Source organism: Cornus florida, unplaced genomic scaffold (assembly GCF_030987335.1).
Source record: "Cornus florida cultivar Cherokee Brave unplaced genomic scaffold, ASM3098733v1 CherokeeBrave_3.0.0_Hap2_Chr03, whole genome shotgun sequence".
In the NCBI taxonomy this organism is placed as follows: Eukaryota; Viridiplantae; Streptophyta; class Magnoliopsida; order Cornales; family Cornaceae; genus Cornus; species Cornus florida.
In genome coordinates this window covers 41,149,965-41,270,693 of record NW_026775573.1, presented here as the reverse complement: position 1 = coordinate 41,270,693, position 120,729 = coordinate 41,149,965, and the positions used below count along the sequence as shown (strand labels likewise).

At 35.1% G+C, this 120,729-nt stretch overlaps 5 protein-coding genes and 1 non-coding gene across 6 annotated transcripts; 2 read left to right on the top strand and 4 right to left on the bottom strand.

Moving 5' to 3' along the window:
- The first annotated feature begins 7,272 nt into the window (after nucleotides 1-7,272).
- LOC132300352 (uncharacterized) lies at nucleotides 7,273-28,008 on the top strand. The gene is made up of 6 exons (XM_059797383.1): nucleotides 7,273-7,854; nucleotides 9,583-9,794; nucleotides 21,630-21,947; nucleotides 22,144-22,218; nucleotides 22,493-22,567; nucleotides 27,299-28,008. The coding sequence occupies exons 1-6, from the start codon at nucleotides 7,632-7,634 to the stop codon at nucleotides 27,851-27,853; spliced, it is 1,458 nt and encodes a 485-aa protein (XP_059653366.1). The 5' UTR covers nucleotides 7,273-7,631; the 3' UTR covers nucleotides 27,854-28,008.
- Nucleotides 28,009-29,353: 1,345 nt separating this feature from the next.
- On the top strand, nucleotides 29,354-33,337 carry LOC132300351 (peroxidase 43). Its single transcript, XM_059797382.1, has 4 exons — nucleotides 29,354-29,692; nucleotides 29,794-29,976; nucleotides 31,043-31,205; nucleotides 32,814-33,337. The coding sequence occupies exons 1-4, from the start codon at nucleotides 29,489-29,491 to the stop codon at nucleotides 33,233-33,235; spliced, it is 972 nt and encodes a 323-aa protein (XP_059653365.1). The 5' UTR covers nucleotides 29,354-29,488; the 3' UTR covers nucleotides 33,236-33,337.
- Nucleotides 33,338-36,121: 2,784 nt separating this feature from the next.
- LOC132301828 (small nucleolar RNA SNORD24) lies at nucleotides 36,122-36,213 on the bottom strand. Its single transcript, XR_009480654.1, has one exon. It is a non-coding gene; the product is annotated as a small nucleolar RNA SNORD24 (small nucleolar RNA).
- A 1,823-nt stretch (nucleotides 36,214-38,036) lies between these two features.
- Nucleotides 38,037-66,849, bottom strand: LOC132300350 (phosphatidylserine decarboxylase proenzyme 2-like). Its single transcript, XM_059797380.1, has 21 exons — nucleotides 66,508-66,849; nucleotides 66,338-66,417; nucleotides 61,895-61,919; nucleotides 59,331-59,390; nucleotides 58,646-58,714; nucleotides 56,941-57,030; nucleotides 56,802-56,852; nucleotides 56,311-56,394; nucleotides 55,858-55,949; nucleotides 54,989-55,144; nucleotides 54,787-54,871; nucleotides 53,175-53,286; nucleotides 52,648-52,748; nucleotides 50,147-50,194; nucleotides 47,388-47,534; nucleotides 44,941-45,036; nucleotides 44,779-44,853; nucleotides 44,574-44,666; nucleotides 41,486-41,572; nucleotides 41,341-41,391; nucleotides 38,037-38,464 (listed from the first exon to the last, which is right to left on the bottom strand). The coding sequence occupies exons 1-21, from the start codon at nucleotides 66,733-66,735 to the stop codon at nucleotides 38,315-38,317; spliced, it is 1,980 nt and encodes a 659-aa protein (XP_059653363.1). The 5' UTR covers nucleotides 66,736-66,849; the 3' UTR covers nucleotides 38,037-38,314.
- A 9,853-nt stretch (nucleotides 66,850-76,702) lies between these two features.
- Nucleotides 76,703-78,870, bottom strand: LOC132300349 (pentatricopeptide repeat-containing protein At5g48910). The gene has a single exon (XM_059797379.1). The coding sequence runs from the start codon at nucleotides 78,846-78,848 to the stop codon at nucleotides 76,875-76,877; it is 1,974 nt and encodes a 657-aa protein (XP_059653362.1). The 5' UTR covers nucleotides 78,849-78,870; the 3' UTR covers nucleotides 76,703-76,874.
- Nucleotides 78,871-90,492: 11,622 nt separating this feature from the next.
- On the bottom strand, nucleotides 90,493-92,192 carry LOC132301501 (uncharacterized). The gene is made up of 3 exons (XM_059798750.1): nucleotides 91,781-92,192; nucleotides 91,454-91,625; nucleotides 90,493-91,354 (listed from the first exon to the last, which is right to left on the bottom strand). The coding sequence occupies exons 1-3, from the start codon at nucleotides 92,190-92,192 to the stop codon at nucleotides 90,493-90,495; spliced, it is 1,446 nt and encodes a 481-aa protein (XP_059654733.1).
- Nucleotides 92,193-120,729: the final 28,537 nt, after the last annotated feature.

Sequence of the window (120,729 nt, the reverse complement as noted above, 5' to 3'; positions counted from 1 at the left end):
ATTCGCGATCAACCTTGAAATCACGTCACAAAACAAGCCCGAAACCAAAACAATTCTTGCCAAATAGTTCCGGCGAGACCCACAACCATCACTGACCAAACAGAGTTTTAGCGACCATGATTTTCGGTGAAGGTACAGAGCTTTAGCAGCCTAACCTGCTCAGAGCTTAAACGACGACAGAACAGTGGTTGATGGTGATGATCTTGGCTTGGTGGAGAGTGGAATTACTTAGTTTTTGGGGACAAGTGTTGTTCCACATGTCTAACCTAGCAAGGGTTAGGGTTTTCAGTTTCGTTAATCTGAATAACTCGCTAAGGGCCCATTTACTAAGGGCCCGTTTGGCATGCGTTTTGCTTTAGGCATTTTATTTTTGGCTAAAACAGAAACAGTGTTTTTACTGTTGGAGTGCTTTGGCAAAAATAGGAAGCACGTTTGAGAACGATATTTTGCTGTGAAAATGTCGGAAACAGAAACATGCAAAACATGTTTGGTAAACCATGTGTTTTAAGAATTTTGAAAACAAAACATGTTTGGTAACTCCAACTGTTGTAAAAAAAAAAAAAGTTTGGTTATCATTGTTTTTAATTTATTTTTATAAATTTTAAATATATTTATAAATTTATTTCTATATAAATAGTCTAATAAATATATTAAAATTTGAACACACAAACATATATATATATATATATATATATATATATATATATATATATATAACCAAAGTGTAATTAAAGAAGCAACTGCTTTAGCGAAAATGTAGAATGTTAGTTCTAATAATTGAACTAATAATTTCAACCATTTTGCATATTATCTTGATCTGAAACTACATTTCAATTTATTTGAAATTTCCAGGTATAGTTTGTTCCTTTGGGGATGATTGTCCATAGGTTTGTGTTTCATTCATTTTGCTCATTTTGCGCATTAGCGAAAGAAAAAAAAAAAATACTACACAGCTCTGATAAGAATTTTTAGCTCTTGTAAATCTGCACTGGTGGGAATTCAACTCCAAAATATAGACTCTTGCCTTCTCTTCTGTAAGGAAATGTAAACCCCCACCAAATTACAAACACATCTTTTTTGCTATAAAAAAAAAAAAAAAAAAAAAAAAAAAAACAGGAAAAAAAAGAAGAGACATAAATGAATTAAGAAAGCCTTCATCTGTGCAAAATCTTGGTTCATATTAATTGCATTACAAAATTCTTATTTTTTTCCATCCCGAGACCAATGTTTTGGCATCAACTTAAGTCTTGATGACATGTAGATTTCCATCTTTTTACTACGTTCTTATAATCTAGATATTAAGATCATCTTTTTCATTTACAATCCATTTATTTAAAGTCAAACTTCACAAAACATCTATCAAGGAGTCATAACATTAAAAAAAAAAAAGAAAAAAAAAAAGGCACCCTGCTAGAATGAAAGCTTGCAAGGAAGTTTCTCAAATCATACTCATTCTTCTGTATTAGGAAAAATGACAAATAAATTGAGAACAAATTAAACAGTAGATTAAATTAAACAGGAGATATAATTCAAAGTTCAAACACAATTCACTTCATTGTTTACAAATTTCAACAATATGATTAAAAAACGAAGAAAAAGATGTTTAAAAAATAAAAAAATGTTTCCTTATGTTTTCCTTAACTGTTAGGAAAGTATCAGAAAAATTCAAAAAATCTTACAAGAGACGTACTTCAAAAAACACAAATTTTACTTCCATGGAACAAGCTTCAACAGTAGGACACGTCATTTTCATAACAGCACACATCGCCTTCAAGAGAGTGTCAACACACTTCACATCTGTAATGGTAGAATTTAAGTTGAAAAATATTAAAAATAATATCAGCCAGTAATAGTAAAAGCAAAATAGTAACAACAAAAATGATATATATTGACTAGAACATATAGATTAACCTATTAATGTTATAACATATAGCAACAAATATATTACATATAAAAGAAAAAACATACCATCATTTTCAGGAAAATCAAGAGTGCCTAAGAGAATTCCAGATTCGATCAACAATAGTATTACGCAACTGATCCATTTCTCGAAGCTGAGCCGGAGGCACATGCTCAACAATCTCATTGAGGAGGATCGTCACCATCAAATAAATCATCAGGCTGACACTGATTTTTAATGAAGTTGTGTAATGTGCAACAAGCCATTATAATCAATACTTGTGTTGAAAACTTACAAAGAGGCATTGCCTTCAAAATAGCGAATCTCATCTTCAACAACCCAAAACATCGCTCAATTATATTTCTCAAAGATGAATGCCTATGATTGAACACTTCCTCTCGACCACGGGGTGGTCTACTCCTACAATATTCCTGAAAGTGGTAAGTATAACCTCGAAATTGGGCCAAATAACCAAGCTTATTGGCATACCCTGAGTCCACCAAATAATACTTACCTGCCATGTTTAGAATACATAAAGATATATACTTTATGATAAACTAACTATACATTAAATGAATTTATAAGATAATAATACCTGGTGGTGGAGTTGGAAAGTCCTCATTCTCAATACACTCTTTTAGAATTCCCGAATCATTAGCGAAGCCTTCCTACCCAGTTAGCACATATGTGAATCTCATGTCAAAGTCACATATGGCTATTACATTTTGTGTGGTATGGCCCTTTCTACCACAAAACGGAAGTTGTGTAACTATTGGCAGAGTTGCAGGAATGTGGGTTCCATCTATAGCTCCCACACAATTCTTGAAGTAAGGGTAAAACCTAGAAGACCCTTTAATCTTATTCGGAATCACAGAAAAATCAGGAGGGGCAATGATATGGGTGTCCAACTGACATACTGCATGCAACACAACATGGAAGTGTCTGGAAATGGTTTCAGTGGAGTGTTAAAATCTCTCTGTTACAACACGATTCCTTTGATTATAAGATAAAGTGAGCAAAAAGATTGCCACTTGTTCATATACAGTTAAAAATTTAGAATCCTTCAGCCCTATACCTTTCAGGGTACTACACAATGTTCTGAAAACTTCAGGGTACATCCTAAAATTTTGAGCTCATGTGCCATTTTGCAAAATTCATAATAAAATGAACTAATTGTTTGAGTACCATTTCAATATTTGAATTAAAGATTCAAATTCCAGTGTCACTTATTTAATTTTTCTAGTACCCATTTAATATTTAAATCAAAGATTCAAATACCAGTTTCTGCTCTTCAATACATATATCATTACATGTTGCCCATAACTTCATTAAGATTTAATATAATATATTCCTATCTTAACACTGAAGAACCAAACAAAATATGCCAACAAAATTCAATAAACTAAAGCTCCAGCGGTACTAATTTTAAGATATGTTGTAACCATGGTTAATAGTTTTATTATACCTATAACTTGTATGTATATGTATGTATGTATATATATATATGTGTGTGTGTGTATATTATGACATCCAAATGCATTACAACATACAAAATTCTGGAACAAAAGAGGGGGAAAAAAAATCAACATTTCTGACATTAAGTATACATTTAATCCCATAATTTGGGATTAGATTGCCCACATATAAACACGACATGATATCACTGAATAATTAAACATTGACACAGAGTAATAGGATCTATGATTGTTTGATAAAATTGATGCATCGTACTAGGAAGACTTTCTCCAGGAAAAGGGTAAGAAGGCTAGCTTTTATATATTTCCAATCAATTGTAATTTGTGGTTTTATTTACAAAACTGTTTTGGGGTGGTTTTGTATGGGAGTTATGTGTTGACAGATCAAATTTGCAGACCAAGTTTGATAGAAATTGTTTTTGGTTTTTAAAATCTCTGCTGCGAAGGACCAAGAAGCGGAACTAGACTTAAATCAAAACAGCGGTAGATGGGTTCACCAATTACCAAGGTACCTCCCACAAAACAGCCTTAAGATGCCCCATAGTTTGAATTGAGGAATTTAAAAAGAGAAAACAAAAAATACATTGCTATGAAAGAAAGTGCAAAATAGAGAATAATTTAAGAAATGTACCACAGGCGGCTGCTGCTACTTCTTCCTCCACGGCGGTTGCTGCTCTTACAGTCAATATCGCGATTCGTTTTCGTCGCCTCCCAAATCACCAGATGTCTAGGGTTTCAGAGGAGAGAGAAAATATCGGGCCGAATGTTGCAAATGGATTTCAAAGTTACTTCCTCCGCTACAGTGTTCGACACAACTTACTTCCTCCGCTACAGTGCTTTTATTGGGCTAACAGTATTGAAATAACAAAAAAACACCATTTTGGTGTTTCACTTTTGGGCCCAAATTTAGTACTGTTTAAAACAATGTTTTAGTACTGTTTAAAACAAAATAATAGCCACCAAACATGTTTTGGGCCTGAAATGAAGCCCTGCAACAAAAACACCTAAAGTAAAACAGCTACTGAACAGGGCCTAACGCTTTTACTTTCTTAAAAGTAAAATTATGATTTTACTTTTTTTTAGATGAAATAAAAAGTAAAATGATATTTAATAAGAAGATTTTATTTTTACTATTTTGAAAGTAAAAAACAGAAAATTAGTTTAATAATTTTGATTTTAATTTTGCTTTCCTATTATATTTCTATCTCTAAAAAACAGTGACTGAAATCTTCGTTAAGCCTTGCCTTTGTAACCCTCGCGAAGAAGACGATGCTGAACAAGCACAACGAGATAGATTGAAACGGCGACGACTTCCAATGATATTGTGCTCGTCGACGACGAGCACCACACATCCGACCACCGCCATATCCAACCCTACCACCAAAAATTAACTTCGGCGAACCCATTTCACACCCACAACCTTCGCATCTTCACCTATCTTCAAAATCAAGGTAATTGCTTTTCTCACATGGCCTTTGATCGGATCGTACAAAAATGATCGCATCGCAAGAATTTCATGTGTCATCTCTAATTTTGCCAAACCCTAGTCAATTTCCGGCTTCTTGTTTCTAATCGAGATAATTTCTTAGGTATCAAGACACACCTATTCGTCAATACTCTCTACTTCTACATACAGATTGCTTAAATCCAGAAACACTATGCTCATGAAGAACCCAAGCCCAATGAAGAGCCACAACTTCCGCCATTAAAACACCGACGTTTTGACATTGTAATCGTTCATCATCTGCTTCCTTGCCAACTCTGATGATGTTGACTTTCTCGGTGGATTCATATTCTCTTTCTTCCATCTTCACATATTTGTGGAGCAATCTCTGTTCCACTTTGGGTGGTGATAACATCATTATGGGTCTGTTGATTTGAGAGAGAGAGAGAGTGAAAAAATTTGAGTGCTACAGTAAAAGGAAGTAATTCCTTGCTACAGTACAGAAAATAAAGAAAGTGAGGATTTCTCACTTTCTCTTCTCTTTACAAAATTTAAAAGTACTTCCTGAAAGTAGAAAATGAAATATTTTACTAAACATGATTTTCACTTTTGATTCCTATTTTAGGAATTGGCAGTATAAATCAGGAATTAATTCCTGTTACTAAAAAGGCCCTAAGTGATTGAGTTTATGGTGAACTCGATGTGGTTATCCCGGCATGTGAGTCAAAACCCGTGGGTCGCAAGAGTCGGGTCGGTTGCCGTCGGTAAATGGGTAGGTTGTGTTGTTAATGGACCCGCCGGTGAAGGTACAGTTACTATCGGAGTAGTTGACATCATTGGAAGACAACGACGTGAGGTAGGCAGAGAAGACAATGACAACGATGGTGACAATCGGAGAGAAGAGAAATGGAGGAGTGAGAGAGAGTAATTTGGGTCATGGTAAGTGGGAGAGAGAGGGGATTTGAAGCAATATTTATTTATTTGTATATCTATATATAATATACACTCATTTATCAAAGCTTATTTGAGTCATTTCAACTATATTTTTAAAGTTATTATGATGCGAGTGACAATAATTTTTGAAAAAAAATACAATATGATACTTGACCAAACTTAATAAGGTATTAGTGTAATTAATCAGGGACGGATCCACGAAGTTGTGTGAGGGGGGATAAAAAGTGAATTTAGTATAATTTTTTTTTTGTAATTTTAGGGGGATAAAGTGAAAATTTTAAAAGTATATAATTGAAAATAAGAAAGCTTAGTGGTATATAACAGTAAAAAAAAAAATTCAGTGGGAGGCAATTGCCCTCACTGATTTCAATGTGCCTCCGTCCTGTAATTATTACTTATTTAGAATTGCAAAATGTCATTTTCTTAGTTTCTCTAAAATCAAAAATCCAAAAAATACCCTCTTATTTTTTATTTTTTTTAATTTACCGTTACATGTATAAAAGCTTTGGTTATATATTAGGGTTACATTAATCCAAGTACTTGGTAAAAATGTTATCCCAAGTTGATTAAGGAAGGGTAAAACCGTTTTATCGTGTATTTTTACATGTCATGTGCAGCATTTTATTTTATTTTTTTGTTTGAAAGGTATGTGCAACATTTTATGTCATTCATTTAATAGACATATGACATTAAAGTGAAATAATTGCAGCAATCTAAAAAAGAATATAGTGTTTATTGTCAAAAATTAAAATAAAAAATAGATAAAGGGGTATGTTGCCAAAACTGGATAATATCTCAATTATAGAAATCTAAGCTCATAAATTTAAAATGAATTTCAATTATAGAAATCTAGGACACATAAATTAAATGAATTTATAAGTTTTCTTTGGATAATCTAATTCACGCATACTTCTTTACTGTTCGAATTTATTTATTTTTAATAAAAATCAATTATAATTTTCTTCTAAATATTTCACATATGGACCTAAATAATGAATTAAATTTCTAGATAAAATCATTACTGATATACTATTACTGATATTATACACCAAATTTAAATTATATTAAAATAATTTTTTTTTGATGTTATTAATTATAAATTTCATAAAGCATTATTACGATTCTCACTAGCATACAAACATACGCATACACATGTGAAAATGAAGAAATCTATTTGGTGTATCATTATCAATTTTTTATTTTTTGAGAATTGTAAATTATACAGTTATACAAAAAGATAACTGTATTCTAAAAAATTCATTGAAAAAAAAAAGAGGTGGTTTATGAGAATTTTCTTTTACAATTCTTTAAAAATTAGGTTATTTGAAAATGATTTTATGTTTTTTACAAGGTGATAATATTTGAGTACGATATGTTAACACGATTGGAAGACAGACTTGTAATAAGTGAATTTAGAATTTTGACTTAATTATTTTGGGGTCATAATTGTATCGATCCATATAGTGTTTGAGTTTGATTTATTAATAGTTTATAATCCGATTAACTGGTTAGCTAATAATTGGGTCGAACCATTTCACAAGAATACTTGTGTCTTGACACCACACGAAATCAACCTGATGCGTTTGCTTAAACTTTGAAAAAATAAAAAATCAACATAAAAGTTTTTGAAAAAAAAATTAAAAAAAATTAATACGGAATATAATGGGAAATCGCCTGAGGTTCAAGGGTTTTGGGTTTTGGCCATCGTTATTTAGTTCCGACTTGTAAACCCAACATTTTCCTCCACCACTACCAGTATACATATTTGATCATCAAACCCAGCACTCGCAGCCATTCATTCCTCGTTCGTGAGAAGCAAAGCCAAAACACAAGAGCTGAAGAAAGAGGAATTAGAAGTATGTGGTATCTGTGTGTGTTCTACCACAGATTGTTGGATTACAGGAAACCCGAAGTTGAATCTCTGGCCGAGCTTTTCGGTGCCTTCAAAGACGACGATTATGAGAGCAACCCACAAGAGAATTCATTGGAATGGAGGCTCCCACAGCACCACCACCCAGATTCTCCGTTCCACCTGGTCAATCTTCCTTCTGAGGACCTTGCCCGCAAAATCGCCAACCGAAGTGAGCCCTTCATCAATTTCTCTCACAATTTTCAGTATATATTAAAGGTTGTAGTGATTTTCTTGAAAATGATTGGAAAATAAGATAAAAGGTTTATTTAGCTCTCTGTGTTCAGCTGCTTATTTCGAAAGATTAGATATGGACTGAAATTTTTATTTTTTTATTTAATTTATTCTTATTTTGGCTTTTATCGAAAGTTCAAGCTATTATCTGGACTAATGCCTATTGGTGTGGACTGAAGTGTTATTGAGATCAAAGAGATGTGATTTCTATTTAAATAGGACTATTTTTTCTACAGGGTTGTATAGGGAAAAGGGACATTACTTAGTTTTGGTGTTGCTATAGTAGGGGCCTGAGGAGGGAGGACTCAAGACGGACCTAAATTCCCATGGCACTGATATTCAAGCGCTTAACGCTGAAATGGGCAACAGTTCTGAAAGTTTAGGGTTGTATAAGGCTATTTGGGAAATTAGTGAGTGTGGTGTAATCAAAGTCTAGGGCATGTCATTTACGATTTTTAGCAGTAGTTATGAACTTCAAATAAATGTGATGATGTCATATGCTTGCCTTTCTGAAAAGCTAGTGTATTGATAATAGGTCATATATTGAATTATTTGTAATAATCAAGTGTGTATAAGTTCATTTATGTTTGAGAGAGGGCTGGTTGTTTCTCAAAAGGAATGTTAAGAAGGTAGTTAGGGAATCGTTGACTCAAGGTTTTTTTTTTATGTTGCTGGAAAAAGTTTTTGTTGGCTAATGCCCTTTTGTACTTGCTGCCGTATGAGGAGCACCATTACATCATCTTCTATTGGTAATTTTGTGTATTGACTTCATATGGGATATATTTGTTGTCTGTTCTTTTACTTTGTATTTTATAAGCTTGGTTAACATTTCATTCTCACTTAAAGAATATATTTAACTACTCCTTATAGAATATTTAGTTCTTTCCTTGGTGGCAGAGACGCCCCCACCCTATGCTGAGTGGGGGCGTCCGCTCCCATCGAATTTATTTATTTTATCATTTTATACTTATAATTTTATTAAAATCTTAATAATACCCTCAAAAAATAATTACTAAAGCCTCCCATTTGTAAACCCGTCCCCATTGACGTTTTAGTCTTCACACTCACGAACCTCGCTGTCTCGTTTTCACACTCTCTGCTTCTCTTCTTCCTAGAGATTATAACCTATCGACTCTGTTGTGAAGAACGTAATTACTGTTAAAGTTATTCTATTTACCATGTTCGCTGATTTTTTTGAAATTATATATATTCAAAGCCGCCCCCAGTCGAATAATTTTCTGGCTCCGTCATTGCTTAGTGGTCTCTACTTTGCACATTCAAAGTAGAGAATACAAAGTAAAATGCGAATCTGACTATACATTCCCTTGAGAAATATAGGAATTAGGTAATCAACACACAACTATGAGGCATAATAAAGTAAATCAAAAAGAAAATATTAGAGGAGTCAAAGAAATAGGACCTGCAAGTTCAAAGTAGATGAACACCCAAATTTGGAGATATGGACTTCTCACAATCTTTATGAAAGGATTTTTGCTAATCTGGGCTTAAGTTCCAGTTCCACCAACACCCAAATACTAGAGTTCTCTAGTTTACCTGCAGATTGTCATTTTCACAATTTTAACATGCAACTACAAACATACGGCAATACTCCATCTTAGTAAATTGCAAAAGACATTGCATCTTTTTTTTGACTTCCAAATTGCAGGTATTCTTGTGAAGGGGATTTATGAACTTTGGGGAGAAGGAAGTAGCTACGAGGAACTAGAAGAATCTATAAAGGGTTATCCAGATGAGCATAAATTGCCATATTTGTCTTCTGAGAACACATTCAAGATTACTGTTGACAGCTTCGGAAAGGTTATGAGCTTTCAGGAGCAAAATGATCGCATTCGGGGGCTCTCTTACATCCCTTTCAAGGTTTGGCTGCTCATTGCAATTTGGTCTTTACTTTAGATTTTTGGACAGGCTGGAGATTTCTCAACACGTAGTGGGTTGGCCATCTTATTTTTATAGATAATATGCTCTTATAGTTACTACCATAATGGAGTAAATTTACTCTTGTACCTGCGTCCTGGTACCATAATTCACTTGAACCTTTAGGTTTTTGCATCTCTTGTTCTTTTTGTAGCAGGCTGAGATGATAAACCATTTTCCTTTTATTCACACTGGCTTTTTGACTAGCCTTGTTTGTCCCGTGCTTTCTACATCCTTTCCACTTTTAGGGGTCAACAAATTTAATCAAATCCTTAACGGTAGCTTTAAAGTGGTGATTGAAGGAATTCAGGCCTAATTAATGTGAGCCTGAAAATAAGCCTAACCAATAAGTTGAGGACCCCTTGAATTATTTGTTTTCCTGAGTCTTAAATCAGTGCTTTTAGAACAACCTTGAATTATTAATAATTGTAAACAAGTTAGTTTTCGCAGAAATTCTCTTAATCTATTTGTGTAAAGAAAACAAAGTTTCTCACAAAGCTTTCGAAATCTCACAATTCAAGTACGTATATATATGAAATAATGCTAAATTTCTCTTTTGTGTGTTGTATATTTGTTATGGAAATACTAGAGATCTTCTCTGAAGGTTCAGAAATCATTCTCCTAGTTTTAGAATGATTAGAAATCAATTTGGAAATTTTTTTACATGCTGTGGAGAATTAGAAACCAATTCGAACTTGAAAACTTCTGCTTTTACTCTAGTGGTGTTATGCACCTGTACAAAAATTTTTACGCCAATCCCAAACTCTCTAGTGTTTTGCTCTGGTGCATAACTATGGGTACAATAGGTTTGCACAAAAGGCCTTTTTTTGGGACTTTGTTGAGGGGTCAAACAAGCTTGAAATAAAGCGAACAATGTATTGTTAGAAAACTTATTGAGTCTACTTTTTTGAGTGTATAATCATGTACAGAATTAGTTATGACTCTAGAAAGGCAAATAGGTCAAATTCGGACTGTAGTCGACTCCAAGTGCACCCAAGACTTGCTCTAACGCTTTCAAGTCTGAATGAAACATGATTTTACTTTTTCAAAATTCTAGAAAGTCCATTAAGGTCAATCAAGTTAATTTAGCTGTTTTAATCCTAAAGGGACTTGGTCAAACTTATGTTGATCCAAGTATTGATGATTGCATTATTTGCATATCACCATGCATTGTCCGTGCCATCTTCATTTGTCTTTCACATCTCTCAAAATAACATGACTAATACTAGAAGAGATATGTGGTGATCTATTAGCATGTTAATTTGAGAGATATGTGGTGAAAGACGAATGAAGATGGCATGGACAATGCATGGTGATATGCTTGTAATCAACAGTACTTGATTGCATTAAAACGAAATAGGAACAATGCATCCATGTGGCGGAAATGCGGATGTTAAGATGGATGCTATAAAAAACTAGGAAAGATAAGATTAATAATCAAAGGATTAGGGAGAAATTAGGTGTGGCGCCTATTAGAAAGAAAATTAGAGAGTAGACTTAGGTGGTATGGGCATATTCAACGCAGACCTATAGACGCACCCGTGAAGAGAGGTAGATTGGTGTGCATAGAAGGGAAGAGACAGTGGTAGGCCAAAACTAACATGTAATGAAATGATAAAAAATGATTTGAAAAATTAAATCTAGTCGGAAAGCGTGGAAAAAGAGAATCCAAGTGGCCAACCCCGTTTGTACAGGATAAAGGCAAGGATGATGATGAATGGATCTAGACTGACCTAAACCAAAGCAACCCAAATCGACATATTATAACACACGATTGGTCACAGAAATTGCCAACACACTGACTCTTAGGTCGTAAAAATATAACATGCTATAAACTTTCCCTTTTATTATCGCGTGTAAAAGGTCTCTTTTATAAGGACACTATTCAAAATTCGACATTTTGTCTTATGAAAAAGAAAAATAAAGAAAAAATAAGAGAAAATTTTTGGATTTTTAAATTTATTGATCTAGAAAGAAACATATCCCATCTGTTACGGAATGTGTTTTCTGAAATACTGACCGCCATATTAGGAATTTTTTGGTATCATGTTGATATCGTTGTTCTGGAAAGAAAAATGTCCATGTTATGGAATGTGTTTTCTAAAACACATACCACTCTTAACATTTTCTGGTATCTGTACTTAAGATCATTCTTCTTTAGTTGACAATATGAAGGCTGCTTCTTTGATTTTCACTGTTTTCATGAAACTATTAACCTTTTGGTCTGTATCATTGTGCCCCAATCTATAATGTGAGTTGCACTAACTCTGATCTTTTTTTTTTTATTTTTTTTGGTGAATTTTAGTTATTTACAGAAAGGCGATATAAATTCTTGCTTTCTGAAACAAGCATGAAGTTGCATGACAGGAAACAACTCCCACCCCCACCCCCACCCCCACCCCCACCCAAATTCACAGACAACCTAAAACGCGGAGACACAACCTAAAGTATTGGATACCAACTCGCCAAATCAAGATTGTGATACGTTAGAAAATAAAGGAAAAGGTTTAAGACATATTTATTGAGGGGGGAAATAAATGTTAGTGAATTTATGATGGCCCTGATGGAGAGTTAGTTTTTGTTTTCATTTTTCATGGGAGGATAACTAATCTTAGATATCTGATGTTTTCTAAATAAAGCTTGTTTATTTTAAAGAAAAGGAAAAGAAGTTAGTTGGAAGGATTTGACAACCAATTGCATCCGAAGAAGAAATTGTACTCCAGATACTTTATTAAATGTCCAGTGAAGGGAAAAGATTAAAAATTTGACTAAAAAGCTGATAAAGATGTCAGTTAAATCTGTGGTTAACATAGATGCAGTTTAACTTTTAAAACAAGAAATATATTATATTGCACATTAACCAAATTGCTGAGGAAAATTATCGTTGATGATACTGATCGATCTCTTAAGATCGATATAGCCTTTTGGTTAATATAATCAATATATTGACGAAATTCAAGGGTATCATCAATTGTTTTACACGCTGATAAATGTTTTGTTAATCAAATATTTCAGCCTTGAGTAGATAAGTTGGAGTTAGAAATCAATGGCTTTGTGGTTAGAGGAGGGAGATCAGAGAACAATATTCTTTTATTGCATAGCTAATTCACATGGGAGATCCAATCATTAAGGTAGATTATGGATTGAATGGGACGGAAGGAACCAAGATAGGGAGGTGATGGTGGACTGGATTGTCCAGTTCTACATGAGAATCTTTACTTGGGAGGCTCATGAGCAGTGACTGATGACAGGGGAGCACTTGGGCAGGCCCTTTTTTGAGGAGCAGTTGGTGGAATCTCTCAAGAGTTGTATGTGGATAAGGTGCTAAACCCAAGCGGCATGACCCTGGCTTTCTTTCGACATTGTTGTAGTATTGTTTATGCTGCAGTATTGGCATTGGTGCACCATTTCCTCAAGTCTGTTAGGTTCAAGCGCACTTTAAATGCAACTTCTTTCATTACCTTGATCTTGAAGAAAGGAAGAGTTTCTGATTATGGGTGCATGAATTCTAGGATCTAGAGCAGGGAGTGACATGTTATATGTGAATTGGACAATGGTAATGCTTGTATCAACCCCAAGGGGTGGTTGGCTCAAGCGGGTAAGTTACTTGGCCCTAGTGCCTCGTGAAGCTTCAGGTTCTAAGAAGCACGGATACGGACACGATATGACACGGATATGCCGACAATTCAAATCCTAAAAAAGTAGGACACGAACACAGCGTGGACACGGCTAATATAAATATAAATTTTCATTCATAATCTATTGAATGAGACAATCATAGAACTTTAATTTATAAGTTCTATGCTAAAGTTACATAAGTTTGAAGATGATACTATTCAAATATATAAAACAAAATGTTATATTATAAATGATATTACTATCATATCTTGTCATTATAGTTATGTTTTGTTAGGTTGAATACTTTGATGTATGTTCATTATGCTGTTTCTAGGACCGTCGTGTGTTTGTTTTATAGAAGATGAAGAGTGTAGGATGTGTTGGTGGGTTGTCTGTAATGTGTTGACCAAGTGTCCAAGATGTGTCGGCCAAGTGTTCAAAATAATAAACTTTATTTTAAAATAATAATTTTTTTTTGATAAGTAATAATAATATAAAAAAGGTGTTCAAAACGCGTCCCTTATACAGAAATAGAACTGGGACTAAGGCCCCAAGGAATCCAAAAAACTAATTAAATCATCAAAAGAAGAGCAAGAACTCCTCTTCACATAAGAGAATAGAGAACAAAGAATGTGATGTTTCACCATTGCCATAGACGACTCTTTATCTTCAAACATTTTACTATTTCTCTCCTTCCAAATACACCACTAAACACAATGTGGGATAACTCTCCAGAAATCGCGTACATCCCTTCTTATGCGACAACCTCTCCGTACATGAATCAAATCCTTAGTAGATCTTGGCATTACCCAACACATGCCAAACAACCCAAAAATAAGATTCCAACAGTCATTCGCCACAGGGCAATGCATAAGGAGGTGGTCAACAGACTCCCCATCTTTCTTGCATAGACAACACTGATTAACAATACAGTTGCCCCTTATCCTTAAATTATCAATTGTCAAAATATTTTCCCAAACAGCGGTCCAAACAAAGAAAGCCACCCTAATTGGAGCCATGGATCGCCAAATAGTTTTCTACGGGAAAACATAATTAACAAAATGAGACAGACATAAAAATAGGGATCTTACTTCGAAACGACCGTGGGAAGAAGGAGCCCAAATCAAATCATCATTTCCTCTGCCAACACCCTCCTGCTGATACAGAAGATCCAAAAAAACACATACTTCATCAATCTCCCAATCCTGAAAAGAGCGCCGAAAGTGCACATCTCACGTAATCCCACTATTATCAAGACGATAACAATCAACTACATAGGCGTGTTTATCAACTGCAATACTAAATAATCTAGGAAATGAACGAGATAGTGGTTGATCACCACACCAAAGATCTTCTCAAAACCGAACAAGACGTCCATCACGAACTTTGAATCTGATATGAGCAAAAAAGGCATCCCAATCCTTCCGAATAGACTTCCACATCCCTACTCCTCCCACAAGAGTAACCGGACGTGTAGACCATCCTCCATCTTCTTCCCCAAACCGACAGGAAACTAACCTGCGCCAAGGACGGTGTGTTTCCCTTCCATATCTCCATAACCATTTACCTAGGAGGGCTTGATTGAAAGGAACTATTCGTCTTATGCCAAGTCCTCCCAATTTCACAGGCTTGCAAACTTGTTCCCATCTGTTGCAAATAGTTAGTTACCAAGAGTTGATTATGAGTTATTAAATTAAACTCATCTCCCCTTCCTCCCCATAGAAAATCCCGTTGAATTTTTTCAATCCTATCCGCAATGGAACAAGGGATTTGGAACATAGAAAGAAAATAAGTGGGAAGATTTGATAACGTACTCTTAATAAGAGTAACTTTACCCCCCTTGGACAAATATTGCTTTTTCCATCCTGCTAGTCTCTTCGCATACCTGTCAATCACTGAATCCCACCTCCCCACTATCCTTGAAGAGACCCCTAAGGGCAGCCCCAAATAAGGAATAAGAAAAGAACCCACCCTGCATCCAAGAACTACAGCTAAGGAAGAGATATCCTGAACATTCCCTACTAGGACAAGCACACTCTTCACCACATTGACCTTTAGCCCGGAGATCGCCTGAAAACAAGTTAGGATGCATCTCAAATAATGAAGTTGAGACACATCAGCATCACAGAAAACTAGGGTATTGTCTGCGAAAAGTAAATGAGAAATCTTCATCTGATGGGCTAAGTCTCTACCCACTTTGAAACCCTTAATAAAGCCAAGGTCCTCTGCCCTGCGCATAAGTCTGCTTAATCCCTCCATAACAACAAGAAAGAGGAAAGATGACAAAGGATTGCCTTGTCTTATACCCCGGGTGCAACCAAAGAAACCAGCAGGAGAGCCATTCACAAGAATAGAAAACTTGACTGATGAAAGACAGGTCTCGATCCATTTCCTCCATTTGCTTCCAAACCCCATTCTTTGTAACAAATAGAGAAGGAAATTCCAATTCACATGATCGTATGCTTTCTCAATATCAAGTTTGCATAAAACTCCAGGAATACCGCTTCGTAATCTGGAATCCACACATTCGCCAACAATAAGAACTGAATCAAGAATTTGTCGTCCTCCAACAAATGCGTTTTGGGAGTCCGAAATAATCCCATCCATTACTTCCCTCATTCTTAGAGCAAGCACCTTAGCAATAAGTTTGTAAATACAACCCACCAAACTAATTGGACGGAAATCCTTAATGTCAGAAGCGCCTTCCTTCTTAGGGATAAGGGCAATAAATGAAGCACTAAGCGACTTCTCAAAGACGCCAGAAGAATGAAATTCCTGAAAAGTACCCATAACCTCATGTTTTACCATCGCCCAGCTTTCAACAAAAAACGCATAGTAAAACCATCAGGCCCCGGAGCTTTGTCCCCGTTACAACTTGATAAAGCATTTAGAACTTCTTCTTCAGTAAAAGGATTCTCAATCCTATCTCTATCCAGCTCAGATAAAGCCTCAAAATGAAGACCATCAAGTTTAGGTCTCCAAGCTAAAGGCTCGGTATAAAGCTGTTGATAAAAAGAAGCAATCCTGTTACGCATCTCCTCCTCTTTCCACAGTTCCACACCTTCCACCCGAATTCTTCCAATATGATTACTCCTCGTATGAGCGTTAACTAATCTATGGAAGAATTTTGTGTTCCTATCCCCTTCTTTTAGCCAAAGAGCTTGAGATTTTTGTCTCCACGAGATCTCCTCCATACAAGCAATCTCAGCAAGAACCGCCTGACAAGAGACTCTTCTAGAACGTAGAGACTCCACATCCCCACCCGCCTCCTCAAGACGGTCAATCTCAGAAAAATCAGCAAGGACTCTGTTCTTCCTCCATTCTAGATTCCCGAAAACATCCTTGTTCCACTGCTTAAGAGCGAATTTGAGAGCTCTTAACTTCTTTGTGATTATGAAACTGGGCGATCCTGAAACAATGACTCCCTTCCACCAAGATCTGACTTGCTCTTGGAAATCCTCTGCACGTAGCCACATATTCTCAAATCTAAACGGGGTTTTTCGAGTACACAAACCCCCACAATCCAAGATCAAAGGAACATGATCAGAGATAACCCTTGCTAACATCGCCTAAATGACATCCAGGAATTTCTCTTCCCACGCCCTAGAAATTAGAAATCTATCCAGTCTTGAAAGAGTGATTCGATCCCTACCATTCGACCAAGTATATGCTGCACCTTCCATTGGTAAATCAACAAGAAGATGCTCATCAATAAAATCAGAAAATTGATCAATTTCCAGTGACCTTCTTCCCCCTGTAGACCTCTCTGACGGGGACCTGACAGAGTTGAAATCTCCTCCCAAGCACCAAGGGAGAGACCACAAACCTTGAACATCACTAAGCTCTTCCCAAAAGATGGGTCGCTCATGATCAATAACCGGTCCATAGACTCCAGTAAAAACCCATCTAAAATTGTCCTCTTCCGTATTAAACAGACAAGGCACAGAAAATCTCCCCATCCACACGTCTGTTCTAGATAACCATCTGCTGTCCCACATAATTAAAATCCCACCCGAAGTACCTATGGCATTCAAAGCCTCCCATTCCACAAACCTACCTCCCCACAAACTCCTGACTACCCTGTCAGAAATGGATGCCAGCTTGGTTTCCTGTAAACAAACAACTTGGGCACCCCACTTCCTTAAAGCTACCTTCACCACCCTTCTCTTGTTCAGGTCGTTGAGACCTCGAACATTCCATGTAATAATTCGTAGCTTCATTAAGAACTTGATAAAATTATCTCCCATTCACCCTTCTTAAGACTCCTACTCTTGGTCCTTCCCCTTTCCTTCACCACTCCTCTTATCCCTTCATAGTTGACTTCAGAAAGAAGACTCTTTATCTCCCTTGCCCCTTTCCAAGACAATAAAGGCCTCGTGTTCATAACTTGATTGGTCACTGCGACCTCTATCCCTTCCACAATCGCTTGAAGGATAGATAACGTCTGAAGTGTCGGAGACGTGTCTAGGAGTGTCCATGGGGTGTCGGACACAGACACGACACCTCATACAAGTGTCCGTGCTTCTTAGATCAGGTCTAAGGTTCGACTCTTCTTGGGTGCAAACAATTCCTTAGGGGGGTGTTGAGGATCAACTAGGAAAAAGAAATGGTAGTGCTTATATCATGCTCATTGGGGTTCCTTCCTTGATGCCATTGAGCACATTGTTTTAGGAGCCAATTGGAGGAATTAGATTATAGTATGTATGGCAATTTCTCCATTATCTTCCTTCTGAATGGCGTCTCTGCAGGATTTTTCAGATGTTCAAAGATGTCAAGATAGGGGATTCATGTTATTCTCTTTTCTTTATTGTGGTTATAGAAGTGCGAGTGAGATAATTTGTAAGGTAACAAGAGAAATTACGTGCCCTTCCAATTCTTTAATCCTGCCAATTCTTCCCCTTCTTCAGTACTGCAAGAAGAAGAGCCTCACCCTTTCATCACATGTTTTTGGAGTTGCCCCTCTTTTGGTAGTGCCCTCTTGCCAATTTTGGCTTGCCCTCAAGCCATCTTGACAGTCTTGTTAAATAATTTCTTTAGGGATTGGGGTTTTCAACTTTCCAGAGAGAGGTTCTGGAGAAATTAGAAGTATGATAAGGTGGGATCATTGGGATCCTTGATTTTGGGTTTTGGTTTTTCTAATTTTTAATTCTATCCCTAGATGGTATGTTAAAGAACTTTGGTTTAAAAGACTTCTACCGACGTATCCTATTCATTCCAAATCTCTAAAATGTGTTTGATCTGATGGCTCTAAAGGAGAGTTCATGGGGCTGTGCCCCCTTTATAGCCTTACTCTATTTTGTGTCCATCTTTACACTAAGACCTTAGTTGTCAAAAGGCTGGGGAAGATTCAGGGGATTTTCTTCATGATGGTATGGAAGAAGTCAAATACAAACTAATAATGCGGAATAAATGTACACTCCCTCACATTCCGAAGGGCTTGGATTGAGGATCCGTAGAGTTAACTCAAGCTCTCGTATGGAGATTGTGGAATATGGTAATATGTGGAAGTATAGTTTAGGATAAATTTTGGGGATGCAGCTCTATAGATTTATTTATTAATTTTTGGTTGGGACTTGGAACCTGGGAGGGTGACAGAAAGAGTTGGAACCTTGGACGGAATTTTTTCACACACACTGGCTTAATGTGAGATTCTCTTATGATGTTAGTGCTGGATAATCTCTCGAAGGTGTTGTTTCCAGACTCTTTAGGTCTGCCATAAACAGGGGAATTAAATGCGGATTATATCTGTTTTTTGGATTCTGGTGATGTGGCAACCCCAATTTTTAGATCTCTGTAGGATTGGGAGTTGGTCTCTGTGTATGTAATCTTTCAGACTCCATGTGGCTCTTTCTTGTGGGAGGTAGAAAGAATGCATTGAGATGGACTTCAAATAAACAAAAGTCATTAGAGTTTGATAATTTTATTTAGTGTTTTGTAGGGGCAACAAGGTTCCCTTGGAAAGTTATTTGGAAGGTCAAGGTGCCTTTTAAAGTAAATTTTTTTTTTTTGCAATGACTTTGGATAACTTTGGTTGGAGGGGTAAGCTTAATCCTAGTTGTTGTTTTTTATTCCGGAGGGTTGAGGAGAGTACCAATCACCCTCATTTATTGTGCGGTGGTGAATGACTTGTGGTGCATGTTGCTTTTTCTTTGTTTTGTGTCCATTGGGTTATGCTGCAGATGGATTATCAGAGTGACTGGTAAGATAGACCACACCCAACACAACCCGCCCCAACCAACACCACCCCCCCCCCCCCCCCCCCCCCCCCCCCAACAACAAAAAAAAAAAGAAAAGAAAAGAAGAAAAAGGCAAGAAATAAGTCACAGAGCATAGATACGAGTGTGGGACACAAATATGACATGATATTGGCAGGCAAACACAATAACTACAGAAAAACTTACATGTCTGTATACATTGAGGGTGTGATAAAATATATGCATGTTCATGTATATATGTAAAATTTTAAATTTCTATCATGACATAAAGGCATGACACTATGATTTAAACATTGGAATCACATGAGAAATATGTTGCATATAGACATGAACTTGAGGCCAGAAGTAACATAATTTGCCCACATGATATCTTAATGCTTCTTATTTGTGGAAAAGTCCAAATATTTGAAACCCTTATTTTTTCTTTAACAGTTTTGTTCTAATACTACGCTTGAAATGTTGCATCTCAGTCCTCAAGACATGTCTAACAAGTGTTTTAGATTATTTAGAAAAGTATCAGATATGTTATCTAAATTTATTTATTTTAAATCATAAATACGTTTCTGAAGATGGGGCACATATCTGGAAACACATAAGGAATATTGGTTTCTAATATAATCATGGATATGACTATCTTGTAGATTTATCCATGCTTCCTCATAGATAAAGCACCACTAACATGGAAAAGGTTCCATTTAAAGCTATATTACCCAACAAACTGGCTTGATATTTCCGTGTCTTGATCTTTTATTACTTGCTCTGCTATTGTTTTATATCATATAGAATAAGTTCATTTCCTGTACTGAATGATGGAAATAAGATGCTTGCTATCATGATATCTTTTTTGCTTCCCAAAATTGATAAGAGCAAGAATTATGTAGGACATTAGTTTTGCGTTCTTGAAATGTTCCATTTAGCAAATTTACTATTTCACGCTCTATATTTGCAATGGACATGAGATTTTCAGTTGCTTCTTGTTTTTTCCTTATGCTCTTTGGTCTGGTCTTTTTTCTCAGTTTTCTACTGCTTAGCCCCCTGCGTGGCCTGAGATCCTTGTGTGGCTTCTCAATAAGTGCTGGTGGGTTCCGATAGTGGATCTGTAATTCCTGCTAGGTCTTGATGTCCCAAATGGAAGAGTTCCCTTCTCTTTCTGGTAGAATCCATTTTGGCCCATATTAGTGTATTCTGTAGGCATGAAATTCTCTCTCTTTTAATTTAATTGATTTTCATTGCTTTGTTTCTGTCAAGTGGATGAAAGATGGAACGTTTTGTTTTGATTGCTTTAGTAAAGGGATAAACAGAGATTCACTGATGAGAATTTTTTCTTTCAGTAGCAGGTCCTTTTTGATTCTTTACTATTTTTTTTTTTTTTTTTCCTTCCCTATTTGAAACTCATACACCCACTTGTCCGACTTGAACCCTTAACCTTCTATTTTGGAAGGCTAAGGAAGTTCCACAAGGCTATATCCCTTGTGTTTCTCTTTTTGGTTTTAATTTATCAATAGATAAAATAGTAAGTTTTATTGTGTAGGCATAATAAGGATTTTCTTATTGGAATTGAAAATTATATTTGTACTTTTCTTCCCAAATGAAAAAAGTTTTGCTGATAAGCTTATCTGTCATGTTATCTTAGGCAGCCTTTGATTAGGATTTGTTTATGTGGATTTTTATTGGATTTTTCCTTCAGCACCATGCCTTGTTTTTCAAGGAAATTCAATCTTTAAACGCACGACATAATGTCTATAGCTTCCACTGAAACCAAAAAATCCATTATCCTAGGGTTAAATATATAGTGCACAGATGAATTTTTTCAATTTTATGTACTTCTAATTGATGATTTTTTTTTGGTAATTTAATGGCTCACATCAGTCAGGCTAAATTTGATGTTTATTTTGATGTAGTTCTTGATCATTTCTGTTATCGCCACTAAGTTGATTTGTTTCAGGGACGAGTTAATTTACGAAATCCAGATCACAAATTCTGGCTTATGGAAACTGATGACTATGGGTCAACTAATGGGCTTCCACCAGTTGTCCAGAGGAGAATATTTTTTGGTCGAGAAGTTGGTGCTGCTGATAGGAAGCTCTTGCCGACCTATCAATTAAAAAGTCGCACCTATCTTGGCCCTACTGCCATGGATGCAGAAATGGCTTTCCTTATGGCCAACCAAGCACTGGCCACTTCTGGAAAACTTGTCTATGACCCTTTTGTTGGTACTGGAAGCATTCTTGTTGCTGCAGCTCATTTTGGAGCAATGACAATGGTTGGTACTTTTTATTTTCTTTTGCTCATTTATTAGAAATCTTAGTTACTCTGAAAACATTCTTCACATGACACTTCCTTTTGAATATATATCTAATTGATTGAACATTTCCATGATAGATTTTCTTATAAAAAATTGTCTTATTGATTGAAAACAGACTAGTTTCTTTTACTATCAACTAATTTAAATTGTTCAGGGTGCAGACATTGACATTAGGGTAGTACGTGATGGCCGTGGACCAGACTGTAATGTTTGGAGCAATTTCAAGCAGGTGATTTTGCTATTAAATTTATTTCGTGATCTGTAAATATTGTGTTCTCTATATATTCTTTTGCCGATTAATGTATTCATACATTTTATGCCGGAGCTGTCATCCATATAAGATTATATGAATGGGCACCAAAATGAACCGTCAGTGACTTCTGTCTCCTCTATATTAGCTGATTTGATATTTTCATGTCAGCTAATCACATGGGTTCTCATGTCTGTCTGTTTGCTGTACAAACTTTATGAAGCCATATTTATCTGTTGATGCTGTTTTGCAGTATAACTTACCAATGCCAGTTTCTCTGTTGAGGGCAGATAATAACAGTCCTCCTTGGCGTGCTGGGTTAAAAGAGGTAACTACTTGTTCTCTGCAGTTGGTCAGCTGAATCTTTTTGTTCTTGCTGTATATGATTTTTTTTCCTTCTTTCCTTTTTTGCTTTATAATTTGATTGGTGTTCTTCACCCAGAATTTCTGGCATGTGTGATCTCTTAGTTTACAGTTGGTCTCGTGTTATATATTTTGAGTGTTTTATACATCTTTTTTATCTTATTAAAACTCTTGTAATTTTCCGCAATGTTAACATTTTCTCAACTAGTGCTTCTGTTGTGTCACTATATTATTTAAAAAAAAAGTATTTTGTCTAAGAATTTTGTACAGTTGTCAGAAAATTTTTAAATATTTTTGATAAGTAAGATTGTAGATTGTATTTGCAGTTGTAAGAATTCTCTTTTTCTGTTGGAGTCTAATAGAGGAAAATATAGTTGGGGTTGCCTTTTAATTTAGGTTTAATCTTCAATTTTCTACTTTTATTCTTAAAATTTAGAAGTGCAATATTTTAGTGACGTAAAATTTAGTCCCTCTATATATCTATATCTATATCTATATATGTACTACTGTTACAAGTATAAGCAATTTTTATTTTTTATATACATTTTCCAACATTTTTATACCATTTATTTATTATTTAAATTAATTAAAATCCAATTTATTCACACACACATGCTAAATAGCTCAGTTACTCTTTATTTTTTAGAACTCGAACTCCAATTTATACGTACATAAATGTGTGTGTATATATATATGCTATATAGCTCAGTCTCTATTTTTAATAACTCAACGTTTTCCTGATAAAAGATGAATTTATTTATTCATGAGAGCTCTCTGTCTTCATCATAAAAACTGAATTTATTCTTGAGAACTTCACGTCTTCTTCAGAAAAAGCGAAAATTTCTCTGTAGTTTTATTTTTTAATTTTTATCTTTCTTTAAATGCAGATTATGTAGTTTTTACACACACATATATTACGTGTATATATATTGATGAAGTCCACCATGAAACATGTCTAATGGTCTGCTCTCAATGTTGGTTTATGATGGATTTCCCTGGCTTTTGCATGTTATGTTACATCTTTAATTTCTTGTCCATTATCACAACTGTGATTCTTATGGCTAATAATTTCTCTGGCCTAATTTTCGCCTAACACCACCTTTATTTTGCTCAGACATAAATAAATTCTTTTATCATTTCATGGTTGTTATCCTTAAAGCGTCGAAAGCATGGTGTTGTTTTCCTGTAAAAGGGGACATACTTTTCCAAATGGCAAGTACTTATATGACGTCCTAATTAAATTGTAGTGTTTTAAGGTAAAACTTTGTCAAAAACTTAATAATTGTTAGAAGCCACGGACGAAAACAATCTGGGATTTTCTCACTGACTTATAGAAATAACAGTAGTCCTATCTCTACTCTCACATACAATGTATGTTTGTGTGTGTGTCAACAAAATCCTTTGTTGATAGCTAAGGTTTCAGTAAATGGAGTATAGAAAAAGACAAATGAATTTCTATTATATGATCTCAATCAAATATTACACACAATTTCGCAATTGGATTTGAAAAAACCAAACAAGTGAAAAAAATAACAAATAAATCAATAAATGGTACTCCACATTTAACAGGGAGAAGGTCCCTATGCCATGTTCCTGACCTGTGTTGTATTAAATTAATATAACATCTAGAAGTTGGCATATGGATAAATTTAATCTTTTCTAGGCATAAAAAAACTTTTCATCAAAACTAGATTGGATTGACCTTGTACCAAACAAGACCTACGGTAGTGAAATTTATTCTTCCGGCTTACTAGAGAAGAAGTTGGATAGCCCAAGATGTTGTGCATCTCTGAATCTGAAGGAACTAAGACTACAAAAAAACTCCTTCCAATTTCAATTAAGAATTGTTCTTCACTGGTGTCCTTATAAGGAACTAAGACTACATAATGTTTCAACACCCCCTATAGGAGTCTCCTCCCCATCAAATAACCTCCTATTCTCTCTTTCCACAAAGCCCACCACAAGCATAAGGGGGCATCCCTACACATGTCTCTAGCTTAAGATCCCACCAAACAACCTCTCCAGGCCTCAAGGAAGTTCTTTGTGCATTGTGGCATGACCCAATGAATCTCGAATATGGCATAGAGCATGTCCCAACCGTCCCTAGCCATAGGGCAATGTAAAAAGAGATGGCTCACTGACTTTCCATCCCTCTTGCACATACAACACCATTTGACGATGATCTGACGCCTCTTCCTTAGATTGTCAATTGCCAATATCCTTCCTAAGGCTGCTGTTCATTGAAAAAAGGCCACCTTTAAGAGGGCTTTGGTGTGCCAAATAGCCTTTCAGGGAAAAAAAAGGTTCCTTGGGCACCCAATAACTTGCTGTAGTACCCCGAATTTAGCTAGAGCCTGCCCTAAACCACCCATTCATCCCCTCCCCACCCACGTTCTGGCAATAATAGTGCCAAAAACTCTACTGCATCTTCCATCTCTTAATCCTGCAGAAACGACTTGAACTGCACATCCCACATCAATCCGTAGTAATCAAGATGATAACAGTTAACAACCAACGCCTGGCGATCAGAAGCAATCTGAAATAGTCCCGGGCTCTAGAGACCTCTCTCCACACCACGAATCCACCCAAAAGCCAACATGTCTCCCACTAGAGATTAAAAAGTAGTCCTGCTATTCAATCTGTTTTGTCAAAGGATGAGGGGAGTACCTGAAGGTTGACAAGCGGCTGAATATTTATTCAAGAAGGGCTTGTTTGATTTAAACGTACCATGTACTCCTTTAAAAGGCGTTCTGAGTGAATTATTTCAGCTCCACACTTTCTTTCCTACCTAGCACCCAGAGATAAGGAAGGGCTTAGTAAGTGACAAAATGCTTTGGGGAGTTGAAAATAAGCATAGATCTGGAGATTCCTGAATAGGTCAACCTTTCAAACTTCTGAGAACATTAACTCAAGAAAAAATTTCATTAAGAGCTCCATTGTAGAATTGTGACCTAACCATTAAGCAAGAAGTGATGGGAACAATTGAACCTATGAACCAATTCACGAAGTACCAAAGTCTTGATAGTTAGGTCTGGTCAAAAAATAATGTCGATGAAGGCGTGTAGGTGCACTATTCCGTGGTGGGAATTGTTTATGATGTAATGGGAACTCGCCATGCTCCTTACCAGACTTGTCATGTGTCTTGGCTGAATTTTATTTTCTCTTGGGGGTGGAGTTGGGAAAGGGTTGGCCCGTCCCCATTGCCATCCCAATATTATACTTCTCAGAATAAGAAAAAGAGAGAACAAATGAAAACGATAGTTAGGATACAATATTTCACAAGTAATTAAGGCACCATAAAGAGATATGTATGCTTATTTTATGTTCTGCACATTTGCATAATAAAGAAATACTAAGTTGGAAAAGGATTAAAGGATTAAAGACAAGTTGAAGACCTCATGCTTGCACACCAAAGAAAATGTGTTTGCCACGTTCTCTTTGTTTTCTTCTTGATGTTCATTCTTGTGGATGTCAGTTTTTTGTTTTGTATCGCATCCCGTCCATGTGTGCGCTACCTAGGTTACTTTCAGAGTTCATGAAGATTCATGTATACTACTGTGGATGTTGCTGTGTGTATATATATATATATATATAATTTTTAGGCAATTTCTGCATGTTCAATCAATTCTGGGAGTAGCCAGTTTATGCTAGCACAAGATAGTTATATGTTCAGTAAACTCCTAGCATCGTGCATCAGTGGAACTAACACTGGTTAATGACCTGTATTACTATTTCATTTTATATTTGATAATACTACTTTTAGACATGCTTAAGTTACTATAGATACCTTAATTGTTCTCCCCAACTAACTTCCTTTAAGTGCTGATTTCTTTTTTCAAAAAGCTGCTATGATTTTTTGCAATTCCTAAATATAACCGAAATACTTTTGCAACTCAAAATTAATTATTTTTACTGGATGTCAAATTTTGGGAAGCATTTCACTTGTACAACTGCAGATACTGATGCAGAACTGACATTTAGTACCTCAAAGTAGGCTTATAATCATAATAATAATAATAATAATAATAACCCTAGTCACCATGCGTGCCCTTGATATTTTTCTTGATGACTAATAATAATGTTGCTTGACCTTTATGGTTGTTACACATGTGATAAGTGGGAAAACAGTTCTTTTTTTTTTTTTTTTTTAATGTGAGAAGACATTTATAAAATCCTGGAGCTTAAATCCTTGAATAGCATACGGTGCTTTACCTTCTCCTGACTACATGAATTGTCAAGGGAATATCTAAAAAAGAATGAATTCCAGTTAGAGAACTTGAATGCAAAATTGAATTCTTTCTGCAATCATTCATATATAGCCACAACAAGTCAAAGCCTTTTATGTTGTTGTCGGTGAGTGCTTTCATGGATATTTTATATTTCTGATTCATTCTTTTTCTTTAATGATCTCTATTTATTAGATAATGTTCGGACTTACAGTTATTTGGAGCTTATGATAAATATTTGCTGTTAGGTAAATCTAAGAAGATATGGTATTAGGATGTTTGAGATCTCCCAGCGATTTGTTTAAACCCTTACTTTATTTTTTCCCATGTAAATGTTGTCTTTCTTTGTACTCTTAGCTGCATTGCTTTGTGTGTTTGAGCGACACATTTGCTCATACTCGAGTAACTCGACACAATATTCTGCTCATGCCTCTGTCTTGCTTTTTAATACTTTGTGTTGTTTCTGAAAGGTCTTTGATGCCATAATATGTGACCCTCCTTATGGGGTCCGTGCTGGTGGGCGCAAATCCGGTGGCCGGAAACTGTTGAAAGGGGTTGTGGGTCCTTACACCGTTCCCGATGACAAGAGGACAGACCACATACCCTCTACCGCTCCTTATAGCTTAGTTGAATGTGTGCATGATTTGCTTGACCTTGCCGCGAGGATGCTCGTGATGGGTGGGAGGCTTGTGTACTTCTACCCTGTACTAAGAGAAGACGATACAATTGATACCAATTTCCCGGAGCACCCTTGTTTCAAATTGATTGCTTCATGTGAACAGATGCTAAGCTTACGGTACAGCCGAATATTACTGACCATGGTGAAGACTGGACCGTACACCGAGGAAGTTGCTGAGTTGGCTAGGACCAAACATATGGAATTCAAGGAGAACCATCTGAAGTGGTTAGAAGAAGGTAATCTTCGTTCTGCAGTTTTCAGTCCTACTGACTCTCAGTTGGGTGGAGCAGTTGATACTAAATTTAATAAGGATTGGAAGCCAAAATACAGAGGGAAATATGTGTAATTTTATTTTATTTTTCTGGCAAAAAACTCGCACACCCAAATTACCGGGGACTCAAATTTTTGACCTTCTACTTTGGAAGGTGAGTACCAATGAGTTATAACTCTTGGTGGTGGTGTAATTTTTACTTCAAGCAGCAGTTTTTAAGTTTATTATTATTTTTTTTCCTCTGGTTTTTCTTTCAAAGTTGTTTACCAGCATTTATGCTTTAAGTCACATAAAGCGGAAATAGGAGCGAGAATGAATTCGAGAGTGGGAGAGCGAAAGCGGCAAAATTTAGTCACAAATAGTGGTAATGAGAGAGGGAGTGGGAGCGCGCTCGGAGCGTGAAAGCGACACCCGTAAAGGAAGATTGTGTAACTTAGTTTATGTCTTAACTGGTTATACAGATTTTCTATAAATCGAACAAGGTTCAATATGTTTAGAACCAAATTGAAATGCACCCAATTGTGGTAAAAATGTTACGACAAATTTCCAGATTTCAAGTCCATAGATTTGTTCCTCACTACTGAAGTCATACAAATCTGACCTAGAATGGTAAAAAAAATGGTGCAAACTGCGTTGTTGCTGATTATATAAACGTTTATAATGTGATCCTTCCTTCTTCATGTATGTTATGCATCCATATTGAGGAGCATGCAAGAACTACAGCATAACTGGTACTATTTGTCCCTCAACCTCTCGCCACACACACACACACACACACACATTGACTCTCTCTTGTACCTACTTTGTTTGTTGAATCATATTTCCGGCACAGGTTATAGAAAATGAGTTGTACAAAATTTAGAAGATTACAAAATTGTTCTTGTGCAGCCAGACTTTTGTACACTTTTAAACCCGATCCACTGGGCCTTTGGCCATGTTCTCGAAGTGGACTGGTTTGGGTTCCGCCCGATACACAAAGAATGGGCGGTTCATCCAAGAACCGGCCGTGAATACACCCAGAAATATACCAAGCTATAACAAAATCAGTAGCCGGTGGCCGGTTCAACGAACCATGATTGAAATAGAAAAATCTATTTGAGAGATGCAACACACCATGCAATACATTTATTTTGAGGACGCATTATTATAATGTATTTTAATCGGCAGTAATAAACTATTATTTATTTATTTTATTTTTTATTATGGTGGACTCTTTTATGGAGACAAGGGGGAACATTAGGAATAGAGGCCCCCAAGGGTTTGGTCCAGCGGTAAGGTAAGGGTCTTAGTTCTAACATGTTTAAGGTTTGACTCCCCAACGCTACATTATAGTCCCTAACTAACCTAATACTGTAGTTATGGGGCTGGTTGCAGTATTCCCAATTTGTTACCTTGGGGTGGGTCTAAAGGGCCTTGCCCGAGGGAGTTCTAGGTATAAAAAATAAATAAATAAATACATTAGGAATAGATGGGGGAAGCACATGCAACTTAGATATAGTTGACACATTGCCATCTCTCCATTAATTGCAGCTGGCAGCTTCAGAGTCAAAGAGCTACCATCAATAATATATATATATATATATATGCACACACACATATACTATACATGTGTGAAAAAGTAAAAATATTCACGGCTTCTCCCCCTTCTTATTGTTGAGAAATTATATATCCTTTCCTTTTTTGTCTTCCTTTTTCTAAGTAATTAAACAAATGGTACCACCACTTTTAGTTGTTCTCATTTTGAGTTCTCATATTATTGGGAATTCACAAGCCCAACTCAGAGTAGGTTTCTATTCCGAGACATGTCCAGATGCCGAGTCCATTGTCGGTGGTGTTGTTCGGCAAGCCACTCTCTCAGACTCCAACATTCCTGCTGTCTTGCTTAGGCTCCACTTTCATGACTGCTTTGTTCAGGTATATATATGTATGTATTTGTGTATGTGTGTGTGTGTGTATATATATATATGTATGTATTTGTGTATGTGATATATAGTATCTGTTAATTTGGGGTGCAGGGATGTGATGGGTCAATACTGATAGACAACGGGCCTGATGCTGAGAGACATGCATTTGGTCACCAAGGAGTGAGTGGTTTTGAAGTGATCGAGAGAGCCAAGTCGCAACTGGAAGGTGTGTGTCCAGGTGTTGTTTCTTGCGCAGACATCGTGGCCTTGGCTGCTAGAGATGCCATTTCCTTGGTACTAATTACATGCATACCTTTTCATCATCATTCTCCTCAACTAACTTCATTCTTCTCCTTCTTTTCATCTCTACTGCCATATTTGATTGGAGGGAAGGAGCGACGAGGAATGGACGAGAGGGAGATAAAAATGTTTTTTGGGGAGAGGGAAAAAGAGGAAGAGGCTGGGAGAGAAAAAGAATGAATAATTAGTAATTTTCATTTTTAACCTTTTAAAAAATTTAGAATGAATATTTAATTTTTATAATTTTATATAACGGGGTATGTTGGTAAAAAGAATATAAAACCTGTTTTTCCATCTTCAAATAAAATAATAATAATAATAATAAAAATCACAATCTATTTTTTATACTATTCTTGATTTTCATTGAATCAAATAAAAAATGAAGAGAGACATTTTCTTCTTTCATTCATTTATTTTCCTCTTTATTCTACTTATTTTTCCATTCCTCCAACCAAATGTACACACATGTACACTTAACCTGACTTCGCATGTGAAGAGTTTATTTCTTGTTTTGAACTAATTTTTTTTTAGATATTTTTGAATTCTTTTTCTAGTTATGTAGCTCTAATTCTATAGGGTATAACGAATTTTTTTTTTTTTTTTTTCAAAAAGTAAAAAATAAATATGCTTTGAATAGATTTTTTTTTCAAGGTAATGATTTTAGACCTAAAAAGGCAAGTAAAAATACTGGAGAGGGATTTCTATTTCTTTGTATTGGATAAGCAATGAATGGGGATGTAAAAGATAAGAAATTGTCAACTAGCATTCTAGGTTAGACACTTAAGTCTAAATAGCACTGTATTTTTATTTATTTATCGTTCTGAACTTGTCTGCAACTGTTTCTCTATTAAAATCGTGGCAACGCTATGACATAACTTTAATTTTGAGTGAACCACAATAAATTTGCGTATTCTGATATGTTTTTGTTTGTATGTATATGTGTCTTATATGTAAGTATACACACACACATATGTATATATATATATATATATATATATATATATATATATGATTGAGTTGTTAATGGTTTTGTTTTGTTGTTTGTAAATGAGATGAACAGACAAATGGGCCAGGGTATGATGTACCGACAGGGAGAAGAGACGGTGTGGTTTCGAATATATCGATGGCCGAAGACATGCCAGATATAAGTGACTCAGTTCAGCAACTCAAAGCCAAGTTTTTGCAGAAGGGACTCTCTGACAAAGACCTCGTGCTTCTCACTGGTAAGTAATATTTCCAATGGATAACCCCTCTTCCTTTCTCTCTCTCTCTAGATATTTCTCTCTCTATCATGCAGTAGGGATTGGAACGAGTCATTAATAGCACTTGCCCCCCTACAAAAACATACTTTCTAATTTTTAATTTTTATTTTTTTATATATTTTTTTGAAAATGAAAAAAGTATAAGATAAAATAATAATAAAAATCTTTATTGATTTAGTTTTGATACTATAAAAGCAAAAACCATCATTTATGAGAGTGCATTTTTATACAACCAAAGTTGTTCACTCACATTGAAAATGTGGACCGATCAAAGATATTTCTGTTTTTATTTTTTTTTTTATTTTTGGGTAATTAAGTGAGATTTAACAAGTGAACTTTGGAGCTAAAACATAAGCAAGTTCGAGCATTGAAGTTGAAAATCATTCAAATATGATAATATTTTCATATTTTCTTTTTTAGTTTTCAATTGGGAAGGTCCAAAATAAAAAAATGGATTTTTGAATCAAATTGAAAACTGGACTTATACAAATTTTAAATAAAAATAACAGAAAAAAAGAAAGAACTTTTACATATTCAAATACTCTGATCCATTCAAAGTCGGAAATGACTCAAACATAGTCACATTTTCACATTTCTCATTGTTTTTCTTCTAGAAATTTCAAAATTAATACATACATATATATGTATGTATATATAGAACATTTTTGTTGTGGTGCCTATACAAACATAGTTGGAAATGAAATCGAACTCTTTTTTTTTTTGGGTAATTGAAATGAATTAAAACTTTATGATATATATATATATATAGACCTTACATTTAGTCAATTAATGGGCCACAAATCACGTTATTTAAAAGAACTAGATGTGGACAGTGGACATTAACCTAACATATCAAGAATTAAAAGCCTTTCTGAGTATAATATTTCAGTTCTGTTAAATGTTCCTTTCCTACCACGTATATTGAACCATCAGTTGTCTCTAACATCTAAAAAAAATTAAAAATGTATATCTCAAACCACACTACACTTTTCTTGATGTGAATCATTAACTCTCATTTGCTGGATCTATCTGTCACAATTTAAGCATCTGTTTCTGGATATTTTTAAGGGACTCTACTTTTAGGAGTGAAACAATAGTTTTATTAGGCTGCAATTCCCCCCAAAAAATTGTTTAATTTCATTTTTATGTTAAACTTTATTGGTTATGACCACATTCTAGGGCTAGCCCTACTCTTATCATTGTGGGGGTACGGAGAGGGTCAGATTTACGTAATCTCATCTTCGTAAAGAGTGAAAATGCCATTATTCCCACAAAAATAGCTTTCATTTTTATGTTAAACTTTGTGTTATGACCAATAATTAGGGCTAGAGTCTACAAAGTTCGTATATAGAGATTTTTTTTGTTTCGAACTCGTGATCCGTTGGTCACAATAAAACATAGTTGTGGGGTTTAGGGAGTGTCAAATTTATATAACCTTACCTTCGTAAACAAAGATGATATTTCTGTTTCGAATTCGTGATCTTCAACTCACAATGAAACATAGTTACATGCTTTGTTGAACGACAATAGGCTAATTGTAATAATAACATGTTTATGGAAAAATTGCAGCTTCACATACGATTGGTACAACAGCATGTTTCTTCATGACAAAAAGGCTGTACAACTTCTTTCCCGACGGGGGTTCTGATCCGGCTATAAACCCTAATTTCCTACCGGAGCTGAAATCAAACTGCCCACAAAACGGGGACATCAATGTACGATTACCGATAGACCGGGGCAGCGGACAGACATTCGACAACCAAATTTTGAGCAACGTTAGGGATGGGTTTGCTGTGCTACAATCTGATGCAATTCTCTATGAAGATGAGGCAACCAAGAGTGTGGTAGACTCTTACTTTGGTATGCTAAGCCCAATACTTGGACCAACATTTGAGGTGGATTATGTTGATTCAATAGTGAGAATGGGTCACATTGGGGTTAAGACTGGCTTGCAAGGGCAGATTAGGCGTGTTTGTGGAATGTTTAATTGAATTGTATAATGGATTTGGTGTGTATCCTGGTTCAATTGTATGCTTCACTTAAACAACTTTGAAATGTTAATATGTTTATATGACTAGTTTTTTTTTTTTGAAAAGCGGGCAAGAAATAGATTTTGTTATGTTCAATTAAGAATAATGTGCTATGAAAATGAAAATTAATGAATTTAGATCTTACAATGACGCATGTAGTTACTAGACTCCCTACCCAATTAAGAAGATGCATGGATATGGACATGGATGCGAACACGAGACGATATGATACTAATATAATGATATGATAATTATAAAAAACACGATGTGGGACACCTAGAGAATAGTTCTAGGGTGCCGACATGTGTTAGATGCGGTTAGAAATATCCTAAATAGTAAATATTTTATTTTTTGATTATATACGATTGCGACACGGCAATGATACGTTTTTCACACTTTTAATTTTAGGCTAAAACGGGATGATTTTGTAAAACTTTTAGGATACAACAGGGTGATTTTGTAATTTAAAAAGTTTTTGACACTTTTAGTTTTAGGCTAAAACGAGATGATTTTGTAAAACTTTTAGGGTACAACAGGGTGATTTTGTAATTTAAGAAGTTTTTCACACTTTTAGTTTTAGGCTAAAACGGGATGATTTTGTAAAATTTTTAAGATACAACGAGGTGATTTTGTAATTTAAAAAAAAAAAATTCGATGCAATTTAAAATATATTATGAGTTAATTAGAAAAATAATATAAAATTTAAGAAAACAAAAATAACAAACATTTACCACTAAATTCTAAATTCCAAATTAGTGACTTATTAATGATTATATGGATAAAATAAAAAAATATTATATATATATATCCATGCCATACCCATATATATATATATATATATTTTAAGATTTTTCGGCGAGTCCGTATCTTGTTGTCCATCAAGCTTCATAACAATAGTATGATGACAAAGGCTCCTCTATATAACTCAAAATTAAAATTTAAAACCAATAAAATAAATTTATGTTTCAACCATTTTTTAAATATATCAATATTTCACTACCGATCAGTGGGTTTGCAACTATGAAGCATGGACACGGAACACGGAATATAGGTACGATACGATATGGATACGGTGATACGTAAAATTTCAAAAAAATAAGACACGAACACAGTAATAAAATAAAATAATTAATTATTATATATATATATAATAATAATAATAATACTAGTAATTATGTTTTTTCAATTTCTCCTTTATTCTTAACCCTTTTAAATTAGGCCTACTAAATATTTTGAGTCTAAAGCCCAAATTCTATTAATATATACACAAAGAAATAAATATCTCTTTCATCAAAATGGCTAAGTTTTATCCGTAACCAGACAAGGATAAAAGTAAATAAGGTTTAACTTCTATTCTCATCCACTCTCTTTTACTCTCTTTATCTCTTTTCAGCCATTCTTTTCCCGTTACACCACTCTTCTCATCTTCTCATTTTTTTTCTTTCCGATCCTCTCACTTGTGGTCATTCCGATGTTATAACCTTATACGACTTCGCATCAAGGGATTTTAAAGATTCATCTACTGTAAATTTTAGATTAGGTGGCATATAAGAACATGATCTATAAATCCAGTTTTTTTTTTTTTTTTGATACTCTCTCTATCCCAAAAAAGATGTTCTGTTTGAAGAATTGTAACTCACAAATTCGGTTCTTCAAACAGGACATTTAATTTGAGACGGAGGTAGTACTATATATATATATATATATATATCTCATCTTATTCTTTTTTGTGTTTTTGTGCACTTGTCTAAAGCTCGAACACGTGTCCGTCATGGATACTGATACATTGTACCTTGGCAACATGTCTAGAGTTCGGACACGGACACGGACACAGACACGTATACTGGGTTCGCAGTAACCAAGTTTTTCTATGCAACTCATGTGACTCTGCCTTCATTTCGGTTGTTAGTCTCTATAAGCTGAATTGAGCAGTTGAATAAAGATAAATAATCATGAGAAGTTAATGCAGTAACTCACCCAAATGGTCATACTTTTTGCCTTCCTCGCGAGATCATAAGCTCATCCTTTGCAGCACTTCTCTAAGCTTTTTAAAATGCCCGCTCCCAACCATGATAATAGAAAGGGTTAACAAAAAAAACCCCTCTTTATTATTGATATAGCGATAAAAAAGTCTTTGTATGATATGAAATTTCTTTATATTATTAATTTGGTATAAATAGGTCTTATATGGTATAAAATAACGATAATACCCTCACTTCAGTTAAATAAATTAATAACTATAAATACAGGTCATGTAAAATGATCTTTTTGTCCAATTTGTGTAAAATTGTATTTGTTTGGGACAAGAATAAAATAAATTTCAAATTGTATAAAATCAGTATAAGCTAAACCAAAGAAACCTAAAATTAGATATAATAAAGACCAAAACCAAACACTTCATCCTAATAAAGATGGGGTATACCGATGGTGCAACCAAGGCCTTGTTCCAGCAACTGTCTGTTTCACACCCCAATGTCTGATTCACCCATCTGGTTAGAAGACTTAATGGGAATGCCTTCTCTATACACAATGAAATCCTCATACATTTATTTGAGGAAGAAAATCGCCATGTCTTCTCAAAACTTGATTACTTCATGGTAGAAGATCGAATGTTTTCTTGGTTTTTTTTCGGCGTGACAGTTTCAAGGAAGAGATTTATGCAGCTGCCATTGAATACCAATTATCATGGATTATGCCAGAATCCAGATCTGTTGAATTTTTATACATTCCCTTCATAAGATTAATATATATATATATATATATATATATATATATATATATATTAAAAATCACAAAATAATTGTTTTAAAAAAACAAATTGATATAGGAAAACAAATATTGAGAAGAGGCCTCAGAGATCTTGGTGGATAAAAAATCATCAGATGGATTCAGGAGGAACCCAATCAAGAGTAGCAAATATCAATATCACATCACCGGCCACAACTATATATATATTTTCTTTCAATATTAAATCCATAACCAAATAATTTATTTATTTAACTAAATCATGGTAAATCATTGTAGTACGACTTTGCTCAGTGGCAACACAAGCGCCGGTGGGAGGACTAACCCTAGAGAGAGAGAGAGAGAGAGAGAGAGAGAGGCGAGGAAATGGGTACAGGGGGGGGAGTTACATGAGAGGCACGATGGGAATCAAAAGGCTAAAATAGGGATTTCAAAATTAATTTTCAAAAAGTAAAAATTAATTTTGCACAAACCCTATATATGAGGAATTTTTTTTGCACTCAACCCTAAGGACTAGTTTGGTGTGCAGAAATAAAATAGAATGGAATGAGAATATAGGTGGGAATGGATTGAAAATAGAAAAGGAATGGAATGGTCATTCTCATTTCATTGTTTGGCTGGACCATCCTATAACTAGAATGGAATGATTTTTTTTTTTTTGCAAAATATTCTTATCAAAATTCAAAATTCAAAATTAAAAATAAATTAAAAATAAATAAGAATAAGAATTGATCAACAGCAATTTGTAGTATGAATCCACCAACACCAGTGATATCTTTTGAGTTTTATCAATCTGCTTGATATCTCTAATGAACATTTATGCATCTATCTCTATGGTGCTTACTATTTGAATTTACATCCCCAAATTACAGATCTATTACCACCTTATTTGACTGGCAGTGTTTGAGACCGCGATAGAGATACCAAACCTCCTCTCCACTATTGCTACAACTGTGAATACTACATACCTTGATTATTCTATAAATCTAAAAAAGTTAGAAATCGTTGTGTTCTTAAGCAAAACCGAATTTATCCGAATTCAATTCTTTGCTAGTGAAAACAACAGTAAGATTCAATAAAGCATAGGAATCACAGCCCTCTACCGCTGCCACTGCCCGTCGACAATGGCGAGAGAGAAGGAAGACGTATATGGGTGGTGAGAGAGGAAGGAGAGAGAGAGGGAAGTGTGGAACTGTGAGGGGAGAAGTGGAGGCAGAGGAAAGTTTTTTAGGAGTGTTAGAAAAGAGACGGTGGGGGAAGACGGCTAAGGGAGACGATTGAGGGAGGCGGTAGCAGGTCATCTTGGAGGTTTCGTGAGTCATGAAAGAAGTTTTTACGTTAAGACGTTTTTATTTTTTATTTTTTCTATTTTACGTTTATTTTATTTTATTTTTTGTTCGGAATGGAATGACCATTCCTTTGGTCAAGAAGAAGAATGGCTATTCCAACTTCAAAATGGCACAACAAACAAGGGAAAAGGAATCAGAAGTTGGAATGGTCATTCCATTCTAGCCCATTCTAGCACACCAAAGTAGCCCTAATAGAAATAAGAAAGCCATTAAACTTCAGGCAAAGCAGAACAGCCAATAGGGAAAATAAATAAATAAAACCATGATCCATGGAGGCATCAACTGAATAGGTCCAGCAGATATATTGAGCACTAGAGAAGCTGTGTCCAAACTTAAGATCATCCAAGCAGCAAATTTCAATTGGATAATATTCTCAAAATACCTTCTATACTCGATTCATATCTGTATCTAGGTTCATTTCAGTATGCTTCTTAAACAGTTCTGCCAATATATATATATATTGGTAGGCACCAATTTTTTCCAACTTTACTATGTACTTCTAATGCCACCATTAGTTCCAAGGTTTGAAACTAATGTACCACCTTGTGTAGTTGCACCAAGTACAGTGAAGGAAATCAAATCTATAGATTAAGGCGTTTAAATAGTTGGATTAGACTACATACCAGTAGCAGCCAATTTTTATTACTTCCAACGTTTGAGCATACCTGTGACAAAAAATCAGACAGTACTACCACATCTCATTGCAGTGGACAAATCACAACATTGTTATATACATATTTTTACAACTAATGTTGGAGATTAGAATTGCCTTCCACCAATGGCAACTAGGTGACGACGCTAAGGATCAGCAAGTGAGTACAACCATTAACATAGGTACGCTTTTTCCCCATCAATTCTCCTATCTATTACTAAAACAGTTATTCAAACAAAGTTCAAGACTAATGCAGAGTTTAAGATAATGGTACATTACATGAAGACGGCTGTCTCAAGACCCTATAACACATTTTTCCATATTTGGCAACTCGTTACGACCCTGTTTCTTTTTGGAGACACCCAACTGCATTCCCACGGCAACTAAGGTTTCGAGTGATCTTTCACTGTTTACCAAAAGGTCCTCATCTATCTGTATTGCATCCTGCATAATTTGTTGGAGATTGAGCCAGAAGTCAATATATAGTTTACCCAAATCATATATATATTTCTGACATGATGCATGCAAAGCTATAACTTTGAATAAAAATATACGTAGAGAAGATTTCGTAGTGCATAGAAACATCAAACATTCACATGGTCTTTGAATATGCAGTGGCAAAATCGCAAACTCTTTAATTAGAAAAACAATCCTAGTGTAGGAGATAAAGTTAAAAAAATTTATTTAAGAGGCACGTTTTAGATTTTGAAACACAAGACAATACACGAAAGGTCTTCACAAGACAGAAAAATGAAGAAATAATTTAAAAATACATAAAACCTTAAGGAATCCATAATAAAATAAATACTTTATTTTTCATAATTTGAGGATACCATATATTATATATTATATTGTTAGTACAAATAACTATATGACATGCACTTCATCACCTATGAAGTATTCTAAATCTTTTAACACCACAAATCTAAAATCAACAATAAAACGGTCATGAACAAATTTTAAACCAACATCCGACCACTTTTATGGTTCACTTAACAAAACTTATATTTTCCACAATCATGTGAAAGATGCAGTTTCTTTTTGCTTGAATTATGCAAACAGAAGCAAAAATTTGCATATAAATTTCGTACTGAGTTATGGTTGGAACAAGGAAATGAGACGGATACAGTTGATTCCAACAAACAGTCTAGTTCATCTGTAGGTTTTGTAAAGCATATATTATCTTGAATATTTTGTTTTATTCCTCATAAAGTTAGTCATACAAAGTTCTCCATGGAACTATAAACAGTACATTGTCAGAAGATGAAAGACGAAAAATATCAATGGATATATAAGCACTATGGCAACACACAAGCATAGAATTATTTCAGCAAAAAAAAAAAAAAGACTTATGAATAACCACAAGCATAGTTATATTCTATAGATAAGTATGTATTATACTATTATGTAGTTATTGCTTATTATGTAGTTATATCAATATTGATATCATATTATTGCTAAGTAAGTTTGCACAACAAAAGTCTTTTAGATGACCCACTATAAACAAAATTGTCAAGGGCCATTCAAATGCCAAATCACAATGAAATCCATCTTAATTCATTTCCATTTCATTTTATTTCTTGAATAGAGAAACTGTCAGCACACGTGCAACAACAACAACAACATGCTATCATATTTTTCTTTACGAACTCCACCCACGTTAACTTTGGTCTTCTTCTTCACCTAGTATTATCCTCAATGTGGACTATGTCATTTTTCCCAACTGGCACACTTAAAATTCTACTTCGCACATGTCCAAACCATCTTAAATGATTTTCTCTCATTTTATCTCCACTTGGATGGCTGGAGTGCTAGTCCAGCCATCTCCCAAATATGATCATTTCTAATTCTATCCCTTCTAGTCTCACCGCACATACATCTCAACATTCGCATTTCTATCACACTCTTTATGCAAATGTTGTTTCTAAGCTGCCCAACATTCGGTATTATGAAGTATGGCTGGTCTAATAGCTGTTCTATAGAACTCCCCTTTCAATCGTAAGGCGATACACCTATCACACAATATAATAGATGCACTCCTCCATTTAACCCATCCCACCTTGATTTTATGATTAACATCATCTCCAATTTCTCCCTAATTATGAATAATTGAGCCTAAATGACAAAAATGTACACTTTTTTGTGCCTCTTGATTTACAATTCTCACTACATCCTCATTTATCTTTCTAGATTTACAAAAGTTACACTCCATATATTCAGTTTTATTTCGACTTAGCTTAAACCCTTTTAGGTCTAAAACTTTTCTCCAAACCTTCAATTTGGCATTAACTCCTTCGCTACTCTCATCAACTAAAACAATATCATCAACAAATTTGAAACACCACGGAATCTTATCTTGAATGTGTCTTAACAGCTCACTCATCATAAACAAGGCAAAAAGGAGTGGACTTAATATTGACCCTTAGTGTAAACCTATAGTAAATGGGAACTCACTTGTTTCCCCTATAGGCGTTCTAACTATAGTCACACAACCATCATACATGCTCTTCATTGTGTCAATATATCCCTTTGTGACTCCTTTCTTTTCTACAACCCCTCCATATTAGGTCTTTTGGTACCATATCAGAAGTTTTCTCCAAAAAAAAAAAAAAAACATACATACAGAGATCTCTCTTTTTCTCTCTATATCCTTCCATTAGTCTCGTCAACAAGTAAATAGCCTCCATCGTTGACCTACCCAGCATGAATTCAAATTGATTCCCAAACACTTTCATCTCTCATCTTAGGCATTGTTCAATCACTCTCTCTCAAAGTTTCATAGTGCGACTCATTAATTTAATACCACGGTAAATATTACAACTTTGTAGTTCTTAAGTCAGCTTTTATTACATCTTTATGTTTTTGGGGTTCGGGTAGGCTTTGTTCCTCCCCGGAGGAGATGATTGATTTTATTTCTTCTTTGGGACCATAGGATCCCTTTGTTGTTTTTGGAACACGTTCCCTTTTTTAATGTTTTTTGAATGAATTTGCTTAATTATAAAAAAAAAATAAAAAATAAAACTTTGTAATTAATACCACGTCCAAAAAAATGACAGGTAAAATGCAAAAGAGAAATTAATAGACACATCTAAAAGTAAATGCGGATCAAAATGATATTTCTTCATTTCACCATTCTCTTCCGGTGGTGTCAGTGGACAAGACATATTAAAACAAAATAAAATTACACACAATATATGGTTAAGTTTAGAGGTGTATTTTACTCTAGCAATGGGGCTAGCACAAATATCAACCACGAAACCAGGGAAAGGAAAAATTATGATAATACTTCCTGGATCCGAGAGAAGTGTTTGGCTACTAACCTTTTCGAAAACACAAATTACAGTACTTCCACCAAATGAGAAATATCCAAACTGTATAATGAAGGTAGAATGCCAATCAGAAATCAAATAGCAAAAAACGAACAAAATAGAAGAAAAAGTAAACGCGACATCATAAACTGTAAACCTCATCTCCTTTCTGGACATAATCCCCTTCCTTCTTGGTGAAGGTGATGCTGCCAACCATCGTTGCTCCAATAGCAACAAATGCGACCTGCACCCAAATCGTATCAAGTGAGTTCCTCTATGATACGGAAAACAGAACATCTGAATTGTTATTTAAGCCAGATATTGAAGCACACAGTCGATGAAAAAACAACATTCCTGTAATAACAAAGCAAGCCTGAACATTTTTGTAAAAATGAAGGTGCCATTGCTTGTAAAAATTGTAAAGTCCTAGTCAAGGATGAGAACATTGGCTAATTCAAAGGAAAGCTATTTCACACGAGTAAAAGCCAAAGGTTAGGTCTACATCCAATCCACCCGTCAGAACCATTAATCATTGGTATCAAACCAGATAATTGAACCTAGAAAGACTGATAAATAGGAGGTAAGTGTACACTCAAAGGATAGGTAAACTCGCCACCCTGAGGAATCCATCCAAGGGATAAGAGTAAGCATACTTGGCCCACCAAAAGAATCCACCAAAAGAATAAGGTTAAGGATATCAAGAAGAACTCCTCCTTAAGAAGACAAAGGCTCAAATATCATTCAATTCCACAAGGTTGCTATATAGCACATGAGCAAGTACTTAAATGGAGTTGGCATGGAACAACCTTCCAGCATAGGTAGAAATCCAAAGCCACTAATTCTTTTCATAACCGATAAAAAAAAAAAAAAAAACTTAAATGAGGCCTTGGGGACTTGAAAACTCATCAAAAGAGGTCTAATAGCTGATTTTGTATTATTCGTCTCCTCAAGCTCTCTCTCTCGATTTCTTTCCTCTTTTCTGATGTACGTACAGAGATCACATGCATGGTAGGAGAGCAGTCCCCTTTCTTCGCTACACATGAATGTTCCTGAGGAATGTCAAGGTAATATTGCACATTATCTTACTAATCGCAAGCCCTCGTATGCTCTTATTGGTCAAGTTTGTTATGCTGCTTTATTTTTATATTTACCAGTGTTTGATTTGCCTCAGCTTTCTGATTGCTCATGATCTTACTCCAGTGGTCTAGAAAACTTGTCGCCTTGTGCTGCTAGTTTTTGCAATTTATATTCAAACTCAAGAGGGATACAAGTGTTTCAAATCTTCTCATCATTATTTTATCAGTGCAAATATTATCTTATTTGAGAGTACACATTTTTTTTTTCTCTACAAGGCGTTGTGATGGAAAATGATATTATTATGAATTCTCCAATTGTTCCTTTATCAGTTCTTCAATTACCTACAGTTAACTGAAATCTCTTTATTCTCCATAACAATTGAATGTGCACCTTGTCCACTAGAGATTTACCAAAAGAGGTCAACGGCTAATAAAGACCAATTTGTCCTACACCTTCTCGATCATTTGATTCGCCAACATGTAAAAGTCCTACACTTCCATATGAGGTTCCTACATTCAAGGATCTTCCGATTACATTTAGGAAAAGGCGCTTGACACAGTACTCTTCATCCTCTACAGAATTTGATTTGTTCATCTCATTTATCATCACACCTTTATCTTTTGTTCATCCTTATCTTCCATTGTTGTTTCTCTATACAATGTTAAGGTCATTTCCTCTACTGGTCGGCTAGTCGGGAGCAATAAAGGAAGAAAAGATGGCAACATTACACCATAATGAGTAATAAAAACTGACCACTTTGGTTCTCAGAAAGTAAACTGTTGGATTTCTTTGCTTTATGCTATTAAGTATCATCCCGATGACATAACTGAGAAATTGAAAGCTCAACTGGTTGCTAAAGGGTAAAATTCAGACATTTCAGGCAGACTACTTTAAAATCTGCTCGTGTTTCTCATCTAAAGTCGTCAATGTATTGCTTTTCGTGGTGGTTGCGAAGGCACTAACTTCTTCACCAACTTGATCTGTATAGCACATTCCTTCGCGTTGAGTTTCAAGAGGGAGTGTATATGGACCAACTTCCTACGAATGTTTCTCTGAGGAATCATACAAGGTATGTCGACTTAAAAGAAGGGGGAAAAAAAATTATTTATGGGTTGAAATGGTCTCCTAAAACTTCGTTTGATAAATTCAGTTTAGTGGCTAAATGTGGGTTGCAACATACTACATCTGTTCATTCAGTATTTGTTTGACAAATCTCCTAGTGGAATTTATGGTACTTATCATGTACTTACAAGATATTATGGGTAGATGGAGTGATGTTAAAACTATTAATGATCTTGAAATTTATTTGAGCCATTATTTTTCGTATAAAAGATCTCGCAAGCTTGAGGTAATTTCTGGACATTCAAATTAATAGATCTGCACGGTGGATGTCTCTTTCAAAGGCAAAAAAGTTGTTGATTTCTAGGGGAACAGATCTTTTAGTGATCTTTTAGGAGCAAAACCAATTGACACTACCAACGGGCCAGTGGCCTAGCGGTATTAGACCCTTACTTTCCAAAGGGAGGTCAAGGGTTCAAGCCTCCATGGAGGCATGTGTGTTTGAGTATCAACTATGAAAAAAAAAAAAAAAAAAAAAAAAAAAAAACCAATTGACACTCCTATGTATCCTAAATTCCTAATGTAAAATTTGAGTGAGAAACAGGTCCATTATTTGACGATCCTTGCAAGTATAGGCAACTACTAGGGAAATTTATAAGTGTACTCCATCCACCTCTCTCATCTTATATGCATGTAAAGGGCACTTTGTAAGGGCGCTATGATTGAATGGGTTATAGTGAATATTGAATGGGTTGAAGTCTATGAAAAGCCAGATTGACAATGGACTAGGGCTGGATTTCAACATCATGCTTCCGGCATATAACACATCACATTATATTTGTCCCTTAACATTTTAGACCTATATACTATAGATCAAAGGGACATGGTCAGAGTTTATCTGCCAAAATCAAAGATTTTTTAATTGCAAAAGGGCATATGACTACAACGGATACGTATTATTCGTCCCTGCACACATGGATGAAGTGTTTATGTTATAGTAGACTACAGAACTGGCCTTTGAAATCTGATGTGCCAAGACATCCATATATTTTGTCATTCGCATATAGAAATCTGAAATTAGAGTCATTTAAATGACTAAAATTACAAACCTTTCCAAAATCTGATGTTGAGATAATAGACACGACCCTTTTGTTCTCTGTGAACACATTACAGTACTTGCTATTCACGGCAATAGGGTTAACCTTGAATATTAGAAATACAGCAGCAATTAGAAACAATTGGAAATAGAGAAAAGTGAAGAACAATCAATTTAAGATCAACATTAAAAGAAATCTATCTCCACGATGCACATACCGTATATAAGCATCCAGGTATGTGATCAAATCTCTCAATTTTTCCAGAAACTGGGAAATGGAAACGATGATAATCCTGCATTAATTGGGAAATACTAAACTTCAGAAGTACAATCAGAATGATTAATAACCTTTATCGTAAGAAAGTGATTACATAAAATACCTGTGGTGCCAATCTGAATATCACCAAGGTTCCATCTATGAAAGAGCTGGAGCATGTTTCTTTCCCCAAAAGACCTTGAACAGAAAATTTTTTACCCTAAGGGTAACAAATAAGATTCCAGATGTAAGGTAAAGTACATCCAAAAATTTGAAGAAAATAAAGAACAATATTTTCTTGTGGCAAATTTAAGAACTAGTACAGTTAGGTCTATTTACTGCGGTACAGCCAGCATAGTTGGGGCTTGTTACCACTTCCAAACTTTTCTTAATCTATGCATGTTCAAAAATTATTAACACTCCCGGCAAAGGCCATCCCTTGGGTAATTACATCCTCAAAATTCCTAACCTTGTACATGCACACTATTTGTGACTTCAGCCGGCAGGTGGTTTTAATCCTTCACTATTCGTCAGTCCTGATAAACGACTAATGCAGAACAAAATTACCAAGCCAAACAAAACAATTGTTGGATCAGGTCTGCTGTGTGATTCGATCAAGCAGAGGCTGGGGGTGGGGGAGGTAAAAGGAAATTTACAAAAGGGTGAAAGCTGCAAAAGCTGTATCTCGTTTACAAGTAAAATATGCCGTAAATACTAATTACAGTGTCTACTTGAAACAATTTATAATGCTGTCCTGAGAAACAAGGGCAATCCTAATCATTAAGATATCTTATTCCTGGCAATCAAAATGCTGTATTAAATATTAGACTTAAAAGAAGAAAGCTCTAAAGTAGCAGCAGTCCAAGGTGCAAGGTAGACCTATCGGGCTGTCAAGTTTATTTCTGAACAGTTTTTGTGCACTTCCAATGCCTAAGTAGCATGATACGGCCACGATACAACATGAAACATTTTGATAAGAAAATCTTGAAAAAAAAGGACATGACACAGCAATAAAATATAAATTTCTACATAAAATAATATTATATGCAACAAACACTATTTCATAATAAGAAGATTTAACATTCTATTACAGTCAAAATTGAAGAGAGAAATAGAACATGTTTTGTGGAAGTGTTTGGAAGCCACAGCTGCCTTGGACAAGCTTCTTCAAAAGCTTACTACGAGGTTTCTTAGCCCGCAGATGACTACTTAGCCGCCCATTCATTCAGAGGCCTTTTGTAAAGCATTACTACTCTTCAAAGAAGGTTGTATATCTGGCTTTATCTCAAAGAACTCAAGGTTATACGTGGTCCAGCCACTAGGGGTTACATCCACGACACACAAAGCCCAAAGGGTACATCTCTTTCATTACATTCTCTCATGATTATATTTACAATAACCACCTTTATTTATAGGTGAATTGGGGGAGACTTGTAGCTAGAGAATAGAAATTCCTTGCTCTACAAGTATTTTATAATAAAGGAATTACATAGAAAATCAAATACGAATATGGTAACAACTTGTTGGTCAAGTATAGCAAAGTTAACATTCAGTCAAGGAGTGATTTAAGGGCTTAAATCACTCTTATAGTTATTCTCCAACAATTATTATAACAAGAAATTTGTAAGTTTGTAACTTATAAATCATATAATTATCACCACCCTGTCAATTGTCATACAGAGAAACATCTACAAAAAGAAGACATGAAATACGTATGTGTGAGTTTGTGTATGTATTTAGATATGTATGTCTATGTACACACATATTAAATGATTCCTCTCCTACTCTCTTACCATACCCAATACTTCAGTAAAACCTTTCCTCTTCTGATTTTGAAATATGGTTGAACTTCATATACATATTATACAAGCCTTTAATTTGACTTTCTTGTAATTAAAAGTTTTATTTGTTTCATTTTTTCAACTTGCTAAGAAACACACACACCCACCCACCCACCCACTTGCCCCTACGGTGAGTTGAACACTCGACCTTCTACTTTGGAAGTACCACTAGGGTACAGCCATTGGTGGTACTTTGTAATTAAACTTCCACCACGCAAATTGTGTTATCCAATGTCCAAGGTTCATTAGTCAGATGTTAGCACATGTTGGAAGCATCAACCAAAATCTTGCAACTATATATATTAAGGACAAATCTAGGATGTGTCGGACGTGCATCCAGGAGTTCCCAAGAAGTCACACAGATATGACTCCTCCTTACAAGTTACCTTGTTTTTTTGTCAGTGCTGCCAGTCAGCCAAAAACTGTTCTGCTGTCTCCGTTACTGCATCTTTGGTTGTTCTTGTAGTTAGTGCTTAATCAAGTCTCCCACGACTAGTTTATGACTTACTACCATCTAAAACAACCTCCGAAGAATATATTATAATAAACACATCACCTTAACAAAACCATTTTATATTAAATCTACTTTTCAAGTAAAACAACATGCGCTCCCATCATCAGCTGCCATAGCTGTTTGCATATTCATGAAAGCATAAAAGTAACCAAGCAGTGTCAGAAAATTGTACTTCTTGCATGAGAACACCTGCAAGGGCAAGTAGTATTATAATACCTTAATCCAAAACCTCAGACTGTCCTCGATGGTTCTGTATGCCATTAGACGGCTATCAGCAGCACATACAGCAACATCATCACGTTCCGTGCAGGCAATAGGTCTCACGCCAGGTTTTAACTCTCTTATAAAAAATTCATTAAATGTCTGCATACAGAAATATTTGAAATCAACATACTGAGAGTAGATGATGGCATCTGTTACATTATAACAAACTTAATAAAGCTACAGCAACGATATTGACATAACACCACAACCAAATCAATAGCTATATCACAATGACTCTTGGTAGGTAAGCTGCTGAATTTCTGTAAATGCAGCCAAGTTTCATGTACAGAGACAGATCCTTCAGTTATTGATTGGGTTAAGGTTCTTTAATTCTCTCAGAGATTACTGGAGCCCTGTAGGATCAAGCTGCATAGCTAGTGGAATTAGGATACCGCCTTCCTCTACAAGCAAGCAGATTTCTCGCTTAAATAATTTCTGTAGGAGTTGTTATCTCAAATTAGAAGAACGGCAAGGGCTTAAATGCATTGTGACCACATCAATGAAGATATTAAAATCAGTTAAATTAACTTGCCTCATCCAGTAGGGTTGGCTATTAGGTGATAAAATAACTTTAAAGTAAAAATGGCACTAAACAGAAAGCCCAATTGAATTTCTCTGACAGAATTCGTGCTAAGCAGGAAGTAGTGTTGAAGAAGTTTAAGGCAGCATGGCTCACCAACTTCACGTACACACACACACACAGAAAAAAAAAGAAAAAAAAGAAAAGGAAAAAGCAATCTTAGTTAAATGCAGCAGATTAGCAATTGAGGTAAGAGAAACTGCAATGATATACGTATAACAGACAAGGAGCCAAATGAGACCATGCAGACACACCAGAAGAGGTTGTTTCATCCACTGCGGTGTTCTTAGCTAATTGCACACTAGTTTATTCCCATGTTATCTGATGCTTTCTTTTCACTCCTAACTCTACGATAACCTGTAGCATTGTCGCATGAGTCACAGCAATTTGAATCACAGAGTAGTTATTCATTCGTTCTTCTCTCTTATTGATATGATAGGAATATTTCCTTCTGAAAGGAAAGCTAGCTAGTGAACCTTAATCGCTTTTTTAACTGGATGAGATTCAACACTTTTTGTTATGTCTACATCACTAGCCCTTGTTTTTAGGATGGAAATCCCATCTTGTCCCAAAAGATGCAATTACCTAGTATTGATCAGCATTAATTGAGTATTTTAAGAAGCATTGACCAAGTACAAACCTAAATTTGACAGTATTTGAACAAAGCGGCTTCCATCAGACTGAGAACCCCAATCTCACAATTGGCAGGCCAGGCTATAACCACAGTACCAAGCAATAGTCAGATTTATAGGAATTGCCATGTTTGTTGTGCACAGTCAACCAAAATCTTGAGCGCTTTGGAACATGGGGTCAGAAACATGCAGTTAGATAACTTGGCTACTCGCTCTACATGTATCAATGGTTACTTAATCAGAACACCGTTAGTGAAGTTTATTTCGGGATTTTTTTCCCTTTTATCAAGATAAATATCAATACTTCATGTTATCTTTAGAACTTAAGTCTATTCCATTAACTTTTAAATAAACATGCCTCATAATTTTCCAAAAAAAAAAAAAGCACAAACGAAGAGTGAAAAACAACGCTTTTGAATTACTAAATTTAGCAATCTATAGTGGAAGTGTACCATATGACCAGTTGTTCACATATTGGATTGTGCAATTGGCATACAACATGGTGGCTACCCAATCTCACAAACCTTAACCCTCTTTATGACAACGAGCTCTCTTTATCTCAAAAACCTAAATCTGGGCCATATATATAACCAGGTCCAAATCCAACAGAAAAACCTACAACAACAACAATAACGACAACAACAATCAAGCCTTTTTGCCAACTACTTAGGGTCAGCTACATGAATCCTATGTTTCCATTCCACTCTATTTGAAGTTATAGCCTCAGTCCATCTACATGCTATCATATCCTTACTAACTCTACCCACATAAACTTTGGTCTTCCTATTCTCCAAGTACCCTCAATGTGAACTGTCACTTTTCCTAACAGGGCACTTAAAATGTCATCTGTATATTTTTTTTTATAAGTAACGTATAATTAGAAAGCATTCAAGCAGGGAACCATGACAAAGTTTAATGTTGGCTCTCAAGCTATCTAATGCAACCCTCCTCCTTTATCCAGGCTTGGGATTGACTGTGTAAAGAAATACAGGAAGAGAAAAAACTATTTTAAAAAAAAAAAGAGAAAGAAAAAGAAACTCACTACATAGCCTAGACCACTGAGCCAGGTTGCCCAAAAGAATTCGGGCTAGGGGTACTAGCCCCCAGACCCCTAGTGAAGAATTAGGGAAAACTACCATGCATTTTCCTCCAACCTTCAGAAGGCCTCTTGGACTAAAATTTCAAGACACTATCATATAGAATGTGAAACCACAAAAATATCCTAGATAAAATATACTTTAGTGATCCAGTTAGATTCAATCACTTATTAGTTCAAATACTGATCTCCAGGAGCTATCCTGAAATGCCCATGTAAGAAACATCCACAGATGTTAATATAAGAATTCAATCATTGACATGACCTTAATTCATAAAATCCAAGTGATAATAGTACATAAAAATAATAAAATTTAATATAAAGAAATAAGAAAAACAAGGAATATCTATTCATGTGCATAAATTAAATGAACTTCCATTTTCTTTTCCCCACAAATCCTTACCTTAAAATGCTCCAAAGGGTGCTTGACTTCAGCCAATTTGATTTGATCCTGCACAAAATAGTTGATTTGAATTAGATAAATGAAGGACAACGTTAAATGCATGTGATTTCGAAATATATAAATCAACACGAACATAGTTAGAATAGGATAGAACACTGAAAGACTACCAAGAAAAATTTATGACATTCAAATATGTATTCCAACTATAACAGGAAAGAATATGCATGCACAGAAAAAAATACAAGAAAGGACACAATATACATGAATCATGTTTCTCCTCCATCAATATTATCCACTAATCAAACTAAAAAGTGAGAGTCTTTTCACTGTGATGCTTTAGCAATTCCATTTTATTAAGCAAAGGTTTAAGGATTGCTTAGTTCAACTCAACACATTATCAAAAACCAATTTTTTTTTAGATAACATATAGAAACACATATACTTACGCCAGGGAACAAAAGTTTAAATTTCAGCTGCTTAGCATCAGTTACATAAATTCTTTTTTGCCTTCAACTTCATGAATCATGATTCATGTTCATAAAGTAAAGAAAAGGCTTCACATCAGCTCCCTACCTCACACACATAAAAAGCATGCACAACTCAACTCAATAAAGCTTTGATCCCAACTATTGGGGGTTAGTTATGTGAATCTTTTTATCTCCTAAGTTCCATAACTCATGTTAACCAGGTGTCATTAAAAGTTTCACTCCTCTACTCCTTAGGATTGCCATCTTTTTTCTCTGGGCATGGTGTTTAGCTGTGAGAAGACTAGACACAAAATACATAACGACAACATGACCATTGTTGTTACAAACTAGCATGTATATGAATAAGTTAGTTTAATATTACCATTGTTAACAACAAAAAGTTGTATTATCATTAGAGCAACAGAATAAAACAATACTAGTCGTTCTATCTTCCCATATCTGAAAGGTAAGGAAAATACCGTTGCTCAGCCACATCAGTCGAAAATTTTTACCTTTTTAAAAATTAACCAGTGAATTTCGATTAGAATTTTGAGATAGCATTGAAGGTGCCAACTAGCCAAACTAGTAAAGCCTCTCAGTAGTCATAACAGAGACCAGAGATCAAGACCATCATTCTTCCAAGTTTAGGGGGAGCAGTCCCCATCTTCCTCTTCCCCTTCCCAGTTGTGTAACCCATACCAATGGACCAGAAGAAAGTAACAGAATTATTGAACATCATATTGTAAGCTGTCAATTTATGTTGAGAATCTTCCATTACGGGACTAAAATGCATATATTGGGTATGGAAGCCTTAAAAAATAACAAAATAAAAAAATAATCCTTGCTAGAAGATGGTTGAGTTATACTACTTTCCAATATATTTGGGTACACATTGTAACAATATATATATTGTTGGGTCTCCCTCGCTAGTTTAAAGCATCTTTCTGCAAGAATTTCTATTGTCCCTGTAAAACTTCGGATTTCCTTGTCCTTCCTTATGATGTAACTAGTAATAGAGTGAGGGTTTACCTTCACAAAAGATTTTGCAAGTTACAATTGAGAATTTCCTCTTTATTGAGTAAATTATCCCATTCCTGATGAGTTAGAGGCCTCTAGCGCCCCTTGTCAAAAACTTTTGCTATAATCCTACCTTGAATGGTGGTCTTCTTTTCACATGATCAAGACATCCAAAACAACTTTCCCTATCTTATATAAGCTATAAGCGGTGTTCTCATATTCCCATACATGTGTTACATCTGCAGCACTTCCACATATCCAATTTAAAATTCTTAACTCATCTAAATTGAACCAACCACTAAATTCACGATGTTCCACACGCATGCATGGAACACATGAGAAAGATAGAAGCAGAAGGAAACCATCTGGTCAAACAGGGTCTGCCCAAATATGCACACTTCAAAGCTTTAATTAGCAACTAAACTCTCACAGAAAATTAGTAAATATTGGCAAATCTAGTTCAAAACCAATCAGTATGGTTAGTTTTTGAGAAACAAATTGGAAATTTAAAATTGAGGAAAAAGAAGAATAATCATGTTGGAAGGTTGTAAACATGAATGCATCAATTATTAGGCTATAGACATACGTCAGAGTAACAAACATAACTAAAAAAAAAATTAGGTGTAAAACAAAATGCCTGAATGCAAAATTCAAAAAACTTAGAGCACTAGTTGTTGTTTAGCAGTAAGCTATTCCTATTGAAAAAAAAAAAAAAAAAAAATGGTCACCGGCATTCTTTCCGTGGCTGCGATCAATTAAACATCAAAATCAGGAAATAGCCACATGACTGTTGCATATTCTAAAAAGATATGTGCAATGATACTAGAGTCAAACAACACAAATTCAAAAAAGAGGAGTCAAAGAAGAGTTTATCTGAAACTCAAAGACACAAGCTCCATCTAACGTAGCCTCATTATACTCCAAACTTGATCACCAAAGAAGCAGAAATATTTTATTAAAGTTAAAATCATGACAGCAGTATTACAATGTTATGTTCACTTAGAAAGACGATCATGCCTTGAAAAAATCAAGGAACGTAGGTATATCTCCAGCAGATTCAACAGAATTCATTTTCCTTCCCTGCTTTTCGGAGATGCTCTGCAAGAGTTCTTTTGCCCCTGCACCCAATTGGAGAACCAAACTATTTATAATCAGAAAGGATGCTAAAATATGATCAAACAAGATAAGAAACAATCACTTGAGAGGTTTGGAGGACACCAATGAGTAAAAAAAAAATTTTTTGGTGGGGGAGGTAAAAAAGACCAGGTTTCAGAACTTGAAATCGTTAAGAGAAGACTTGACAGCCTCTAGGCTGATTTAAAAATGTCATTATATCGAGCAAGCAATAAAATGTTGTTTTTCGTCAGTTAGAATAACTCTTATACATTCAACTTCAGTGGGGGACTGAGATTCAACTAATAAAAAAGGCATTACATTGAGTTCCACCATAAAATCAATTAGAGAGAGCTAAAATCATTCTTGATTATAAACAAACGCCAAGCTATTATAATGGTGTTGCCATGCCTTAACACATAAAACCACACCTTTGTCCATAAGACCAAGCCCTACTTTCGATTGATAAATGGCTCGCATTGATAATACAATCTTCCCGTCAATTAGTTCCTCCACTAATCTCTTCGTCCTCCGATCAACAACCTAAAAAGCATTAAACAATAATTGTAATATCAGAACGTCATGAAAACTTCTTTTGAAATTTAATATACATGTTCTGATATCATCAACAACCCTTGTAGGCTAGAAAGTATGGACACTCCAAGGTATCATGGCTGTATTAGACACGAATCTGACACGTCTATGAATTGACCTGGAGTTTGCGTCGTTCTTTATTTTTTATTTTTTGTTGTTTGGACATGGCTGGGCCACAACCGTGGTCTAATGCAATTCTAAAACATAGCTTGGGTTAATAGAAAATAATATAAAGTTTTAAAAGCAAAAACAAATTCCCAATACCCAAATTTATGAACAAGTTGTGAATAACTTAGTGATTACATTCATGGTATTGTGGAATGTGAGTAAAAATCAATTTTTGTACATATAATAATATATTGAGAAGTTCTCTGCCAGAGGTAGCAGGATTCCGAGTTTTCATTTCCTTTCCCACTTATAATCAGAAACAAATTAGAGCTGTAAGATGACACAAAATTGAAACAGAAGGTAGAGAAACAAACGAAGAAACAACAAAAAAGGGGATGAATTTGATCTGACAGACAATATCACCCACTGTCCACAGGCAGGTGACAATCCTATATTAGAACCAATTAAGAAGCTTCCAGTGTCTGATGAAACCACAGAGGTTTTGACTTCACAAGATTTAATAACTTCTCATAACCTAATCTGAAGTCAATCTAATCAATAATGAACTTGCACAAAGTACTGTGCAAATGCCACATCACTGCATCTCACTCTTACCACATTAGATCATAATCTTGTGACTGCACCCCATGCAGCATCACAAAACCATCGACAACAATACTGTAATATGCCTTGGAAACTATCAAACTTTTCATAAATTACAAAATGCCCATAATCCTCTAGGTCAACCAACGAAGAGCCACTTTGCCGAGAAAAGTAACACCAACTAAAAGTGCAGTTTGTGAAACTTCTCTCCCCAGTTAGATTGTTTCATTTTTCATTTTTGTTCTTTTTCTTTTTCTTTTTTTTTTTCGAAGTTCTGTTGGATTTATCTTTTTAAAATTTTACCCATAGAGATTTTTTTTTTTTTTTTTTTTCAATTCCTATTTTCTAGCGAAAGCTACTTCACTTGTGTTTTCATTCCCAATCAGAAAATAAAATATTAAACAAGTTAGCAATGCAACTTCAAATAAACAAGAATGATGTAAAAGAAGATTTAAGAAGGAAAGTACAGGGATGATAACTAATTTCTTCAACAAATTAAGCTCCAAGATCTGGCTGCGGATTTGGTAACAGAATGTATTAGTGCAAATAAAGACTCAGAAGCAATTCCTGCACTTTACACTGTAATGGAAGCTGTAACTTTTGGAAAATGCGAACACAGCCATAAGGAAGTTTATCTTCAACCCTATTGCAAACACCTAGCTACCTTGTCTAGTATATCTAATCCTAAACGCAAAATTTGTATGTGTGTGTGTGTTTAGAGAGAGAGAGAGAGAATACCACAATATGTGAAGCACTTGACCCCGAGTTCAGGCCAACATCATAACATGAAAAATGGGCCCATTCACTTAGTTTAAACATCCACCTAGAGAAATATGAATTGACCTTAGATTCTGAATCATGCAACAGAAAATAATCCGTCATACTAGGAACTGTTATCTTACTAGAAATGATGAAAGTTCAACATTGACAAAGTTCTCACCCATATGCTGCCTGTTTATCAGTCAAGAATCCTCCAGTCATAACCTGGTTTCCAGTCCCTTCATCGAAACACAGGGTCAAATGAATCATATTGTTCAGCTTATCAGAAACTTCAAGTGTCTCACCACAAACAGGGCAGCAATTTATAAGTGGTTCCCTGCAATTAGAAAAATGTAGAACAGATAATAATAGTACTGAGAGACTTATGAGTAATATCATGCTAGGATTATGAATACATACCAAATGAAATTTATAAGGTCAAAGAAAATCAACATTTCATGCACACAACTTATGTCCTAAAGGATGAACTAGTTGTCAAATGTGGTTGTTCAATGTGGGCAGTATCTGACTTTGAAGCTGCCGCAAGAGCATTGCATATTGCAATTCGCATAGTATCAGGGGTTTGTGAGGATTAGTAAGATATATTCTCAAGGATAATGTTTAAATAGGGTTGATATTCTGGTTAGTGTTTACGGCAGAATATTTTCAAATCCAGGGACTATGCCAGCACTTCTTGCTATTACAACAAAGAACAAGACACAATCCAAGTCAATGCTAAAAGTTATACAAAGGGGGTCCTGGTACACAGTAAAAATGACTTTTAACATTAAGAAGTACAAAAAGAAAAGCATGCAGTTATGCAAATGAGAATGGACAATACTTTTGAAACAGAAAATATTCCTAGATAAATTACATACGTTACAATCCAAATCATGGAATGTGAACTCAAAATCAAGAAATAGAAGAATCAAATTAACCTCACAACACCAGGCAAGAAGTACAGGGAACACCTTAAATGCATAAATGAAATACAAAAGATAAAATAGTACACTAATCAAACCAAAGCTTAAAATTTTTATATGGCCCTACTTTTCTTGTTGAATAGCAAGAAGCATAGCCAACTCATCCATGCTAACAACACCATCTCCATTCACATCAGCCGCTTTAAAAAGCTCCTCTTTCTAAAAAACAAGGTGAATGAATTTCTAAGACAATAATATTTGAGAAACCATCAAAAGGATATTTTTGATATACTGACTTGGAGGGGCTGGATTTGGATTCAAGTTCACTCATAAAGTTGCAAATTTTAATTTTGACAAAATTCATGAACAAGTTTTGAATCCCCAAGTATGTGGTTTTGAGAATAAAAGAAGAAGGGAATTTTAGAAAGTCAAGCCTGGGATGTAAAGATCAACATCTTAAATCCAAATCCAGTCATCCAACATACTAAGACAATTCAAAAGGCCCTCATTGATCAACGGAACATAGTCCGGGAAAAGGTGCAAAGACCTAAAGAACAAAACTTTAATTTTGAATTCACACCTTGTTAGAAGCAATTTGATTGCCAAATGCTGATATTAAATCAGAGAACTCCTTCAATGAAAGCTTTCCGTCTTCATCATAGTCCTGTACCAAGGAATTCAGTTCATTTCAATGCACGTGGGAGAATACTTTTCAAATTATGTTCTGTATTGATTATTTATTTTGTGTTGGTCTTTCCATGCATTATTGATTTGTATCATGTTTTGCAAGATGCTTTTCAATTTTAGAATAAATAAAATAGAATGAAAAACAACAATTGTGAAATGGTTTACAAAATAAATAAATAAATACAGAACAAATGAAAGGAACCATTTAAACAGCTGAGGATAGGAGCATGATAGACGTATAAAGTCTCATTTAAGTCAACAAAAGAAGATTCCATGTCATAAGGTTATATTAAAACTTCCTTGAGTAACTTTTCAATGTTCCAGCATGATAGATGAATTGAGTGTAATCATACGAGGAGAAATGGAAAATTATTTAAAACATACCACTATAGACAAGATGCGTCTTGCAAAACTTTTTTCTGTTTCGATTGGATCCTGTCAGTGTTTAAACTAACAATTAGCACAAACAAATGCTTGTCATAGTCTCTTCCAACAAATAGAATAAAGGCCAACTAATACACACCTCAACAGAACATGAAAGAGAAATTGTGCCAACGATACTGTCAGATGATGGATCTAACAAGTTAAATACCTCGACTTCAGAATCAGAATCCTGCAAAATTATTTTCTTCATGTCTAAGAAAAGCAAATTTAATAAATGAATAAAAGAGAAGGTCCAAGAAATGAGCAAAAATTACTTGGCTAGTTTACATATGCAATATTGAGCAGTATTAATGAAATGAACAATGCTAAGGGCTAGTTTGGTGTGGTGGAATGAAATAAAAGAAAGTGGAATGGAACGGATTTTTTTCCATTCTCGTGTTTGGTGCCAATTTTAAAGCTGGAATCATCATTCCCCACTATTCTTGGAGAATGGCCATTCCATCAAAATCATTCCATCTTCCAACAAAAGGAATGACCATTCCATTCCATTCCCACCTCCATTCTCATTCCATTCCAATTCACACCAAACTAGCCCTAAGAGTCAAGGGCCATGAGGGAAAAGAAAAAAAAAATTAAAAGAAAAATGATTTTTTATTTTTATTTTTTATCAGTAAAGTTTATAGATAGAACTCAAAATGGAAGTGCATAGGGCCAAATAGGGCTCTTAAAAAAGGAATATAATAACATAATATTGAGCACATTGATTTAGAGTGAGAAAAAGAAGAGTCAAAACCATCACATAATTAATAAAAAACCAAGCATAATGTCAACAAATAATAATGGTAGACATTTTGTCTTTAATAGTGGTACCGTGTTGGTGGTGGTAGTACAAAAGATCACCAAGAAGAGGCTATTATAGGTCATTCAAAGCTTCTTCCTCAAAGGCAACCCTCTTTCACAATTTTCTTGCTTTCAGCTAAAAAGAGTTCCAGGAATAAGGATGAAAACAAAAGAATAGAAGCCTTTCCTTAAGAATTATTTGGATATTGACCTTCCTCCACCTTCACAAAAATCTCACTAGCCCCATAAGTGCATTTGTGGAAAGGCAATGTAAAAAGTACAAATTAGTAAGCTTTAACTGTAGACAATGACTGTTATAAAGTTAAAATTACTTATAACAATGTTCTGGGCCAATGTGTAATGAAAAGTTAACGAAAGCAAGGTTGCGTCCATTATGTAAGCTTCATTATACATTTGTCCATTACACCATGACCGTGTCCGCATTGATGGCCGCTAGGGATGGCAAAACACCTTGCCACACCCGTTTAGAATGGTTTTGGGGCAAAGGTAGGGGTTAGGATTGAAAACCCGCATGGTTGTGGGGCAGGGATGGGGAAAGGTCACCCTTCCCCGTCCCGCCCCATTTATACTGATAAATTACAAATTTTCCCTTATAATTTATTTTATAGTAAAAAATATTAGGTATATATTAAGCAAACCCTAGGTTATCCTATTCCAATCACTAGATATCCTTTTGTATTATTCTTATTTGAGAACCTCTATGTATTATTCTTATTTGAGAACATCCTTTTGTTTCTATATGGGTGATAGAATTATTGCAATATGACATGAATTCTGAGTTTCATACAACGTGATTATCCTAATGCAGTATTCAAATTGTGCAACTAACTTCTGTTTCTTTTTCTTGTTTTAATGTGGAATGCATGGACTTGTATGCTCAGAAAGTCCCAACTCCACAAAGCATGATACATGAGAGTTTAGAATGAGGATTTCAAATATTGATAAATGGCTACAACTGAAAAAAAAAAAGAACTATGACTCACCCGAGTAAGAAACTCAAATAAGTCGATTTCACAGTAACCAACGATATTGTTCTTGGAAAGCTTATTGGTCTGCATCAAATAGAAAGCTGATTAACCGGACTAAGTATATGAACAGTACTTTTATGTACTGCGTAGTGCATATAAATAACAGTTTAAAATAATCAAGAACTTATTTTAAAAGATGTGCTACAAAAAGCCTTTCGCAATAATCAAAATACTTAAAAAAACTCTGCTACAAAATAGCCTTTCAAGATTAAACGATGTGCTTGCATTTTGCAACTAAAGACCAACTATCAATAAGAAGGCAAAGGAACCACTGCAGAGTTTAAGCATCTTTTATTCTTAAGTCAAATATCTGAATAGGCAATCCAAACCCGGTAAAACTGAATATGCCAATAGTTGCCACTGTACGTTGAATGATCGTCATTTTGCATCTGTCTAATTAAGATCAGTACTTCTCAGATGCTACAATCATGTCTACGCTCATAGTTCCCTCAACATCTGACAAACCTTACATTCCTGTTGAGAACAGACATTGTGTTTGTGTTTTATTCCGTTAGGCGTCAAAATTTTGTGCTCTGCCAGAAATGACACATAAATAGGTTGATAATAAAATATAAAATCCTCAACATAGACAGAGAAATAAATATGCACTCCACAAAAACATATTTAACTAAGAACAAACCTCAAATACAGATATCCTAGCAACATGAGGCCCATTTCTTTCTAGAAGAAGTTTCTTCACCTGTGGAAGAAATATGAAATGTTAATGGATGCAATTAGAAAGAAATAAACAACCAAAAAATAGATAAATATTGCCCTATGTTTCTTTAAAAAGGATACCAACATTGAAAATGATGCTGATTCATGTGAGTGGTGCAGAAACACAAACACACAAATTCAATACATAAATAAATAAAATCTTACTGCAGTAATGAATATTATTAGAAACATGTTAATAAATGTTCACACCAGCAAAAGGCAAAGAAATATATTAAAAAATATTACAGCAACATAAAAAGAAAGTCCAATTTGATAGTACATGGTTTTATGGAAATGAAAGAGGAGAGAGAGAGAGATAGTCTGAGACAACAAATATGAAATCACACTATAAATGAAAAGTGAATGCGTGTGTTTATGTGGCTCAATGCTCAAAACTGGGCCTGCTTGGTTTGTAACTATGGAACAAAAAACTGAAAACAAAAAACTCTGCTTGGTTCAGTTTTCTGAAAACTCAGTAATAAAAATGCCTATTTTCAGAGAACTATAAAAAATTGTTCTCTGAGAACAGTTTTCTGATTACTAAATTCTTGATAACTGTTTTCAGAGTTACAAACCAAGTAGGCCTAACTTTCTGGTTTAGTTTTTGTTACAAACCAAGTAGGCCTAACCTTCCTTTTGCAACCATTTACTTGACTCCTGTCATAATGATCATTGGTTCTCTTCGGCTTCTGTTGTTTAATTTCTTTTGCTTGCACAGTTTCTACTCATAGTGGACTGTTTGGCTTGTTATTAAGGACTGTGGTTTGATTACAATTCTACTAATAATTTTGCTTCTCAAATAATTTATGAGATGATGAATACAATCTGTAATTGATAGTCCTTGATTTCTTGTTGCTTGGAGATTGTAGCATTCGTAATTTAGTGCCTATTCAGATTGGCTTTTCAAACACTGCTTTTGGCTTTTTGGACTCGGAAGTTGTTTTATGGGTTTAATAAAACTTTCGGAAAACCAGCGTGCCCTTCATATATATGAAAGTGAGAAAAAACAATTCCTACGGAAGGGATAAAGGTGAAAGAGTTCCATACTAATAACATTTCTCTTAAATTGATTGTGTTAGTTTCTTCCAATATATCATTTTAATATTGACAACAAGTCTTGAAGAGAAAAAGAACAAAAAAATAGTTGATCAACCATTATAACAGTTAAAAACAAAGGGAAAAAAAAAAGTTAAATAGTTCTGCCCTTTAAAGTAGAAAACAGAAGAAACATTTTATAAGTATAGAAAAGCACAAACGAATGAATAAACAAAACTACTAAAATTCTTTACGAATGTCTAGGAAACATGAAGATGGCCTTTAAAGTAAAAATGTCATGAATAAACAATTGTTTACCATCAGAACTGAATGTCACATCGCATGATGATGAGTTACCGATTTAGATTTATTTCGATTAAACCTCCTCACTAATAATCTAGAAGTTGTTTTTAACGGCATATCGAGACCTAGATACAAATTTTTTTTAAATTGCCAAATGGTTTATGCAAATCTCTTAAAAAAATTATTATTATATCTATTGTTTGTTATGGATAGCAATTTCTTAATATCGGCGAATTTATTATTTTGTACATAAATACTACTTAGTAGATGCTTACTACCCAAACATGAAAGATTTTTTAGCCTCATATAAAGGAAAGAGATACCATCTTCCTGAATTTCGACGTGGTAGTTAGCCTAGAGGTTCTTGAGAAACATTTAATCAAGCACATTCCTCCTTGCAAAGTGTTATAGAATGAACTTTTGGTGTGTGATGAAATTGAGGACTATGTACCAATGAGAAAATTGGCGAATCAGATATTCAGGTCACAAACAATGATAGTACTGAGACGGAAATTATCCGGGATAGAATTGCTACTAAGCTAAAACGATAGTAGTGACAAGCCTCATCCTAATGCAAAACTATAAAAATTCAAAGAACGCTTTTTACTTGAACGACAATTGTAAGGAGAAATAGGAAGGCATTAGATTGGTTAAGCTCTAAAATTGCAGCATTTTGGCATCCAAAGGCCATTGCCTAGTACAAAGACAAAAGGTCACTCTGCAAGCACAAAAAACACAAGTTCAAAGGAGAGCAAAGTCACTCCCTGCCAATAAAGTCAGAAGTTAGGTTTGCACCAAGTCCACCTCTCCCAACACACCAGGTTGACCAGACAAACACCAGGTAACAGGGGTTGTGAGCTTGTCACCTTTTCTTAAACATCTTTTTTTGTGTACAGAAAGATATCCCTTTAAATACCTTAGGTGGGGAAAAGATTTCCATAGTCATCAATAAATGGAGCAAGACATATCCATTCCCAAGGTAACACATGCATCATTAAAAATGGACTTATGTGTTAAGTCTGATCTATCACTTGCCATAAATGATATTAAATGAATTAAATTAAAGCAGATGTGTGAAAATCTCAAGTGAGTGTGATGAAAGATATTTCAAGGTAGTGCCATGTAAAATTAAAGTTCAGGGTTACTCACAGAGTTCCAAATGGGCTTGTTTGTCCTGCAACACCAATAGAACACAATCAACACAAATAAATTGAAAAAGGAAGTAAATATCTTATGAGCTATGAAAATCTGTTATTGTTTCACAGGAAAGAATACGTTGAGCATATTAATATAACTCAGAATCGAGCTATAAGTTATATAACATATGCCAATTATTGGCAGATATGTCAAATGCATCTTAAGTTCACAAACTGGTTGGTATGTTCAGATGCACAAGCCTAATGATGGGCTTGGGCCTAATAATTTGGTCCAGCAGAAGAGGGATAGGGCTGTGTTTTGGGGCGCTAAGAAAAGTTTGTCCATTAGAGTTTTGGGTTTGGGTTTGAAGGAAGAGGAGAGGAGAGGAGATCCAGAGGGGATGGTTTGGGCCAAGCCAAGGTGGGGAGTTCTGCAGAGGTGGTCGGTGAGGTTAACAGACACTAGACGCCATCGGAGAAGAGAATTGGGTTAGAGCCAGATCTTACGGCAGTCGCAAGGGGAGAAGATTTCATCATGGGAGTTGCTGTGTGCAGAAGGTTCCTCGGTCTCCGCCATTAACTTCTTTCGAGGATGGCGAATCCACAGTCAAAGATGGGACGCGTTGGTGACGGAAGGAGAAACAGAAATGGGTTTGCCCAAGCCAACCTGGTATGTCTGTTTTTCCTAAATCTCGGAGCTTTCTGTCTGCTCCCTCCTCTTCTTCTACTCCTTCTTGTGGGGCTTTGAGAAGGGAAATGAGGGTGGAGGTTGACCGGAAGTCGGAGAGAAACTGGGTGTTGTCGCCTGTGGTGGAAGTGGATTCGGAGGGGATGGGGTTGGATACAGAGATAGAGGATGAGGTGGGACAGTTGAGGAGTCCTACACTGGATATTATGCTGAGTTGTTCTCCTAATTGAGAGAGAATGTATCAGTGATGGCAGCGCCGGTAGGTCTAGACGGAGTTACGGTGTGTGTGGGACGTGACTCAAAATTTCAGTTGAGTCAGGCGGCTGCGGCAGTATTGGTGAAGGAATTGAGAATATATAATGGGTTGAAAGGACTCAATCGTGAGCTGGATTTTGGCACAGATACAGTAGGGGAGGATTCTGAAGGGGTTTTTGGCTCACCTTTGGCTTTCAATGGGCCTGAAGATTCGAGTGATGATGGTGGTGACAGATTGGGGGGAGAGGGTAGTGACAGGAATGTTATGGAGATGGTTCCATGGGAGGATTCTACTTGCTTGGAGATGCAACAGTTGTGTGTTCTAAGGCCGGATGGGGGGAGGGAATTCTCTGCAGCAGGTTGTGAAGACAAAGGGGTGGAGTGGGTGAAGGATGACATCGATAATGTGAGCAGTATTTTGGGACTATCTTTTCAGCCAGATGAGGAGTAGGCTAGTTTGGTGATGCATTCAATTGTGAAGGGAAAGAATGGGGAGGATGCTGGGAGTTTGTCTAGAACATGTAGAAAGAAGAAGCGGTTATCCCCGTGGAGAGGGGGAAGGGAGATTCGAGGCCTGATTTCTTATATTAATTATAAGGGGAAGAATGGGATGGGGAGGGAGAGGAGCAGTGAGAGGGGAATAGGGAGAAGGAGAGGAGAGGGGTCATTTATTGGTTTTTAATGAAGTGTAACATCATTTCGTAGAATGTCCGAGGGCTTAATGATTCGGACAAAAGAAAGGTGGTTAGATTGGCAGTGAGGAAGTGGGGTGTTCATGTGGTTTGCTTACAGGAGACGAAGATGGCGTCTAATTCGGATAGGGTGGTTAGGAGTTTATGGGGTGGGAGGTTTATTGAATGGGAGACGTTGGATGCTGTTGGGACATCTAGGGGTATTTTGGTGATGTGGGATAAGAGATGGGTGTCAAAAGCGGATGTGTGGCGAGGGAGATTTTCCATATCTTGCAGTTTTTTTATGAAAGAGGATGGGTTTCAGTGGATGTTCTCGGGTGTGTATGGTCCAGTGGGTGGATGATGGGGAGAGGTGTCTTATATGGGAGGAATTGGGATTTGTTAGGGATCAGTGGAGTCTTCCATGGTGTGTGGGGGGAGATTTTAATGTTGGTTAGATCCCCTTTGGAGAGATCAACAGGAGGAAGATGGACTCAGGCTATGGTACAGTTTTTAGAATTCATTGATGGCCAGCATCTTCATGATTTGCCTTTGGAGGGTGCTTCTTTCACATGGGTGAATGGCAGAGAGTCTCCTTATCACACCTGGATAGGTTTCTTTTTTCAAGAGATTGAGAGGAGAAGTTTCTGGATGCAACTCAGGCAACCTTGGCTAGACCGACATCGGATCATATTCCTTTGGTGTTGGATTGTGGTGGGTTAAGGTCTAGAATGACTCCTTTTCGTTTTGAAAATATGTGGCTTAAAGCGGATGACTTCCAGGGATATGTGAGGTCTTGCTAGGAAGGAAGTATGGTGTCTGGGAACTCGAGTTTTATTCTTGCTAGAAAGCTTGGGCTGCTAAAAAAGGAGATAAAATGGTGGAATAAGGAGGTATTCGGGAAGGCATGGAAGGTATTGATGATGAGCAGAGAAGTAGGAGAGCGGTGTGCCAGGGTGAGATTGCTGTGTCGGAGGAGATTTCGTGGTGACAGAAATCTAGAGCATTATGGCTTAAGGAGGGGGACAGGAATACTAAGTTCTACCATAGGTTGGCTAATGCTCATAGGAGGGGCAATCACATAAGGAGGCTTACTGAAGATGTTTGTAGAGGGATTGCCCGATTCTATTAGAGGTTATTTATGGAACCTGTGTCTACGAGACCCCGGCTGGATGGACTAAATTTTGATACGATTTCTGAGGTGAACAGGGAGGGTTTGGAGATTCCGTTTTATGAGGAGGAAGTGCTGAAGGCGTTAAGAAATTGTAATGGGGATAAAGCTTCAGGTCCGGATGGTTTCAATATTTAATTCACGGCCCCTTAAAGCTTAGAAAGAAACCGTAATTTGGGCTCCTTTTTACCTTACTTTAGAAACTTGCATTGTGAGATAAAGGTCAAAGATTCTATACACTTAAGGGATTACAAAGTATTATAAATTTATATATTATTTTCTAGATCTTCTGAATACTAAGACTTCCATTGTTTTTTTTTAGGGAAAAAAAGGGTGAATATATATTTAAATTTAATTTTTTCATACTCGTAGTTCTATTTCATTTTCAAATTAATAAATTGGCCATCCCAAGTGAAATTTCCCAGGTTCAAGCCCTCTACAAAGCTTTTGGTACCAATCTTCGCCAACAAATTTCAAATAAGTTCATCTAATAGGAAGCGAATGTCGTTTTTGTGCTATTTCACTAAGATTAATGGTCATCTTGATAAATGTGCATTTTTGCCATCTCAAATACTGATCAGAATCAAGCAAGAAATTCTTCACATACCTTGAGGTATTCATTAAAAAAATCAGCAATTACTGATTTATAATGGACAAAATACAGTTTCACAGATCTGATATATATAACATAATAGAAAGGCAATTTTGTGTATATATAGATGGGGAGATATATTAACGCAACACATATGAAAGATTTATATTATATATAGGTGGGGGAGGATATGTACCCCCCACCAAAAAATAAAAAAAAATCAATATTCTTGTTTTCAAGTTATGGCCTCTCAAAAATAGTGATTTTGTAAATAAGCCTAACTTATGGTCCCAAACACTCGTATAATAAATTAAATTGGCCCCCAAAACATTTTAATAACACTTATTGGGCCCAAAGGTTGTGAGTTTGAAAATAAACATGACATGTGTGTCCCTTCAAAACTCAAATGAATATTTAAACTTGAACCTTTTTTGCTTTTCTTTTTAAAGTCCAAATCTTGTGATAAATAAAAAAATAAAAAAGAAAAAAAAAAAGAGTTGAGTTCATTATATTACACATGCCTATACTTTTAGTTCTTACTCGTTCAATGACGAATTCAATAGATACTCCTTGTATAAGTTATTAAAACTTCTCTATTTCTTTTTTGATAATTATTTTTGTTAAAGGTTGCACAAATCCCAATATTGTTTAGTTAAAATGATAAAAATAAAAATAAAAATAAAAATTCTTAATCTTTCGTCAAGGTAATGATGAATACCTCTCTCAAATGTGGAATCAAAGTATTCAAAAATTGAAACGATTTCTTAAGAAAAATTAGTTGTTTAATAATGCTTCAAATTTACTCCTTCTCCTTTTACGTTTAACTTATCATTTCCTTTCTCATTTCAACTTTTTCCATCTCTATTTATTTTGGTGGCATGTTTCTTAATTTTTTTGGATTGTATTTTCTTCAATTACTAACACTAGAAAAATATATTTTTATAAATTGTAAATTTTTACAAAATTTTAATTACATACTACTAGTTCGGCCCCCAAATGAAGATTTATGACTTCGCCTTGTATATAGGGTTGAAATAAAGCTAAGCAATGCAAAACCAGAAGATATAAGTGTGCTTAACTGATCAGAGACGCCCGTGCGAAAAGTCTGTTCGCCAAGAGAAATACAAGCAAGCCACCTATCCTTGAACTCCATCTCCGCCTTCAAGAACAATATCAACAATATATTAACACAATTTGCAGATACAATCTTGTTTACAAACACTTGTATGTGTGTGAAATTGAAACATACTTTGATTAGTTTGATGAGAGCGATTCCAGCGAAATCCTCCTCTTTCAACGGTTTAGAAGAAGAATTGGAGCCACTGCCACTGCCACTGCCACTGTGGCGATGATGGTGGTGAAAATGAATGTGAAGTCGGTCCTTGAGTCGAGACAGGCGCGAGGGAGGTGATTTTGAAGCATCATGAGAAGAATCATCCGACTCTGCAACGCCTGGCCTCGAGCTTCCATTCCCCATTCTCTCTCTCTCTAGGTCTGGGCACTTTCTCTCTCTACCTTCCCTGGCTTGCTTGGATTGGGTGCTTGCTCAATTTATTCCGACGAAATGAGAAAAGACACGACCTAGACTGGACTCCAATACAGCGATGTTCTTTTAAAGATTTTGAGTTGACTTGGTTTGGCCTTATTTTCTTGGACAAATAAATGTTACTATTAAAAACAAATTTTCAATTTAATTTCTAAAATTTTTCTCGTAACTTTTCTCACCAAGACCAATAATTTTTTTAAAAATATTCTTTAAAACCAATAAATCTTGCTTTTAAAAAAGTTGCATTTAATTCCTAAGATTTCTTAATCATACCTGGAAGTAAAATTATTAGATTATGAGTTTAAATTATAATTAATTTAATTTAAATTCCATTCAAAAAATTTGTGTAGAATACATGACTTTAATATAAAAAATTAATAAATTGTATTTTTTTTATTGAAATTTTATATCTAATTTTAAGGGTAAATTTTGAGTCTAAATTTTATACCTAATTTAGCTAAAGTATAAATGAAATATTTACAAATTTAGAACCTAAATGAAAAATTTTAGAACCTAGATCAACTAATAAATCAAGTTGAAAAATAAAAGTGTAGTAAACAAAATTAATGTAGTATTTAATAATTAAAAAATCAATCGTTACAAAAAATGGGAAAACATAAAATACGGATATTAAGAATCCTTTTGGTAAACAAGTTCTATTTTGCACTAGACAAAAACATTAACTTTTTTTTTTGGTGTGACTTATTCCAAAACAAAAATATGTTCGGCAACTAAGAATCAACCACACAATATTTCAAAAAAAAAAAAAAAGTTTGAATTATTAATACAAATAGTTTGTAGTGGTTTTTTTAATTTAAAAAAAAGAAACTCTCACACTCTCAACATTCTTGTTCGAATTTTTATTAATTATGATTTAATTTTACCGCTGTCACGTTTTGCTCCTACTCTCACTTTACGTAACTTCAGGTAATGTGTATAATTACATGAATAGTTTAAATTGCACGGTATAGTATAATGGGTGCAATCAAATTTTCAGACACTTTAGAATTTTTTATAAATTAAATGTCTTAATATTTAAAAATTTAGTGAGCCCACCATGGGCCCGAAGGCACGTGCCCTCTCCGGGGCCACGGCTCCGGCACTGTGAGCAACGAATATCTCTTTCTTAATGGTGGTGCGGTCTGACTCATCTATGTCCATTTGTAATTTGTCATTTGTTGAAACATTGTGGGGCCCAATAGATGCTAAAATGCTAGTTCCAATGATAGTATCTGATATAATAATGTGTACTACTCATTATGTAATGAGTTTTGTACTTTCAACAATAAAATTTAAATTATTACCTGAAACACACCAAAAATAAAGACAACATAAAAATTAATTTCAAAATCCTTGGTGACATGTTGTGTTATTAGAACCAGACCACACAAATATCGAAAACTAGGTAAAATATTATTCTTAACACACGTGTGAGAGATGGTAAACATAACATTAAAAACGTGACATGCTCTTTTACCTTTTAATTCTCAACATTATTATAATTATTATATTAACATGAATATGCAAAGTAAAATAAGTTCAAAAGCCAGAAAGAATTAGATCACAAATTTCGTTAGCTACTCTCTCTAAAATTTCATCATTTCTTTCTAATTTGTTAAATATATTTCTAATTAAAATTGTAAAATTTATGAAGTATGTTGAGATCGGGACGAACTCATAATTTATGAGTGGATTGACCTTTAACAACATTAAGATAAAAAAAATTGAATCATTCAAGGATAATCAACATAATTATGCAATTTGGTGCGTCTGTGCACTGTCCATATTTAATAATATTAGGGGAAAAAAAATCAATCCAGAAAAAAAAGGATTCAATCATTTAAAGATAAACAATAAATTCAATAACAAATAGACTTCTCAGTTTTGAGTCTATATACCGTGGCTTGACCGGTGTCATCGTGAGCCAAGTCTGCTCCTGATGCTTCTTTTCAAAAGAGCTATGATTTTCTCAACCCCACTTCCAGTTTTCAATTTCTAGTTTCTTGGATATATATAATTCAGTTTCCGATTTTCTTTCAGTGGAATAATTTGCAGATCTAATTTTGCTAATTCTCAAAAAGTCAAAAGATTTTTGCCATTTGCTGCTTCACCCTTTTTGGCTTTGTTTTTAATATATCTACGTGTGTGTTTGCAGATTTAATTTTGTTAGAGTTCTTAAAAAGTCAAGTCAATAGATCGTGTGAGAAGAGGGAGAGGGCAACTATGCTTTTTTGTTTTAACTCCACGGGGGCAAGTATTAAATTTAGAGCTAACTAATTTAATTTATTATAAAAATAAAAACATTTAATACTAAAAAAAATATTTTATATACACATTACATATAATATATATTATAAAATATATTACATTGCAAGAAATTGGAATCCTTTTTTGGTAAGCGTAGTAGCAGCATTATCTTTTCTCAAAGAAAAAATTAATTGAGCCAGTTGTAATAGTGATATGATATCACTGATTTATTAAATAATGTCATGTAATGATAGAACTTGCTATAATAAATATTTTATTTATGTAACATAATTCAATTAATTGATATGGATAACAAAGTAATAAGTAATAAAAGTGTAAGTTATTTTTTATGATTGAGAGGGAGAGAGGAGAGAGACCATGGTATGTTTATTTAATTTGTGTATATTGGGTACTAGTAAAAAAAATGATTGAGAGGGAGAGAGGAGAGAGACCATGGTATGTTTATTTAATTTGTGTATATTGGGTACTAGTAAAAAAAAAAAAGTGTGTATATCCGGTAAAATTTTTTATAAATAAGGTTATTAAATTTTTTTATTTTATCAAAAGGCAGGGTAAAAATTGGCAACCTATAATTTTTTTATTTATTTTTAACTAACTTAGGGGCCACTTAACTACATAGGAGACCAAATGTTTTAGGGTTCAAATATGTTTCTTGTCAATAAAAAAAAAAAAGATAAAAAAAAAAACAACATAGAGCAATGTCAACAAAACCTTAAAAGACAGTTGCAGGAGTATAGAAGAACTAAAAGATTATATTAGTGAGGACTCGAAACACATTTATTGATTATTTTAAATTGCAAGAGTATCATAGTTTTTATAATTTGAAAATCCCATTCACAAAAAAACCAGTTTACAAATGTCAACAAAATCCTCATCCCTGCATTATTGCAATCTAAAATTTACACCAATGCGTTATACAATTAAGTGTAATTAAAATTTATCAAATTAAGTGGATAACTATGAATCACAATCAATAATATAAACTTATTTAGTATTTTAAACCAATCAAGTTTGGGCTTGTCACAAATAATGAAAATTTTATATTCACTCGAGATTTTATAAAAACAAGGGTTAAATTTTAAAAAATGTGCAAATAAGTTTCTCTAACCATTTTTTTACAAAAGTAAAAATAAAAATCCTATTTTACGGTTTTGATTTTTAATTTGCCCCTCACCCAATATGTGCATTAAATTGGGCATTGGCCATGTATTTCGGTATAACCCATCCAAGTCTAACCAAATATCTCAGATGAGGAAAGCCTGATTGAAATTGCTCTCCCAAGTGGGCAATTATGTGGGTGCTAAAGAATAAGACTCAATGTTCCATTTGCAGCCAAAATTGGCAGATTTCTCACCAGAGTCAATATTCCGGCAACATTATCTTTCTGTTTATTGTCCATTTGCTCAGTCTGAAGATCTAATCCACTAGTTAGCTCATCTTGTGGATTATGATGAGATGCTTTGATGTGATGTAGCATATATTGTGAATCTATAGATTTTGATTCCATAAGGTCAAACTAGTTATGATGCTTCTTATTTGCTTACTAAAATTTTGAATTAACAAAATATATATATATATATATATTTGTAAGTAATTTTGAATTAACTTCAAAAGGAAAATCATAAAAAAGGCTTTCTCCTGCTAAATTTTCTAGGTAAACCTCATTGAGGATATGCTAGCTGCAAGAAGCAGACTTCAATCACCGCGATTTTCTCTCTCTTCAACCCCTCCGTGGCGGCCCATGGCGGCAGTGGCAAAGCGGCCATCATGTCCAAGCTTGTCAAATCCATCTCCCCAACGCCTTCCGGCTGGTCCGACTCCAACCACTGCAAGTGGACCAGCGTCTCCTGTGACTCCTCCGGCCGAGTCTCCAACACCAACCTCTCCTCCAAATATCTCTCCGGCGAATTACCCTCCGATCTCAACAAGCTCTCTCACCTCAAAACCTTCTCTCTCCAACCAAACCAGCTATCTGGCATTCATATGTACCTACTTAGACTTTACAAATTTTCATCAAATAAAGAATGACTCCGAGGGATGTTCTAATAGGTCAACCCATCAGTCATCTTTGGCCCCTTACCCTCTCTCTCCGACGAAACCATCTAGCCTTAAGTTTTTATTTTTATTTTTATTTATTTATTTTAAATAAGTAGATAAAAGGATCATTTTACATGACTTTGTATTTATAATTATTAATTTATTCAACTGAAGTGAGGGTATTATTGTCATTTTATACTACACAAGGACTTATTTGCATCACATTAATATTTTGAGATTTTTTTTTTACCACATAGAGACCATTTTACACTATATCAATAGTAGAAGTGAGTTTTTTACACTTAACCCTAAAAACAATTTTAGTTTAGAAGGAGCCTCTAGATTAGATACACAAATTGATACAATGCTGAAAAATATAATACCTCAAGTATTTCATAATCTAATAGAACCATAAACGCCCAATTGTGCAAGTTGTTTCACACACACACATATATATATAAAACATGGTAAACGTTCCCACACTCTCATTTCATGCATCATGCCGCCTGTTCCCAAAATGGAACGACTTTTTCATCCTAAAGTGGGAGTTTATGTCATCCTATACAGAGCTAGCAATATTCTCCTACCAAGACATTGACATGTTGTTCCCACGGTCGCACCTTTTTCAGTTCCAAATTGGATAGCCCAAATTTCACCACGTGGATCCTGACAGAACAACACTTGTCACGAATGACGAGAGTATTGCGTATATATGGTTCATATATAATGTTACTTCATCTTTGAGTCCATATATAAATGTTAGATTCTTTATCATTGATATCATAATCAAATTCAATCTTTAATTCAATATCAAACCAAGCACTCATTTAAAAGTTTAAATTAGCAACTGCATAAATAGAGTGATCCAATCAAAACGAAAACATTGTAAGTTCAAATATAAAAGTATGTTAAAGGTTCTTGTTCGGATTACACCAATGCATTTTACATGCCAATTTCACCAAATTCTTATGGGGATAATTATGGATGATAATAAGGTTAAGTGCACAAAACATCAATAAAGTATACCTACAGTACATATCACATCCTCACGTGCAAAAAATACCCATAAAGTTTTAGTTTGGTGCAAATAGGTCCATCTGATAAATTTAAACCAAAAATTGACTAAATTACCCTTACTGAATCATTTTATAAAATATATAAAAATAAATAATTTTATAAAATGGCCGAAAATAACACTATTAGAAGATGTCCCTCACATGTAAAAAACACCCCTAAAGTTTCAATCTGATGAAAATAGGTCCCTTTGACAAATTTAAATTCTAAGTTGACTAAATTACCATTACTGAATAATTTTATAAAATATATAAAAATAAATAATCTTATAAAATGACTGAAAATGACATTATTAGAGAACACCGACAATGGACAAGTAAAGATAAAAATATAAAATAAAAATAAAAGTATAAAAGAAAATTAAGATAAAAATAGAAAAAAAAAATGAAAATAAAGTGCAAACTAAAGAAAACAAATTTGCTTCAAATTCCAAAAACCAGTGCACACTGGTATTGGGAATTTTTTTTCTTTTATTATTATTATTATTATTTTTGGTTTAATAGTGTTGGTACAAAAAAGAAAAAAAAAAATCTAGTAGAAAAGAGTAAACTGAAATATCAAAAAATTCAAATCCTTATTTTACAAATTCTCAAAGTTTAAAAAAATATATATTTAGAAATATATAGAGAGAAGAAAGTTTTTAAATATATATATATATATATATATAAGGCATGTGCACACAACACCCCTATTCTATGAGATTAGTAACATATATACCACATTGAGAATTTTCGAAAAAGTAAAAGTGCGAAATGGGTATTACATGCAATACTAATTTATGTCAGATGAGGTGTTTTTTGAAAATGTGAAAAGGTTATGAGTGTTTTTTACACATTTTTTTAAATAGGAGTAAAAATACTGCGCAAAGTATACGTGTTTTCTGCACTTGTCTAATTGTAAGACCCGTGTAAAAATATATCTTTATATATATATTTATTTAAATTAAATTGTTATCTCTGTTTGAATTTAAACGGTATAAAAAAATTAGCACAATATAACGTGATAGGAGGGAGACCCAGAGAGAATGATCTGACGTTGTGCCTTTCTGCAGTAGCCGAGGGAAGGAACGATAATCGGGCATTCGCGTAGAAAGGAAGAATTAATTATACCACAGGCAAGTTAATCTTGCTTTATACATTTATATATATTTGTGACTTTGTTTATTAAGTGTTCTGATTAATCATTATATCTGGCGTTAAGGATTAATAGTATTTTAATGAGATTTTAATTGAAAATAGACTGGCAGCGTCATGCTTAATAAATTATTAGAACTTAAATAATTAAACTGTTAGAATATTTATTTGGTGATTGTTGTTTTGTTTATGTTTGAGTATGAAATCAAATGTGACAGTCTTGTTGTAAAATTCATTATAGGTGATAGGCATGCATGTGTGTGTGTGTGTGAGAGAGAGAGAGAGAGAGAGATATATTGCAACATGTAGAATTGATTTGTCATGTCTATCTATATATAATATATAGATATATATGAATATATGATTAAATGAGAATCTCATAAAGAGGAAAGGAGGAACTTGTTCTTGTCGAATTATACATGCATTGATTGAATCGAATGTTTTTTTGAAAGAATATAGTTATACTCTGTAAACAGAATCAATGGTCATGAACTCAACTAATTTTAATATAGAATTTTGGGTCAATTAGTAGTCGGAATGAATTATGGGTACTGGTTGGATCTCGGTTTACTTGGGAAGGAGGAATTCAGGTTTTTGGGATTTACTACAGTGCCACTGTAGGGCTTGGCATTTGAGGGATAGTCAGGCCCATTTCTAATCTAATCTTAGTCAACCACCAGGCCCAATCTGTGAAGCAACACTCGGGTCCTACTGAATTATAATTATTTTTAAATTCTTATTTCTTATTAGTTTTAACTTAGAATAATTAAGGAAAAATATTTTAAACATTTCAAAAATTATTAAAATTTCCAGAATATTATATTTTTGTATAATGAATCCAGTTTTGTTAAAATCCAGATTTTAAATGTTATTTGGGTAAGTTTACCAAATTAAATCTTGAAAAAGTATTATTTCTCAACACTAAAAGGGAGAGTACGGAAATACTATTAAGAATTAGATTTTGAAATTTTGCAGGGTCATATATCTAAGGTTAGGCTATGTTCATAAATTTTGTACTCTCAATAGTTGGGTCTTTAGGGTTCTGTTTTTAAATTAAAAGTGTATTTGGGTATATTAATTATTAATTCAAATTATTAATTAATAATGTTTTTCATAATTCACCATAATTAATAATTAATGGATGAGTTTGGATTAGTCAGAGGGTAGTTAGGGATTGACCCTATGATGACTTTTGGGTCTGGTCAGGGACCTGCCTAATTGGGAGTGCACTACCTTTTTATTATGACCATGGGTCTAATGAGCCCTTATTCGTGATCAGGGATCATCTGGGGAGTAGATGTACAATCCAGTTACACGTGTGTTTTTGGTAGTCAAAGACTACACGATTCACACTACTTTATTGGATGGGAGCCTAGGGCTCATATGAGATATGTGGATTTATTAAAAGTAAATGATGATTATTTATTGAGTTTATAATTAACTGGGATATGCATATCTGATTAATGTACTTATTTGAGTTTCTTATACATATGAGAATACAAGGTAAGCTTAGTTTGCTGAACGATGATTGTGTTTAGGAACGTGATGGAGACATATGACGGGGGTCGTATTTTAGCTCGTTGCACATTTACTTATTTTTACTCGGTTTTCCTTTACCATGATCATTGTAATAAAGTTAGTGTTTTGTGAGACTTTGTTTAGTTGATTTAGTAGTTATAGATAATTTATTATGTTAGAGGAAATTTCACCTCCATTCATTATTTGTATAATTTGTCAGACTCTCATGTTTAATAAATTTTATTTATGGTTGATGTAGGTTGAGAATCGGTGGAAGTTGTACTTTAGATTTTATTTACAGGACAAGTAATTCTTGTGTTAAAATTTGGAGTGTGACAATAATACTCCGTAAATAAGAACCATAATATATACACACACACATTGTTGAGAACGACAAATGTAGCCATTTGTGCAAGAACTTGTCAACAATATTTTATACGCACACTATAAGGATATAATCCATAACAATTCCTATTTAAAAATATATATTTAAGCTTGTAATTGGAGAAAAACAATACAAAAAACATTTTCGTGACACATAAAAATAATATGCTACAAATATCGGTATATATATCACTATATATATATTTTTAACAGTATCACTGAATAATTAACTAATTTTATTAGACCTGACCACATTGTGTAATTCATTGCTGATAATTCGTAATTATCGATTAATAAGACATGATGTGTTGCTCATGAGATTTAGCTACTATTGAAAGACACATACTCTTAGGTATAATGGGTGCAACTAAGAGGGTAAAAGAAGGTATATATAAAACAACACTGTGATTACAATCACGCTAATTATATTCATATATGAAAAATATTTGAAGAAAAATAAAATACAAATATAATCTGTCCAATACATGCAATTGCACAAATTATTATTATTATTTTTTTAATATCCTGCGTAAATGTATAGTGAGAATTTCAAAGAAAATAGAGAAACGAAATGGGTATAAGATTTATTCTAAAAATTTTGCTTCCTATTGAAGAATTTTTTTTTAATTTTTTATTAGAGAGGTTTAACTATACTGTATGAAAACATCAACTTAGTTCACGTCTATAACAATTATAATGTTGAAAACATCTGACTAATAAACATTTAGAATTTTGATAAATTTATATTTATATTGTTTTTTGTATTGGACCAACCTTGTAATTCTCTGTCATGTGAATGAAATTGGAGTGATTGGGACAAGAAAAAAACAGGTTGATGCATTAAATGTTAAAAAATCTTGTATCTGAAAATGAAAAATTATATATAAATCATGGTTCGCAGTCGCGGTATTAATCGTGGTATTGCTCGCAGTCGCAGTGTAACGGATTCGGACAAATATTGGTATAAACCGACAGAACTGGCGGGTTCATAGAGGTGTATCGCGATATGAACTGGCTGATATGGCGACCATGATATGAATATGGATATATTGTAACTGTTTATACATGTATGGGTATAATTCAAAAAATAATAATAATAATTTAAAAAGGTTATAAAGTCCAGCATAAAAAAATGTAAATGAAAAAATATGAATATGTTTTGTATAAATACTTCTTTATTTAAAAGTTTGGGATTAAAAATTCAACCATACATGTATTATTTTTCTTCTATTATGTCATATTATTTCAATATTAAAAAATTAGAACTAATTATTAAGAAAATAAACTTTCATTTTGTGACATTATCAAATGAATATTGAAAAACTATTCAACAACTCTAGTCATTGTGTCAAAACATAGCACAGAGAGAAATAAACTAACTAAAAGTAATTTATTCATAACCACAACATTGTCACAAAATGTAATTGAAAATTTCAAATCCATCCACAGTTATAAATATGTATGTTTGTCCAAACCAAAATATATAGCATTCCTAAACATAAAAAATTCAATTTTATGTTGTTCATCAAAATTCCAAATGTATTTGTAAGAGGATATGTTATACAGTTTCCACACTTTATTCCAATATGTGTATAGTTCAACCAGATATTACTGTTGAACAAAATAAATGTCAATTGAAGAGCTAGCATCAAGAAATTACCAGTACTCCATGCAAGAACATGATCCGTTCTCAAAATGATGAAAGCGCTTTCGATCTCTCACTGTTATTCTGCGATTATAAATTCTTGAAAAAAGTTTTAACGAAGCATGACAATCGTGACAGACTCGGAGGTTCTTCACTATCCGAAGTGGTGTTTGGGGGGCTGTACTAATTAAGCCAAAGGCTACTGTGATTTTCTCACTGTGATAGTGTAAGGCATTTTCCTTGTCTTCATCATCAATGTTAAGGAAGACCTGTGTAGTGTTTGGCCGATAACCTACCAAACTCAATTGGTTAGACATCTCTTCCAACATAATATGGATCTCTTCTGCTCTTGGATGGGAGCTGTCTTCCACAAGGAACTCGTGAATCACTCCATCGAGCTCAATCCAACTACATCCGGGATCTTTTCTTATGTCCATCTCTTTCATCTTCAGTCTCAACTCAGCAACATCCTGCCAGCGTCCCAAAGAAGCATACATATTTGACAGTGCCACATAAGATCCACTATCACGAGGAGCCATTTCCATTAGACGTTTTGCTATGTGTTCTCCCATCTCAACGTTTCCATGCATCTTACAAGCACCAAGCAAAGCCTTCAGTATCACGTCATCTGGTTTGATGGGCATATTCAGAATGAGCTCTTCAGCCTCTCCTAGGAGACCTGCACGGCCTAATAGATCAACCATGCACCCATAATGCTCAATCCTTGGTTCCAAGCCAGAAACCCTGACCATCTGGTTGAAAATTGACCTGCCCTCGTGCACCAAACCTGCATGGCTACATGCACTCAGGACACCAATGTATGTTACATCGCTTGGTGTCACTCCCGCTTGTTCCATCCTTGCAAAATAATTTAGTGCATCCTTTGCTTGACCGTGCATTGCAAGCCCACTGATGACAGCATTCCAAGTGATGACATTTCTTTGAGGTAGGCTCGCAAAGACCTGAATAGCCTTCTCAAAGCTCCCACACTTGGAATACATATCAACCAAAGCAGAACCGAGCACCCCATCAATATCAATCTTGCTCTTCTCAGCATACAAATGTACCCATTTCCCCAAATCAAGCGCCCCAAGCCGTGAAATTGCAGGAAGAACACTAACCAAGGTAACATAATTTGGGCACACATCCCCCATCTGCATTTCCCAAAACAAGTCTATTGCCTCCTTAAACTGCCCCTTCTGTGCATACCCAGAAATCATGGAATTCCACGACACAACACTTCTTTGCGGCATTTTATCAAACAACTGCCTTGCAGCTTTAAAGTCCCCAAGTCTGATATATCCGTCAACCATCACATTCCATAAAACCACATTACCCACTTCTCTTCTCTTCTCCGAATTTTCTACCTCAACGCTGGACACAAACAGTCCCTGAGCATCATTCATGACTCCACACATAACATACATTCTTACAAGATTACTGAGAACAAACTCATCACTATCTAAACCATACTTTACTATCATACAATGAAGTTGCTTACCTTCTTCGAGCCGACCCGTTCGAGCACAGGCCTTGAGAGCAGAAGGAAATGTGAAGCAATTGGGTTCGACAAACTGATTCTGAATCATCTGACTGAATAGAATTAAGGCCTCCAATGGGTCTTCTTCATTGTTGCTTTCGGAGAGTGCTCTGATGATGGTGTTCCAGGAAAAGCAATTGGGTTGGGGCATTTGATCGAACACGAGACGGGCGTATACGAGGTCGCGGTGAGGAGGTTCGGAGAGTGCGCAAATGCGGAGGACTTGGGCTGCTGCGAGAGGGTCATGAATTTGGCCGGTTTTGATCAATTTGGCGTGTACTTGCTTCAAGTCTCGCATGGTTCTGCATTTTCCCAGTTCTGGGAAAAATGTCGAAGGATGTGGCGAAGAGTGTGCGTTGGTTCTGTATGTTGTTGAATTCATGGGAGTGGAAGAGATTTTTTCAGAGGAGAAGAGAGAGAGGTCATGGATTAGATTTTGGATCATCTATGAACCAATCTTTGGATTGTTAGATGGGAGTTACTTAATGGGCTGGATTGGGCTGACAAATCACCAAAAACCCAATCTTGTGTATGTAGAGTCATATGTAGGACATTGAAGTGCAACCCAAATCTAGTTTTAAAGGGTGAGTGTAGAAAACACTCCTAAAATATGTTTACAGTGCATATCACACATCTCATATGCCTAAAACATTCCTAAAATTTCAATTTAGTGCAAATAGGTCAATTTGACAAATTAAAACCATAAGTTGACGATATTACCCTTACTGAACCATTTTATAAAATATATAAAAATAAATAATTTTGTAAAATAACCAAAAAAGACACTATTGGAGGATGCCGACAATGGACAAGTAAAGATAGAAATAGAAGATAATAATAAAAATATAATTATAAAAGAAAAGTACAGATAAAAATAGAAAATGACAAAAAAAAGAAGTGAAAACTGAAGAAAACAAATCTGCTCCAAACTTCAAAAACTAATGCACCATATTGGAATTTATTTATTTATTGTTTAATAGTGTTGGTACGAAATAAAATAAAATAAAGAAAAAAAAAATTAGTAGAAAATAGTAAACTGGAATCTCAAAAAATTCAAATCCTTAGGCTACAAATTATCAAAGTTTAAAAAAGAAAAAGTTTAAAGTTTCAATATATATATATATATATATATATATATATATATATATATATATATAAGATAATGTGCACATAACACCTCTATACTATGAGATTAATAGTATATATACCCCCTTAAACGTTTTCGGAAGAGTAAAAAGGCAAAATGGGTGTTACAGCATTAATTTATGTCAAATGAGTATTTTTACACAATGTGAAAAGATTAGGGGTGTTTTTTGCACACTTTTTCAAATAGGGATAAAAGTGCTACATGGAGTATACCTTAGGGGGTGTTTTCTGCACTTGTTCTAGTTTTAAACTCAAAACTTGGGATTTTTGACTGGATTTGGGTGATAAAATTTCTAAATTCTACAAATGGACAGGTTTGTTTGGCTGTACGGAATTGGAATTCAAAGAGTTTAGTTTTAAATGTATTATTTGGACCAATTATGCAATTGATATGAAATTGAATTAAAATTTCAATTATTTTGTTCGAATAAACTATTCAAATGGAATTGAAATTTATTTTTTTAATATATATATATATATATATATATGTATATATATATATATATATATATACATATACATATATGTATTAGTATGTATATAAGTATGTATGTGAAAATAAATATATTCAAGTGTTAAGTATAGAAAATACCCATGTGATATGCTTACAGGGCATATCAACTCTTTCTCACGTGTACAAAATACCCTCAAAGCATTGATTTGGTGAAAATAAGTCTCAGCTGACATGATATGCCCAAATTGTTCATACTAGACATTGTACATATAATTTTAAAAAAGGTCAATATGTAAAATGACAAAAAGGCCATAAGTTAATTAAAAAGAATTAAGTGCGAAAAACATCCTTCTACTATGCCTATTGCCTACCCCTCACGTGCACAAAACAACCCTAAAGTATAGTGCATGTATTATTTTGAGAAATATAGAGAGAAAAAAAATACACTAAAGTTGTAAAGGAAATATATAGAGAGGAATATTTATTTTATTTGTCTAAATTATATTACAGTTTGGATACATTGAATATCAAGAATTATTTTATTTATTATTATTTTTTTTTGAGTTTCTTGTAACGACTCACTCCACCACATGGTATGATATTATCTGCTTTGGGCCCGAGTCTGCACGATTTTGCTCTTGGTTTTATCTTAAAAGGCCTCATACCAATTGGAGTGATACACTTACATATAAACACTTCACCTTTTCCTTACCCAGGTAATATGGGATTGTGCACTCGTAACTCACCAGTATGGTAGCCTGCCAGTGTCTCGTACCTGCCCACGACACACCCATCCACAGGGTCATCACAATCCACCCCCCTTGAAGGCCCGACGTCCCTGTTGGCACAATTCTGGCTGGGTGAGGCTCAAAGCGGATAATATCATATAATCAGTTCAGTGCTCGCTTTGACAAGAAGTACTTTCCATATGCAATCAGAACAGCTAAGAAAAGGGAGTTCCTTAACCTACAATAGGAGAACATAACAGTAGCAGAGTATGAGTAGCAGTTTACACGCTTATCTCTATTTGCTCTAGAGGAGGTGGATACCAAGGCGAAGAAACGTACTAGCTTTATTAATGGGTTAACCTGGTCTATTAAGCGAGTTATTATAGGTAGTCCAGCCTACACTACTTATGCTCAAGTGGTGGACGCCACTTTGCAACTTTATCAGTTGAATGTAGATTTTAGACAGACTAGGGGCGAGAAGCGAGGTGACAGAGACTCAACTATTCAGCTAGCTGAGAAAGGGAATGGCAATGTTCACAGATAGAATGATAATGACAGATTTCAAGGACAACAGCCTTAGAAGAAGCACAAGAATAGTGCAGATGCTTAGAGAGATGGGGCATCTATTCAGAGACAACAGAATGGGGCACCACAAACAGTACAGGGTCAACCTCAGGGTAACCAGCAGAAGAAACAGTTCGACATTTTCAGAGGTTTTTGTTATAGTTGTGGAGAGATTGGGCACACAGCTAAGAGGTGTCTCAGGGCTATGTAGGGACATCATGTGCAGCAGGGGCAACGACCACCATTTCCCTTACCTGTTCCACTGGTGCCGCGTATTCAGGCACAGGCTACCACACATCTATGTTATGTAAAGCTACAGGATAAACAATATATATATATATATATATATATATATATATATATATATATATGTTACTAATAACTAAATAAAAAAAATAAAAACAAAGACTACTAAATAATTAACTAATGAAATAAAGAATAAACACTTTAAAACAAATTTCCACCAAATAATTGACATTAAATGACAAATAAATAAACATTCCAAAACAAATTTCACCCACAGTTCAAATAACCAAGTAGATAAAAATAAAATAAAATACCCACTGAATAATTAACATTTAAATGACTAACAATTAAACTCCAAAATAAATGCATAAATAATACAAATAGCCACCCACGTAGATAATTAAAATGGAACAAAATAAATAAATAAAAGCCTTGAAAAATTTAGGAGTACTACATTCTTCCCCCCTAACAAAGGAATTCCATCATCGGAATTCACCTTTTACCTTATTTCAGCAATTCTGGAAATTTTGAACGGATGACATCTTCCCGTTCCCAAGTGGACTCGGCCTTATTATGATGGCTCTACTGAACACGTACAAGAGGAATAGTCATGTTGCGAAGCACTTAATCACGACGATCAAGAAGATGACACGATGGCTCAATATATGTCGCATTCGGCTGTAACTTAATCTCGCTAACATTTATATGCTGATAGCGATCATCATCTCTTAGAAATTTCCGCAACATAGACACATGGAAGACATTATGGACCCGATGTAGATGATCTAGAAGTGCTAACCGATAAGCTACGGCTTCGACTCGATCCATAATCATAAAAGGACAGACAAAACGTTGTGACAACTTCCCCTTCTTCCCAAAGCGCATTATTGCTTTCATGGGAGACACTTTGAGCAACACCTGATCCCCTACATGAAACTCTAAACGGTGACTCGAAAACTGCCGACGTCAAGAATTGTGAGATAGATATTTTGGGAAGATTGTGAAAAATATATATTTTGTATATTGGCAACTTTCGGTGTCAAAACAAGTCCTAGTCGAGTTGTAATTTCCAATTACTATATCGGGATCGACAGCGACTGCGGAATTGGAAGGTTGTTCAAAGTTACTATGATTGAGATCATTCGAGAAAGGTAAGAACGACACTCTAGGAAGGAATCTAAAAAAAAGTTAGGACACATTCCATACTTGGTATATTTTCAGAAATTTCCAACACAAGGTTTTTACCAAGTTCAGCCTGAAAATTCAAGTCTGCTAGACTTGAACCGGTTCAGCCCCATTGAACCGGTTCAAGGCCTTCAAGATTGGCTTCAAAATTTTTCTGTCAATCTTGAACTGGTTCAGCACCCTTGAACCGGTTCAAGATGTCCTGACAGCAATACTACTTCTAGTTTCGTGTTTCAGAATTCTTTCCTATTTAGTTTAGAATTGTTCCAAATTCTACGAACAAAATTTTTCATATTTTCAGAGGGATTAGGTTATTCTAAACTCTATATAAATCTTATCATACACATAGGTTTAGACATAGCTTTTGCATACAAAATTCAGATCTATTGAAAGCTATCTTTGAGAAAGATTCTTATTCAGAAAATCAATATGATTTTTTTGATTTTATTTTTGAGAGCACACATATAAACACAAGAGTGATTTAGTAGTGTTGTTCTCTATCTCATTAGAATTGGAGCATAATCGAAAATTCAGAGATTTTGAAAAGCAGAATTCATTTGTTCTTCGTCAAATTCAGATCTAGAAGAAAATGGATGAAGCGATCACACTTTGAAAAGGCCAGAGCATTCGTGGAGTGTTGTCTGATCTACCTACAACTTTTCTACAGAGATCAAGAGTAAGCCTGAGGTCGAGGGTTGTTGGACGGGTCAAGGATCGTCAGCAATTGATTTTTGGTAGAACCATAGGGTGTGAGACTAAGTCAAAGTTCGGTATACTTTGCTTCAAGTATAGTGGATCGTTTATCTCAGGACTACAAAATCGAACGAGGTTTTTCCTGTTACAATTGGTCTATTCTACCAATTGGGTTTCCTTGCTAAAATCCTGGTGTCATCTCTCAAACTCTATTTACTTTACTTGCACTTTATTTTTGCTTTGTGGTTTGATTTTAGTTTTATTTTGGTAAAACTAAAATAAGTAAAAAATTGGATAAAAGATCAAGTTGAATCTATGAACCACTCCTCTAGGTTATCTATCCATATTATATTCCATAACCATTCCACTGCGTACAAACTCTCAACAAAAAGTAGATCGGAGAAGAACGACGTAAGATTTACGATCCGAAATCCTAAAGGCAAGTCTTCGTTCTACTCATTCTCTTTGTCTTTCGTGTTCGATCGATTCATCCGTAGAATGACTTTAGGGAATTATTTACAAATTAATTTTATTACATATATGTTAAAGATGGACCTTAACAGTTATACCATATCTCCACATGAGTATAGTATGTATTTTTCAGAATTTTGTTATACATGCAAAATTGTTTTGATTTTTATTTATCAAAACTGTATTATGAATTGAGAATTAGAGATTATAACCAAAAAAAAAAAATGGTATCTAGGATGCAACTGTGTGAGGTCATCACGGTGATTGTCCCAATTTTTTTGAGTTCTGTCCACAATTATGTGTTCCAAAATTAGGGGGTATCACATTTCTCTTTTTCATTTTGGTACTTGTTTTAATTAAACATGTAAAGGTTGATTGCTTTATGAAAATCTCATATTGAAGTACAAAAGTTGAACATTAGTGTAACACCATAGGTGAGAAAAAAATGAATATGGTTATAGAAAATTATTTAACTTCATATATAAATTTGTTGCAAATTAGATTTTACTCACGTGATTTTTTACTAGACTATATATATATATATATATATAGAGAGAGAGAGAGAGAGAGAGAGAGAGAGAGAGAGAACAAGTTGTAGAGAGAGAGAAAAAAAAAAGTCTAAAAAATGGGTTTAATAGCTAATGTGTAGGGATGGCAACAGGGGTGGCTTTGGGTGGGTCTTCCCTCCCCAGCTTCCACAATCGTTTAGAAACCCTCGCCAAAAACCACCTAAACAGGGGACCTTTCCATCCCCATCTCCTCCCCGTTTAACTTTTTTGCTCTCGCGAGCACCCGCTCCGTTCCATTTTGTTCCAAAATTTCTCCTCCTTTTTTAATTTTTTTCCTTAAATACAATTATATAACTATTGAAAAAAATCATAAAAAATGGGCAATCAATAATTTAACAAAAAATTCAAGGGTATAAGCGTTCTTAGTTCATAGGGCTCTCCCGGTCACTAGAACGGTTGAAAAAGTGAGGGAATATGACTTAAGGTTTCTAGAGCTAACTATATATACTAATAAAATAAGGGTAATTTATTTACCTACCTAAACAAGGCGGGGTGGGGTGACCTCCCCCCGTCCCCGCTCCGAACCCGTTCGAGTTTTCATTAATACAAAACATCATTACCCAAATAAGCTAAACGATCCCCCAAACTCGCTATAAACGGGGTGGGGTGGGGTGGGGTAACCCACTCCACCACATAGTATGATATTGTCCGCTTTGGGCCTGAGCCCGCACGGTTTTGCTCTTGGGTTTCACCCCAAAAAGCCTCATACCAATTGGAGATGACACACTTACATATAAGTACTTCACCTTTCCTCTACCCAGGCGATGTGGGACTGTGCACTCGTAGCTCGCCAGTGTGGTAGCCTGACAGTGTCTATCGCACCCGCCCACGACACACCCGCCCACAAGGTTATCACAATCTGATAGTGTCTCTCGCACCTGCCCACGGCAGACCCGCCCATAGGGTTATCACAATCCACCCCCCCTTGGAGGCCCGACGTCCCCGTCGGCACACTTCCGGCTGGGTCAGGCTCTGATACCATTTGTAACAACTCACTCCACCACATGATATGATATTGTCCGCTTTGGGCCTAAGCGCGCATGGTTTTGCTCTTGGGCTTCACCCCAAAAGGCCTCATACCAATTGGAGGTGACACACTTACATATAAGCACTTCACATTTCCTCTACCCAGGCGATGTGGGACTGTGCACCCGTAGCTCGCCATTGTGGTAGCCTGACAGTGTCTCTCGCACCCTGTGGGTGGGTGCGAGAGACACTGTCAGGCTACCACACTGGCGAGCTACGGGTGCACAGTCCCACATCGCCTGGGTAGAGGAAAGGTGAAGTGCTTATATGTAAGTGTGTCACCTCCAATTGGTATGAGGCCTTTTGGGGTGAAGCCCAAGAGCAAAACTGTGCGGGCTCGGGCCCAAAATGGACAATATCATACCATGTTGTGGAGTGGATCGTTATAAATGGTATCAGAGCCTGACCCAGTCGGAAGTGTGCTGACGGGGACGTCGGGTCTCCAAGTGGGGTGGATTGTGATAACCTTGTAGGCGGGTGTGTCGTGGGCGGGTGCGAGAGACACTGTCAGGCTACCACACTGGCGAGCTACGAGTGTACAGTCCCACATCGCCTAGGTAGAGGAAAGGTGAAGTGCTTATATGTAAGTGTGTCATCTCCAATTGGTATGAGGCCTTTTGGGGTGAAGCCCAAGAGCAAAACCGTGCGGGCTCAGGCCCAAAGCGGACAATATCATACCATGTGGTGGAGTGGGTTGTTACAGGTGGGGTGGGGTAGGGTGGGGCTGGGCGGGTACTCGTCCTCGTGGGCAAATTACCATCCCCATTTATGTGCACTTAATACCCTTACATAATGCAAATAGAGCTAACAAACACCCTTTGGGCATTTTTGGAAGAGTAGAAAGGGTAAAATGAGTATATTATATTTACTTTGTGCCAAATTTTGCAAAAAAGTGATTTTAGGGGAGTTTTCACACAATTGTTAGACCATAAGGGTGTTTAGGGTGAAAGCGGTTGTCGGAGTATCTAAGAGGGGCATTTTCTACACTTAACCATATATTCAATGAACAATTGCTATATATGAGTTATGAGTTCTTAATTTAGTACATTTTTTTTCCTAGCAAAAGTCAAAAAATTTATTAAAAAACTTGAAATGATAATAGTCCTTATGAGCCTCCAGCATAACATTCGAAGGGAGGTTCATAACATCATAGAATTATTATTATTATTATTATCATTATTATATATATATATATATATATATATATATATATATATATATTTATTATTATTATTATTTTTATCTCATATGAGTAGCCAACAAATGGGCTGCAAAATTAACCTCCTTAGGTGTTGGGATTATGTTCCCTAAAAGTCAATTATTTATTTTATTTGATATTTAATTAATAAATTTGGTTTATTATTTTTAAATTAGATATGCATGCATTGGGTTTTTCATATATTTGCATGAGATGTATCATGGTACTAAAGTTTCATTATAGCTTACTTAAGCGTGTGAATGAGATTTACACATAGGAGATCTAAGCTTACCGATTTCTTACACCCTGGTATTGTTCGTAGTCGGTGATAAAAGTTGGGCACTTTTATGTGTAAGATTGTAACACACTTGACCTCTACGATAGAAGATGATTTGACTTGACCAATGAGGTATTTGACTCTAAGTGTTAGTCTGCTTAGAGTATATTGGACCGAATCACCATAAGATCACACCATAAAAATTACTATCATGATTTTGGTGTGATTCTTTTCTATTAAATTTATGGTTCTTATCTACTAAATTCATTATGCTTTAAATCCTGATAGGTTTAGTGGAATCAAGTTTTAGTGTTGGTCGTTTTGACTTAACAACGTGTAAGATCTTCTAAAGGTTACCACGGTATCTTGGGTGGCTAATGCTGGAGTTGCAGAACACAAATGCTCAACTCTAATCTACACTCTTTATAAGAATAAAATAATATCTCCCTGATACAATTTAATAATTTTGATGATTGAAACTTGGTCACGGCACCTTAGTAAAATGTTTAATATATTAATTTATATTTATTTGATTATACAATATTTATTTTAAAAATTCTTTTATAAAGAATTTAATTCAGTGATCATATGGTTTAAATTGGTTACTCAAGTAATATAAGATATAAGTAAGTAAGCTTTCATTGGGATGGACTATAATTTTCTTGGGGTTATTTTTGATTATTCGGTAGTGGAGGGGCTTATATGTAATTATTATTAGGATAGAGCCTGCTTGTAATTTCTAAATCTTAGAACGCAATTACAATAATATTGTGATATTTATTGTGATAAATTCGATAGGATATCCCTCTCCAATTGGAGCTAGGTTGAAGAAGCCCTTTTGAATTCTCGTATCTAGCCCGAGATATTAATCGGCTCTCAGACCATTCATTATGTTACACAAAAATATACATACAATATATAGTATTGAAAGACGCAGTCATGAGCATTATAATAGAACTAGTGATATCTTCACTTTTTCATTTGTGAAAAATAAAAGTATTTATCAATACTAGTCAAATTACACGTTCTATGCAAGTCCTTAAATATAGTGCAATATAAAAATTGAAATTTAATCACATGTATTTTGTCAAATTATTATAGTTATATATATATATATATAAACCTACAGGTGTGTGCGAGACAAGAGCAATGTACCATTTAGGTACACAAAGGAAAAAGATGAGTAACTTACAAAATTCACTTACTTTTCTCAATTAACAAGTAACAAAAACCTAATTGAAATTTAATAGTAAAAAATAAATCAAACTTTAATTTAATACTGAAGCGGGTACACTAACTAACATTTTGTTCATTCATAGGTAACAATACATGGAATGACTAACTTACACATGTATGGTGATTAATTTTTTAAAAAATCGGCAATATCACTCAAATTTGGTTTGGTTTATTGAGCAGTCTAACTCTCTTCTGAAATGCCATTTTGCGGCTATGGGGTATTTGGCAGGAGAGAACTAGTAGACTTCATAGCCAAACAGGTTTTCTTTGAAGTGCTTGATGTTTCTAATGCTACCATTCAAGATCTTTTACACTAGTTTGTTAGACTTCCTGTTCAGTTTGTACTGGAAATGGGTTTACTCCTCATAGGTTTACTTTGTAAGGGCTTTGGCCTATATTCTATTATGAGAGTATGTTTTCTGTGCATCTGTACTTAATTTTTTCAATCTATACATTACAACACTAATTATGAAAAAAAAAAAAAAAATTAGGTTATGTTATATAATTGGACCACACTTCCCAATATTTTATCATTTTTCATATTTGTCATATTTCCAATACATTATAATGTCGTCAAAAGTGATAAACATAATAAGATAAGTACGAATATATTACATAACATCATATTAAAAGACGTTATCACGAGCGTTTAAATAAATGTAGTGATAATTTTACTTTTTAATTTTTTTTCAAAATAAAGTATTTATCAAAATTAGTCAAATAGCACGTATTATGCACGCCATTAAATATAATATAATACACATATATTACTAAATTGAAATTTAATCACGCGAATTTCATCAAAATATTATATATATATATATATATATATATACTGGTATGTGTGAGACAAGATCAATACAACATTCAGGTACACAAAGGAAAAAGATAAGCAACATACTGAATTCACTTGTTTGGCGCAATCAACAAGTAAAAAAAATCTGGTAGAAATGATGACATTAAAAAATTATTCAAAGATGAAAAAAAGAAAAAAAAAAACATTAATTGCTTATTCAATTTAAGGAGGGTTTTAAGCTTGAAATTATGTCATTGCATATTCACAGTGGTCTTAAGCGGAAACACCGAGACACTAATACTTTGTTCCTCAATAAGTAACAATACGTGAAATGACTTGCACATGTATATGCTAACTAAGTTACTCAAAAAAATTTGGCAATATCATAAATTTCATCAAAATATTATATTTATATAAAAAAATCTACTAGTATGTTTGAAACAAAAGCAATGCACCATTTAAATATACAAAGGAAAAAGTTGAGAAACTTATTGAATTCACTGGCTTTGCTCAGTCAACAAATAACAAAAATCTGATTAAAATTCTAATAGTTAAATATCAATCTAAGATGGAACAAGAAGAAAAAAATCAATTGCTTCTTTAATTTAAGGAGTGGTGTTAAGTCATGAATTATGTCAAATATGTATAATCAAAGTGGTCTTAAATAGAAACACTTAGATATTAACACTTTGTTCATTGAGAAGTAACAATACGAGAAACAATTAACTTACACTTGCATGGTGATTAAGTTACGAGGAAAAAAAATCGGCAATATCACTCTTATTTGGTTTGTATTATTCAACTAGACCACACTTTTCAATGTTTTACAATTTTATCACATTTGTCGTACTTTCAATTTATTTAATGTTGAAAAAAATATATTTCAAAATCATCATATTGAAAGACGTTGTTACGAGTGTTAAAATAGTAGTGATATCTTAGAATTTTATTTATTTATTTATTTTTTTTGTGAAAAATAAATTAACCAATTTGGCTTTAAGGGGTAAGTTCATAGGTATAACCTTTGTAACTTCATGGCATACACATGGATTGTTGGTTCCTATTTGGAAGGTTGTAATTTCTTAACTGTTGTAGTTTTTCTTTCCTGCTTGTAGTTTAGCACATTTTTTTTTTTGTTACTATAGAGTCTTGACACTCGGGGAGATTTTACAGTAAATTAGGGAGTCTATGGACTTTTGTCGCTTTCTATGGCACTTTCGAACTAATAGGTTTTTGTTATGTCAATCTGAACTTACTTGGTTTGTTCAGTTGCCAGGGGCGGAGCCAAGATTCAATGTAAGGGCGGCAGGAGTATTAACAGTTTTACTAATATAATATAATAATATTTTAAGTTAAAAGTACTTCATGATCGATTAAATGCATACAAAAATATATTTAGCCAAAATTTGGCCAATTTGTTTACAAAACAATAATTGGCCTATATCTAGTCAAATATGAAATAGATAAATACAAAAAGAAACCTAAAAGACCAAACAACTACTACAAAAGCTGAGCTCGACGATCTTTTAGAGAAGAAAAATCATCTATAATTGAATCTGTACTAAAAGTCTCAGCAATTTCTTTTTCAATACTGACACTCAAGTAATTTGCAAGAAACTCATTCTCCATCCTGTTGCGCAGTTGTGTTTTGACAAGTTTCATAGTTGAAAATGCCCTTTCTGTAGTTGTAGTGGAAACGGGAAGAGTTAAGACAAGACGAATCAACCTATCAATCAAAAAGTAGATTTTTGACTTCTTTATTTCCACTAATCCTCTACATAGCTCAGAAATCGTTGACATAATTTTCAAATATGAATGAACAGGCATTTCAACCTCATAATGTTGCAATTGGAATGTCAATATAATCTTCTCTTGGTCCGTGAAATCTTGAGGATAAAATTCATCTACAAGTGTGCAAATGTCTTCAACGTTAAAGAGCTTGTAACCATCTCTAGGATCCAAAGCTGAGCTGAGAGTAACAAGTTTCATTGCCTTTTCAATAAATCTGTTATTCAACTCCGGCAATTGTGAATCAATTGTGCCATAAAATATATCAATCCGATAGTGGTGCTCAAGTGTAATATTCTCTTGTGGGTGACGTGACTGACCCTTAATTTTTTTAGTATAAGGAACACTCAAATCAGGCACATTAATGTTGTGGCACTCACAAAATGATTTAATAATATCAAGTAACTTGTTCCAACCATTTTCTTTCAATTTCAGAATGATTTGTTTTGTACTTGAAACCAATTGCATAGCAGTTACGATGTCTTGATCTTTTTGTTGCAAAGCTCGACAAAGGATATTAGCTACTCCCATAATATCTTTTATCAAATGCAAAATAAACACAAACTGAAATGATCTAAGAGTATTAAAAACAGTATCAGCATCTCCCCAGATCTTGTAATTACCTCAATCTTCAATGAGGTTGTTAAGAACTGAACATGTTGGACCAAATAACCTTATCAAACTACAAACAGAATCAAAATGGGAGCTCCAACGAGTACCTCCAGGTCGTTGCAAGTTACCAATCTGATTAGCTCTTTGGCCAGTTTCAAGTTCATCAAGATCTATCAAATGGGCAATTTCCATAACTTGAGCATAATGTAATTCATCAGTTCGTTTGCAAGAAGCTCCAATGTTATTGATAATGAAGTTTAAGTTTGAAAAGAATTGATGGACAACATTACTTCTCTAGATGTGGCAACTAATGCTAGTTGTAGTTGGTGAGCTAAGCAATGCACATAATATGCATAAGGACAATCATTAAGAAATAATGCTTGCAAACCATTCCATTCACTACGCATATTGCTAGCACCATCATAACCTTGACCTCGGAGATTGTGAACATCAAGATTATAGTGAGAAAGAACAGCACAAAGATCCTTTTTTAAATTCAATGAAGTTGTATCTTTGACATGCACAAGATCAAAGAAACGTTCTTGTAAAAAACCATCCTTCTCAACATATCTTAAAACGAGAGCCATTTGCTCTCTTTTAGATTCATCACGAGCTTCATTAACAAGAATGCAAAACTTGGCATCGCCGATATCTTCACGAATCTTACTTCTCACTTTTCTAGAAAGAATATGCAAAATCTCCTTTTGAATTTGTGGCGAGGTATACTTGGCATTTTTTGGAGCATTTTCAAGAACAGTTCTAGTGACATCATCATTATATGACGCAAAAGCCTTTACCATTTCAATGAAATTGCCTCGATTACTTGATTGAAGGGATTCATCATGCCCTCTGAAAGCACAAGCTTGATAAGTAAGCTATCGGACCGTATCAATTGTGACCTTCAATCTCAATCGATTATTTGAAACTTGTTCGGAAGTTTATCTAACCATCACTGTATCAATATGACAAGGTTGATTCATTAAGTCCTTACATGCTCTCTCAGCAATGCTATAAGCAGAACATGGACTTCCTCCCACATGATTTAAGAAAGCACACCTATTGCCATCATTAACTTTCTTCCAACTTCGAAATCTTTCACTAGTAAATGCATTGGTTCCGCGACGCCCCATTGGTTTTGCTCCAAAAAGAAAGCAAGGTAAGCAATATGCAGCATCCTTTGAAGGAAAATACTCTAACCAGGTAGGAAATAATTTAAACCAAGATGATTGAAATCGACGACGATGCTTTTCCGATCCAGAAAGCGGATATACTGAAAGCACAATTTGGTATGGCTTCGCTTTGATATAAGCTCGTCGAACTTCATCACGTTCGTCAACAGGATAATCCCATATTTGACGACGTAATCCTGGATCACTTTCTAAAAAGGTAGGATCAACTTTTGTATGTTCAACTCTTGAAGATTTTGGAGGATGCTGGTTATCATGAACCAAAACATCAACATTAGAGGCGGAAGCCAAGGAAGGCACATCATTTTTTTGAAAAAAAGCGTCAATAGTTCTTTTTGGCTTCACCATCGTATAACACTGTACCTAAAGAGGGTAATTCAAGTATAAATTTTTAATACCTAGGATTTTACATTGTAATTTAAACCATCGATCCTAAATTCCTAATAAGCATAATTGAGTAAATATAATTATAATAAGATGATTCTAATAGTTCTGAACCACCAGGTCAGTTGGCACATGGGCATAACTTCCTTGATAGAAGAGTGGAAAATCGAATATGTTCCAAGTATTCCTCCAATACTTAAAATTTTCTTTCTAAAAAAATTATGAAATGATATTTAAGAACAACTAAAAACAAATAACTCCTAAACTAATGATTCCACTGACATCTTCAAACATTTTATAAAATAATTTGTTAACATACTTTTATTATAAAATATTGTGAAAACGACATCGAATTCTTTTTTTCGTTTTAACTTTGTAAAATATAAAAATTAGAGTATTTCAAAGTAATGGTGGTGACTCTATGATGGCATAAATAATCAAAAATTTATACGGTGAAAGAATTATAGTAGCTTAGGAAATTTCTTATCCCTTCAAAAAGATGATTTTAAAGAAGTTAGGTCCCCCCCCCCCCCCCCCCCAAAAAAAAAAAGAGAGAAAGTTTCTGGATTTTGATGCAGTAAGATGGGCATTTCTAAGGAATAAAAGCAAAAGGCAAAGTGAAGGAATCGGGGAAAATGTAGTCTTTATACAAGTAAAATTTTCTTCTGCCAAAATTAGAGTTAAAAAATTAAAAAATACAACTAAAAGGCCGTATAGTTCATTCGTTTGGTTGGATTCCATTTTGCTGTATCTTTTGTTCCATGTGGACCATCAGACCATGTGATAATTGTGATTATCAGATTATGTGAAGTTGTGAACAGATCAAGAACATTAGCAGTGAGCACCAAACATTACAAAAAATAATTTTAAAAAGAGGGCAAAAGATAGGTGAAACCTTGAGCAGGGGCGGAGCTGGGGGTTGAGCTTTGGGCCTTCGACAGCCTCGATCCTTCGAGATCTTTGTGCAGATTGAGCAGCTTCAGTGGTTAGCGGTCGCCTGGCCTTCTCTTTCCTCTCCCTCTATTTTTTCTCCAACTTCTCTCAATCTCTCTAGGCTCGCTCTCGCAGCTCTCGCTCTTCTCAGCTCAAAAAAGAGGGCAAACTGATGGGTGCCCTAATGTTGGGGGGCCAGTATACTAAATTTTATTATTATTATTATTATTTTTTGTATATACTAATAATTTTTTTTTTTTTGGGGGGGCGGCCTACCCCCAGCTCCGCCCCTGTCAGTTGCGACCTTATAATGCAATCATATTCTCAACTCCCTACTTTTGAATCTGCATTTATGATATATCCATTAAGTTAGTCTGGTTGGTTTTTTGCACCTAGTTTTGGTGTAGTAGCTATATTTTGATTCACCCTTTTAAAGGGGGTTTTATAATTGGATGTTGAACCCATTTCACATTATGGGAGTTTGTTTAGCGCTGAATGTTATATATTTTAGCCCCTTAACTTGCATGTTTTATTCTCTTAGTAATAAAATTATTTGTGATTTTACATTATTTTAGTGTTTTTCTTTATTTCAGGGCCTTAATTATAATATCAGTCAAAACCAGTGATTTTGGGCTTGAAAAGATGATATTCAAGAGGTTAAAAGACCACATCCATTGGGCGAGTAATTATGAAGATCTAAGTCTAATTAGATCAAGAAAATAGCCTAAGAGAAGGCTTAAGTTGATGAAAATGGAAACAAGAAGAAAAGGAAGAAACATTCTCCAACTAGGAAACTTACTCCAAAATTGGAAACTTGAACCCGTTTTAGTATTTTGTCTGTATTTCCTTCTGTAAGTGTCAAAACAATGCAAGTTTCTCTAAAGTTGAAAGGAAATTCAAAGAACTACAAATTTGTATTTCACAAGAATTTTGTGAAAAATGATGTTTACCTTCTCAAAACTGGGCTGGAAGTTAGCACGAATTTTGGAGTTCAGGTTTGGCAGAGTTGCCATATATCTCCTATTTGGAAAAGGTAACTTTGAGGCTATTCTTTTCTTATTTTAAGAAAGTTGTCTACACCATTGGGAGATCATTATACACAGGAGCTAAAGGCTGACATGAGGAGAAGAAAGAAGGGATCAACCTATTACGGCGAAGATGTTCTTCCTAATCATGAAGAAGTCTATTCCAGTCACGAGCGGTTAAAAGCTTTGCTAGGGCTGTGATGTAGCCCCAGCTCAGTGCTACTGGTTTGATTGCATTTGTTTATTGGAGAACAATATTTTTCATGCATGATTGTATAACCTAGAGGATTTTTATTTGATTTTTCAATAGAAATCGTTTTCAAAGATTTAATTCAATTACAAAGTATTTTCTATCTTGTCTTAGGTATTTAATGCTTGTGATGAACACGACTCATCTACTTCTTGTAGTTGTGAATGAGATGGTTATGCAATGGTTTTTCATTGAATATAATATTAGGGTTTTAATGGATTATGCTTAGAGAAGATAGACCATACTACACCCTAGAGTAGAGTAGTTAGGTAGATGGTTTATGCTAATCGAAGATAGTCTATGCTTAGCTTTAATTTTATATTATCTTATAGCTGAATTAATATGTGCTTGTAGCCATAATTAATTTCTTATGCATGTTTCATATCTATCCAATAAATTGATGCAATTGATTGGTAGTGCGACGTTAGTGCTGAAATCATGTCCCTAGCCTTTTCTCTCGTATTTTCCTCATCTAATTTAATTATTGCCTTTAATTTAATTTTCTATTTAGTTCATTAGATTAAATCATTACTATCAAAACTTGTTTGTCCTATTTGAAGTTAATTTAGAATTTAAGAAGTCTGTTAACAACTTAATTAATACAAGTCTTTTGGGTACGACACCACACAAGAAGCTCTATTTGAAAAGATTTGTGCAGTTGCGAGTGGTTATATCTAAGCTTACAACAAGTTTTTGGCACCGTTGCCAGGGACTTGTTTTAGTTCTGAACAGACCATATTAAGTTCTACAATTAATTTCAATTGGGATCTAAGTTTAAGACTTTTTATTTTATTTTATTTTGATTCTATTTTCTTTTTGCAAGTGATAGTATATGCTTGGAAGACGATCTTTGTCACTCCATAGATTTCTGTTAGACCCAAAAATAGAAAGGGCTTTTAGATACTTGAAGAAATATTTTGAAAGCCTTGAAAAGGCTACCACAACAAAGTCCGATGTAGAAAAAAAGATCACATGTCAACAAGAAACCCATCAATAACCTATTTCTTGACATACCTAATAATAAAAAAATGAAGTGATATCTACATTTTTTTTATTTGTAAAAAATAAATATTTTTCTGAATACTAGTCATATGGAACGTGTTATACACACCATTAAATATAGTATAATGTATATTACTAAATGGAAGTTCAATCATATGAATCCAATTAAAATAATAAATATGTAAAAAAAAGATCTGTTTTCGTTAAATGGAAAACTTGTTTGTTGCATATATGTCTATGATATTATTTTTACTCCAAATATCCAATTCACCTAGGACGTGATATAAATCAGATAAACTAGGTGTAACATCCAACTCTACAAGTCTCCTTATGTGTCCTTTCATCATTCCACTTTTACTGTTACTTTCAAAGTTAATAAGATCTTTTGACACCATAATGTCACTTAGAGAGTGAGTAATAGTCACAAAAACAATATCTTCAAGCTTCAAATTCTCACCTTCTTTGGTGCCCAAATAGTCCACCATATCCATCACCTTTTTCTCTCTCCATTTACTATATACTGCTACATTCTTTAAACATTGCTTGCGATGAATGGTTTATTTGTGGGACTTTTGAAGCCACTGCTAGCAAGAACCTCCCTGAGAGGATGCGGTCATGGGTTTTGAGGATTTCTGTAGTAGCAGCCTAAAATGATCCTATAACAAGCAGTTGTCCACCAACTCGTAGTGACATGATCGAGTTGGCCATAGATGTGGGCTAGGTTGGTCATAGAGACATGCGGTTTCTTTCCAATGCGAAAGATTTTGCCTATGTGGACCTGGTGGTAGTTTTTGGTGTATGGATGAAATGTGCTTGAAAATGAGAAACAAGAGTGGCACAAGGAAAACAAGAGGGAAGATGACCATATTCACTTCAATTATTGTAGTTCTGAGATTCATGATTTTAGAGATATATAGACAGTAAGGTGATTTGTATATATGTGTGTGTGTGTGTGTGTGTACAATATGGTGGTGACTTGGATATATATTGTAAGCAATTACATTCCAAATAGGATTCATGGCTTCAATAAATAAATTTAATAGAGGAAGACATACCCGAAATAGAAACTATGTTTGAAGAGAACACTAGAGTGGAAACGTTCTTCAACTCTCTACCTTTACTGCGATATTGAACGATGGATTTCAGACCTTTCTATGGCATACTTATAGAGGGCTGGGACTGTTCCATAATCGTTGTGCGAGTAAAAGATATGTTGATTCCATCAACTAACACACCTCTTACAAACAGACATGTTGGTTCTATCAACCAACACACATCTTGATTACATATACATATGTATGTGACTGTTATTCTAAAGGTGTAACCTTTCTTACATATATGGTCAATGATTAATATTATTTAATTATTGTTTGACTATTATTTGTTTACATTCTCCCACTTAGTCTAACAATAATTAATTCTGACCATTTCAAGATCAAAATGATCATTGAGTGTACTACAAAAGTTAATTCATATATTTATAAAAAACACCTCTACTATTCAATTTGAAGTACCTTCGAGTCTACTAATATGGGATCATGGACGTCATTATATCATCAATGATATAAGACACCAATGGTCACTGATACTAACAAACTCAACTCCGACGTCACATATATATTGCATGTGCATCTATTCAATGCAATATTCATGCCATGCATCAGTCGTACCGTGTCTCAATAAGGACACATTGTGTCTCAAAACAGGACACTTAAGTCACAAGTTTTCCATACACATGTGCACTAATATGAAAAATCTAGTAAATGAGGATAAAAACTGTGATCACAAAATAAAATTGTCTTTACCTAATGTGATACCCCTCAGATTCGAGACGCGGGTTGATCAGGTCCGAGCCCAAACCTGAGGGATATCAAACAATTAAAGTATTTTAAATCGAACAAGGAATACAAAGTGAGAAAAAAATAAAATTAAATAGCTGGAAGAAACTAAATTAATAAACCTTGAATTATAAATATTTTAAATCTGATAATCCAAACCACCAATCCATACAACTCGGGAATCCTTCTAGAGGACCCCTAATAAAAAGTCTTGAACTGGAAAATAACATAAAGCTAAACATAGAGAGTGGCCCTACGTAGTCGGTGGAATGGAAGTCTGTATCTGCTCTGCACGATCAACCTCTAATTCTGGAACTGCAGAGCACCTGAAAAATAAAGGAGTGGGTCAGGCCCACATGCAAGTCCTGATCTACTACGATCCAACCAGTAATCCGATATGCAGATACATCCTAAAAAGACTCAACAATATCTAGAGTAGTTAATATATGTATATAGTACACATTATAGGACGCTCGCTAGTCCAGTAGGTCTGTCTCAGCCTGAATAGAAGGCAACATGCAAATACGCACTCTAAGGTGGGCATGAGTACCTAGACCTACCAGGGAACAACTGATAAGCGCCGAATATTGTATATTCAAGCGCCCTAAATTACATTAACAAAGTCCAGTTATTAATTATTTTATGTAGATTATCTCCATTTGCATGTTTTTATGCATTTTCAGGTTGAAGTGCAAAAAGGAAGCAAAAATGAGGCCTTGTGGAATTTTGAACAAAAAGGATGCCATTTCTGATTTTCTGGCAGCGGTGATCCTGACTTTTGTTGCCATTTTCGACCTAGCAAACTTAAGAACTAGACTTCCATCATAACATGAAAGATTTAGATCTCTGAATCAGCTTTCCAAATCTTCAAGTGGTTCATCATTCGGAGTTCGGAGCAGAGAGTTATGATCTTCATAACAGAGGTGCACAGAACTGCCTGGCAGCACTGATGTACTGCCTTTCTCCCCATTTTCGACCAACCAGACTTGAGAATTGGGTATTCATCAAAACATGAAGTTTTTAAAGCACTGAATCAGCTCTCCAAATCTTCAAACAGATCATCATTCGGAGTTCGGGGCACAAAGTTATAGCAGTTTTACCAAAATAGGTCAGCGCTGAGCAAGAGGAGCATGTTGCACATTGCACTAAGTTAGAGTGCTCGAGATCACCAAGCGAGTGCTCGAAAATTAGGCAGAATGCCCTTCGGAAATGGCTCATTTCAGCCCACTTGCACATTGGTTTCCTCAATGCCATCTTCCTTCTTTATGAAGTGGTTGGAGGTGTTCCTTGGAGGAGAGAGGGTGTTGTTGGAGCATAAAAAGCTACCCAAGGGCCACACATTAGGAATCTTGATCTTTAGCAAGATAGAGGAGAGAGAAGAGAGCAAGAAGAAGAGGGTTCTTGGAGCAAAAGGAAGGGAGCTCAAAAATGGAGGAAAATGGCAAGCTTCTTCCTTCTCCTAGCTCACTCATGGGTAACTAAACCTCATCTAGGGAGGTGATGAAGCCTCCCCTTTTGTTCATGTTCTAGATTAGGTTCTATTTTGGGGATTATAATGTATAAACTTTGGTCTTTTCATAGTTTAAGAGCTTATTACTTCTTGTAATGAACATTCATGTTTAAATGATTGATGTGAGTTATTTAGCTTGTCTTGATGATTCTTACATTAGTCTTATTGCTTTTATTTTCATAGTGACAATGAAGATATTAACTATGAATGGTTTTCAAGGCATGTTAATTTTGAAATTTGATATTCCATTGCTTAGGTACCTCCTTTGATGGACTATGCTTGATTCTTACTTTCATGTGCTTCATCATTTGATTGAATGCTTGATGGTCTTTTGCTTAAGTTAATGTATTTGATACTACACCCTAGTCTAGGTAGTCCAAATGTGTTGTCTTTTGATAGACCATTCTTGTTTTAATCTCATGAACTTTTTATTGGTTATGAAACAACTATGTGTTGCTACATAATTCTCGATCATTGCTTATATAGTATTTATCCCCAATTTAGTCTTGATTTAGCATGTAGTTAGGGCGTAGGTGGATTCACTTCTCTAGTTTCCCCTTTTATTATCTCTAACTCTCATTTACTAGTACTACTATTTTATGCATTCTAAGTTCTAAGTTTAAGTGACAAACAACCAAAACCCTCTATAAACCCATTATCATTCTAAGAATAATTCTAGACACTTAGGTTGCCATAGACTAGCGCAGTCCCAGTCCATTATCATTCTAAGAACAATTCTAGACACTTAGGTTGCCATAGACTAGCGCAGTCCCAGTGGTTCGACTTACCCGACCAATAGCCCTATTTTACAATGATTCGTGCTATTGCGAAGGTTGATGTATGATTGACCAACCGATCAATTTTTGGCGCCGTTGCCGGGGACTGCAAACGGTTTAGCGACCAAAGTTCTAGGGTTAATTTTAGTTTGATTGTGAATATTGTGTCTTGTGAATATTTCTTGTGTGTTTTGACCATCTCAATGTTTTAAGTGTTGTAAGATTCTAGGGACTCGAAGATCGCCGGGGGAATGCTAGCAAATTGTAAGTCTAGAGGACCCCAGGTAAGTCTCGTGACTTCTAGTTTCGAGTTGTGAATATTGTGCATGTGTTAAATTTAGTTTTAGTTTAGTTGTGAAGCCCTTGTTGAGGCTCTTATCCTGTTTAAATTTCGTGTTCAAGCATCGGTCCTTGTCGTGGCCAATTTAATTTTCTGTCTTGATAATTGAGGAGAAAGGGAACATCGTATGTGGAGTTATGGATAATGAATTGCTTTGTTGATTATATGCTGTACTGTTGATGTTCGGTCGTAGGTCACTCTCTTTACCCACAATCGATTCGCCCATTGATATCAATTCTCTTGAAAGAACTCTTAGACGGAACCTTAGGGAACCCACTCTTACAAGGGACCTTGAAACTGAATTCAATATAATGGGGGATAACGTAGGAAATCCGGGGAATGAAAGGGCTGAAATTCCTAATGTAGAACCAATGACTCTTAGAGATCATTTCATTCCTACCACCTATGCTTCTCCTTCTTGTATAGTGATGCCAAACATCGATGCAGCTCAATATGAGATCAAGTCTAGTACCATTCAAATGCTTCCATCATTTCATGGCTTTGATAATGAAGATTCATATAAGCACCTTGATGAGTTCCTTGAAATCTGTTCGACCATCCGGTTGAGAGGTTTTCCGGACAATGCACTTTATCTCCATCTTTTCCCATTCTCCCTAAAGGATAGGGCAAAATATTGGTTGAACTCCCTCGCTCCCAACTCTATTACTTCTTGGGCTCAATTGCAACAAGAATTTCTTAAGAAGTACTATCCGGTGAGTAAAACCAACCAAATGAGGCGTTCCATTCTAAGCTTTTCTCAAGTCGATGGAGAACAACTCCACGAGACTTGGGAAAGGCTACAAGATCTTCTTCGAAAATGTCCTCATCATTTGATCCCAAAATGGCAATTAGTGCAAGCTTTCTATGCCGGTTTGACCGACACCCATAGATTTATGGTTGACTCTTCTTGTGGTGGGATGTTCATGTCCAAGAATGCGGATGAGGCTTGGACCTTACTTGAGAATTTGAGTGAAAATTCACTTCAACACAATTCTCGTAGGGCTCCGACCTCAACCACTCCAAAGAACACCAATCCTTGTCAACAAAAATCAATAAGGGAGGAATCATCTCAAGTGGATGCCATAGCTCATAAATTCTACCAATTGATGGCACCACATCTTCCTCCTTCATTGTCTCAAAATTCGGCAAGTTCGGTTTGTGCCTCATGTAATAGTCCATTTCATCTCTCGGAAGATTGCCCCACACCGGAGCAATTTCCCAATCCCAACCAAGAGCAAGCTAATGCCATGTTCTCACGGCCCGGGAACAATCCATATTCCAATACCTACAATCCGGGTTGGCGAGACCATCCGAATTTTTCGTGGAGGCAACAAGCCCCACAAAATTCCCAACTTCAAAATCAAGGGCCTCAAAATCAGCCTTCTTCTCAATATCAAGGTAGGCCTTTCCAAGCCTCTTCAAGCTACCAACCTCCATACAATCCAAATGTCTCCACTCAACCTCCTGTGAATCCAATTAATGAGATAGTGGTTGCAAACAAGCAAATGATGGAATCATTAAATGTGCAAATGATGGAATCATTAAACAAGCAAATCATAGATTCCAACAAGCATCTCTTGACATCCTTGCAACCTACTCTCCAAATGGTTCACTCCCATACTCAATCCATAGCTAGGCTCGAAAATCAAATGGGACAAATAGCTAACCAAGTGAACCAACTTCTTCAAAAAGACAAGGGTAAGCTTCCCGCTCAACCATTTGAAAATCCTAGAGGAATGCATGTGATTGATGAAACCCCTCCTCCGAGTGGGCCGACTCATGAACAAGTTCAAGCTATCACCACCCTTCGGAGTGGTAGAGTGGTTGACAACAAGGTTGATGGAGACACAAGTGAGAAAAACCCTCCGTTAAAAAATCCAAATTCAAGCTCTTCAAGTCCAAATCCAAGTTCTTCTTGTCCAAATACCATTCACGGAAGTCCCACGCATGTCACCCCAAATGTGGAAACTACTTATGAGCCAAAAGCTCCGTTCCCTCAACGTCTTCAAGAGTCGACACATTTTGGGAATAAGAATTGCAAAATTCAAGACATGTGGGAGGTCTTTAGGCAAGTAAAGATCAATCTTCATCTCTTGGATGCTATCAAGCAAATTCCTCCCTATGCAAAATTCCTTAAGGATTTGTGCACTCAAAAGCGCACTTCCAGAAGTCATTTACCAAAGAAAGTGAGGTTAACCGAAAATGTTAGTGCGATCATTCAGCACAGCACTCCTCCGAAGTATAAGGATCCGGGTGCCCCCACAATCTCTTGTGTCATTGGTGACAACAAAATCAAGAGGGCCCTCCTTGACTTAGGAGCTAGTGTGAATTTGATTCCATATTCGGTTTACCTACAACTTGGTTTGGGAGATCTAAAGCCAACTCCGATAGTGTTGTAATTTGCTGATCGATCTATTAAGCAACCACGGGGAATTATTGAAGATGTGATCATAAAAGTGGACAAATTCTACTTCCCGGTAGACTTCGTGGTTCTTGATACGGAACCAGTCCATGATCCAAGAAAACACATTCCCATAATTCTCGGACGTCCTTTTCTAGCTACAGCTAATGCTTCCATTAACTGTAGATCCGGATTGATGGATATCTCTTTTGGGAATATGAATGTTAAGCTCAATATTTTCAATGCTGTGCAACTTCCTTCAGATGACAATGAGTGTTTTGAAATCACTATTGCTGATGAACACATTCAAAATCCAATCCCACCTCCTTCAACGGAGGATCCCCTACATGCTTGCTTGGTCCCTTTTGATTTTGAGGATTTTGGTGTGGACAAATCCATTCGGGAAGTCAACTCCTTGCTTGATATTCCATCACCATTTTCCTCTCCTTTATGGGAAGCACCAAATCCATCTCTATCGTGGGATTGTCCATCTCCTTCCATTTCTTCACCGGAGTTGCCTCAACATTTTGAGGGTGAACCACCGGACAAAGGTAAGGAGAATGTTGACAAGTTGCTGAAAATTTTTCCAATCATTCCAGCCCAATCTAGAATCATTGTCCATGATACTCAACCTGTGAACAAACCATTTGCGTACAATGAGGTATATGACTTGGAGATTGCAAATATGAAAGGTCATGATCCTACCATTGTTAGTCAAAACAATGACATTCAACGAGCCTCCATAATCTTGAACAAGCAACACCTTTGCTTAAATCTGAAAAGAAAAGAAGTGAGATTAAAAGCGATGCTCAAATCCTCTAAGGCCAAACTTGTTTCTCTTCGGAAGGATCAATATCCCTCACCATTCATTGATCCAAGTTTGAGACCATATGAAGGAGGCAAGTTGCATACGGAGCGTTAAGGATCCATCTCTCCAATGGATCCTGATCCTGGTTCGTCTAGCTATCGACATTAAATTTAGCAAAGCAAGGGAAGAAATTCTTTCGATGTTCCAAGCTTCCCTACCTTCTTAAATTGCTCGTGCCTTGAAATTTTCTGGGAAATGGTTTAGAAAAGCCAAAAATTTGATTTTTCTGAAATGGTCTTCAGTTGCGTTCCGCAATTTTAGACCGGCCTCTTAGACCTTCTCAGCTCTAATTTTCATTCCCAGAAATTTCCATCGCTTTCGAGCAAGTTCATAGGATCTTTGGCATGCAACTCATGTGCACAACCTCTCATTTTCAACGCATTGTTGGATCATGGTTCCCCAAAATTTTCCATGCATTGGAGATGAAATGCAAAGTTTGACAATTTTTCATCTAGGCATTAGAAATGTTGAGCAATTTGACAATTTTTCCAAAAATTTTCCATCCATGCAGTGGAATGGACTGAATTTGCAAATTTTAAAATTTTTTCCATGCTTTAGAGATAAAGTGCTAAGTTTCAAAAATTTTCCATCCATGCATTGGATTGGAATTATCTTGCAAAGCTTCAACAATTTTCCCTACATTAAAATTGGAATGATGTTGCGATGCAAAAGTTCAAAAATTTCTTCTATGCATGGGAATGCCATGCAAAGCTTCAAAATTTTTCTATGCATAGCTTGAATTTAGGTTGCCGCATGCAAAGTTTAAAACTTTCCCCATGCATTACATGGAATGACATGCAAAAATTTTCAAAATTTTTTCCATGCATGGGAAGGTTGCATTCATGGAAAAATGTTGCCACATTTTCAAAATGCATACCTTAATGGGAATGAAGTTGCCACTTTCTAATGCCATGCGAGGTTTACAATTTCCATCTCAATGTTGCAGTCTAGTTTAATGATTCCATAGCATGCATTCATGCAATGCATAAGAATACTGCTAGCACACCATGCATGAAAATGCATCCAATGCATGCAATAGTGCCCATTGTCAACCCACAATGAAGATGTCCAGTTGAGTGCTCGAAACCAAATATCCTGAGACTACTGCTATGATTTCGAGCAATCTACCTTCCCTGTCGAGTGCTCGCTGCTGCCTCCAATCTTGCATGCACTCACTGCCCAATTTTAGAGCACTCTAAATTCCATTTGGAGTGCTCTAAATTTTCAGCCCATCATTCGCAACTACTGCCTCTATTTCGAGCCCTCGAATCCCAATTTTGAGTGCTCGAACCTCCTCCACATCTTGCCAATCTCTCTGCCCCAAGCTCGAGCACTCTAGCTCCCATTTGGAGTGCTCGAGCCTAGCCAACATGCCCACCATGCAACAAACCCAACAACCACCACGCATCCATCTTCACCCTCCACCATCAGCCCCATGTAACACACCACCCAACTCCAACCTCACCATTGAACACTTCTCTCTCTCGGCATCCCTCCACCAAACCACCACCCCTCAACCTTAAACCTTCTCTCTCTCTCAACCCAAGTTTCCACCATGCAGCTTCCCTCCCTCACTCACTGCATGTCCTTCGAGCACTCGAAGAACCCATTTCGAGTGCTCGAATTTCTTACCACCATCAATCCGAGGCCTCCAACTCTATGCCCCAACCCTCTCTCTCTCGGCCTCTATCCCTCATCCTCTCAAGCATGCAGCAGCAACTCAACCCCATGCCTGCAACTCATCCACTACACCTCTCTTGGCAACCATGCACACCATCCTCCAAACTCAACCTCTCGGCACCCTTAAGCTCCAACCCAACTATCCAAACCCACCACCTCATGCATGCCTCCATAACCAAACCACCACACAAGGACATGCATTCATGCATGCACCACCACTTCCACCCCATATTTCCCACCATGCATGCATGCATGCACCTCTCCATACATGCTTATCCATTTCCTTCCACTCCCCATGCATGCTTACCCACCCATCTATTAATCTCTCATCCACATCTTCCATTAACCACAAATAATGGGCCTTGTGTTCTCCATTGTTGGGTAAGTGTCTACCCCCTTTTTCTTTTAATTTTTGATCCATGGAGGAAGGGATTGCTTGTGTGAAGGATTTGTGATTGTTTGGGAGTTGTGTATTGCATTTGCAGGGCCAAATTTTTGGATTTTCTCATCTCTAATCAACCTTTGGCCCTCTTCCTTTTTGTCTTGCACACCACGTGTTTGACGAATTGCCTAAGCCAACTTTATCTCTCTAAATGCACGGCTTTTGGCACTATTTTGTTTTCCATTTTACACTTATGACTCATGTGTGCCAATTTGTATTTTGTATGATTTTTACCTTGCAATCACATTCAGGTTAGTTTTTTTCTTTCTGTTTTGATTTTTCTTAAGAGACCTATGCTTTCACCTGTGTACATTAGTTCTGTTTTGATAGGTCTTCATGTCCAAGTTTGGGGGACGCCGTTGCGCACTCACATAGCTGAACATCTACGTCGTCGTCACTCCACTTGGTATTATTGTTCTTTTACCCTCTTTGCGCTTATTTTGATTTACTTGTCTTCTCACATTGAGGACAATGTGACATTCAAGTTTGGGGGTGCATTTATGTATTTTTGGTTTTACATTTTTGCTAAGCAATGATAATGGAATTTGAAACCTGTTGGAGATGAAAGCATATGTTTAAAACTTTGTGTATAGAAGCAGCTGATATTTTTGAAAATAAAGAAAATTTGAGTTGAAATGATCATGTAGATTCAAATTAGTCTGTATAAATGTCTCAATTAAATTCTCGCTGGATTTGACACTCTTTTAAGCTTCACAATGCACAGATGCACATTGGAAACTTAACTGTGAGGCATGCAACTTGATCGACCTTGACCTTGGCCTAGTTAATTTGATTTGATGAACCTGATAGATGAATATCTTTGGCATGATTTAAGTTGTCTAAAAAAAAAAAAAAACAAAAAAAAAAAAAAAAAAAAAACTGAAAAGGAAAGAAAATAATGACCAGTTGACGTTCGTAGCCTTTCCAACTCGAGCTATTAAGCCCTAGGAGTGTCTCTACACTTAACACCCTAAAGTCATCTGGTTTGGGAGTTGTTGGCCTAACGCTTGCTACAAGGGTTGGTTAGAAAGCTTAAAGGACTTAAACATTGCACGGTCATTCAAAAAATAAACTGGTAATAAACATGGTTCGTTGGAGTTCGTAGCCTTTCCAACTTGAGCTATTAAGCCCTATGGAGTGTCTCTACACTTAACACCCTAAAGCCATCTGGTTTGGGAGTTGTTGGCCTAACGCTTGCTACATAGGTTGGTTAGAAAGCTTAAGGGACTTCAGCATTGCACAACCATTCTATGTTTCGCTTATGAGTTACAATAAATTGTCAACAAGCAACAAAAGTTGTCTTGTAAATAAAATCATGCCTTAGGGACCTCATTTAAAGGGGAATTCAATGATTTGAAAACTTGTGCTTTGGAATTGGAAAAGAAAGTAAAAGCCGCATGTTGAGAATCTAATTCACTTTCACTGAAGCTAGAGTTGATTTCCATTCAAGAGATGATAATTGAGTTATTTATATAGACTTTGATGTTGATGCATGTATGTGGAAATGTATTTAGCCAATTTTTGTATCAATGCTTCATATATGCAAGGTAGTCTTCCCAATGACCCCATTTCCAGCTCTTTTTCTATTTCAAGTTATTTTTGAGCAATGTATATATCTTATTTTACCATGGATGATATTTTTGTAGTAGCAAGCCCATGGTTGTCTTTTCATTAAATTTTTCATTGTAGTTTTGCTAAGGGACTAGCAAAATGTAAGTTTGGGGGTGTGATAAGCGCCGAATATTGTATATTCAAGCGCCCTAAATTACATTAACAAAGTCCAGTTATTAATTATTTTATGTAGATTATCTCCATTTGCATGTTTTTATGCATTTTCAGGTTGAAGTGCAAAAAGGAAGCAAAAATGAGGCCTTGTGGAATTTTGAACAAAAAGGATGCCATTTCTGATTTTCTGGCAGCGGTGATCCTGACTTTTGTCGCCATTTTCGACCTAGAAAAATCAAGAACTAGACTTCCATCATAACATGAAAGATTTAGATCTCTGAATCAGCTTTCCAAATCTTCAAGTGGTTCATCATTCGGAGTTCAGAGCAGAGAGTTATGATCTTCATAACAGAGGTGCGCAGAACTGCCTGGCAGCACTGATGTACTGCCTTTCTCCCCATTTTCGACCAACCAGACTTGAGAATTGGGTCTTAATCAAAACATGAAGTTTTTAAAGCACTGAATCAGCTCTCCAAATCTTCAAACAGATCATCATTCGGAGTTCGGGGTACAAAGTTATAGCAGTTTTACCAAAATAGGTCAGCGCTGAGCAAGAGGAGCATGTTGCACATTGCACTAAGTTAGAGTGCTCGAGATCACCAAGCGAGTGCTCGAAAATCAGGCAGAATGCCCTTCGGAAATGGCTCATTTCAGCCCACTTGCACATTGGTTTCCTCAATGCCATCTTCCTTCTTTATGAAGTGGTTGGAGGTGTTCCTTGGAGGAGAGAGGGTGTTGTTGGAGCATAAAAAGCTACCCAAGGGCCACACATTAGGGATCTTGATCTTTAGCAAGATAGAGGAGAGAGAAGAGAGCAAGAAGAAGAGGGTTCTTGGAGCAAAAGGAAGGGAGCTCGAAAATGGAGGAAAAGGGCAAGCTTCTTCCTTCTCCTAGCTCACTCATGGGTAACTAAACCTCATCTAGGGAGGTGATGAAGCCTCCCCTTTTGTTCATGTTCTAGATTAGGTTCTATTTTGGGGATTATAATGTATAAACTTTGGTCTTTTCATAGTTTAAGAGCTTATTACTTCTTGTAATGAACATTCATGTTTAAATGATTGATGTGAGTTATTTAGCTTGTCTTGATGATTCTTACATTAGTCTTATTGCTTTTATTTTCATAGTGACAATGAAGATATTAACTATAAATGGTTTTCAAGGCATGTTAATTTTGAAATTTGATATTCCATTGCTTAGGTACCTCCTTTGATGGACTATGCTTGATTCTTACTTTCATGTGCTTCATCATTTGATTGAATGCTTGATGGTCTTTTGCTTAAGTTAATGTATTTGATACTACACCCTAGTCTAGGTAGTCCAAATGTGTTGTCTTTTGATAGACCATTCTTGTTTTAATCTCATGAACTTTTTATTGGTTATGAAGCAACTATGTGTTGCTACATAATTCTCGATCATTGCTTATATAGTGTTTATCCCCAATTTAGTCTTGATTTAGCATGTATTTAGGGCGTAGGTGGATTCACTTCTCTAGTTTCCCCTTTTATTATCTCTAACTCTCATTTACTAGCACTACTATTTTATGCATTCTAAGTTCTAAGTTTAAGTGACAAACAACCAAAACCCTCTATAAACCCATTATCATTCTAAGAACAATTCTAGACACTTAGGTTGCCATAGACTAGCGCAGTCCCAGTGGTTCGACTTACCCGACCAATAGCCCTATTTTACAATGATTCGTGCTATTGCGAAGGTTGATGTATGATTGACCAACCGATCAACGACACCTATGTCCAGTTATCCATCCTAGGCGATATACGCGCCCTAACCATGGTCATGAGACTCAAGCTCATACCACGGCACCATATAATATATATATAAAGTCCGTACTCCTCCTAATACAAAATACCATCCATTTGTGTAGTGGTCTGATATATGTATAACAAATCCATCCTGAAACCATAGTAGGTCATTCAATTCTCAATTGATATGACACAAGTAGGTGATGGACTTAACCTATATGACTAATCCATACCTTAATCCAAGTTAGGTAGAACTTAGTGTTTGAACTAGTCTATACCTAGTATGTCACCGTCCCATACCGGTACATACAATCCTCCAGTTAACACAGTTGATAATACAGTAATTAAATAGTCATCAACTATACTCCATAATATACACAAAATAAATTTAATGCATATAAATGTAACAAGCATTCAATATAGAGCCCACAATCTAATTCCAGTAATGTAAACTGCTATATTAAATTCAAGCATTTATATCCTCTAATATAGTCTATGAATTGATACAGTTAACACAAATTTAAGTATCAATTATACCCAAGCTAAGCATAGGAACTTTTAGTTACTTCTCTATACTTATAATACTATGAAAAATATGATTATATATATAGTTAAATCATATATAACAGTCTTGCTAAGCTCCAGTAAATAAACCTAGTAAATCCTCCAATAAAATCCATGAATTGGTACAATTTAATAACAATTTAAGTACCAATTAAATCCGACCTAAGTATAGTTGAGTTTAATTAAGTCACCATATTTAAAACACTGTAAAACATGATTTATATATATCATTAAATCTTATTATAAAACCTTGCAAAGTTCTGAAACATAAACTAGCAAAACAATGTGCAAATATACCAGTTTTCCTTAACTGTATGTTACTCCATGATTTAATCAAATTTCAGATTAATGTTTGCCATAGTTTTATAAGTCTATTACAATCCCAAAACACGTTTAGTACATTTTAGAAGACATGCCAAAACATTGCACAGTCCAAACCACGCACCAAAACCTTACAGTATACAAAAACTAGGTAAGAACAGGCTCCAAAATTTGAGAGCCTGCTCTATTTAAAGTGAGAACCGGCTTTAGGCTCCAAGAGCCGGCTCTAGAGCTGCAAGAGCCGGCTCCCCACCCTTTGGGAACCGGCTCTAAGAGTAGGAAGAGCCTGCTCTTCCTCCCTTAGATGCCGTCGTCCGTTTCTGCGTCTTCTTCTCCAACTCCGATGATTAACAGAGCCTCTGTGGTGTTTTTAAATCCTTGTTCTAGGTTCAAACTCAGTCCTAGGTACATCTTAAACCACTAACATCCTACCATAACATGTATTGAACACAACCTTTTGAAGCAACGACTACAGAATCTCGGTTAAAAACTTAAGCGATTCAAAACAGATTTATTCAGTGAAGTTGAATACTATTTTTAAAACTTGATTCAGGGTTCAAACTTAGACCCAGATTCATTACAAGTCATCAATACATAATCATGACCTCAATTTTAATCAAAGCTTAAACACAACCACCGAGAAGAACCAATAACAGAAAACCACCAAGGTTTATGTAAAACACTTATTTCAACGAGATTAATATAATTCATATATGCATATAAGATTTGATATCATGTTCGTCTAATCCGTTTTTAGTCTTTAATTAATCCCTGGAGTCTAACCAGGCATGCACAGAACACGAATTAAAGGGAAAGAGAAGAACAAGACTTGCCTCTAATTTCCGGTTAGAAAACTGAAACTGTCGTCTCTAAGTTTTCAGTCAACGTTGTCGACTATTGTTCTACACCTCCGGCGCTCTTGGTTTAACCCAGAAGGACTTCGTTACAACCTCCTTGAACCTCTCTGCAAGCTCTCAAGTTTCCACTCTTTGCTTCTCTATGTCTCTCTATCTCACTGTATACGTGAATAGGGTTTTGTTTGTAACCCTAAACATACGTATAATGCAATATATATAGGGCGTCATTAAACCCTAAGTTTAATTCTACACCAACCCTAAGTCGGCTATATAAAACCCTAATGATACGTTAATGCTTAACAACCATATAATTCATTAAACAAGAAATCCAACTAACGTATTTAACTAATTAATATAATTAATACAATTACATCAAATAACCAAAAAAAACAAAATCCAAGTAACTAGAAAAATTAACAAATAAATATAACACGTAATTCAATTAAGGAAACAAAACAAATAAAAATAATTCATCAATGCATCCAAATAATAGCATTCAATTAAACAGTTAAACACTAAAAATGCACTTAAACAAATAAGTTAAATTCCAGGACTGTCCTTTTAAAATTAGGGGTATTACATTCTTCCCTCATAACAAAAGGAATTCCGTCCTCAGAATTCGCTCTTACCTTCTTCCCATAATTTAGGAAACTGTGAGCGAATGACATCCTCCCATTCCCAAATGGACTCAAACTCATTGTGATGAATCCACTGAATACGAACCAAAAGAATAACCTTGGTACGAAGGATTTGATCCCTACGGCCGACAATATGACATGGTGGCTCCAAATAAGTTGCATCCGGCTACAACTCAAACTCCCCTAACATTGATATGTTGATACCGATCCTCATCTTGCAGAAATATCCGCAACATGGAAACATGGAACATGTTGTGTACGCGATCCAAATTATCCTGAAGTGCCAACCTATAAGCAATAGCTCCAACGCGATCCGTGATCATGAATGGATCGACAAAACGCGGTGATAACTTCCCTTTCTTCCCAAAGCGCATGACTCCTTTCATAGGAGACACTTTGAGTAGAACCTGATCCCCAACCTGAAACTCCAAAGTGCGAGTATGACGATCAGTATAGCTCTTTGGCCGACTCTGAGTAGTACGCATGCGATCCCTAATAGGAGCTATCTTCTCCGAAGTATCCTTGATAAATTTAGGACCTCAGAACTTGCTCTCACCAACCACTAACCAACAAACAGGTGATCAACACGGTCGGCCGTATAACGCCTCAAACGGAATGCCATGCAACGTCACAATCTCAGTAATGTAAAGTCACGCCAACTGCTTCGAAGTGAAGTCAATTTGAAAAGGTAAGAAATGAGCTGATTTCGTCAGTCTGTCCACGATAACCCAAATGGAATTGTGATCCTTGAAGGAATTTGGCAATCCTTCTACAAAATCCATATAAATGCTCTCTCATTTTCACTCCGGTATTGGTAGTGGCTGTAGAGCTCCTGGCGGCCTCTGATGACCAATCTTGACCATCTGACAAGTACTACATCGGGAGACAAAAAGAGCAATGTCCCTTTGCATACCTGCCCACCAAAACCGCCGTTTCATATCCTGATACATCTTGTCTCCTCCTGGACAGGGGCGAAGCCAGGATTGCAAAGTACGGAGGGCTATAAATAATTAAACTCATGATTGCTTAGTGTGTCATTCATGCTCTAAATAAGAATTCTAATGCATCAGTCATTTAATTAAACCTAATAATTTACAACCTTTTAACACATTTACACTTCCAAACTCTAACGTATTTTCACAATCAAGAATCCATTGAAGTCTGCTTCATGCAAGTACTAAAACAAACACCTACAAGAATACGTAATTATTTTCTCTGTGATCCCTCAAAAGATTCTAGTTTCTTTTCTTATATATTAATTAGAAACCATAGTTTCCTTTCTTATATAAGTCATGTGATACAATACGGAAAGTTGTTTAATAACGCCTCGAGAGATCGTTCTTTCACCAGTTTAATTCCCTTTTTCTCTATTGTTATTCATTGATTGTTCTTCACCAGTTTTAATTCCCTTTTTCTCCATTGTTATTCATTGATTGTTAAATTTTTACTTTTCTCACTCCAATGGCATTGAGCTACATATGCCTTGGAGATGTAGTTGAGATCTAGCCCAAGAAGAGTTGGGCTCCATTTGATTTCTTAATGGAAGTTTGTAGAGTTGCGAACGACAAATATATTAGAGAGAATCCTCTCAAGAAATGCCTTTCTCTGCTTCTCCCACCACAACAATGGCCAATCAAGAAACAGAGATACCCATCTCTCAAGAAACCCACTAATCATCATCACTTTCTTTACATACATAACAATAAAAAACCCATTAATCGTCATCAGTTTTTTGACACACCTAACAATCAAAAACCCATCAAGAAACGTCTTTCCCTGCTCCTCTAACCACAACAATATTTGATGAAGAAACAAAGATCATCTCTCAACAAGAAACACATCATTAATCTGTTTCATGAGATACCGAACAATAAAAAAATGAAGTGATATCTTCATTTTTTTTTTATTTGTAAAAAACAAAATTATTTCTCAATACTAGTCATATGGCAAGTGCTATGCACACCATTAAATATAGCATAATATATATTACTAAATGGAACCACATGAATCTAATTAAAATAATAAATATGTAAAAAAAATATTTGTTTTCGTTAAATGAAATTTGTTTATTGCACATATGTCCATGTTATTATTTTTACTTCAAATATCGAATTCACTTAGGATGTGATATAAATGGGATAAATTATGTATAACAACCAACTTTACAAGTCTCCTTATATGTCCCTTTATCATTCCACTTTTACTGTTACCTTCAAAGTTAATAAGAACTCTAGACACCATAATGTTACTTAGAGAGTTAGCTATAGTCACAAAAATAATATCTTCAAGCTTCAAAATCTCACTTTCTTTGGTGCCCTAATAGTCCACCATATCCATCACCTTTTTCTCTCTCCATTTTTCATGTAGTGCAACATTATCTTCACATTGCTAGTGATGAATGGTTTATTTGTGGGACTTTTGCAAGAACCTCCCTGAGAGGACGCGGTCATGGGTTTTAAGGATTTCTGTAACAGCTGCCTAAAATGATCCTATAACAAGCAATTGTCCACCAACTCGTACCGACATGATCGAGTTGGCCATAAATATGGGCTAGGTTGGTCATAGAGACATTCGGTTTCTTTCCAATGTGGAAGATTTTGCATATGAGTGGCCACAGATGTGGACCTAGTGGGAGTTTTTAGTGTTTGGATGAAATGTGCTTAAAAATGAGAAACAAGAGTGGCACAAGGAAAACAAAAGCGAATATGACCATATTCATTTCAATTGTTATAGTTTTAAGATTCATGATTTTAGAGATATATAGATTGTAAGGTTATTTGTGCATATATATATATGTGTGTGTGTATGTATACAATGTGGTGGTGACTTGTATATATGTATGTACGAGCTCTGTAAGGTTGCTTTCAAATTAATATTATTTATCCAACCTGTAATTCAACTTGAAAATTGCAATTACATAATACAAGTTTTTGAATGACTAATACAAATATGTTACTTTTATCCATCTAATTAACAACATGCCTTATAACCAAATCTTTTTAATGGATTAATTTTATATTTTAGTTTGTTTTAAAACAATGACTTGTATATAGATATATGTGTAAGCTCTGTAAGGTTGTTTTCAAATTAATATTATTTATCTAATCTGTAATTCTACTTGAAAATTGCAATTGCATAATAGAAGTTTTTGAACGACTAATACAAATATGTTACTTTTATCCATCTAATTAACGACATGCCTTATGACTAAATCTTTTTGATGGATTAATTTCATATTTCAGTTTGTTTTAAAAGAATACTTTCCTTGGACCTCCTCCAAACCAAATCGATATAAACTTCTTAGAGAAACAGAGAAAAAACGCTGTAAACAAAGTAAAACAGGGAAGAAGCGCGACATATAAAGTAAAATAGGGAAGAAGTGCGGCAAACAAAGCCTAACAGAGAATAAGTTGTTAAGTAATTAATTTCTATGTGATCCCTCAAAAGACTCTAGTTTACTTTATTATATATTAAGTAAAAACCCTAGTTTCCTTTTTTATGTAAGTCCTGTGATACAATATGGAAAGTTGTCTAAAAATACCTCGAGAGATCATACGTTCTTTCACCAGTTTAATTCCTATTTTATCCATTGTTATTCATTGACTGTTCTTTACCAGTTTTAATTTCCTTTTTCTCCATTGTTATTCATTGATCATTTGATCTTCACTTTTCTCACTTCAATGGCGTTGAGTGACATATGCCTTGGAGATGTAGTTGAGATCAAGCCCAAAAAGAGTTGGAATCCATTCAACTGCTTAATGGAAGTTTGCAGAGTTGCAAGCGACAAATATGACAGAGAAAATCCTCTCAAGAAATGTCTTTATTTGCTTCTCCCACCGCAACAATGGCTGATCAAGAAATAGAGATCGTCATCTCTCAAGAAACCCATTAATCATCATCACCTTCTTTACATACACAACAATAAAAAACCCATTAATCGTCATCAATTTCTTAACACACCTAACAATCAAAAACCCATCAAGAAACGCCTTTCTCTACTTCTTAGACCACAACAAAGTCCGATGAAGAAACAAAGATCATCTTTCAACAAGAAACCCATCAATAATCTGTTTCTTGAGATACCCAACAATAAAAAAAGAAGTGATATCTTCATTTTATTTTTATTTGTAAAAAATAAAATTATTTCTCAACACTAGCCATATGGCATGTGCTATGCATACCGCTAAATATAGTATAATGTATATTACCAAATGCAAGTTCAATCTCATGAATCCAATTAAAATAATAAATATGTAAAAAAAAAAAGATTTGTTTTCGTTAAATGGAACTTGCTTGTTGCACATATATCCATGGCATTATTTTTACTCCAAATATCCAATTAACCTAGGATGTGATATAAATCAGATAAACTAGGTGTAACAACCAACTCTACAAGTCTCCTTAGTTGTACCTTCATCATTCCACTTTCAATGTTACCTTCAAAGTTAATAAGATCTCTCGACACCATAATGTTACTTAGAGAGTTAGTAATAATCACAAAAACAATATCTTCAAGCTTTAAAATCTCACTTTTTTTGGTGCCTAAATAGTCTACCATATCCATCACCTTTTTCTCTCTTCATTTCCCATGTACTGCTACATTCTCTTGACATTAGTAGTGATGAATGGTTTATTTGTGGGACTTTTAAAGCCACTGCTGGCAAGAACCTCCCTGAGAGGACGCGGTTATGGGTTTTGAGGATTTCTGTAGCAGCAGCCTGAAATGATCCTATAACAAGAAGTTATCCTCCAACTCGTAACGACATGATCAAGTTGGCCATAGATGTGGGCTAGGTTGGTCATAGAGATATGCGGTTTCTTTCCAATGTGGAAGATGTTGCCTATGAGTGGCCATGGATGTGGACCTGGAGGGAGTTTTTGGTGTTTGGATGAAATGTGTTTGAAAATGAGAAACAAAAGTGGCAGAAGGAAAACAAGAAGGAATATGACCATATTCACTTCAATTATTGTAGTTCTGAGATTCATAATCTTAGAGATATATAGACTGTAAGGTGATTTGTATATGTATATGTATATATACATATATATATATATATACACACACACACACATATGTACAAGCTCTGTAAGGTTGCTTTCAAATTAATATTATTTATCTAACTTGTAATTCTACTTGAAAATTGCAATCGGATAATATAAGTATTTGAATGACTAATACAAATATGTTACTTTTATCCACCTAATTAACAACATACCTCATGACCAAATCTTTTTGATGGATTAACTTCATATTTTAGTTTGTTTTAAAATAATTTCCTTGGACCTCCTCCAAACCAAATCAACATAAACTTCTTAAGAGAAATAGGGAAGAAGCGTAGTAAACAACGCCAAACAGGGAAGAAGTGCGGAGAACAAAGCCAAAAAGAGAACAAGCTGTTAAGTAATTAATTTCTCTGTGATCCCTCAAAAGGCTCTAGTTTCCTTTCTTATATATTAAGTAAAAACCCTAGTTTCCTTTCTTATATATGTCTTGTGATACTATAGAGAAAGTTAGCTGTTTAAAAATGCCTCGAGAGATTGTTCTTTGATCAATTTAATTCATTTTTTCTCCATTGTTATTCATTGATTGTTATTCACCTATTTTAATTTCCTTTTTCTCCATGGTTATTCATTGATCGTTCAATTTTCACTTTTCTCACTCCAATGGTGTTGAGCAACATATGCCTTTGAGATGTAGTTGAGATGAAGTCCAAGAATAGTTGGACTCCATTCGACTACTTGATGCAAGTTTGCAGAGTTGTGAACGACAAATATGACAGAGAAAATCCTCTCAAAAAGCCCCTTTCTCTGCTTCTCCCACCACAACAATGACTGATCAAGAAATAGGGATCATAATCTCTCAAGAAACCCATTAATCATCATCACTTTCTTCACATACACAACAATAAAAAACCATTAATCGTTATTAGTTTCTTGACACACCCAACAATAAAAACCGATCAAGAAACGCATTTTTCTGTTTCTCCGACCACAACAAAGTCCGATGAAGAAATAAAGATTATCTCTCAACAAGAAATCCTCTATAATCTGTTTCTTGACATACCTAACAATGAAAAAATGAAGTGATATCTTCATTTTTTTTTTTTTTTTTGTAAAAAATAAAATTATTTCTCAATACTAGTCATATGGCACGTGTTATGCACACCATTAATTATATTATAATATATAGGGTTTAATTCAGTTAGACCCCTGTGGTTTGTCCAATCTTCAAGGAGACCCCTCACATTTGTAAAAATTCAGTTAGACCCCTACTTTTTCTGACCCACATCAATCTCCCCCCTCGATCAACGGTCAAAGCTGGTCACAAACGCTTTTTACTGATATCATAAAAAGGTAAACACTAATGCCCAAATTGCCCTCTAATAATTATGTTTGACTACAGTCAACAGTTATATTTGGCTAAATTGTATATATCACATTTAATTTGGATATGGGTTCCATATAATTTAGAATAGCACTATGCTTGTAACCAAACAGGGTTATATATATATATATATATATATATATATATGTTGCCCAAGTATTGACTCTAGAGGGATGGTGAATAGAGTCTATGGCAAACAATGGTCATTTTTCAGTTTTGCAAAATCTACTCAACACCTTTCAATTAATGAGTAAGTTCAAATCAGTTCCTTATGCATTCATGCAACGATCAATTCAGAACTTTAAACAGTTCATAGCTTCATGCTTTGATATTATAGCTAAAACAGAAACTTAAGCAATCAATGGCATAAATGTAAAGGAGATAAGGGAAAAGAGATTGCACACATTCATACGGCAATTTTAGCGAGGTTTGGAAACTCCTACTCCTCGGCTCAAGAGAGACCCCTCTTGAGACTTCCCAATCCACTATGGCACCTCTTTATGGGTGGAGAACAAACCTTTACAGGAAGCGACTCCTTGTTTCACTTTGGTAAGAGAACATCATTCTCTTAGTCTTCCTTTAGGCCACACCAGCCCTTACAATAGCTTTGCTAAGAGAACTCCTTCTCTTAGGTTTACAACTGATTTGTTGGAAATATAGAAGTGTTATAAATCTCACTCTCTCTGATTTACAGATTATAACTCACTCTAGAGAATCAATGAATATAAGTGAAGCTCCCTTTTTAAGTGTAATGAATGTGAGAGAATAAATAACAGAACAACAGCTCTATATGAGTGTAGCTTGCAGAGCAAAAACTTTGATTAGAGGTCTGAAATGACTTTGTATTTTCGCAGCTCTATTCCCCTGATTTTTGCAGACAACATATCTCAGCATATATAGAATTTCTTGTTGTAAATAGCCGTTGTGATGATCAAGACTTTTTGAACAAAATATTGGTGCATTTGGCAGATATCAAAGTTGGAAATATATGTAATGCATATGTCCCTTTCAAAGACAAAATAGATGATGACTTCTTCAGCTGAATGTATATGCATTCTATTTCAAAATAGCCGTTAGAAAATATTTCTTCAATAATGCAAAGTTAAATGTGGTTGTTGGAGTTCACAAGGGTCAAGAAAGAAATAGTTTTCTGAATTTTGAATTTGTAACATTAATATTCTTCTCTAAAGTCTCCTCAAATATTCAGAAGAATCATTCTTGATACGTAGATTAAGTAGGATCAAATTTAGCTGCTGTGAGTGGAGTACACAAGCAAAGAAGTCGCATAAATCAGATCTAGGCTTTACATCGGTTGACCGAACTAAAATAAGGTTTATTTTGGTTATCCAAAATGGAATAAGATCTACTGAGGCTTCATTTTGGTCGACCGAAATGACATTTCGGTTTGCCGGTTGTGACTTTCGAACTAGCCTAGCTACTGCCCAAATTCCATGAGATACTGGTCGACCGGTATGTATTGCTTGCTCATTTTGGTCGGCCGAAATGAACTGCTCCAGAAAAACTGCTTCTTCAGGAAAAAAAAATGTTCTAAGATAACAGATTACAGTTTTTCTACAGGACATTCTACAACATACCTTACAGTATGTCTTTACAGTATTTATATTTCTATTTACTTTAAGTTTACAATGTAAATAAGGAAGTACCTCCCATTTGGATTTAATAAAAAAATATAAGAAAATTGAAATTCAACTAAATCAAAATGTAGATATTCAGTTTTAGTACAAATTTGGATTTCCGACAGTTTTGGTAAAAATGAATCTGTATCTAGACCAATGTAAACTTGGTCAAAAATTATGATAAAATCAGTTTAGGCTATTTGAAGTATAATGAGTTATTACGGGAAAAAATTATTTTGAAATAATCATTATTTCAAAAATCCATTTTTCACATTTAGTCATTTTTCATACTTAGCTAAAAATACAGTTTTTCATGACACGCATTCAGGAATCCTAAAGTACGCTACCAACTCATGGTAATGAAGGCTTTATAGATGAGCAATTTAGTTCTAAGCCTTAGCATTTACTTTCTAGTGACCAAAGTGAATCATGTAATTGACGTGCATGGTCCTAGCATTCTAGCACAAGTGTTGAGTTCTTTCAAACCTTAAGCAAGCTTGAACTAACTCATTCTTTAGCAAAGACTTCATGTCTCAATATATAAATTAAATGCATAGTCTATTGCTAATAGATATATGAACATATGAATGATGAATGAGAGCTTCAAATGGATTCATAAATACCTTGACAATGAATCCTAAACACTCACCAACCTATCTACCCCTTTCTTCATGCTTTATCCATGATCGTGTAGGCTTTCAGGTAGAATTGTTTTCTTCCTTTATATCATTTACTTTCTTACTCATTGTAGTCCAAGTTATCTTTCCTTGCAACTTTAAGTCTTCTTTGTATCCATTTCTTTCCTTGATATGAT

Coding starts and splice junctions, on each gene's coding strand:
- LOC132300352 (XM_059797383.1), top strand. CDS start 7,632: ATGTGGTATCTGTGTGTGTTCTACCACAGATTGTTGGATTACAGGAAA. Junction 7,855..9,582: donor CCGCAAAATCGCCAACCGAA/GTGAGCCCTTCA, acceptor TCCAAATTGCAG/GTATTCTTGTGAAGGGGATT. Junction 21,948..22,143: donor ATTTTGGAGCAATGACAATG/GTTGGTACTTTT, acceptor TAAATTGTTCAG/GGTGCAGACATTGACATTAG.
- LOC132300351 (XM_059797382.1), top strand. CDS start 29,489: ATGGTACCACCACTTTTAGTTGTTCTCATTTTGAGTTCTCATATTATT. Junction 29,977..31,042: donor CTAGAGATGCCATTTCCTTG/GTACTAATTACA, acceptor TGAGATGAACAG/ACAAATGGGCCAGGGTATGA. Junction 31,206..32,813: donor AGACCTCGTGCTTCTCACTG/GTAAGTAATATT, acceptor GAAAAATTGCAG/CTTCACATACGATTGGTACA.
- LOC132300350 (XM_059797380.1), bottom strand. CDS start 66,735: ATGGGGAATGGAAGCTCGAGGCCAGGCGTTGCAGAGTCGGATGATTCT. Junction 56,853..56,940: donor CTCTTTCATGTTCTGTTGAG/GTGTGTATTAGT, acceptor AAACACTGACAG/GATCCAATCGAAACAGAAAA. Junction 44,667..44,778: donor TACCTGGATGCTTATATACG/GTATGTGCATCG, acceptor CTAATATTCAAG/GTTAACCCTATTGCCGTGAA.
- LOC132300349 (XM_059797379.1), bottom strand. CDS start 78,848: ATGATCCAAAATCTAATCCATGACCTCTCTCTCTTCTCCTCTGAAAAA.
- LOC132301501 (XM_059798750.1), bottom strand. CDS start 92,192: ATGGTAAAGGCTTTTGCGTCATATAATGATGATGTCACTAGAACTGTT. Junction 91,626..91,780: donor TATGCGTAGTGAATGGAATG/GTTTGCAAGCAT, acceptor ATAACATTGGAG/CTTCTTGCAAACGAACTGAT. Junction 91,355..91,453: donor TCTGTTTGTAGTTTGATAAG/GTTATTTGGTCC, acceptor TAATACTCTTAG/ATCATTTCAGTTTGTGTTTA.